The 144,179-nt window shown below is 39.0% G+C and overlaps 2 protein-coding genes and 1 pseudogene across 2 annotated transcripts; 1 reads left to right on the forward strand and 2 right to left on the reverse strand.

Annotated features, from left to right (window-relative positions):
- Positions 1–5,754: 5,754 nt before the first annotated feature.
- RAD50 (RAD50 double strand break repair protein) lies at positions 5,755–104,347 on the reverse strand. Its single transcript, XM_027097992.1, has 25 exons — positions 103,932–104,347; positions 101,834–101,917; positions 77,032–77,183; positions 74,489–74,674; positions 73,926–74,130; positions 63,790–63,918; positions 63,392–63,557; positions 61,796–61,989; positions 61,168–61,374; positions 59,935–60,117; positions 59,167–59,324; positions 56,000–56,175; positions 55,274–55,511; positions 52,016–52,205; positions 51,449–51,575; positions 50,627–50,820; positions 46,699–46,809; positions 46,163–46,255; positions 45,962–46,075; positions 40,128–40,255; positions 37,598–37,822; positions 10,692–10,777; positions 10,009–10,151; positions 7,561–7,694; positions 5,755–6,102 (listed from the first exon to the last, which is right to left on the reverse strand). The coding sequence occupies exons 1-25, from the start codon at positions 104,058–104,060 to the stop codon at positions 5,916–5,918; spliced, it is 3,939 nt and encodes a 1,312-aa protein (XP_026953793.1). The 5' UTR covers positions 104,061–104,347; the 3' UTR covers positions 5,755–5,915.
- Positions 47,942–50,558, reverse strand: LOC113613984 (regulatory solute carrier protein family 1 member 1-like; annotated as a pseudogene).
- An 8,187-nt stretch (positions 104,348–112,534) lies between the features above and the next one.
- IL5 (interleukin 5) lies at positions 112,535–115,232 on the forward strand. Its single transcript, XM_027098012.1, has 4 exons — positions 112,535–112,834; positions 113,112–113,144; positions 114,609–114,740; positions 114,844–115,232. The coding sequence occupies exons 1-4, from the start codon at positions 112,691–112,693 to the stop codon at positions 114,940–114,942; spliced, it is 408 nt and encodes a 135-aa protein (XP_026953813.1). The 5' UTR covers positions 112,535–112,690; the 3' UTR covers positions 114,943–115,232.
- The last annotated feature ends 28,947 nt before the right edge of the window (positions 115,233–144,179 follow it).

Genomic DNA, 144,179 nt, shown 5'->3' on the forward strand with positions numbered 1-144,179 from the left:
GTAAAGTGGTTTCAGAACTACTAACCACATTTGATTTACTTTTAAAAAGATGACTGACTGCTGGGTTGAGAACAAATTGTGAGGGGCGGGACCAAATTAGTGAGAGCAGTTAGGTGGTTACTCAGATTATTTACGTTAGAGATGATGATGGCTTGGACCAAAGCAGTGGTGGTTTAGATGGTGAGGCATGGTCAGATTCTGGATATAATATTAAAGTTAAATCCATAGTATTAAGCTGATGGCTTGAATGTGGGATATGAGATAAACAGAAAAATGAAGGAGATGTCAAGACTTTTTCCTGAGCAATTGGAAGAATGGAGTTATCATTCTTCCAAAGCTATGGGAGGTGCAGGTTCTGGGCAAAAGTTTCTGGGTCATTTTAAGTTTCAGATGTCTATTAGATATTCAAGTGCAACTAGATATCCAGTAAGGCAGCTGAATATGAGTTTAAATGAGTTTGGACTGGAGACACATTTGAGGAGTCAGCACCTACAAGACTGTTAAAGGAGCTGTCAGTGCCCTCCCTCTGTCCCAAGAACTTCCAGTGTGCTCCAGCCCACTTCTAGCTGCTGCTGTTATCTATACCTCTGTCAAAAGGCTTTTTCTTACCTTTTCTTTTCTTTTTTTAAAAACTATGGAAGGCAGCTCTGTGGAAGATGCACACAGAAAGCCAGTAGCTAACATGCCCTGGAATAGCCCTCAGTTAGTGACTCTTGGGACTTGGTATATATTGATAAATACCCCAGCTCTCTTGCTTCTCGGGTGGGATAATTTTGAGGCATACGTTTTGCCAAATTTCCCACGTTCCCTGTGGGATTAAACTCCAAATTGCCTACTACAGTAGCTGGTTTAAGAACACACTATTCATTGGCTGCCTTCTCTTCATTATAATTCCCCATATCCTACTGTTTACTTTTGCTTGAATCACTGTTTCAGGTTTTGCTTCTGGGAGAACTCAAACTAAGGTAATGATTTTTTTGTACTCTTATTTTTTTTAATAGATTTATTTATTTATATTTTTTGGCTGCGTTGGGTCTTCGTTGCTGCACGCAGGCTTTCTCTAGTTGTGGCGAGCAAGGGCTATTCTTCGTTGCAGTGCATGGGCTTCTCATTGCACTGGCTTCTCTTGTTGTGGAGCACAGGCTCTAGGTGCGTGGGCTTCAGTAGTTGTGGCTTGTGGGCTCTAGAGCACAGGCTCAGTAGTTGTGACACATGGGCTTAGTTGCTCCCTGGCATGTGGGATATTCCTGGACCAGGGCTCGAACCCGTGTCCCCTGCATTAGCAGGTGGATCCTTCACCACTGTGCCACCAGGGGAGTCCCAAGATAATTTAAAGTTGTGAGACTGGATGAGGTCACCAAGTAAGTGAGTGTGAGAAGAAAACAGTACAGACGCAGACTGGGCACTAAAGCAGGGCAACAACAAAAGGTCAGGGAAATATGGAACCAGCAAAGGAAACTGCATGTGCAGGGAGAAGGCAGAGTCCTATTTAGCCAGGGTTGGAGACTGTGAGAAAAGTTTGAGGACAGAAGAGGGACAAGACAGTTGAGGGTCTATGCAAGACAGTGATATAAGGATGGACCATGGAATTTAAGCTGTAAAAGGAGAGAAGTACAGGCATGAGGGAAGTGAAGAACTGAAAAAGTGGTAGAATCAATGGATTGACATCCTGGAGGGCTCAAAGACCCCGGGAGTGAACTGTAAAGATACGAGAGGTTGTTGGAGTGAGATACTTAAAACGGAGATATGGAGGGTTGCAGTTATTGTTGTTAAAGAACTGGACTCTAGAGTAAGACTACGGAGCGTCTCTTCACTGGAGGAAAGAGCAAGGATCTGAGAAGCCAGGGGGGTTGTATTAGATAATCATTTGGATTCTGAAATCACCGATGATTATGAAATTAGTATTAGAAGAATAATTCTCAACTGGGCGCTAAAATTGTCAATGAATAAGCAGGAGTGACCAGGCTGGGGGCTACAGATAACTGCAACAAGAAAGAGTAAACTGATGATATGAGGCTTTTCTTGAATACACACATAGCACATTTATGTGCCAGGCAGTTTTAAAAGTCACTTAATAAACTCAAAATGGATTAAAGGCCTAAATGTAAGGCCAGACACTATAAAACTCTTAGAGGAAAACATAGGCAGAACACTCTATGACATAAATCACAGCAAGATCCTTTTTGTGACCCACCTCCTAGAGAAATGGAAATAAAAACAAAAATAAACAAATGGGACCTAATGAAACTTCAGAGCTTTTGCACAGCAAAGGAAACCATAAACCAGATGAAAAGACAACCCTCAGAATGGGAGAAAAGGTTTGCAAATGAAGCAACTGACAAAGGATTAATCTCCAAAATTTACAAGCAGCTCATGCAGCTCAATATCAAAAAAACAAACAACCCAATCCAAAAATGGGCAGAAGATCTAAACAGACATTTCTCCAAAGAAGATGTACAGATTGCCAACAAACACATGAAAGGATGCTCAACATCACGAATCGTTAGAGAAATGCAAATCAAAACTACAATGAGGTATCACCTCACACCAGTCAGAATGGCCATCATCAAAAAATCTAGAAACAATAAATGCTGGAGAGGGTGTGGAGAAAGGGAACCCTCTTGCACTGTTGGTGGGAATGTAAATTGATACAGCCACTATGGAGAACAGTATGGAGGTTCCTTAAAAAACTACAAATAGAACTACCATATGACCCAGCAATCCCACTACTGGGCATATAACCTAGAAAACCATAATTCAAAAAGAGTCATGTACCAAAATGTTCACTGCAGCACTATTCACAATGGCCAGGACATGGAAGCAACCTAAGTGTTCACCAACAGATGAATGGATAAAGAAGATTTGGCACATATATACAATGGACTATTACTCAGCCATAAAAAGAAATGAAATTGAGTTATTTGTAGTGAGGTGGGTGGACCTAGAGACTGTCATACAGAATGAAGTAAGTCAGAAAGAGAAAAATACCATATGCTAACACATACATATGGAATCTAAAAAAAACCCAAAAATGGTTCTGAGGAACCTAGGGGCAGGACAAGAATAAAGACACAGACGTAGAGAATGGACCTGAGGACATGGGGAGGGGGAAGGGTAAGCTGAGACGAAGTGAGAGAGTGGCACTGACATATATACACTACCAAACGTAAAATAGCTAGCTAGTGGGAAGCAGCCACGTAGCACAGGGAGATCATCTCCGTGCTTTGTGACCACCTAGAGGGGTGTTATAGGGAGGGTGGGAGGGAGCCGTAAGAGGGAGGGGATATGGGGATATATGTATATGTATAGCTGATTCACTTTGTTATACAGCAGCAACTAACACAACAATGTAAAGCAATTATACTCCAATAAAGATGTAAAAAAAAAAGTCATTTAATCCTCATAACAATGCTACAAGATAGGCTCCGTTTTAGATGCTTTTACAGATAGGGAAACAGGAGCAAGAGGATAAATGACTTGCCCAAGGTCCCAAAGCTAGTAAATGGTGGTGCTAGAATTTAAGTAGAAATAGTGGTGCTAGAATTTAAGTCTGTGAGTCTGGCTCATATTCTTTACCTCCATACTGTGATGCCTATTCATCTCAAGTGTATGTGTGGGGTTAATGGAGGATGATGTAGAAGCAGCGATGAAAAGCTTAAAAATGGCACTAACACCACCTCCAAGCCCACTGATACAAGGGAAATGGGAGAGAAAGCCACTCTCAAAAGGGCTGTGAGGGAAGTCACATCGTCAGGGGAAACCAGACTTGAAATTGGGAAGTCTGTTTTAATTTGTAAATAACTTTGTTTCATTTGCCTATATTTATCTTGTATTGCCTTGTCATTTCTTGTTGCAATGGCTAGAGCTTTCAAAAGTATGTTGATAGAAGCTACCTGTTTTTTTTATTTAATGGAAAATATTTCATCTTTTGCTATTAAGATGACTGTTATTTTTTAATTCATGACAAATAACACTAAAAATATTTTTATTCTTTGCAAAAGTATGAGTTTACTAAAGCTAGGAGATGTTGAATTTTATCAAATAATGGTCAGTGTTAGGTGTCTATCAGAATTTTTCCCCTTTGGCTTTATTATGGTGATGATTTGTAAACAGTTATCTTCTGAAATATTCTTGCATTCTTGGGATAAAGACACCTTGGTTATTATGTATGTTTATTTTAATAGATGATTGGAATTGATTTGTTCTTAATTTATGAATTCTTGGATGTGTCCGCTGAGTGAGATTGGTCTGCTGTTTTTTTCTCATGGTACCTTCGTTGATATCATGCTAGTTTGGCTAATAATGGTGATTTTAGTTTTTCAAAGCTAATTAGGATGACTGAACATTGTCAGTCAGTGGACAAGAAGCAGGTGGCTGGAGTGGTGGCTCTGCTGCTTGGCCCTTTCATCCATGGACTGGGTAAGGGTCTGGATCAGACTTTCTCAACCAGCATCCTTTCTGTGAACCACAGAACATAAAAAATGATAAGTAACCTTTTTTCAATTGTCTCAAGGATAGTAGTAACTCGTATATTACATACACAGAAATTGATTATATATACAGTGGATAGTGTGTTAGTTTTCTATTGCTGCTGTAACAAATAAGCACAAACTCAGCAGCTTAAAACAAGTATTATTCTCTTATGTAATTCTGAAGGCTAAAAGTCTGAAAATCAGTATACTGGGCTAAAAGTCAAGGTGTCAGCAGGGCTGGTTCCTTTTGGAGGCTCTGAGGGACGAGTCTGTTTCTTTGCCTTTTTCAGCTTCTAGTGGTTGCCAAGTGGTTCTTGGCTCCTAGTGATTGTGCCACATGACTGACAGACGGACTCTAAAAGTCTAATTCGAAAGTGCATCACTTGGTAGCATTCTGTGTGGAATGCTTGTGAAAGGCTTCAAGTTGTCAGCTGGCAATTCCAGGGAAAGGGTATGATTAGGCTCTTATTAGAAACAACATCTGGAATGAAAATGAGGCCTGCTTTTCCAGGTCTGCTTGGACCCCACGGGGAGCCAGTTTTGACTTTGAGCGAGCTCTGCTTTCCTTCCACACCAGAGTTGCATACTTGGAGAGCAATCGGGATTCATGGTAAGGCCAAACTGATAAATAGCATAGACATATGGGGAAGTTACAGACTCCTTCATGAATGCAGGTCAGGCCCCAAGTGAAGAGAGGCCTTGCTCTTGGGCAGAGCTTTCCAAACGTGGATGTGCACAGTGGGGAACTTCCTCCCTCTAGAAAGAGCCCAGGTTTGGATGACTACCTAGTAGGGATATGTGGGGAGGGAAGACAGTGGGTATTGAGTTAGATAATTAAGGTTCTTTTCAAACCCTGAAGCCCCCATTCGACTACTTCAAATTTTAGTTGGGGAAACTGAGGCCCTGAGAGGGAGAGGTCACTTACCCAGATTTATAAAGTTAAGAGCAGAGCCAAATATTAATATTCAGTCATTTCTGTCATCTTCAGATATTAATACTGATAACACAGTTTTTTAAACCGTATCCAAAGAAATAAATTTACAGGTAACACTTAACACTGACTTTTTAAATGCCCAAGCCATAAAGTATCCAGGCAGAGAACTGCTTCTCACTAATGCTTTGAGAAGTGAAAGGCGAGTAAGAAGCTTCAGGTCCCATAGACTCCTTCATCAGTGCTAGGAAGGGAAGCAGGGAAGCTGAGTCCAACTGTGCTGCTGTTGAGCCCCACAGGCCTGTCAGAGGCTGCCTGGAGGGGGAATGAAGTTCAGGGAATCAGTCCAAATTCCATGTGAAACAATTTTAATGATTTTCGAACCTCTCAGACATTAAAAACCCTAGACACAAGGCTCATTTGAAAGAACGTATTTTCATATTGACTCAATACCAGAAATAAGCAGTTGGCTGAGGACCCATGTTTCTAAGGCATATAAATCTTGAATGTTTTTAATGAACATTAGATCCTAGGGAACTAATACTGCATTTCACGATCTCTGAGCACTGATCAATGTTCTTCTTAATCCTGTAGAATTTCTCCACATATTCAGAACGCCCTAAGAGCTCCACAAAATCTTCATCATGAGTGATCACCAGAAGCTGGAAGTTACGCTGCTGTGAGCGACTTTTTATTATCCTGAAACAATATATTTATAACATTTTATTACTAAAGAACATACATAACCCTTCCTTTTATTTGAAAAAAGCACTGAGAACCTTGTCAGACACATAAATGTATGCTGTGTGTGATGACCAGGTTTTTCCTGTGCTGTGTGAGTATCAGGGAGGGCCTCTGACAGCCCTGCAGGAAGTGGCGGGGGGAAGGGGGGTGTGGATCCAGGCCTTCAGCCCAGCCAGGTAGCAGTCCCATCTCCTCTCCAGACAGTGGGGATGCATGACTCTTCACTCAGGTCTGGCTTAGAGACTGGTAAGAATACATGATCTAGTTTATTCTTAAAGCAGGTGGAAATGTTTAATTGAGTTTTCCTTAGTATCTGTGCTGCTCAACTTTTGGGGTCTGATTATTCCTTTGCCTGGGGTTTTCTTGACCTGATACTAGTTTTCTCTGGAAGAAAATTACATTAAAAAAAAAAGACAAAGACTACAGGCAAGGGGAATAACACTGTGAGTCCCACTGCCTTCTTAGGAGCTGGATCTACTTAGAATTCTGCCACCAACAGTCACTGGATGCATCATTGGTATGACACAAAGGGGGCCTGAGTGGGTGTACTGAGAACATTTTTGCTCGTTATCTATGTGCTGAGGTAGTTACGCGTCTGAGACTTGAAAGACTTTTTCTTTTACCTAACCACTTATTTATCCCTTGCCTGGAGCTGGATGCACTTAGGTTTCAAAAGCACCAGCCCTTACTTGTTGGTCACACGGGACCACTGAGAGATGGCTGGAGAAAGGTGGCTCTGTGGCTGCTCAAGTCTCCTTCTGGTTCCATCCCTGCCATCACACAGGAAATGTTTTCCCTGCTAGAAGGAGTCTGTCTGGAGCCAGAAGTACCCAAAATAGCTTCTCTACCTCACAGAAAGTGCCTTTCCTCTGCCAGCACAGCCCATAAGCAAGGGCTGCCTATCCCTAGAGCGTGCACCCACCACAGGTGAACTATGGTAAAAAGTGTATGCAGTTCTACCCCCTGGATTCTACTTCACCACTAATACACTTTCTGAGTAAGCACTGTCATTCCTCATAGATGCTGACACACGTGAGAAGCTGGGGAAATAGTCTAAAACCCACTGTCACTACCGTTACCACCTAGAAAGGCTTTAGCAGGGAATGCTAACTCCTGTACAGGACATGTGGGCCCCTCTGGTGGGTTTACAGGAAAACCAAACCAAGCCAGGAGACCCTCACCATGGGTTTCCCTATGAACACTCTTGGGGAGATGCAGGATGTGTCTGGGGTGGCTGTTCACCATGTAGTTCTTTTTTTAAGCATCTGAAGAATTACGATCCAGGTAAAGCCTAAGGTCTGGCAAAACCAGTTTCCTCAAGGAAGACACATCTGCAGAGGATTTTCATCATAGAATTCTCTTAACCTTACTTTAAAAACTATCATAACTTGGCCCCAAATTTGAGATACTTACTCAACCAGAGCATGTGCAAGAGATTCAATGTTTTCTCGGTCAAGATTTGTCGTTGGCTCATCCAAAGCAAGGATGCCACAGTTTAAGCAGAATGTTTCAGCCAGGGCTAGGCGAATGATGAGTGAGGCTAATACCTGGAACAAAAGCACCAGAGCTTAGCTGCACTGCACATTTTTCTCATTCACCTTAGAAAAGCAGGCAGACCTGGCATAATGTCTTTAGAAGGGGAAGGTGGGGCAATGTCACAGGATCACTGACCTTAGGTAAATCACTGCTCTTTTGTTTGGGAGAGCCTGGCACTGTGACCAAACGCTCATGCCGTTCCAGAAGGTGAACTATCATTTGCATTATCTCATCCTATCATTTGCAATGAAATACAATGCTAAAAGCAGTGCTGACCCTGCACAAACACCTCACATCAGCTACAACAAAACTTCAAATTACAGACTTGAATCAGAAATGCATTAACATTTATCTGTAACTAGTAATTTTAATAATGCTATAAGATTAACAACCTTAAAAATTCATGACCTGGCTATTTTCCTGATAATGAGATTTGTTAGAAAACTTAGACAGACATAATACATTTTCCAGAGCCTCACAGACACCTTTTCTCTCAGAGACATCTTTAAATCTCTATGTTCTGTGAGATCTATGGCTCCCAAAGAGGCACCACTGCTCTAACCCACACTTAAATGTTTATGTGTATGATTCTGGGGGGGAGAGGGAAAGGAAGGGAGGGGAAAAAGTACCAGGAGTACAGAAGTATGGTTTTATTTAAGCTTGACTGTAGGAAATCCAAGCAACCCAAACTATGAGGCACTTTTGTGGTTAATAGAAGCCTAATACTAAACTAGGCCACTGCTGAAGCTATCTGAGGGTACAAGGGACAAAGAATTAAGAGTGAAGAACTAGTTTAGGAAGTATACACTACTTTCTGTGTGAGATGTAATGCCCCCTCCACCACCCACCCCGATTTGTGAATGAAGGAGCATCAGTGGGTGAGTTAGTGATTTTAGAGCAGTTTATAGCTTTGCTCTGACGCTGGCCCTTTGGGGATGGGCACTTCTGCTGCCACCTGCACCACCACCCACTCAGAGTGGGATATGACTGGAGCTCCTGGCCCACCTCTACCAAACCATTTGTCTATTCTGTCACCCAACACCAGGGAAGCAATTACTGCTAATTAATTTTTATAATTTGGAGTAGCTATAGGAAATCTGCTTTTGTTCAGAAAGTATTTTTAATCCAAACGGACATGTTTCAAACCATTTTCTCATTCATAATTACCACAAAAAATCATCAATGCAAGTAGGGGATACTGCCTGTAGATCACAAATTTGTCATTTTTGCAGACTATGATTAAGATAATAATCTGCAGATGCCTTATAAGTTGGTATCAGCTGTCCGGGTTGATGACAAAATGCATACATGCATAGAGTGTCTTTAAGCAAAAATTGCAAACCTTTTATGAAAGTAACTCTGATAATGTGAGCATCCGTTTCTGGAACTATAAAATTTTGTTAAGAAAATCAGGGGTCCAGAGATGTTATCAAGTATAATGTTCTGCTTCTAATCTGAAAGGAGGAAGCTCAAAAACCTTTAACATCTTTTACAAACCAGTGCACAGTGAAAGAACCCAGCCTTGTACCCTAAGGATGCAGGTCCCACTTTCCCAACTCTTTGAAACTTTATTCCTCTGTGCTCTACATATCCAACCCAGGCTATCCTCCCAGAGCTTCCTGTAGAGCTAGATGGTCTGGCCCAGCACTGAGTCCCTGTGTATGTGGTGGCGGGGGGACAGAGGCACCTGTGGGTATCAAAGCCTTTGACCCTGGCAGACCCTTCTTTTAGATGGTCCTCAGGCCCAAAGGCTAGGCTGGGAGTGGTGGTGAGGACTCAGTCCTATGATGAGGCTACCTTCTCAATTAGACTCTCACTTATTGTAATGCCTCATCTGGCTCAATCTAGGATCTGGTTTGCTAATACTGTATGTCACTGACTAAAAGATGCCCTTCCCCCACCCTCTGACTTCTCTGAAATGAGGATGCATCTTACAATTACAATTGAATTTTTTCTTTCTTGGTGTCACATAAAATAGTGGTGTGTCTATAACTGATAACCCAGTAACCTTATTCTCATAAGGAGTGCTGTGGAACAATGAATGTTCTTCAACTTCTTGGTTTACATTTAGGCTATCCTGTGAGACTGTTTCAGGCCCCTCTTCTAAAAACCTACTTTACATAATGTTGCAGGAAATGCTGGGTAGAATTGAGAGAGTGTAATGAGAGTGACCGAGCCTGATTCACTTTCCATGGCAGCAAGGAGTGCTATAAGGAGCTTCCTACCATTCAAGGGCAACTTTGGGTGCTTCCACTGCACTAACAGTGATTCCTCTTTTTCAATTCTCTGTGTACAGGTGGTTCCCTAGGCTCCTGAGATACCTGCCTTTTGTCCAGCACTGCATCGTCCTCGCATATCCAAGGGCGTGTCTCCCTTTAGCATCACCACTCGGTAGTTGTAATTCCGCCTTTTATCAGAAGCTGATACATTTTCATCGGCGTCAGATCGAATTTCTATGTATTCAATATCTGACACAGAAAGAAGAAGATTTTAGGGGAACCTACACTCTGCAGCCTTTTCTCACTTGCAAACCTTATCAAAGTAAGTTACAAGCAACATGTGAGGCTGACATTACCAGAGGAAAACACTGGCTGGTTTGGAAACTTTTTCTCTGGTGATGAAGATTCCTGGCCAGAAGCAACCAGATGCCCCAACCCTCAGTCTCAGAGGTGCTTTTTTCTTAGTTCCCCTATTAAGAGTTTCCTCCTGATGGTTTTCTTCTTATCACATTTTGGCTTATCCCTATCTGCACTTCGACAGAACCTATTACGTCATCAACTAAATATAATGTGCACCATGGCCAAATCTGTAAGTCCTGTCAGGCTTTGGAATAGAAAACTTTGCATTTTTTTCTTGCTAAGAATTCTAAGATAAGAATTCTTAGAAAATCGGAAAGAGATGTTCAGAGAGGGGCCCAGAGGTAATACTGGCATGATGAGCAGTCTTATGAGGCAAGAGCTGGATACAGGGCTTTAGAAAGAGCATTCATGATACACCATGTTAATTACCTTGTCCACGATAGGTACTTCGCCAAAGGTCACGAATAATTTTGTTGATTTCTTCCATTTTCATACTGTGAAATTTCATTATTGCTCTGGAAAAAGCCATTGATACTTTAAAGATAACATAACAATAAATTTAACAGTATATATTAAAAATATGCAATGTATAATAATGTATATAATAAGTAATATCATGAGATAAATTCCCCAATATTCTCAATGATAAAAGTAAAATATAGTAAGAGCTGGAAAAAATAAACAGAACCAAAACCTTGCTATTGGCTAGTATGGCAAACTCTCAGGCATATATAATTCCAGCACTCTGGAGTCCTTATCCTTCTCCATTTTCACTCTCTATGATATGACAAACACTCCCTTAAATGCTCAAATACTGTGAAAACTTCTGAAACAATTTTTTAGGAGACATTTCTTAGGCTTAATGGAAGGACTGTTTCCACTGATACCAACTGGTTATAGGAAGCCCTGCTGAACAGATGACAGTGAGTTAAAGAGGGGACAGGAGATGTACAGGGTCCCTTAGTCTATGGGAAAATAGGTGAATCTCTGGAATTGCTGCCCTTTTTCTCTTCTATTATTATTAAGGTTGACAAAAGTCAACCTCTTAAGCTGCTTTTATTTCTCAGATCTGTGAGCTTTTTACCAACCACAAGTGTTGGTTCGGAGAGGGTGATAAAGAGGCTTAAGCTGAGCTGAACCTCAAAACTTTTATTTTCCCTTCCTAGTTGAAGATTCAGAAACCCTAACTCCAAATATGTGCATTAACTTTCTTTGACCATGGCACCCCTCTACCCCCAAAACACTCTTAAAATACTAGTAGTTTCGAAACACTAAAAAGAAGAAAAATGTCTGTAAAAACAAAAGTAGCCTGTCAAAATCTAACACTGTTCTTACTAGAGTCACCTTTAGTCAAAAAGCCCTTAGGTTATTTGGAAGTGGGTTTATGAATTAATAAATGTTGCACCAGTCACAAAAAGGCAAACATCACTGCCATTACCATGCAAAGGATGTGAGGCGGACATACTTCCATTTACAAGTCTCTTATCTGATATATACAAAAAAAGAAACTGAACGTAATGCTACTGCCTCTGCAGAATCATTTCATGATCTTCCGGTTTACCAGCAAAAGAGAAAGAAATGACTCAACATAAATACATTTTAAATATCAGATGAAAGGACTGTGAAGTAATAAAAACCAGAAAAAACCATATTCCGCTTGTTGATGAGAATGCAACAAGTCTCCATTTTCTATTTTATACATCTATCTCAGTCTCAGATTTTATACTTCTGTCAAAAAGACAGAGACACAACTTCTAAGTATTTGTTTTAAAAAAAAAAACCTCAGAGAATGTTCTTGAGACCAATCACGTAATGCTTAGCTTTACACATTATGATCTTGATTTTTCAAATGACTTTTCAAAAATGTCATCTTTCCATTCAAGTTAAAAATCTTCCATAATCAACATAAATAAGCACTCCCAATGTGGAGAACAAGCTCCAGGTGGGGCACAGATGTCCCAGGTGCACACACATAGCCTACACCACAGCTCCCTGGTACAACAGAGGTGGTGCATCCTCGCCCATGGGTAGGTCTGCTGAGAGACAACAATGCAGGAAAAAGCTCTAGTCCTTAGAGGGATCCAGACTCACCAACGATCATGGCAGACAGAGTGGATGCCCACTACTGTTGGCTGGACCATTCACTTATCTTTGTATCTTATCTCTCTGCTAATATGGAGCTTACAACCCCACTGTGCAATGATTACAGTAACTACATTAATCTACTTGAAGGAATAACAATGTAAGTGGCTACTAGTGATGAGCATTTACCTTATGTAAGGTACAATTATGCTAAATAATCATATTTTATCTCATTTAATCCTTACTACAATACTGAGAGTTAGATTTGGTTATCTCCATTTTACCATTAAGAAAATTGAGATTCTCTAACAATGAATTTTCTAAAAAAGAAATAAATCAATCCCGTTTACAACAGCATCAAAAACAATAAAGTACTTAGGAATAAATTTAAGGAGGTGAAAGATCTCTACTATGAAAACTACAAGACCCTGATTAAAGAAAAATGAAGGCAGAAATAAATGGAAAGGCAGGAATTCCCTGGCACTCCAGTGGTTAGGACTCTGTGCTTTCACTGCTGAGGGCATGGGTTTGATCCCTGGCCAGGGAACTAAGATCCTACAAGACAGGCAGCAGGGCCAAAAAATAAAAAATTTAAAAAAGGAAAGGTATCTCATGTTCATGGATTGGAAGAATTAATATTGTTAAAATGTCAATACTACCCAAAGCCATCTATAGATACAATGCAATCCATATCAAGATTCCAATGGCATTTCTTACAGAAATAGAAAAAAACACTCCTAAAACTCATATGGAACCATGAAAGACCCCAAATAGCCAAACAAACACTGAGAAAGAACAACAAAGCAGGAGGTATCACACTTCCTGATTCCAAGCTATACTATAAAGCTATAGTAATTAAAATAGTATGGTACTCCCACACACCTATGGACAATTAATCTATGACAAAGGAGGCAAGAACATACAATGGAGAAAAGACAGTCTCTTCAATAAGTGGTGCTGGGAAGACTGGACAGCTACATGTAAAAGAATGAAATTAGAACATTCTCTAACACCATATACAAAAATAAGCTCAAAATGGATTAAAGGCCTAAATGTAAGACCAAATACTATAAAACTTCTAGAGGAAAAACACAAGCAGAACACTCTCTGAAATAAATCACAGGGCTTCCCTGGTGGCGCAGGGGTTAAGAATCTGCCTGCCAGTGCAGGTTATATGGGTTCAATCCCTGGTCCGGGAAGATCCCACATGCCGTGGAGCAACTAAGCCCATGCACCACAACTACTGAGCCTACGCTCTAGAGCCTGCGAGCCACAACTACTGAGCCCAAGTGCCACGACTACTGAAGCTCATGTGCCTAGAGCCCATGCTCTGCAACGAGAGAAGCCACCGCAATGAGAAGCCCGTGCACTGCAACGAAGAGTAGCCCCCACTCCCCGCAACTAGAGAAAGCGTGCGCACAGCAACAAAGACCCAACACAGCCAAAAATAAATAAAAACTAAAAACTAAAAAAAAAAAAAAATCACAGCAATACCTTTTTGGATCCATCTCCTAGAGTAATGAAAATAAAAATAAACAAATGGCACCTAATTAAACTTACGAGCTTTTGCACACAAAAGAAACGATAAAACGAAAAGACAACCCACAGAATGGGAGAAAATACTTACAAATGAAGCGACCAACAAGGGATTAATCTCCAAAATATACACACAGCTCATACAGTTCTGTATCAGAAAAACAAACAACCCAATCAAAAAGTGGGTGGAAGATCTAAATAGACATTTCTCCAAAGAAGACATATAGATAACCAAAACACAACAGCCAAGATGCTCAAGGTCATTAATTATTAGAGAACTGTAAATCAATACTATGATGTATCACACCTCACACTGGTCAGAATGGCCATCACCAAAGTCTACAAGTAATAAATGCAGGAGAGGATGTGGAGAAAAGGGAACCCTCCTACATTGTTGGTGGGAATGTAAATTGGTACAACCATTATGGAGAACAGTATGGAAGTTCCTTAAAAAACTAAAAATAGAACTACCATATGATCCAGCAATCCCGCTCCTGGGCACATATCTGGAGAAAAACATAATTTGAAAAGATACATGCACCCCAATGTTTGCTGCAGCACTATTTATTGACAAAGGAATGGATAAAGATGATGTGGTACATATATACAATGGAACATTATTCAGCCATAAAAAAGAATGAAATAATGCCATTTGCAGCAACACAGACCTAGAGATTTTCATACCAAGTGAAGTAAGCCAGACAAAGAATGACAAATATCATATGATATCACTTATATGTGGAATCTGAAAAAACAAAAAACAGATTAAAATGAACTTATTTATAAAACAGAGAAAGACCCACAGATGTAGAAAACAAACTTACGGTTACCAAAGGGGAAGGGAGGAGGGGAGGGATAAATTAGGATGATGGGATTAACATATACACACTGCTATATGTAATATAGCTAACCACAACGACCTACTGTATAGCACAGGGAGCTATACTCAGTATTTTGTAATAACCTATAAGGAAAAAGAATCTGTAGGGGCTTCCCTGGTGGCACAGTGGTTAAGAATCTGCCTGCCAATGCAGGGGTCACAGGTTTGAGCCCTGGTCTGGGAAGATCCTACATGCTGCAGAGCAACTAGGCCCATGTGCCACAACTGCTAAGCCTGCACTCTAGAGCCCGCGAGCCACAACTACTGAGCCCATGTGCCACAACTGCTAAAGCTTGCGTGCCTAGAGCCCATGCTCCACAACAAGAGAAGCCACCAAAATGAGGAGCCTGCGCACCGCAATGAGGAGTGGCCCCCGCTTGCTGCAACTAGAGAAAGCCTGCACACAGCAACAAAGACCCAGTGCAGCCAAAAATAAATAAATAAATAAATTCATATATATATATATAAAGAATCTGTAGAAGAATATGTATATGTATAACTGAATCACTGTGCTGTACACCTGAAACTAACACAACATTGTAAATCAACTATATTTCAATATAAAAAAAAAAGACTTACAAAAAACCCCAGTATGGTACTGGCATAAAAACAGACAAACAGACCAAGAGAACACAATCGTCAGCCCAGAAATTAACCCAAGCACCTATGGTAAACTAATATTTGACAAGGGAGCCAAAAATACTCAATGGAGAAAGGACAGTCTCTTCAATGATGGTGTTGGGAAAATTGGATATTCACATGTAAAAGAATGAAACTTGATCCCTATTTTACACCACTCACAAAAATAAACTCTAAATGGATCAAAGCCTTAAATGTAAAACCTGAAACTGTGAAACTCCTAGAAGAAAGCTCCTTGACATGGGTCTTGGTAATGATTCTTTGGGAATCACACCTTAACGCACAAGCAACAAAAAATAAACAAGTGGGACTACATCAAACTAAAAAGTTTTTGCACAGCAAAAGAAACCAACAACAAAGTGAAAAGACAACCTACAGAATGGGAAAAAATATTTGAAAACCATGTATTCGATAAGGCGTTAATATCCAAAACCCATAAAGAACCCGTAAAACTTGGAAACAAACAAAAAATCCAATTTAAAAATGGGCAAAAGACCTGAATACACATTTTTCCAAAGAAGTTATACGAATGGCCAACAGGTACATGAAAAAAGATGCTCACAGTCATTAGGGAAATGTAGATTAAAACCACAATGAGGGACTTCCCTGGTGGTCCAATGGAAAGAATCCGCCTTACAATGCAGGGGACGCAGGTTCGATCCCTGGTCAGGGAACTAAGATCCCACATGCTGCGGGGCAACTAAGCCCATGCGCCACAACTAGAGAGAGAAAACCCACACACCACAATGAAGAGCCATTGTGCTGCAACAGACGATCCTGCGTGGTGCAACTAAGACCTGATGCAACCAAAATAAAATAAAATAAATAAATAAAAAATCTTAAAAAAAAACAAAACACAATGAGGTATCACCTCACACCTCTTAGAACAGCCATCACCAGTAAGAGATAACAAATGACGGCATGGGTATGGAGAAAGGGAAACCCTTGTGCACTGTTGGTGGGATGGACTGTAAATTGGTACAGCCACTGTGGAAAACAGTATAGAGGTTCCTAAAAAAATTAAAACTAGAACTACCATATGCTCTAGCAATTCCACTTCTGGGAATATATCCAAAGGAAATGAAAACACTATCTTGAAAAGTTATCTGCACCCCTGTGCTCACAGCAGCATTGTTTACAATAGCTAAGACACGGAAAAAATCTAAGTGTCCATTGTTGGATGAATAGATAAAGAAGATGTGAAATATATACCTATATGTATCTATATCTATCTATATCTATATCTATAACATATCTCTATATACAGACATACACATACATACATACAATGGAATATCATTCAGCCATAAAAAACAAGGAAGTCCTACCATTGGGGACAACATGGATGGACCTTGAAGGCATTATGTTAAAAGTAGTAAGTCAGACAGAAAAAGACAAGATCTCACTTATATGTGGAATTTAAAAACAAAACAGGGACTTTCCTGGTGGCGCAGTTGTTAAGAATCCGCCTGCCAATGCAGGCGACATGGGTTCAATCCCTGATCCAGGAAGATCCTACATGCCACAGAGCAACTCCTGTGCACCACAACTATATATTGTAGCATTATCTGTAGTAGCAAGCATTTAAAGGCTTCCTAATATGTCTATCAGTGGTTAAATAAAGTAGGTAATATCCATTTTATAGAATATTATGCAGCCATTAAAAATAATGAGTGATTTACATATATGAACATGATTTTCATCACATGGTAAAGTGGAAAAAAAAACAACAAAAAACACCTACAGTGTGATACTATTCACACAAAACAAAAAAGATTTGTGTGTACATACATGCAAAAGCACTGTGAAGGAAATGAAAATATGTCACCAATGTAATACTACTTAAGTGCTGAATAAATGTTAGACATTGTCACGGAAATGAACCGAAGTCCCAGCTTGAACCATGTTCTGTGATTTGCAGAATAATGGAGTAGAGGAAGCATAAATATCTGTAATACAAGGCTGAATGGGTTAAGTGGCACAAAATATTATGGTGTACAAAGGAAGGAAAAAATTACATGTTTGGGAAGGGCTCTATCAAGGTAACATTCAAAGGACGAGAAACAGCATAGTAAAATGCAAGGTGTCTTAAAGGAACAAAATTATTCAGTTTGGTTAGAATATAGTGAGTAGTGAGAGATGAAATGGGGAAGGCCAGGTGTGGAAGTCTTTCCTAAAATTAGAAGAGAATAGCTACCACCACCTTTAAGAAAATTAACCTGGTAGAAGTTTAACAGGGGTGGGAGGGATAACGAGATGGGGGAAGTTACCACAGTAATACAGGTAAGAGTTAAGGAGGGCTTGACTTAGGCATGGGCTGTGGAAGAAAAGCAGCTCTGAAACAGAACTGTGCAGGAACCCTGTGGGAGCTGACTGCTGACTGAACTATACAGACGCAAAGATTAACCTAACACACTTTTTAGCACTTGGACTTACAGGTAACTAACATTTAAGAATGACCTTGAAGGTCCATGACCTCTAGTAAACTATCATTCTGCTGAGGCAAAGATATAAATTTCCTGGGCTGGAAACTATTGTAGGTAAGTGGTCATCTGGCTGGTTGCATCAGCACCACCATGTGCCTGGAGTGTGCATGTCATTCAGTTAAATGCATATAGTACTAACTCATATTAAGTGTATGTTTTGTGAAAACTGATTCCCAAAATAAAATGAAAAGGTCTAAGAGCTAAGAAAATAGTTATTTATAAATCAATCTTGTATTTAAATATTCTTAAGAATCTGAAAAATTTCCTTGAAAATTTCAGTAACAATCTGTTGCATTTTATGAGGACAAATGATGGTTTTAGTGGTATTTATAATTTTGGTGATCCATGAAAGTCTTAGGATGTGATCCTCACAAATGACAAAGGCCTAATATATTTACTGTTTTAAGGGAGGCACAATGAGGCCAAAAGGCAGAAAGACAAATACCAGTGAAACTATTCTATATGATACTATAAGGGTAGTCACATGTCATTAAACATTTGTCTAAACCCACAGAATGTACACCACGAGTGAACCCTAATGTGAACTACAGATTTTGGTGAGTATGATGTGTGAATGTAGGTTGTTCAAATATACCACTCTGGTAAGGGATGTTGATAGTGGGGTAGGCTATGGTTGGGGTGGGGGGAGGCAGAGATATATGGGAAATCTCTGTACTTTCTGCTCAATTTTGCTGTGAATCTAACACTGCTCCAAAAAATAGTCTATTTAAAAAGGAGAGAAAGGGGTATGCACTAGTGTAGTATGTAGAGCTGTTTTCATCCATGCCCCTCCTTCCTTCTTCACACAGACACCTCCTTTGAATGCCAAGCTAACTATATACTATCCTTCAGCACCTCTTTGCACTATGGCTTCTGCCCCAGCAATTTCTAGATGACTTTCCTTTGTGTTCTAAGCTAACTGCTTCCACACTTGGACCTGTGATGAAAAGCTTCTGCAAGCCTCGGAGTTATCTACTTTCTAAGTACACATGGGTTCTAGCTTGATGTCACAAATGAAGCATATTAGGCATCCCCAGGACAGTAGTTCAGGGTTTTTACTGCTGCCCTGCTCTGAGGTCATTTTTAAAATCATCTCAAGACTTAGTCATTACCAGAGAACTGAATGCCTGAAAAAGAGTCATTAGACCAAATGTCATTAGGTCATTAGTCATTAGGTAGACCAAAATCTCACCTGCCAGGAAAAGACCCTTCCAGCTCTTACATCTTTCGTATTTTAGCCATCTCCAGGACTCAAACTACTGAGGAAGGTTAGTTACCATTTTGCAAAATTTGAACTGGATTTCCTCATGTCTCAAGCTATTTCAGTAAATAAAATAATAATTAGAAGGGCCAAATGTATGTGTGCCTTCCTAATAAAAAAAATTCATAAGTAGGATAAAAACAAATAAGTTCATGAAGATTATCCAAGCTGGACAAAAGCAGTAGAGAAGATTATACTTACAAAAGACATTTGCCAACAGTATTATCCTTATCTTTGTATATAAAATTGTACCAAACTATGAGATATACAGGTTGCCAAAAAATTGGCTAAGATCAATTTTGATTGAATACTCTTCCCTACTGTAGTTACCACCGTGAGAATTTCCTATCTCCCTACATTTAGGTCAGCGGAAGCCCTCTAGTATAAAGGAAGTGATATGATGAGTATCACATTCTACTGAGTATCACGTTCCAAACTAATAGTGGTTTTTATTACTTAGCACAATTTAAAATCCCTAACTTGCCAAACTTAAGTTGCACATTTAAAAGAAAAATGTCCTCTTTTTCTGGATAAAACCTTTAAGACTATTAAACGAATTTCCTGAAACACTTAAAACTGTTGAATTGCTGTATTTCCTTTAGCCAAACTCCCAAATATCAGCTTTTAAAATTCAGGCAATGGGTCACCCACTATTAACACAGTGCTTGATAAATATTTGGTTAAGAAAACCTGCGAGTGTGAAATGCCACCAGCTATCATTTGGTTTTGTAATCTACTTATTTGATGCTACAGGGGCTGCTGATGTGAAACTGTACTGTATCCAAGACAAGATTAGAATGGTGGCCATGAGGTGAGTCCTGGTTAAAGGCCTCACCCCCAAGCTCTGCTTGAGTGTAAGAAGCCAGGCTCTGAAAAGACTCAAAGAGAGTTGGCTGCCTTCGACGCAAAACTTACATGTTTCCACTGAGTCTCAGAAGAAATATGACTTAATGTGCAACATTCCACATTTGGGGGAAAATGACAGTGGAACACTTTGGGGATAGGGCAGAACAGTATACTTTGATATATTCCAAAATCACTTAATTTTAATTGATGTCTTCTTTTAAGGGGGTGGATAAGGGATAATAAATTCTAAATAATGGATGTTTTCCCCCTTCTTATCTAGTGTGTCTCTGACCATTAGCAATGCTTACAATCAGTGATTGTTTTAGATGATTACTAATAACAGATGGTAATCAGCTTTTCTTGAAAATGCACTGCTAATTTCCTGTGTTACCTTGAATAGACAGATGAATGCAACAATTACAATGACTACATGCTTCTTCTAAGAGGTGAAACAATATGGGAAATTTTGGACCTTACTTTCTTCTAGGTGAGAAGGCAAATTTAAGGCTCACAGTATAAACCTTAAGAAGATTTGCAAGCATAAGCCCACAAACACTCAATTTTGGAGAAATCGGTACCACTTCTTTTCTTCTCATTTAGAAGAACGCATCTGATAACCAGATAACAGAACTCAGTAAACAGCCTGACTTTGTTCCTTAGGCAAGCCTAAATTGCTGGAAAGCACCACTGTACCTCCCCACCCCCACAAGCTCCTGGCTGGCCCCATCAAGCTCCCTCACATGCCCTCACTCCGCTCAGTGTGATGCCTCTATGATTGAGGCACTTTTCTCTACTGAAAGGCCCTTCCTTCATTATTCATGGCCCAGGTCAAGTACAGACTATGCAGCACCTACCATGGTCTCCCCTATTGAACAGTTACCACTTTGCAGGAGGGACAGGGTATGATATTTCTGTCTTCCCAGAGTCCGCCAAGAGAAGACAGAACAGGGGTTTTTGAATGAACAGGTGCCTTATTGAGGGAATTCCTCTTGTTCCTGCTGTCAATGGCTCTCAGGGTCTGTAGGGATAGCAGGAGGGCTCCTAGGTATAGTTTTCTATTTAGTTAACACATGAAACCCCAGGTCTGCAGGTCAGTGTACTAAGAGGAAGAGCTACCTTGTAGCAGAATATGTGCACATAAAATTTAAGACAAAACCAACCTACATAATACCTAACTTGGCCCCTCTTGTCCCCTCTAGTTAGCACTCCATTTTTCTGCTCCTCTTCACAGCAGAATTTTTTAAAGAATTATCTATACTCACTGTCTCCATTTCTTACCACCCATTCTCTCCTCATCCAACTCTAAGGCTTCAGTTCCAACCATGCCACTGAGATTGCTCCCCAAAGTGATGAACACCCTCCATTTTATCAATTTCAAGGGTCACTTCTTAGTCCTTCATCTCATTTGACCTCTCAATAGCATTAGACTCCTGAAATACTTTCTGTACTTGGTTTTCAAGCTACCACGCCTTTAAAATTTTTCTTCTACTTCATCAGCTACTTTTTCACTGCATTTGTAAACATCGTGAGTTTTGGGACCCTTCCCATCTCTATCCACAGTTATTCCCTATGTAATCTCATTCCATGGCTTTAAATACTACAGATATGATGATAATTCCTAAATTTATACATTTCCCCTGAGCTCTAGACTCCAGATTATACATCCAACTGCCTGCTTGACATCTCTACTTAGAAGTCTACAGGCACCTCAAACTTAAAGTGTCCAAAACAGAACTCTAGATTTTCCCATCCCGAACCTTGCCCATTTTAGGGAATGGGAATTTGCTTTCCCAACATCCTACTGGTCAAGAAAACACATGTAGGATCAATTCTTCTTTCTTTTGCTTTTCCTCCCCTACATTCAATTCAGAAGCAAGGCCTGTCAACTCTATCTGCAAAACAAAAATCGAGTCCATCTACTTTTCTCCATTTCCACTGCTACCATCCTACACCAGTCCACCACTCTCTCCTGGGTGCCCCTATAATGCATTCTCCACACGGCAACAAGTGTGATTTCTTCAAACTATGAATCAGATTACGTTACCTCTCTGCTTCAAACCATCCAGTGACTTCCTATCACACTTAGAATAAAATCAAATTGTTAACCAAGGCTGCAAGGCATGGCATACTCTGGGAACCATCTTCCTCTGACCTTATTCCCCTGCTCACTATACTCCAGCCACGCTTGCCTTCTTCCTATTCCTTGAACACCTCATGTTTGTACTGGTCTTAGGGCCTCTGAATCAGCTACTCTCTCCATCTGGAATGCTTGCATCTCAGCTTTGTGCATATCTTGCTTCCTCTCATCAATCAGGTCCTAGCTTAAATGTCACATTCTCAGAAAGATTCTGCCTTAGAAAAGGCCTAAAGTAGCCCCTCAGTTATTCCCATCACCATAGTTAATTTTCACTGTTTATGGATTTATTTCTTAATTTTCTGTTTCTTCATCCCTGTATACTTAGTATACAGTATCTAGAACAGTAGAAAACATGTAAGCACTCAAATCTTAATTGAACAAAATCCTAATACATATGACAATATATATTATGCACATACACACTTTGCTAAGGAGGTATAAAATATATAAAAATAAGTTGACTATTGTGGCTCTAAACCAGGAAGTATGAGTTAATTAACAGTTAGGAAAACTTTCTATATAAATATTGGTATTAGTTTTTTAAAGGTTAAAAAAGGGTGGGGGGGGACCATGGTAGCAGCACAGCAGAGTGGGAATATAAAGGCCTTAGTTCTGAGATCTAATTTATCTCAACCATTTAGCTGGGTAATCTTGGACAGTCTTCTTAATCTCTCTGATGAATACTTGCCCTTTACAGGTAGATGCCCGAATTCAATTAGATTATGGCTAACACATATTAAGTAATGAATTAATATTAGTATCTCCTCTGCAGAGCCCCCGCCATTGAGAAATTTAGTCTTAAAGCATGTTTAAATAGAAACAACAGAAACCTACGTTTTCTTGGTCAAGTTCCTTAGTGCTCTTAAGAAATAGAGAATTTAACAATATACATTAAAGAATGTAACACTGGGACTTCCCTGGTGGCACAGTGGTTAAAACTCTGCACTCCCAAAGCAGGGACCCTGGGTTCGATCCCTGGTCAGGGAACTAGATCCCACATGCATGCTGTAACTAAGGGTCTGCATGCCACAACTAAGGAGACTGCCTGCTGCAACTAAGACCCAGCGCAACCAAATGAATAAATAAAAAATAAAGAATGTAACATGACAAAGAAAGCTGGACTAAATGGCCTGTAAATTTCCCTTTTAATTCTGACTCTATACTGAATGCTATAATGGACTTAAAAAAAAAAAAGGGGGCTTCCCTGGTGGCGCAGTGGTTGAGAGTCCGCCTGCCGATGCAGGGGATGCGGGTTCGTTCCCCGGTCCAGGAAGATCCCACATGCCGCGGAGCGGCTGGGCCTGTGAGCCATGGCCGCTGAGCCTGCGCGTCCGGAGCCTGTGCTCCGCAACGGCAGAGGCCACAGCGGTGAGAGGCCCGCGTACCGCAAAAAAAAAAATTAATAATAATAAATAAATAAATAAATAAATAAATAAAAGGTTTCCATTTCATATATAAGGAAACTGAAGCTCAGGGTATTTAAATAATTTGCTAAAGGTCAACAGTCAGATTCAGATTCGGGTAGTCTCTAGAGACAATACTTTTAACCATGGATTATGGATTTTTCAGGATTCAAGATGATGAAATTTATCAACTTTTACACAAACATTTCTTGCTGTTTAAAACTCAGTTCAATTTTTTCATCAAAAACAACTTAAGTCATCCTATTCTGTACGGTAGATTTTTACTGATAAAAATCGGTTTTGATTTTTGTCTCTTCAAATAAACTTGCCAGTAAGGACTGGGTTTCCTATTCCTTAGTGCTCAACAAATGTTTGGTAAGTTTACCGCACACATAGCATCAGTTGGTAAAGAACTCAAGAAGTAAAAAGGCTTCTAAAGGCATATATACCTATAGCTGGAAAGACTAAAAGGAATTATGGAATTTTTTTTTTAAAAAAGACAAATGTTATGTATGAATAGTCTACCAGGCAAGGAATTTTTTTTGGCCGTGGCACAGCATATGGGATCTTCATACCCCAACCAGCGATCGAACCCAAGCCGCCTGCAGTGGAAGCGCCAAGTCTTAACCACTGGACCACCAGGGAAGTCCAGGAGGTGAGGATTCTTTAGTAATGTCTTGCTTATGCTCTTATTTCAAAACATTAAATTTCAACAATTTAAACCGTTGGATCTAAAAATCTAGGAGAGATTTCAATATTTGAAGAGGTTTAAAAAAAAAAAGTTTCCGGGCTTCCCTGGTGGCACAGTGGTTGAGAGTCCACCTGCCGATGCAGGGGACACGGGTTCGTGCCCCGGTCCAGGAAGATCCCACATGCCGCGGAGCAGCTGGGCCCGTGAGCCATGGCCGCTGAGCCTGCGCGTCCGGAGCCTGTGCTCTGCAACGGGAGAGGCCACAACAGTGAGAGGCCCGCGTACCGCAAAAAAAAAAAAAAAAAGTTTCCACTTGGTACAGACATACATACCTATGAGCGTTTCTGGACCCAAGGAACATTGTAATGTTAACTTATTCACTCACAGTGAAAGACGACAAAAGATGTGTCCCTCCGAAAGTCATTGTAGAAGTCGAACTTAATCCAACAAAAATCTTATTAGTATTTATTTTTGAAAATAACGTAACTGGCTCAGTTCCAATTTTCACTTATGTTAAAAGACTATGTACTTTCCAAAATTTGTATTGCCAGAGTTATAGCTAGGTGATTCTGGGGCCACCTTTGCTATCATCATTAACTAAAAGAATCCTCATACTGAAAAGTGGGTCTTCTTGTCCTCCTGAGCCTTGTGGTCTGAATGCCACTGCTGAGGCTGGTCTGTTCACTATGCTCTTTCCAGAGGAAGCCTTAAAAGAGAAGAGATGCTGTCTGTGTACTTCTCTTAGCACTGAAGAGGATATTTTCCTTTTTAGAAAACAGCAACGGATAAAATCTAAGGTGACTGATAATTCTCCTGCTACAAATACCTAGAAATGCTAGACAGGTTTATAACAAAATTTATTTTACATTATAGCTGAGTTTACAAGAAAGAAAGGCAAATCCCTACATGGTGGAAACAAAGATGGAACTAAAAACCAGAACGGTCAATGTGTGATATGATACCGCAGATGAATTTAGTTATTATTTTCATAACCCAGAGTTTCAGTATTATAACCCAGGACAGAAGATGAGGCATAGGACCCAACTGAGGCAGAAAGAAGTGACTCCCAACATAAAGGCTGAGACTCTTGAACAGCAACCTTCAATAAAAGAGTGGAAAATTAATAATTTGTGAGTTCAAAGTACTGGGCAAATGCCTTACATGGGTTTAAGGTCCTCTGTTATACCACCAGTGTAGTTCAGGAACTCCCAAATTGAAAAATTAACATAAAAACTAGACTTAGGCCAGTGTTATCCCAGAGTGCCCAGCAGATACAAAACAAATCTCTGTGTGGAAGGACATCCACACAAAAAGGTCACAAGGGCACTTCATAGGAAAAAAAGAAAGCACTACTAAAGATGAGCTTACAATTAAACACTACATGAAACCCAAGAAATACCTCACTAGGGCTAGAATCAGCACACAAAATAGTAGAAAGAGACTCCTAAAAATGCGAAATAATAAAATGACAATGTGGGGACTTCCCTGGTGGTTAAGAATCCACCTGCCAATACAAGCGAAATGGGTTCTACCCCTGGTCCGGGAAGATCCCACGTGCTGCAGAGTAGCTAAGCCTGTGCACCACAACTACTGAGCCTGCACTCTAGAGCCAGCATGCTGCAACTACTGAAGCCCACATGCCTAGAGCCTGTGCTCTGCAACAAGAGAAGCCACTGGCATGAGAAGCCCGCACACCACAACAAAGAGTAACCCCTGCTCACTGCAACTAGAGAAAGCCCTCATGCAGCAACAAAGACCCAACACCCCCCCAAAAAATAAAATAATTTTTAAAAAATGACAATGTGAAAGAATATGAAATATGTATACTTAAAATGAGTAAAGACATACAAGAAGGAATCAAAACACTAAGGAAAAAATACATTATGAAAAAAAGAAAAATTTCTGAATATGAATAAAATAGAACTTATAGGGCTTCCCTGGTGGCGCAGTGGTTGAGAGTCCGCCTGCCGATGCAGGGGACACGGGTTCGTGCCCTGGTCTGGGAAGATCCCACATGCCGCAGAGCGGCTGGGCCTGTGAGCCATGGCCGCTGAGCCTGCATGTCCGGAGCCTGTTGCTCCGTGGCGGGAGAGGCCACAACCATGAGAGGCCCGTGTACTGCAAAAAAAAAAAAAAAAAAAAAAAAGAACTAATAGAATTGAATAATACCTTGAAATGAAAAGTACATTTTAAAAGGACAACTCAATAGGCAGTATAAGCAGCAGCTAAAGAATCTGTGCACTGGAAGGTATTTATGAGGAAGTTGCCCAGTGTATTACCAGTATATTCAAGAGGGGTTAAGCAATATGGAAGGAAGAGAATGACAAGGTTTATTTATGTCTAAAGAGAAATGAAGGAGAGGATAATAGTAAGAAATGGAGCAAGGATAATACTTGAAGAGATAATATATGAGAATTTTCCAAAATTAATGAAAGGTATCAACCCTCAAATCAATAGGCATAATTTCTGAATAGAACTAAAACGAAACCTAAATCTAGACACACTCTAAAAAAAATGCAGAATACTGGAGACAAGGGAAAAATCTTAAAAGAACCAGAGAAAAAAGGCAGATTACCTCCAAAGGAATAATTAGAATGATTTCTCAACAGCAACCATGGAGGTCAGGAAAAAATGGAATATTTTCAAAGTACTCAAAGGAAAAAAAAACCTTTCGATCTACAACCTATGCTCAGCTAAACTATCAAGACTGAGAGCAAAGACTTTTCAAAGACTGGAAGAGAATTTACTACTAACAATCCTTCACTGAAAAAAATTATTAAAGGATGTACTTCAAAAAAATAAAATTAAAGAGAGAGAGTAACTGAAGCTAAAGAAGGAAGGAGTGGGATTCATAAGAAATTGGTAAACATATGCGGGCTTATCCAAATAAGCACTGACTATGAAACCATAACATTAATTATTACTAATTTGAGATGATATAAAAACAAGGTAAAATGAAAATACCAGACAATAGAAACACAGCAGATAGGAGAAATTAATTAACATTCAAGAAGAAGATAAAGCAAGTCATATTAGAGACATGGTTCTTAAACTTTGATGTGCATCATAATCACCTGGAAGGCCTGTTAAAACACAGCCTGTTGAGCCTTGTCCCTAACATTTCTGAACTAACAGGTCTGGAGTAGAAAGTGAGAATTTTCTTTTCTAACAAGTTCCAAAGTGATGCTGATAATGTTGCTCCAGGACCCCTTTGGGAATCAATACATTTGATTTCTTTTAGGTCGAATATGCATGTTAAAAAATTAAAGGTAAACACCCAAATAACTAAAGTATAATATATCATTTACAACCCAAAGAAGGGAAAAAGGAGGAATAAAGAAAAATCAATCAATCCCATAGAAGTCAGGAAAGTAGGAAAAAATAGAAATAAATATAACTAAGTAATCAATCACAATGAAATGAACGGACTAAATTCACTAGTTAAAAGACAAAAGATGGGGGCTTCCCTGGTGGCTCAGCGGTTGAGAGTCCACCTGCCGATGCAGGGGACGTGGGTTCATGCCCCGGTCCGGGAAGATCCCGCATGCCGCAGAGCGGCTGGGCCCGTGAGCCATGGCCGCTGAGCCTGCACGTCCGGAGCCTGTGCTCTGCAACGGGAGAGGCCACAACAGTGAGAGGCCCATGTACCGCCAAAAAAAAAAAAGACAAAAGATGGACAGACTGAATAAAAAACAAAATTTTGCTACATGCTGAATATACTGTAAAGTTGTAGCAATTACAACAGTCTTGGTAATGGCACAGAGATAGACAAAGTGACCAATGAAACAGAATATAAAACCCAGAACTGACCCATGCACACATGGAATTCTAACATGACAGAAGTGACACTGCAGATCATTAGAAAAGGATTAGATTTCTCAATAAACAGAGCCAGGACAACTGGTATCCATAAGGGAAAAAATGAAATTGGATTCCTACCTCATACTGTACATAAAATTCAATTTAGAATTAAATACTTAAATGTATTTGAATGTGAAAATCAAAACTTTAAAACTTTTAGAAGAAAATATAGGAATAGGGAAGGATTTCTTAAGACACAAAAGAGCTAACCATAAAAGACTGGTAAATATAACTATCTTACAATCAAATCTGTTTATTAAAAGACACTATAAGGAAGTGAAAAGATAAACAAAAACTTGAGAAGATACTTACAACACATATAACTGAAAAAGAATTAAAATTCAGAAGAGCTAAAAGAACACATGCAAATCTGTAAGACTACCAATAATACATTAAAAATGGGTACAGGGACTCCCCTGGTGGCACAGTGGTTAAGAATCTGCCTGCCAATGCAGGGAACACGGATTTGATCCCTGGTCCGGCTTCCACATGCTGTGGAGCAACTAACCCCGTGCTCCACAACTACTGAGCCTGCACTCTAGAGCCCGCAGGCCACAACTACTGAGCTTGTGCACCACCAACTACTGAAGCCCGCACACCCTAGAGCCTGCGTGCCGCAAGTACTGAAGCCCATGTGCCTAGGGTCCGTGCTCTGAAATAAGAAAAACCACCACAATGAGAAGCCCGCGCACCGCAACGAAGAGTAGCCCCCGCTCTCCACAACTAGAGAAAGCCCGCGGGCAGCAACATAGCCAAAAATTAAATTTAAAAAAAAATGGGTACACAATACAAACATTTCAAAGAAGAAACATGATCAAACATAAAGAGATGTTCAGCATCATTAGAAATTGGGACTGCAAATGAAGACCACAATGATTTACCATTTAAAACCCATTAGACTGGGGGAGCTTCAAGATGGTGGAAGAGTAAGACATGGAGATCACCTTCCTCCCCACAGATACATAAGAAATACGTCTACATGTGGAACAATTCCTACAGAACACCTACTGAACGCTGGGAGAAGACCTCAGACCTCCCAAAAGGCAAGAAACTCCCCACGTACCTGGGTAGGGCAAAAGAAAAAACAGAGACAAAAGAAGAGGGACGGGACCTGCACCAGTGGGAGGGAGCTGTGAAGGAGGAAAGGTTTCCACATACTAGGAAGCCCCTTCGCGGGTGGAGACTGCAGGAAGCAGAGGGGGGAGGCTTCGGAGCCATGGAGGAGAGCGCAGCAACAGGGGTGCGCAGGGCAAAGAGGAGAGATTTCCTCACAGAGGAACGGGGCCAACCAGCACTCACCAGCCGAAGAGGCTTGTCTGCTCACCCGCCGGGGCGGGCGGGGGCTGGGAGCTGAGGCTCAGGCTTTGGAGGTCGGATCCCAGGGAGAGGACTGGGGTTGGCGGTGTGAACACAGCCTGAAGGGGGCTAGTGTGCCACAGCTAGCCGGGAGGGAGTCCGGGGAAAAGTCTGGAGCTGCCGAAGAGGCAAGAGACATTTTCTTGCCTCTTTGTTTCCTGGTGCACGAGGAGAGGGGATTAAGAGCCCCATTTAAAGGAGCTCCAGAGACAGGCGTGAGCCACGGCTGTCAGCGCAGACCCCAGAGACGGGCATGAGACACTAAGGCTGCTGCTGCAGCCACCAAGAAGCCTGTGTGCGAGCACAGGTCACTATCCACACCTCCCCTCCCGGGAGCCTGTGCAGCCCGCCACTGCCAAGGTCCTGAGATCAGGGACAACTTCCCCGGGAGAACACACAGCGCCTCAGATTGTTGTAAATGCTGGCCTCTGCCGCCACAGGCTCGCCCCGCATTCCATACCCCTCCCTCCCCCCGGCCTGAGTGAGCCAGAGCCCCTGAATCAGCTGCTCCTTTAACCCCGTCCTGTCTGAGCAAAAAACAGACGCCCTCAGGCAACCTACACACAGAGGCGGGGCCAAATCTAAAGCTGAACCCCAGGAGCTGTGCGAACAAAGAAGAGGAACGGAAATTTCTCCCAGCAGCTTCAGGAGCAGCGGATTAAATCTCCACAATCAACTTGATGTACCCTGCATCTGTGGAATACCGGAATAGACAACAAATCATCCCAAATTGAGGAGGTGGACTTTGGGAGCACCGATATATATATTTTTTCCCTTTTTCTCTTTTTGTGAGTGTGTATGTATCTGCTTCTGTGTGTGGTTTTGTCTGTATAGCTTTGCTTTTACCATTTGTCCTAGGGTTCTGTCTGTCCGTTTTTTTGGGTTTTTTTAGTATATTTTTTAGCACTTGTTATCATTGGTGGATTTGTTTGGTTTGGTTGCTCTCTTCTTTCTTTCTTTTTTTTCTCCCTTTTATTCTGACCCGTGTGGATGACAGGCTCTTGGTGCTTCAGCCAGGCATCAGGGCTGTGCCTCTGAGGTGGGAGAGCCAAGTTCAGGACACTGATCCACAAGAGATCTCCCAGCTCCACGTAATATCAAACGGCGAAAATCTCCCAGAGATCTCCATCTCAACACCAGCACCCAGCTTCACTCAACAACCAGCAAGCTACAGTGCTGGACACCCTATGCAAAACAGCCAGCAAGACAGGAACACAACCCCATCCATTAGCAGAGAGGCTGCCTAAAATCATCATAAGGCCACAGACACCCCAAAACACACCACCAGACGTGGACCTGCCCACCAGAAAGACAAGATCCAGCCTCATCCACCAGAACACAGGCACTAGTCCCCTCCACCAGGAAACCTACAAAACCCACTGAAACAACCTTAGCCACTGGGGACAGACACCAAAAACAACGGGAACTACGAACCTGCAGCCTGCAAAAAGAAGACCCCAAACATTGTAACTTAAGCAAAATGAGAAGACAGAGAAACACACAGCAGATGAAGGAGCAAGGAAAAAACCCACCAGACCTAACAAATGAATAGGAAATGGGCAGTCTACCTGAAAAAGAATTCAGAGTAATGATAGTAAAGATGATCCAAAATCTTGGTATAACAGAATGGAGAAAATACAAGAAATGTTTAACAAGGACCTAGAAAAACTAAACAGCAAACAAACAATGATGAACAACACAATAAATGAAATTTAAAATTCTCTAGAAGGAATCAATAGCAGAATAACTGAGGCAGAAGAACAGATAAATGACCTGGAAGATAAAATAGTGGAAATAACTACTGCAGAGCAGAATAAAGAAAAAAGAATGAAAAGAATTGAGGACAGTTTCAGAGACCTCTAGGAAAACATTATGTGCACCAACATTCGAATTATAGGGGTCCCAGAAGAAGAAGAGAAAAAGAAAGGGACTGAGAAAATATTTGAAAGGATTATAGTTGAAAACTTTCCTAATACGGGAAAGCAAATAGTCAAGTCCAGGAAGCGCAGAGTCCCATACAGGATAAATCCAAGGAGAAACACACCAAGACATATATTAATCAAACTATCAAAAATTAAATACAAAGAAAATATATTAAAAGCAGCAGGGGAAAAACAACAAGTAACACACAAGGGAATCCCCATAAGGTTAACAGCTGATCTTTCAGCAGAAACTCTGCAAGCCAGAAGGGAGTGGCGGGACATATTTAAAGTGATGAAGGAGAAAAACCTACAACCAAGATTACTCTACCCAGCAAGGATCTCATTCAGATTTGACGGAGAAACTAAAACGTTTACTGACAAGTAAAAGCTAAGAGAAGTCAGCACAACAAAACCAGCTTTACAACAAATGCTAAAGGAACTTCTCTAGGCAGGAAACACAAGAGAAGGAAAAGACCTACAATAACAAACCCAAAACAATTGAGAAAATGGTAATAGGAACATACATATTGATAATTACCTTAAATGTAAATGGATTAAAGGCTCCAACCAAAAGACACAGACTGGCTGAATGGATACAAAAACAAGACCGTATATATGCTGTCTACAAGAGACCCACCTCGGACCTAGGGACATATACAGACTGAAAGTGAGTGGATGGAAAAAGATATTCTATGCAAATGGAAATCAAAAGAAAGCTGGAGTAGCAATTCTCATATCAGACAAAATAGACTTTAAAACAAAGACTATTACAAGAGGCAAAGAAGGACACTACATAATGATCAAGGGATCGATCCAAGAAGAAGATATAACAACTGTAAATATTTATGCACCCAACATAGAAGCACCTCAATACATAAGGCAGATGCTAACAGCCATAAAAGGGGAAATCGACAGTAACACATTCATAGTAGGGGACTTTAACACCCCATTTTCACCAATGGACAGATCATCCAAAATGAAAATAAATAAGGAAACACAAGCTTTAAATGATACATTAAACAAGATGGATTTAATTGATATTAATAGGACATTCCATCCAAAAACAACAGAATACACATTCTTCTCAAGTGCTCATGGAACATTCTCCAGGATAGATCATATCTTGGGTCACAAATCAAGCCTTGGTAAATTTAAGAAAATTGAAATTGTATCAAGTATCTTCCGACCACAATGCTATGAGACTAGATATCAATTACAGGAAAAAAATCTGTAAAAAATACAAACTCATGGAGGCTAAACAATACACTACTTAATAACCAAGAGATCACTCAGGAAATGAAAGAGAAAATCAAAAAATACCTAGAAACAAATGACAATGAACACACGACGACCCAAAACCTATGGGATGCAGCAAAAGCAGTTCTAAGAGGGAAGTTTATAGCCGTACAATCCTACCTTAAGAAACAAGAAACATCTCAAATAAACAACCTAAACTTACACCTAAAGCAATCAGAGAAAGAAGAACAAAAAACCCCCAAAGTTAGCAGAAGGAAAGAAATCATAAAGATCAGCAGAAATAAATGAAAAAGAAATGAAGGAAACAATAGCAAAGATCAATAAAACTAAAAGCTGGTTCTTTGAGAAGATAAACAAAATTTATAAACCATTAGCCAGACTCATCAAGAAAAAAAGGGAGAAGACTCAAATCAATAGAATTAGAAATGAAAAAGGAGAAGTAACAACTGACACTGCAGAAATACAAAGGATGATGAGAAATTACTACAAGCAACTCTATGCCAATAAAATGGACAACCTGGAGGAAATGGACAAATTCTTAGAAATGCACAACCTTCCGAGACTGAATCAGGAAGAAATAGAAAGTATGAACAGACCAATCACAAGCACTGAATTGAAACTGTGATTAAACATCTTCCAACAAACAAAAGCCCAGGACCAGATGGCTTCACAGACAAATTCTATCAAACAGTTAGAGAAGAGCTAACACCTATCCTTCTCAAACTCTTCCAAAATATAGCGGAGGGAGGAACATTCCCAAACTCATTCTACAAGTCCACCATCACCCTGATAGCAAAACCAGACAAAGATGTCACAAAGAAAGAAAACTACAGGCCAATATCACTGATGAACATAGATGCAAAAATCCTCAATAAAATACTAGCAAACAGAATCCAGCAGCACATTAAAAGGCTCATACACCATGATCAAGTGGGGTTTATCCCAGCAATGCAAGGATTCTTCAATATAAACAAATGAATCAGTGTGATACACCATTTAAGAAACTGAAGGAGAAAAACCATATGATCATCTCAATAGATGCAGAGAAAGCTTTTGACAAAATTCAACACCCATTTATGACAAAAACCCTCCAGAAAATAGGCATAGAGGGAACTTTCCTCAGCATAATACAGGCCATATATGACAAACCCACAGCCAACATCATGCTCAATGGTGAAAAACTGAAACCATTTCTACTAAGATCAGGAACAAGACAAGGTTGCCCACTCTTACCACTATTATTCAACATAGTTTGGGAAGTTTTAGCCACAGCAATCAGAGAAGAAAAAGAAATAAAAGGAATCCAAATTGGAAAAGAAGAAGTAAAGCTGTCACTGTTTGCAGATGACATGGTACTATACATAGAGAATCCTAAAGATGCTACCAGAAAACTACTAGAGCTAATCAATGAATCTGGTGAAGCAGCATGATACAAAATTAATGCACAGAAATCTCTTGCATTCCTATACACTAATGATGAAAAATCTGAAAGTGAAATTAAGAAAACACTCCCATTTACCAATGAAACAAAAAGAATAAAATATCTAGGAATAAACCTACCTAAGGAGACAAAAGAGCTATATGCAGAAAATTATAAGACACTTATGAAAGAAATTAAAGATGATAAAAATAGATGGAGAGGGCTTTCGTGGTGGCGCAGTGGTTAAGAATCCGCCTGCCGATGCAGGGGACACGGGTTCGTGTCCCGGTCCGGGAAGATCCCACATGTCGCGGAGCGGTTGGGCCCGTGAGCCATGGCCACTGAGCCTGCACGTCCGGAGCCTGTGCTCCGCAACGGGAGAGGCCACAACAGTGAGAGGCCTGCGTACCGCAAAAAAAAAAAAAAAAAAAAAGATGGAGAGATATACTATGTTCTTGGATTGGAAGAATCAACACTGTGAAAATGACTACACTACCCAAAGTAATCTACAGATTCAATGCAATTCCCAGCAAACTACCACTGGCATTTTTCACAGAACTAGAACAAAAAATTTCACAATTTGTGTGGAAACACTAAAGACCCTGAATAGCCAAAGTAATCTTGAGAAAGAAAAACGGAGCTGGAGGAATCAGGCTCCCTGACTTCAGACTATACTACAAAGCTACACTAATCAAGACAGTATGCTACTGGCACAGAAACAAATACAGATCAATGGAACAGGATAGAAAGCTCAGAGATAAACGCACGCACATATGGTCACCTTATCTTTGATAAAGGAGGCAAGAATATACAGCGGAGTAAAGTCAGCCTCTTCAATAAGTGGTGCTGGGAAAACTGGACAGCTTCGTGTAAAAGAATGAAATTAGAACACTCCCTAACACCATACACAAAAATAAACTCAAAATGGATTAGAGACCTAAATGTAAGTCTAGATACTATCAAACTCTTAAAGGAAAACACAGGCAGAACACTCTATGACATAAATCACAGCAAGATCCTTTTTGACCCACCTCGTAGAGAAATAAAAATAAAAACAAAAATAAACAAATGGGACGTAATGAAAGTTAAAAGGTTTTGCACAGCAGAAGAAACCATAAACAAGAAGAAAAGACAACCCTGAGAATAGGAGAAAATATTTGCAAATGAAGCAACTTACAAATGATTAATCTCCAAAATTTACAAGCAGCTCATGCAGCTCAATATCAAAAAAGCAAACAACCCAATCCAAAAGTGGGCAGATGACCTAAATAGACATTTCTCCAAAGAAGATATACAGATTGCCAACAAACACATAAAAAAATGGTCAACATCATAAATCATTAGAGAAAAGCGAATCAAAACTACCATGAGATATCATCTCACACCGGTCAGAATGGCCATCCTCAAAAAATCTAGAAACAATAAATGCTGGAGAGAGTGTGGAGAAAAAGGAACCCTCTTGCACTGCTGGTGGGAATGTAAATTGATACAGCCACTATGGAGAACAGTATGGAGGTTCCGTAAAAAACTAAAAATGGAACTACCATACGACCCAGCAATCCCACTACTGGGCATATACCCTGAGAAAACCATAATTCAAAAAGAGTCATGTACCACAATGTTCACTGCAGCTCTATTTACAATAGCCAGGACATGGAAGCAACCTAAGTGTTCATCAACAGATGAATGGATAAAGAAGATGTGACACATATATACAATGGACCTTACTCAGCCATAAAAAGAAATGAAATTGAGTTATTTGTAGTGAGATGGATGGACCCAGTGTCTGTCATACAGAGTGAAGTAAGTCAGAAAGAGAAAAACAAATACCGTATGCTAACACATATATATGGAATCTAAAAAAAAAGAAAAGAAAAAAATGGTCATGAAGAACCTAGGGGCAAGACGGGAGTAAAGACACAGACCTACTAGAGAATGGACTTGAGGATACGGGAGGGGGAAGGGTAAGCTGGGACAAAGTGAGAGAGTGGCATGGACATATATACACTACCAAACGTAAAACTGATAGCTAGTGGGAAGCAGCCGCATAGCACAGGGAGATCAGCTCGGTGCTTTGTGACCACCTAGAGGGGTGGGATAGGGGGGTCCAAGGGAGGGAGACGCAAGAGGGAAGAGATATGGGGACATATGTATAACTGGTTCACTTTGTTATAAAGCAGAAACTAACACACCATTGTAAAGCAATTATACTCCAATAGAGATGTTTGTTTGTTTTTGCGGTATGCGGGCCTCTCACTGTTGTGGCCTCTCACTGTTGCGGCCTCTCCCGTTGCAGAGCACAGGCTCCAGACGCGCAGGCTCAGTGGCCATGGCTCACGGGCCCAGCCGCTCCACAGCACGTGGGATCTTCCTGGACCTGGGCACGAACCCGTGTCCCCTGCATCGGCAGGCGGACTCTCAACCACTGCGCCACCAGGGAAGACCTCCAATAAAGATGTTTAAAAAAATAAAGTAAAAATAAAACCCATTAGATTTGCAAAAATTAAGAATCGACAAAATCAGTGTCAAAGAATGCATCAACGAGAACCCTTATATTCTGCTAGTGGTATAAATTAGTAAAATCACTTCGGAAAACAATATAACATTATTTTGTAAAATTGAGCATACCCTGCAACCCAGCAATTTTACTCCCACATGTACTCTAGAGAATCTCTTACACCTTTGCTCTGTAAGACATGACAAGATTGTTCCTAGAAGCAAGGGTTATATCAGTAAAGAGCTGGAAACAACCCAAATGTCCATCTACCCAAAAATGGATATATTATGGTATATTTCCACAAAAGAATTCTGTACATCAGTGAAAATGCATATACCACAGCTATAAGCAACTTAAGTAAATAAAAGCAAAATAAAGTAAAACAAGCTAAAAAGCAAATTCTAGAAGCATTCTCAGAGTATGATATCATTGTTTTTTAAAAGCTCAAAACATGATACATATGATAAAATTATTTTTAAAAAGCAGAGAGCAGGGCTTCCCTAGTGGTGCAGTGGTTGAGAGTCTGCCTGCCGATGCAGGGGACACGGGTTCATGCCCCGGTCCAGGAAGATCCCACATGCTGTGGAGCAGCTGGGACTGGGAGCCATGGCCGCTGAGCCTGCGCGTCCGGAGCCTGTGCTCCGCAACGGGAGAGGCCACAACAGTGAGAGGCCCGCGTACCGCAAAAAAAAAAAAAACAAACAACAAAAAAACACAGAGAGCAAAAATCTGTGTCAGTGGTTACGAAGAGTGAGGATGACAAATGGTTGAGATAAGGAGGAGCATCTATGTGGATGGCAGTTAGTGATAATGGTAGAGTTCTTGGATTGTGTATAGGGGTGGTGGGATCATGACTGCACCTTAATATTAATATCCTTTATAACTTTACTTCATAATTCAAGTAAGCATGTGTGTATGTGTACACACATATACACATATATTTTTCCATTCTGTGGTAGGTATGAAATACATTAAATAAGTTTAAAAGGGTGAAAGTAAGACTAAATTATGCTAGTTGATACTGATTGCAACGGGAACCAAATCCCCAGTCCAATACTTACTGGTCAAGGGTCTTATAATAAATGTCCAGATCCTTGTTCACAAGCTCTGTTGTTCTCATAACAATCATCATTTCCCTATACTTTTCCTCGGCATCCCGAAATTGAGGGTCTCGAAGTTCTTTCTTAAAACGAATAATTTCTTCCTCATAACCTTCCTGTCGCCCTATTGCCGAACCGAGATTTCTTTTTATATTTTCTATTTTTTCTTCCAACTTCTGATGTTCACTAGGAGGGAAAACGACAAATGAGGACCATTTTTAGATTTTAGCAGCCTAAAGTGGAAAAGACAGATTTCTCCAGATAGATAAATATCATTTATCATTCTCCTTAGCAATCAGCATATGAAAAGTCTCTCCTTGCTTTTTCTTTAAGGTTTCAGTACTAAGGAAAACTTTCTTCTTTCCAAATCTCTGAAGCATCCAGGTTTTTAAACAGCTGATTTCTGTGTGCTCAATAAAGTACTCTCATAACATGTGAACACTGGAAAAGTTCCTGACGTTTACACACTAACCTAAGAAAAGTACTCTTGGTGATTAATATTACAAATTCACAAACTTCTCATTGTCAAATAAGAATGCTCAGTTACCAACTCTGAGAAGTTACTGAGCAACAGGTATCATCAGTTCGTTCACAGTATGTCAGACAAAAGAAAATTTTATCTCAAAAATTTATGCAGTAGTATTACTAAAAGTTTGTATTTCTCTATTAAAACAAAATTTCTCTTGCATAAGTATAAAAAACCATCAATAAAGAGAGGGGATATATGTATACGTATAGCTGATTCACTTTGCTGTACAGTAGAAACTAACACAACATTGTAAAGCAACTATACTCCAATAAAAATTTTAAAAAAAGAAAAGAAAAACATGAAGAGGAGTTCCAAAAAACAAAGCATCAATACTGACAAAAAAGTAAAATACTTGGGCTTCCCTGGTGGCACAGTGGTTGAGAGTCCGCCTGCTGATGCAGGGGACATGGGTTCGTGCCCCGGTCTGGGAGGATCCCACGTGCCACGGAGTGGCTAGGCCCGTGAGCCATGGCCACTGAGTCTGCGCATCCAGAGCCTGTGCTCTGCAACGCAAGAGGCCACAACAGTGAGAGGCCCGCGTACCACAAAAAAAAAAAAAAAAAAGTAAAATACTTAAACTTTTCTGATAACTTGGTAGATAATACAGATTTTAACGTATGCTTTAAAAATCTTCATTTATTTAACAATTACTTATTAGGCATCCTCTTATTTGCCAGGCACTTCTCTCAAGATTATGAACATCCTTATAGAACTGGCCTGATTATCTGTTTTGTTGACATTTCTGTTGTGTCCTGGTTGAAGAAAGGTTTGAAAAAGAGAAGTTATGCTTAGTAGTCTGAATGAATGTAAAAAGCACTGTTATGTACTAATTACAGAAGGAATTATAAAAATATCTGTTTTTGATCTTTAGTAGCAAAGAATAAACTGTTTCATTTAAAACTTGTTCTATAAGCTTCACTTTTTTTTTTTCATCTTGGCACCAAGAACACCAACATTACAGTGTTAAAGAGCTGAGGCTTGGAAGCTAGGATATCTGGTCACATTCCTGGCTTTCATTCTAATTTCCTATGATCTTTTTTTCTGGGTCTCAGTGTCCTAATGCATAAAAAACAAACAGGCTGAAAGACGAAGAGCTCTTCTAGTTGTTAAGTCTGATCTCCTTGATATATGAAAGTTATTTAAAATAGCTAAACCAAGAGAACTTACAATAACATAGGAGTAACTATTTGTTAGGTTTTAATAACTAAATTAAATTTCAATTTATTATATCCTTTAGAAAAACTTAAGCATTCTTTGATTCAGATTTCTTTGTGAAATCACAAGAAAAATGAAAAATCTACAAGGAATGGCTGAATGAATGAATATATCCAACCAGCTGAGGCGGTTCCAAAAAATCTATTTGGCTAGTACAACCTTTTACACCAGTCTAGTGCCTTAGCATCAACCAGGTTCTTACAGAATTCCTAAGGCAACTGTGAGGCAGAGATAGCAAGAATCAAATCTTTTCTGCTGTAGCAGGAAGACAGCAACTACAGTAAGTACCAATAAAACCAGATAAAAGAAGAATTCTATTAATCGCAAAAATGATGCTCTGGTTTGCTCATAATTACACCTGGGACCATGTAGAATGGATCATCAATATCAAATTGCTTTGGCAATAACTCCATTAAGAGTTAAGCATTAAGCTCTGACCCAGGCAGGGTCCAGAGGACATATTTATGCCATAATCTTGTGAAGCAGGCTCGCAAAAGTCTGGGAACTTGGTATTTTTAATACTGGCCATCACTGCATAGTCATAGTGTGACTATAAATTCTATATTACTACTTCAGCTTGTAAAGCCATGAAATACATTTGTAAAAAAAGTGCCCATCTTCCTTTAAGTCTGAAAGGACACTTTGGCTACAGGCTTACATTCTTTGTCAAAAACATGTATTGAATATTTTTCACATTTCAATAATAAAGACCTTTATTTAAACTAAAGATTATTTTTTAAAACACACTTTTTCATTTGTAAAACCTGCATTTGACCCATTTCCTTCAAATGTTGTTTTCTTTCTTCTTCAACTTCTTTTAGTTCTTCATTCCTTTTTCTTAAAGTAAGGTTATCCTGTAGCCACCTTTCTTGTATCTAAATGTAAATATTAAATTCGTTAATAAAAATAATCAAGTTACCAACATGTGATTCATAGCAGGCAACTGGTGACAGGTAGTGCTAATTCTGCCTTAGAATCATGTGTATCTCAGCAGAGGGAGAAGAAGCCAGTGTAAAGGAATCTCCAGGCCTGGAGGAATCTGGATGGCCCATATACACACAAAACAGACATTAAAATGATGAGATAAAATGATATAACTGGATTTTTAATATTTTATACCTATGCCCCATTGGATCATCTTGCATAAGAACCTCACAATGGAGCCTAGTGATCTAAAAGATAAAAAGAGAGCAAGACTACTACCAAAGTCTCCCCAACTTTTTTTTCCCTAGTTGTATTTGTCTACTAACGTGTGCCAAGACCATTATATACTGTTAAGTATGTCAGATAAGATTTTTACCTTCAAGCTGACAATCATACAAGGCAGTAAGAAGTTTCACAAAAACAGTAAGTCTATATACTTGATGACACTTTCCCGGCCACTGAATTGCACTGAAAAATTTAAATTTAGCTGTTCTTGTTGAGTAGTTTTGTCCTTAAAAAGCAACCACTAAATCATTTGGCAGCGGCAGCAGCACCAACACAATTATTTCAGTACTTTTCCTGGTGATTAAAACGGACTATGTTGTCAAGAGACAAACAGGAAACAATTTATAAGTTGACTCTTTGGAACTTAGAAAAAAAATTTTCCTGCAGAAAATGGTGGTTTGGCCCATAGAAGCCTGAACAGAAAAAATTCATCCTAAGTTTGGAGTCAGGCCTTCTCAAAGACCCTTCTACAGCAACCCTTGTAGTTGAGATAAACTCAGTGATGTGGGAAGTAGAAGGCAGGGGCAGATCTTTGGTAACACTTCGTTGCCAACAATACTGACACAGGAGTCACCAGGGAAAAAGGATTTGGGAGGTGGGAGAGAAGAAGGGAAGCCAAGGACTTCTCTCATATGCTTAATGTTCGCATCCAACCCTGCCCATCTATGAATCACTATTTTGAGGTTTTTTTTGTTTTTTTAACTGTCATTAAGGTTCCTTTCAGTTTTCCTGGAACTAATAATATAAATATATACGTATCTATTAAAGGAATCGTTATAAGCAGTTAGAGATGACTAAAATGATATGGTTGTAAACGTCCTTTTGTTGCCAAGGCAACCTAATGTGCCACCGCAGCTGCTATGACGCTCCAAGATTCTCCCATGGGGAACTATGCTTATACATTTTCCTTATTAGGAACAAAAGAATGTGGCACTGCTCGCTTTCATCTAATATTATATAACAATGGAATTTGCTTTTATGAATACCTGAAAGGACTATTTAAAGGGCTATCACATTTTTAGGTGAGACTGATTTTTTCATGAAATAATGTTCCTGGTCTGTTATCCTGCATGGTCACCAGAAAGCTAGGGACTTCCTTCTTTTAGGTCAGCTTCTAATTGCTCTTTCATTCTGAAAGACAGTATATAGCACAGTAGTTAAAGAGCATAGGCTTTGAAGTCAGATATACCTAAGCTCAAATCTCAGCATTACAACTTTCAAATAGGATGACTTTGGACAAGTTAGTTTAAATTCTCTGAGCCTTCTAAAGATTAAAATAGTTAGTGTATGTAAAAAGTACTAAGTACAGTGCCTGGCTCAATAACTGCTAGTGAAATACCTTTTGGGTCAAATCTGTCCTTACACTTTAAGCAGTAAAAATTCCAGTTAGTCTTCAAAATAGAAAATAGGAGAGAAAGAAGAGATAAAGTATCAGAGAAAACCAGATGTAGGTATACTACACCAAAACTGTTTTCCTATTATACTAGCAATTTGACAATGTAGGGTCAAGTTCTACCTCTGTTACTCACTACTTTTGTGACCTTGGGCAATTTAGGTCAACTCCAGTTCCCTTCATCTGAAAAATGAGGGAGGAAGATTATTAAACTTCCAAATTTTAAAATTCTGTGGAGTAAATTTAATAGGGCTTAAGTGCGTAAATAAGCTGTTAGGCTCCTCAACTCTTAAGATAGTAACCTGAATCACTCAGCTCAGAGAGCAGTTAATGCATGCAGCTGGCCACTTACAGAAACCATAAAAGTTAGCTGCTTTCTAGTTACCTGTGATAGAGTAATATGCTGAATAAACCCCATTCCAAAATCCACCAAAAGTCTGGTTGGAGAAAATGCCATTTATAGAGAATTTCCTGAAAGCCATGCGGTGCTCTGACTCAGTGATTGATAGTTAAGGGGATACATCAGAACCTCTGAGGAACTTTAACAAAATATACATGCATATGTGTATGCCCATGCCCCAGAGGTTCCCATTTATTGGTCTGGAATGGAGAAAGAGATGTGTATTTTCAATAACCCAGGTGATTTTTTTTTTTTAAGTTTGAGATGTAATTCATATACCATAAAATTCACCAATTTAAAGTGTACAATTCAGTGGTTTCAGTATATTCACAAGGTTCTCATTCCAGTACATTTTATCACCCCAAATAGAAACTCCATACCCATTAGCAGTCACTCTCTATTCCCTTTTCTTTCCTTCCCCCCAACGCCCACCAACACTCCTCTGCTTTCTGTCTCTATGGATTTGCCTATTCTGTACATTTCATATAAATGGAATCATACAATATGGTCTTTTGTGATTGACTTCATTTAGCATAATGTTTTCAAGGTTTGTCCATGTTGCAGCATCTATCAATATTTCATTCCTTTTAATGGCTGAGTAATATTCCATGATGGTTAATTTTATGTGTCAACTTGACACCACAGGGTGCCAAGGCATTTGGTCAAACATTATTCTGAGTGTCTTTGACAGTGTTTCTGGATGAGATTAACATTTACATTGGTAGACTGAATAAGTAAAGCAGACTGCCCTTCCTAATGTGGGTGGGCCTTATCCAGTCAACTAAAGACGTGAACAGAACAAAAAAGCCTGAATAAGGGGTAACTCATCCTGCCTGACTGTATGAGGTGGGACAGTGGTTTTTTCCTGCCTTCATATTTAAACTGAAACCTCAGCTCTTCTTGGATCTAGAGCCTATTAGCTCTCCCAGTTCTCAGGCTTCAGACTCAAACTGGAACTACACCACCAAGCTCTCCTGAGCCTCCAGCTTGCCAACCACATATCTTGGGACATCTCAGCCTCCACAATCACTTGAGTTAATTCCTTATAATAAATTTCTTTATCTATATCTATATCTTTATCTATATTTATTGATCTCTTACTGGCTTTACTTCTCTGGAGATCCCTGACAAATACATATGAATACACCAAATTTTATTCATCTGTTCATCAGCTGATAACCATTTGGGCTGTTTTCCATATTTTGACTGTCATTAATAATGCTGCTATAAACATTCTTGTACAAGTTTTAATGTAAACATATATTTTACGTTTTCTTGGTTATTATACACTTAGGAGTGGGAAAAACCCAGGTGATCTTGATGGGTGCCTATAGCTAACTTTTGCTCTCCAAACACTCTAACATTTATTTTAGGCTCCAATCACACCACCTTCTACAGTCATCAAGGGATGATAAAGGTGCTGAAACACACTGCAAAAACAAACAAACAAAAACAACCATGAAGTTTGTTGAAGACCTGCTTTTTATTAATCTATATAGTGTCTTCCTTTCCATGAATGCCTATGGAGACATTTTTCTCTGGTCTCAGTCCAGAGAACTGGTTTGTTTTTAGCTTTGAGACAATGTGAAACTTAATTAATTATGACTTTCTCTCTTCATGTGACTACTAAAATCTTTAGCAAGCATATCAGATTTCATGGCCTACGTTTTATATACTTACTACTCTCCTGGTTTCATTGCCTTCTTCTTGTCCTTATTTCCACACTGTCTCATTTTCTCATCAATTTAAAATGTTATTTAGCATTGCTCTATGTATATAGCTTAGTAAACGATTTCTAGAACACGGTAGGTTATAAAAGTAAACTAATATAGTCAGATCCACTAAATTTAGACCTTCAACTTGAAAAGGGTCACAGACTGGTGTACCTTAATTATCTCTCTATATTTGTATGGACATTACTGATTTATAGATTGTGATTTTAAGTAGAAAACCCACAAGCTAGTGATAACTAAGTATTTTGTTATATATGCTTCATAAATTTATACAGCATTTACTAGATGGCAGAGATTTGATTTACCTTTGACTGATATTCATATATTTGACAATCCTGGCACTATGGCCAGAGATTCTGCAGAAAACGGGTATGGCTAATCTTCAAAGAGATTTTAACCATTGTTTATAACCAAGTGATTAAAGCTTTCAAATAGCAAATTTTATTCAAAACAGCAGGAACAGAGAAGCGGTGTAGTTTTTAAAGGCATTAACTATCATGCTTATATAAGGCATGCTGAAAATTATTTTCTTAATGTGATTTTAATTATACTGTGGAAATTAATTTCCTTAATCAAGAAAGTAAATGATAAAGGAATCAACTGAAAAACAACTTAGTATATACATATTTTACTTACAGACAACTTTTAAGAATGATACCTAGAAATGAGATTGAGAATTGGCAGAAGGGGAAGGAGACTTTAATTTTATGCTTTTATGTTTAAACTTTTACCAAGTAAGTCTTTTACTGAAAATAAAAATTAAAAAAGGAAAGAAGAAAAGACAATGTTATTAGAATTGCTTTTCTCAGGGAACCCTCCTACAATGTTGGTGGGAATGTAAGTTGGTATAGCCACTGTGGAAAACAGTATGGAGGCTCCTCAGAAAACTAAAAACAGAACTACCATATGATCCAGCAACCTCACTCCTGGGCATATATCTAGACAAAATTATAATTCAAAAAGATACGTGCACCCCTACATTCATATCAGCACTATTCACAATAGCCAAGACATGGAAACAACCTAAATGTCCATCAACAGATGAATAAAGATGTGTTACATATATACAAGGGAACTCAGCCATAAAAAAAACAAAATAATGCCATTTGCAGCAACATGGATGCAACTAGAGATTATCATACTATGTAAGTCAGAAAGATAAATAACCATAGGATATCAGTAATATGTGGAATCTAAAATGTGACACAAATGAACCTATCTATGAAACAGAATCAGGGACATAGAGAAGAGACTATGGTGGCCAAGGGGGAGGAGGGTGGGAGAGGGTTGGACTGGGAGTTTGGGATTAGCATACACAAAAACTGGTATATATAGAATGGATAAACAACAAGGTCCTACTGTATAGCACACGGAAATATAATCAATATCCTGTGATAAACCATAATGGAAAAGAATATGAAAAAGAATATATATATGTAACTGAGTCACTTTGCTGTACAGCAGTAACTGACAACACTGTAATTCAACTATACTTTAATAAAAAATAAATTAAAAAAAAGAATACAATCAGGTAAAAATGTTATAACGAGAAGAATCACAACAGCTTGAGTTATACCAAATGCACTTTTTATTATTTCATTTTACAAATGAAAATATGTCTCTTTTTATACTGCCAAAGGAAAATTTTGTGTCTCAGTAACATAAAAAAGAAACATACTTTTTATATAAACATATACACATAAAAAAAAAAAAGAATTGCTTTTCTCTACTGTTTGCATTTCTACTCAATGCAAGTATTGAAAATAAACGTAAAAAGTAAAAAAGAAAGATAAGAATGTTACTGGTATAAATGCCACCATAAATCATTAGCAAAAAAAGGACCTACCTTCTGTGTATCAATATCTTGTCTCATGATTCCCATTTCCTTATTAATCTTTTCTTTGTGTTTCTCACATTCACTTAGTTGAGCTATTACTTTATTAAGTTCAGTTTCTTTTTGCTACAAAAATGAAAATTTCTTAAGCACAAGAAATAAAAATATAAACAATCATTTTAAATTATATTCAATTAAGTAGTTTTAAATTACCTTCTTATAGTCATCTTTTCCATCTTGAATATAATTCTCAATGTCTTTCACATAACCATGAATATTTTTAACCTTCTCTTTGATATCATTTATCTGTGGAAAAATATTTATTAAAAATATACTAGTTCAGACTAGGGCATTTAAGAAGATTTATTTCCAAGGAATATCTTTTATTAAGATAACAAAAACTTAATAGGAGAGTACAGTGAAATACTGGCTTGGAAGTTAGAAGCCCTGAGTTCCAGTTTCCATCACCAGCAGATTTTATCTGAAATCAAATTTTATGATCTCCCTTTATTACTATAGGATTAGATTAAAAGGTCTCAATTCTCAACTTCTATTTTAGATCAAGAAGCAAAATAATTTACATTTAATCATTCTAAAAACATTTTGAATGTTAAGATTATGTCACAAATATGAAAATACTATTTCATCATGTTTTTAATTTCATGTGAAATACTAGTGTCCAACATGGCGCTCTGAATAATAATTTTAACATATATTTTTGATAACTAAATATATACATGAAATCTTACTTTATCCTGTGCTATTTTGTTGCTTGTATTTTTTTTGTTGATTAATTCTTCTTTCTCCTGCTGGAACTTTTCCAATGTTGTTTCCAAAGGGTTTACCTGCTCTTTAGCATCCTAAGGATATAAAAAATATAAGGTCTTATATAAAATTCCATTATCTTATTTCAGGTGTCACACTTCATAATAAAATCACTTTCTATGTACCAGGCTTTACAAGTCAATTCATTTGCTCCTTCCAACAACCCTATGAGGAAGGTACCATTATTTTCCTGCTATATTTCAGATGAGCACAGAGATGATTTATCCAGGGTCCCAAAAGCCAGTAAATGAAGGAGCCAGGATTCAAATCTCATCCAGCTCCAGAGTCTTTCTCTCATCCAGCTCCAGAGTCTTTCTTTTAACCACTACGCTATATTGCGTCAGCCACTGACTTGATTCTTAATCTACACCATGTACTCCCAATTATATGAGCATGTGGCTTCAGGTATAAATTTTCCTGAGTTTGTAGGGGCCCATGTCAGCTCTGTGTGACTGAAAAATAGGAAAGCTCTTTCAGTCCAGATCTTTCTTTTACAGATAGAAATATGATCATAAAAGAACTTTTTTTTCAATTATTCTTCCATTTTCTGTTACAACTGATGAATCATAATACACAGAGCACTAAGTACGATTCCAAACACAAAACCATGTGATCAAGTTTGTAAACCAAAAATTGAGTTAACAAGCCATACCTTGCCTTCAGCACAGACACAGCCAAATTATAAAGTTTATCTGCTTTTAGCTGCATGGGTAGTGGGATTTCTCATGACTTCTGCTTTTTAAAGTATTCACTCTCATTCTAAAATGGTATGCTATACACAAAACCATCAGTTTTATTCCAGAATATATCATCTTAGTAAAAAAAAGTTTTTGTATGCATGTACTGCCAATACATTTAAAAAGGCCCAAATTTTAACAAAAGATTAGACAAGTTCATCAGACAAGAGATCATAAATTATTTTGGCCGAAAAACAATCTTAAAAAAAAAATATGGGGCTTCCCTGGTGGCTCAGTGGTAGAGAGTCCGCCTGCTGATGCAGGGGACACGGGTTCGTGCCCCGGTCCGGGAAGATCCCACGTGCCGCGGAGCGGCTGGGCCCGTGAGCCATGGCCGCTGAGTCTGCGCGTCCGGAGCCTGTGCTCCGCAACGTGAGAGGCCACAACAGTGAGAGGCCCGCGTACCGCAAAAAAAAAAAAAAAAGGCTCAACATTCTGCTTGCAGGTTTCTACAGCGAGTGAGTGAGTGAGTGAGTGAGTGAGTGAGTGAGTGAGTGAGTGTGTGTGTGTGTGTGTGTGTGTGTGTGTGTGTGTGTGTGTGTGTAGATATATAGCTTTTTTTAAGGGAATGGAGTATGGTCTAGTCCACTTTTCCATGGTTGTGTAGGAACTACAATGTCCTTTCCTAGCAAAACAAGAAGTGCAAGGTCTGCATTTCCACCAACTCAATGCAAAGCCCCAAGAGCTTCCTGCAAAGTAAAGCCGGCACGGAGGATCCAATCAATGTCTGCAGCAGGAAAAATTAATGGTGCAAGAAAGGAGGGACTTGATGATGGATGGCTGGTAGGTGGTTCAAATTCTAGAAGTGGCCCTGCAGCTTCAGAACAGACATTTTCTCTGGTCTCAGGCCTGTGTGCCCTGACCCAGATCTTTAACCAATATGAAACTGGATGACAAGGACTCAGTTTGCTCAGAAGTCTGATTGAGTGCATCCTCCTTACCTGCTAAAAGTCTGAGTAAAATTTCGACACCAAAGGTGCAATGTAGTTGATTAGAAGTTTCAGCTGAGGCTAGAGTGACAGAACTGCTCTCATTTATTGACTCCTTAGACTTGGGGACACCTTCCTTATCAGTACTAACAGGCCATCACCTAGACCCCTGAAGTTAATATTTTCTACATCTTCTACTCTAGTGTCTGCTGAAGTGTCTGTTAATTCTTCCATCTTCACTGATACAGATATGGCCTGATGAAAGGAGACTTGTTCACTCTGGGTAGCTGTAAGATGCTCATTTTGGGTCCATCCTTCAGAAAGGTCCTTAATAACTGTTTGGCCCTCAGTTACTGTCTTTGATTGACAGAAAACTTCTTCAGATGTGTTTTCTGAAGCTGCTTTACTACTAATGACAAAAAGTTCATGAAGTTCCTTCAAGGCTGCTGTTACAGATGAGCAAGATTCCTCTGCTGACTCTACAGAGGGCTGACAACTGCCACAGAGACTTAAGAGAAGGGGCAATTCCCATATTTCTTACTTGTTCCAGACATTTCAACATTACTTTCTAGAAGGTGTAAATCCTGAGTGGAAATGAAATTTTAAAGGAAGGGTTACATTTTGATGTTTCTACTTCCATCAAGGGATTATCCAAGGTGAGATAAGATGCACCGATGTTCCTGACATTGGTATTCTGACTGCCTGCTGAATTAATAAGCACAGCAACTAGGGACTGTTCAACTATATCTACTTCCGTAAGTGTTTCTGAATTTGAGCAGCCAAAGCATCCTGAAGGTAGAATATTTTTCTCTGTACCCAAAAGGTCCACAGTCTGCTGCAGCCTGTCTCAATCATAAAGGAACTTTTGATCTTAAGCTTAGTTTGCTGAGGCCAAGTAGACATTTTATGGTAATTAAGCATACTAGTACATTGACGTTGGTGTGCCCACACTTATTTTGGAAGGAAAGGGGTTTTCAAATAACAAACTATTTTACTAATCAGAAGTCCACATCATTTGGCCTTATAACATCTCTATAGAATAAGTATACGATAACCACTGTTCAAAACCATGATCCTCAAGCACTTTAAGATCCTGAAATACCTAATGAATCCATAAAGGTAGAAAAAATTATTTAGTATTATTATTTTTTTTTTTTTCTTACCATTGTGGCCCCTCCCGTTGCGGAGCACAAGCTCCGGACGCGCAGGCTCAGCAGCCATGCACGGGCCCAGCCGCTCCGCGGCATGTGCGATCCTCCCAGACCGGGGCACGAACCCGTGTCTCCTGCATCGGCAGGTGGACTCTCAACCACTGCACCACCAGGGAAGCCCCTAGTATTATTTCAATTTAGGAATATTTTGTATTAGGAAGTGGTTTGGTGTGGTGGGAAGTCAAATGTCTTACACATCAGAAGACCTACCAGAAAATTAACCCTGCCTCCTACTAACTGTATGAATTTGGGCAAGTCATGGGATATCTGTAAGTCTCAATTTCTTTTCCTATAAAAAGGAGATTTAGTCACATTTATCAAAATGATACACTGAATACAAAATGAGACACTGAACGGTTCAATGTCAAAGTGCTTTATAAGCAATGAAAAATACAAATGTAAGGTAGTACATTTTATACCATACTCTAAGCCTCTGTTATTTTGTAATCCAAAACTACTTAAGAAACATTTACAGTAATTAGTAACAGATTCTAATCAGATTCTAACCAGATTTAATTGGTTGGGTCTTAGATTTGATAAATCTAGATGAGGGAAGCCAAATGGGTTCCATTCCATGTGTCAACTCAGTGCCTCCTCAGTGTAGTGGGAAGTATTCCGAGACTACATCTGGAATTAAAAAGAAAAAGTGCTATGCCTGAGAGGCAGTGTCTGTCAGGGATATAGGATCTGTAGGTAAGACAAACCTCCTATACAAGTAGGAATCCTTATATGGAGTTAGCCAGCCACCACCAGACCACCTCCAGTAACAGGAAGTTCACTACTTAACCAGGCAGCCAGTTCTTCCTTATTATGGTCAATAAATCTTCTTCCAGAAATTTTTACCTACTAGTAGAAGTTCTATATACCATTTTCACTTGATCCTCACAATAACCATAGTTCTGGCCATTGCCCCAATAAAGAGAATTTCACATATTTGAACTGATTTTTAAAACTAATATGTATGAATGTTTTTACCTTTATTTCTCTGTATAAGGACTGAACTTCAGTGGATAATTCCACAGTCTGCTCCTCCAGTTGCTGACGACGTTGTAAATTAGTGGATATCTGAAGTTTCTCTGATTTAAGTTCATTTGTTGTACTTTTTAGGTGCTGAATTTGTTCCTGCTGGTCCTGTATAAGCTTACGATTCAATTCAATCTTACTGGAAACTGCATGAAAACATATTGATACAGTGATTAATGTAAGGGTATAGAAAATACTATAAGCAGCCTCATTACAGTTTTATAGGTCTCTGTGGCATTCCCAAAGGCTGAGTTTCTGTGGGTCCCACCTACTGCAATAAAAATGCCACAAGAACCTGTCCAGCTCCCAAACCTGCTTGCTGTCCCCTCCTGAATGGGGCAGATATGACTGAGAAAAAGTACAGCTCATTTGTTACTCATCATTCAAAATCTGTTCTGGGGCTTCCCTGGTGGCGCAGTGGTTGAGAGTCCGCCTGCCAATGCAGGGGACACGGGTTCGTGCCCCAGTCCGGGAAGATCCCACATGCCGCAGAGCAACTAGGCCCGTGAGCCATGGCCACTGAGCCTGTGCGTCCTGCAATGGGAGAGGCCACAACAGTGAGAGGCCCGCGTACCACCAAAAAAAAAAAAAAAAAAAAAATCTGTTCTGCAAAGAAAGAAAACAGAGGAGAAGTGATGCCTTTGAGAAAAGAAACTGCATATACCATGGACTGGAAGAAAGGCTGTTCTTTGTCCACATAATAGTTATAAAATTTATGATAAAAAGCATATGTTGGGAATGTTGAAGTCTTTATAAGGAAACAGTCTCTATTACCTGTATCTAATTTGTGTTGCTTTTCTTGTTTTTCCTGGTTTACTTGTTGAACAGTTCTATCCAAATCTAGTCCTTGGAGTTTAGCTGCTTGTTGTGCAATTTTTCTTTCAACATCCTTAAGTTCCATCTTAAGAATAAATCAAAGTTATTTCCTTTAAGAAACTTATGCCATTATCATTATTCAAAATCTTTAAGAATTAACTGCTTTTACTTTTTAAAATCTAATTTGTAACTGCTCTCATATAATTTTAACAAATTTTCAAGGATAAAAATAAAATTAATTTTTATGATGAAATTAATTTAAATGATGTAAACAAAAGGAAGCAGACTAAAAATGAAAAATAAACAAGACTACTTCTTAATTCTCAGAACTTATGGATAATAAAATCTAAACTCAGGAATATAAATAAGCTAAGCAGTTACTCCCTGAGACTACCTGAAATTCAGGATAGGGAACTCTAAACACAATCTGTACCAGAATACTAGTTACTATCTTTAACACTCACATTTCATATTCAAACCACCATGAAACTAGTTTTATTCTGCCTTAAACTGCAGTAAACTTACCTGGAACCTCTCCATAATTGTAACATCTGTCAGACACACTTTAGCACTTTCTTCCTCAGGTATAATTGTACCCAAAAGTGTTTCCTGTTCTTCTATGTCATTCTTTAGGCGCTGTATGTCTCTGTTCACATTCTGCAGTTTGTTTCTTAATTCTGGTATTTCCTTCTCCTTCAAATCAATTATGCTTTGCCTTCACAGAACATACACAATTAAAAATAAGCAATCTAATGTTTTCTCATGATGAGATTGAGGTTATGTATTTTTGGCAAGAATACCACAGAAGTGATGTTGTATCCTTCTTAGGGCAACACAACACATCAGTGGGTACATGATGTCAGTATGTTACTCTTAGTTAAGAAGGTGTCAGCCAGATTTACCCATTGTAAAGTTACTATTTTTCTCTATGTAATCAATAAGTATCATAGGAGAAATACATTGAAGAAAATGTAAATATCCTGTTTCTCCTCAAACCTCTGTCCACTGATTTTATAACTAGTACCTATTGACAGATCTTGATACCAGCAATTTTTACCATATTGTTTGCCAAACTGAAAGATATCTTACAAATTACCTGACCATACTCATCATAAGTGTCAAGACCATGAAAGACCAAGAAAGACTGTCAAAGACAAAGAAGAACTATGGTAGACTATAAGAGCCTAAGGAGAAATAACAAGTATATGCAATGTGGGAATCCTGAGTTGGATCCTGAAATACACAAAGGATATTAAATAGAAAGACTGCTAAAATTCAAATATGGTTTGTAGTTTAATTAATAGAATTATACCAAAGTTAATTTCTTGACTTTGATAACCATATTATGGTTACATAAACTGTGAACATCAGGAGAAGCTGGGTGAAGGGTATATGTGAATTCTCTGTACTATTTTTGTAAATTTTCTGTAAGTCTAAAATTATTTCAAAATAAAAAAGTTTAAAAACTGATGGAAGGACAGAAGGAAGGAAGGAAAGAAAATAGGAAAGAAGGAAACCACTCAGTCAAATGCTACATGGGTTTATGGTACAAAAGCTGTTAAACCCACTTTACTGCTGCTACTCTAGCTAATGAATTACCATCCCTATGGCAGGTACTGGCCCCACACCTATTTTTGTTGATACCTCTGAAACAATAAAACTTGTATGTAATCTTTAAAAAAAAAAGCTATTAAGCTTTTTTCAGAAAAATCCCAAATTCTTAAAATCAAATTAGTATAATAAATTCAATTGGTTTCTAATGGGAGCCTTATAATAAACCAGAAACTCAAGGATTAGCTCTCAGATATTGTTATTACTTAATGATTTTTTTAAAGTCCAAACTATGACCAAGAAATGCCAACCTGAATTGATCTGAGTGACAGAGACCTGTAATTTTTTATACCAGAGGAATGAAAAAATTCCCTGAAGAAATATGAACATATTCAGATTATGAATAATTCATGCCCACATTACTTCCCAGTGTTATAGACCAGAAGTTGGTCTTAAGTTATGTACCCAGTACCTAGAAAGTGACAAAGCTATGATAGCCTAATGACAGTCAAGCATTCACTTGACTGGGACATTTTTGCAGAGAACTATAGGCATCCATTCAATTTTAACCCCATTTTTACATTTTCACACACACACAAAAACCCCTTATTGATGTGGTCCAGGTTTTGGTGCCTTCTTTTCTGATGATTACCTAAGACGCTAAAATAAGTACTCTAAGAAACAGTAAAGATATTTCCTGAGAGAATGGTTACTGAGCTCTAGTAGAGTTTTCTCTTTTGTTTTTTAAATTTTTCAGAAACTCAATTTTGTGACAGCATTTTTTTTCCAAGGGAATTTTATGTAAAAGGAACCAACTAACACAGATACAATACTGAAAAAAACCTGTGGGAAAAATATGGAGTTTTTATTTAAATGAGGTGTTATAAAAAATGAACCCAAGTCAGTACTAAGAAACATGATAAATAGGTACATTTTCAGCTGAAATTTCATTCATGATGGTATGGGACATGCTGGAAGGGACATGCTATCACTTCCGTTGTACTTTATTGGTTACACAGACCAATCCTGGAACATGAGAGAAGACTAATACAAGAGTGTGAATACTAGGAGGCAGGGATCATTGGGGACCATCTTAGAGGCTGGCTACCACAAAGCACATCTTCTTGCATCTTCCCTTCCTTCTCTTCCTTAAACTCCTTTTCAGTTTTCCAGGACAACATACCCTCCGGGTTTTTTTGTTTCCAGAGTTTGTCTCACTTTCATCCAATGTATTAACATTAGATTAATTTTTCTAAAACACATCTTTCATTAAATCTCTTAGGATGGCTCCCCATCACCTAATAGAGCTATAACTAGGTCTGAACATAATTGTAGCTCTATCTTCCCTACTTATGTGAATCAATCACTACAAATAAGTTCTCAAACTCCAGATAATGTTTCTACTGCAGCACAGGTCTTACTCTCCTACTCTTTACACACACCCTCTCCCCTTTCCTCCTCTTAAATAAGTCAAACCACATTCTCTATGCTTTACATCCCTCCTCCTACCCTGTTCTCAAAATCCTATTCTGATTCTGTAGTCCACTGGCTTCTCTCTTCCTAATTAATACATTTGTTTGAACCAATTAAGTACTTTATTAAGCCCAGCTTTCTATGTCTAATCCTGAGAGCTTTTCTCCTTACATAGACCATCAGCTCCATGAAGGTCATGTCTTACTGGTCTCTGTGACCATCTTTGTGCTCTGGGAGACACCAAGGCAATCATCACATACTTTCTGACTTGATTTTAGTTATAAATAGAAAATCATCTGAACTTCTTATACAAGCAAGGGAAAAATAAATAATAGAAATCATCTATGATTCATTCTTTCTGGAAGTGAGAAAAACATAAAAGTATAGTTTAAAATTTGTCTCTTGAGGGGAGCTTTCCGGTACTTTAATTCTTTGCTGGGTTTAGAAAGTGACACATAGTTATAAAATCTATCAAAATCTCTGCCCTCAAGCCAAGTCTCAGGAATGAAACAAACATACACAAATTAAAGATTATATCCACCCTGTGACTAGTTTAAGAAACAAGCTTATCTTGAAACAAAATAATTCTTTCTTATCACATAAATAACATGAGATGAGCATACTGGCTTAGAATCCTGACTTTAACCTTTATTCATTCAACTCTTGCTTACTGAATACCTACCATATGTTAGACAGTGGAATAGGTACCTCTTACAGCGCTGCTGTACAGGTACAGTAATAGTAAATCCCTATTCTCACCTCATGGGCACTAGTCCCAGCATTTCATCACGCCGCTTTTCTTTTTTCTTTAGTTCTGATTCTGTTGACTTGAGCTTATCTGGAGCAAGCCTCAGCTTAGACTGCAAATCATTGATGACTTCTTGTAATTCAGCTTCTGTCTGAAAAACTCTCTGACAGACAGGGCAACACGACTGGTGTTCATCCGTTAGCTGAGTAATGAATTGGGAGTAAACTGCCGTAGCTCCAGCCAGCATGGCTATTTAAAAAAATATATATATACTCCCAGTGAAAAGAATACAAAATACAGTTTTGTCAACATGGTTACATCCTTTTCTGTAAATACATGATTATTCTTCTTGCTTTATAAACACACAGTGAAAGAAATCAAAATTCTGATATTTAAATCTTCCCAAGGGCACAATACATTCAGATTTGTAGAAATTATTTTCTGGTAACACACAAGTATAAAACTTTTAAAGCTTGTTATGTGCCAGAAACTATAATCTCATTTACTCCTCCCTAACACCCTACACGTGGTAGGCAATTATTAATGAATCTGAAGTACAGAAAGGTTTCGATAACTTGCCCAAAGTCACACAGCAAGTAGGTTGTAGAACCAGAACTGAAATTTAAGCCAACGAGCTCCAGAACCAAGTTTAAAAATCTCCCATCCTTAATAGTTACCTGTGAACGAAAATTCAAAAACATCAAAATGCCTTTTCTAATATAAAGTAGGTAACCTACCTCGTTGTTTTGAGGATTTTTCAATTTCTTCTTTGAGCCTGTCTAAGTCACTTTCAAAATCCTGGCTACCACAAACATCAAACAGTTTGTCTTCATAGCTGGACAACTTCTCTTCCTTCCTTTTTAGCTCATTATTTATATGATTTTTACTTTGCTCAGCTGAAGCCAGTTCCTTGCTAAAATAAGAATATGGATTACAATTTTAAAACATGAGAAATGAAAAGTGTGAGAAGGTAGATCCAAGACAAACTCTGCCAGAAAATATTACAAAGGTCTGCTGTGACCAAGCACTTTTTTTTTAGAAGTCATGGCAACAGTCCACTACTGCCTGAATCTACCCCTACCACATGGACTCACCCTGGTCATATGCCTGCTCCCAGAAAAATGTGTACAGATAAAACCCTGCTTGGTTTTGCAGGGGTTCATGGTCTTAGATCTTGGGTTAAGAGCCTCAGCAAGGAGAATATGCTTGCCAGATCTGGAGGGAAGAAAAAAAAGGAGAACATTCTCCTAACTCTGTGTGGACCCTTTCACAACTGTACTTCCGTTCCCTCCTGTAAAAACTTTTCCTTTGTTCCCTCCTTGTTGCTGTCACCTACTTACAACCTGATCATTCACTGCCTCTCATTCATCAAAGACTTTGCTCACTGGTACAATTTATTTCCACTCCAACTCTTAAATATAATCCTAGCCAGCCTCCATGCCCACACAGATCAGGGGTTTTCAATTTACAGGTTCTGATGCATTAGGCAAGTCATATAATCAATTCAATGCATTGTATTCAGCATATTTTGAAAAATTAAGCATAATATGTAGAATATATTGGAGTAGATTGTGTGTGGTTAGGATAGGTACTATTTTAAGAAATTTGTTTCAGATAAATCTATGTGAGTGTACATGTGCCTCATCTTGATACTTCCCACTGTGAGTCACAGTAAAAATTTGGAAAAAAAATAACATGTAGATGATGTTCTCACCATCCTAGTCATTGAGCATTGCTCATTAAGATCACTATCTCAGCAGCACCAAACACGGTTGAACCCCTCCTTGAAAGACTATTTTCTCAAGGCAACCCAGACATCACTCCTGTCTTGTTCTCACCCTGGCTCCTGGGGCACTGACTTCGCTTGCTCCTCTTCCTTTGCTTGCCAACAGTTTAAATGTTGGTGTTTTCCAGGAGTCTAACTACAATTTTTTCTCTTCTCTTTGAATAACTCCTTCAAGTTGACATGACCTACTGATGCCAGTTATCGCTTACAAAGCAACAACTTCCAGTCTTCTGAACTTCAAACTCCAGTATTCTATTCCCTAACAGACATTTCCACAAGAAACACAAATTTAACATGGTCAAATCCACTATCTGCCTCAAAAATATGTGTGGAATTTTTGACCCTCTTATCCAAGTAACACTCAAGGTGATATTTGAAAAAATGGATCACTTTTTTAAACTGTGGGAAAAACATAAACTTTAACATCTTAACCATTTTTAACTGTACAGCACAGTAGTGTTAACTATATGCACACTGTTGTGCCACAGATCTCTAAAACTTTTTCATCTTGCAAAACTAAAATTCTATACCCACTGAAAAACTACCCCCCCTCCGCCCCCGCCCCCTGGCTACTCTGAACCTCCATTCTACATACTTTCTAAGAGTTCGACATCTTTGGATACTTCACATAAGTGGAACCAAGCAGTACTCGTCTTTTTGTGCCTAGCTTACTTCGCTTTAATATCCTCAAGCATAATATCCTCAAGGTTCATCAAGTCATAGCATATGAGAGGATTTCCTTCTTTTTCAAAGATAAATAATATTCCATTATACATACACCAGTTTTTCTTTATCCATTCATCCATCATTTAGGTTGCTTCCACCTCTTGGCTATTGTGAATAATGCTGCAGTGAACATGGATTAGCAAATATCTCTTTGGTATCATGTTTTCAATTCGTTTGAATATATACTCAGAAGTGGAATTCCTGGATCATCTAGTTATTCTTTTCCTAAGTTTTTGAAGAACCTCCACAGGTTTTCTACAGTAACTGCACCATTTTACACTCCCACTAATAGTGCAGAGGGTTCCAATTTCTCAACATCCTCACCAACACTTGTTATTTTGTTTTTTTTTCAACTTCTTATTTTATCTTTTAATTGAAGTATAGTTGATTTACAATGTTGTGTCAGTTTCAGGTATAAAGCAAAGTGATTCAGTTATATTATTCTTTTTCAGATTTTTTTCCATTATAGCTTATTATAACACACTACTATATTTTCTGGTTTTTTTGATAATGGTCATCCTAAGTGGTGTGAAGTGATATCACTGTGGTTTTGATTTGCATTTCCTTGATGACTAGCATCATCTTGAGCATCTTTTCATATGCTGTTGACCATCTGTATATATTCTTTGGAGAAATGTCTATTCAAGTCCTCTGCCTGTTTATTTTTAAAAATATTTATTTATTTATTTATTTGGTTGTGCCAGGTCTTAGTTGCAGTAGGTGGACTCCCTAGCTGTGGCATGTGAACTCTTAGTTGTGGGATCTAGTTCCCTGAGCAGGGATCGAACCCGGGCCCCCTGCGTTGGGAGTTCGGAGTCCCAACCACTGCACCACCAGGGAAGTCCCTCTGCCCACTTTTTTAATCCGGGTATTTTTTTTTTTATTATTGAGTTGTACGAGTTCTTTACATATTCTGGATACTAACCCCTTATCAGATATATAATTTGCAAATGTTTTCTCCCATTCTGTTAATTGCCTTTTCCCTGTTGATCGTTCCCTTTGCTGTGCAGCAGTTTTTAAGTATGATATAGTCCCATTTGTCTATTTTTGCTTCTGCTGCCTGTGCTTTTGGTGTCATATCCAAGAAATCATTGCAAATTTCAATACAATGAAACCTTTCCTCTATGTTATCTTCTAGGCGTTTTATAGTTTCAGGTCTCACTTTTTATAAAGGAATATTTTAATCCTCTCACTTAGTTCTGCAAACTTTCAAGGAACAAGAAGCTGAACTCACTATCTGTTACCATTTTACTTAATTTGTAAAATATGGGAAAATCAAAGTCAATTAATAAGACATACCACTTCTTGACAATAAATGATTTCAAAACAATTAAAAGTGAAAGCATGAAAAAAGAGACTTCTACTACATCTTCAAATGTTGTAACTACTTACTTCAATTTGGCAAGTCTGTCCCTGGTCTGATTAATTTCTTTTGATTTACTATGAAGCCAGTCTTCAAGCTGTTTTTTGTTGGGAAAATATCCTAACAATGAAGTTAATTCATCACTGTGCCTAGATTTTATTTTTCTGATTTGTTCATCTTTGTCAGCCTATAGGAAAAAAAAATCGTTTAAAAATAAAGCTCAATATCTCCACATTATATAAAGAACAAAAATAAATTTTAGATTGATTACAGTTCTAGGCTTAAAAAATAAAACTACAAAAATGCAAGAAGAAAATATAAAATTTCTTCTTTTTTTTTTTAAATTTTGGCCATGCTTCACTGCTTGAGGAGTATCTCAGCGCCCCGACCAGAGACTGAACCCAGGCCATGGCAGTGAAAGCACCAAATCCTAACCACTAGGCCACCAAGGAACTCCTGAAAATTTCTTAAACTCTTAACGGGAGGATGGACTTTCTAAGCCATTAGAGAAAAGAATAACAAGTCTGATGATATAAAAATTAAAACTTCTGTATGGTATATGATAAAAATTAACAGCAATGTACACGTGTGTGTTTGTGTGTATACACTTCTGTATTATTATTTCTTTGTAATTAGAAAACAGTTTTTAAACTTGAAAACTTTATATTAAGTTCATTTAACCCCTAAAGTAAAAAGCCAATATCAACTAAATACTTCACAGTGTAACGATTATGAATGTTAAGATAAGCTATTTTAAATACCAGAAAGTATAATTAGAACAAAAAGAAAGGTCATACTTTGTCTTTGGTCAGCATCTCCATCTGGGTACGTGTTGCTGTATGATGATTTAACTGCTCCATCTCCTGGTCCAATTTACGCAGGGTCCTGTCTAGATCTGCTTTCTCATTTTGAAGGCTTATTACTTCTGTTTTTAGAGTTTCTACATTGCTGTTTTTCTCAGCTTTGCTTAGCTCACGTTCCTTAATAATTCAAATAAATGAACAGGTTTATATGTGTTGTGTTAAAATAATGACAAAGTGTATTAGAAATCAGCTACTCCTCAGGATGGTCAAAATATTACTGTTTGATTTTATCCAACAACAGAAAAAGCAGAAGTAATAAAATTTTTAAGAAAGATCTTATAAAGTTACCTTACTATTTTATAACAGTAGAGACTTAGTAAATAAATCTGGAAGAGTCAAACAGGAGGGAAAAGTGAAAATTAGTGCAAAATTAAGAAAAATATGCTTAAGTATACAGTTTAGTGACTCTTCAATCAATAACTAAGCATTTATCAAGTACCCATGTAACTCACTACATTGCCTGGCATATAGAAACTAAAAATCGTGTGATATGGTCCCTGAACAGTATCTCCCCATCACAACAGGACAATATCGTGCTAAACTGACAAAAATGTATGCTAGATGTTAAGTTTGGGAGTAAATAGAAATGTTTAAATTATCAAGATGGGACCTGAAAGTGGCATTTGCCAAGCTTTAGGATGCTTATTTTGGTAATGGAGGTGTGAAGGAAGGGAAGAGATTAGAAACAAAGAAGAAATTTTGGAAATTCATGAAAGGAAGAGGTGGGCTAAGAAAATTTCTACCCCAGAAGAAGTGATAACACAGCAATAATCATATAAAATCTGTAGTGTGTGGAACCTAGAGGGAAAATACTTTTTTTTTAAACTTAGGTAAGTGGTTCTCAATCAAGGTACTCATAAGAATCACCCAGTTCTGTTTTGAACACATTTCTATGGCCCACTCTTAGAGATTTTTATTTGGAAGGTTTAAGGTCTAAGCATAAGTTTTTTATTTTAAGTTTCTTTAGATGATTCTAATTTTCAATCCACCAGGTTCCAGGAGCAGAGTTGGGTCATTAAGATATTCAGATAAATTCATTTTACATGAGATTGATAGACAAGGTTGACATTTTTATTAAAATGCCATAATCTCAGGATTAGCAAAAGGTAAAATACTTCTAAATATCTTATACCTTAAAATTATTAGATTGCTCAAATAGTATCTTACAGCTTTTGTGAGCTCCTGGTCCAGTTCAAGAATTCTGTCTGAAGATCCTTCCAACTGCTGTAATTCATACTTCACATTTTTCAGCTCACTCTGCTTCTTAGTTAGGATTTCTGATTTTAGTTCTATTATTCTTCCCAGTCCAGTTTTCTTATCCCTTATCTCATCTATCTGTTTTTGTTTCAGAGTCTCTTTTTCTGCAAAGTCATTCTAAATACATAATGAGAAGCATGAGCATTAACAATTTTTTCACTAAAAACTTCATTAAGAAAAAGTTTCTTTGATGCAAAAGTAACACATGCACTCTGAGGAAAATATAGAAAAGCATAAAAAAATATAATGATCATAACCCAGAGATAATCATTATTAACTTCGAGCAAACTTTTTCTTTACAATTAGCTTTAAAAAGAAATTTTACTTAAAATCAAATAAAAAACATAGGTCTATATATTCTTTGTACTTTTATACTTATAAACTTTAAAAAATTTGCTTCCATAAAGGTTTTATTCTACCTCATAGCAAATTTTATCCTAACACTAATCCAAAAATATGACAAAATAAGGTCAATCCCAAAATTAAAACAATTCAACTAGACAATCTGATACAAACAAAAGAAAATAACAGTATTTACCATCAGTTGCCTGGCGGTTTCTGCTTCCTTTTCTTGCCTCTCTCTCACAAGTTTGTGAAAATTGTTTATCTGTCTCTCATTGAATGGTCCATGCTCAAAGCCATCCAATTCTAGTTGTGTTGCCAAAGACTGAATTAATGAATCTCTAGCTCGCATATGTTCTTGATGACGATCTGCTTGTAGCTGTAGACGACCTTTAAAAAACACAATCATAGTAATTCTTTTATCAGATATTTTAAAAAATAAAAGAGCAAGATCTCTTACATCCTTTGCTCAGTTTCCCCAAATGGTAACTATTGTATTGAGATGTAGTAAGAAATACATATTTGGTTTTTGTCCTTGGCTCCTGGTACAGAGCTCCAAAAAACGCTTAGAATTTCTCAGTGATAGGGGTGAGAGGAGTATCTTTTGTTATTCATTATAAGTCCCTTTCAACTGTACCTGAGTTTATTCTAATGAGGTGACTCCTGGAGAATGGGACCTGGTCGTCAGAGGAATCAGCTCTGTGATTAGAGAGTAGGAAGTTTCAGTACCCACCCCTCCCATTTCTGGGGAGGGTCCGAAGTCTGAGTTCAATCACCAATGGCCAATGACTTAATTAATCATGTCTACATGATTACTTCCATAAAAACCCTAAGCAATGGCATTCAAAGAGCTTCCAGGTTGGTGAATACGACATGGAGGTGCTGAGTAAGTCGCGCATGTGGAGAAGGCATGAAAGCTCAGTGTCCCTCCCCCATACCTTACCCTATGCATCTCTTCCATCTGGGTGTTCCTGAGCTATATCCTTAATAAACTGGTAATAGTAAGTGCTTCCCTGAGTTCTAGGAGCTGTTATAGAAAATTACTGAACCTGAGAAAAGGGTTGTGGGAACCCCTGATTTACAGCCAGTGGTCAGAAGTACAGGTGCCAGACAACCTGGGACTTGGGATTGGCAGCTGGAGTGGAGTGGGAGACAGTCTCATGAGACTGAGCCCTTAATCTGTGGGGTCTATGCTAACTCCGGACAGGGAGTGTCAGAACTGAATTAAATTACAGGACACTTAGTTGGTGTTCACTGAGAATTGGAGAATTGCTTGGTGTGGAAAAACCCACACACCTGGCGTCAGAACTGTTGTTGAGTAGAAAAACTGTGTTTTCTTTTAGTAATTTGCAAAATTATAGTATATCACAACCAGGATACTGACACTGATACAATCCATCAATCTTATTCTTATTTCCCCAGTTTTACTCATATCTGTGTGTGTATTAAGTTCTACATAATTTTATCAACTGTGTTGGTTCTTATATCCACCATGACAGCCAAGATACTGAACAGTTCCAATACCATAAGAACCCCTCTTGGTTTTTTTAAAACCATAACCACATTAGCCTTCCTACTGCTTTTCCTCCTACTGGGTAACCCTGGCCACCACTAATCTGTTCTACATTTCTAAAATTTTGGCATTTCAAAATGTCATATGAAGTGGAAACATACTATATATAATCTTTTGAGACTTTTTTCACTCAGCATAATTCCCTGGAGACTTGTCATTCATGCAGAAAATGTGTAATATTATAATAGGGGAAAAGACCAAGTAAACACTGTCTCTTACCCTGTTCAACAAGTAGTTCTGATTTTTCTTCATTGAGAAGCCTAGATTCTTTATTTAATTTTTCCAGTTCACGCTGACATTCTACCAGTCTCCTTTCTTTCTCCCTAACTGTTCTCTGGTGATTGTGATATAAATCATTTAGCTGCTCATCAGACCCTTGAAAAACCTGTGTAGAACCAAAATAAAGAGCTTTAATGTATAACAAGGTATCAGTCTGAGGTACAAAATATGAACCAAAGCTTATTCAATATCCTTCTTTTTAACATAAACATGGAAGTAACACAAACATCAAGATTTGTATGTTTGTTTCAAAATATGACTGTCAAAATGGAATCAAATGAGGTTCATTACAATAATCTGAAAATTCTGAAGTAAAACAAAATTCTACCACCACAAACCTTTTCCATTTTCTGTTCCAGTTCACTATTATCTTTTTCCATTTGCTTCTTTCGGCTATCCAAAGCTTTAATTTCATTGTCGAGTCTCATTATTTTAGAGAGATTTTGTTCAATTTCTTTTAGACGATTCTGAAAATAAACAAACACCCTACATAAACAGAATTCACTATAGTTTATACTGCAAATAACTGAAGATAAATAACATGTCCCAGGACCAGGCACTTAGTAAAAGTCATCTCATTTAATGGTAACACTGCTATAAAGGGAGCACTGAGAAACTGAGGATCAGAGACATTAAGTAACTTGTCCAACTCCTTACAGATAGTAAAGAAAAGCAGGAATTTAACTCCCTTCTAACTCCAAAGCCCATCCCCTGCCCTCAACAGCTCCCACAAAGTCATTCATTCATTGGGTACTTGGAGCCACATTATGTAAAGTACCACATTTTAAGAACTTAATCCTTGGAACTTCCCTGGTGGCACAGTGGTTAAGAATCCGCCTGCCAATGCAGGGGACATGGGTTCAAGTCCTGGTCTGGAAAGATCCCACATGTCATGGAGCAACTAAGCCCATGTGCCACAACTACTGAGCCTGTGCTCTAGAGCCCGTGAGTCACAACTGCTGAGCCCACGTGCCTGGAGCCTGTGCTCCCCAACAGGAGAGGCCACCACAATGAGAAGTACGTGCACTGCAACACAGAGTAGCCCCCGCTTGCCGTAACTAGAGAAAGCCTATGAGCAGCAATGAAGACCCAACACAGCCAAAAATTTAAAAAAAACAGAACTTAATCCTTAAAAGGCTAACTATTTATTTAAAAAGAATTAGAACTACTGAGTGGACTGGAAACTCATGGTGCATCACAATTGAAATGTGACAAATGGTCTCGGTGGCCTGCTTCCAGGAACAGCTGGTTGCCTCATCTCCTAGGAATATGAGTGACCTGGCTCAGAGTCTTCCCTCCTTGGATACTCTTCTGGTGTTTGCCTCTAGGCTGACCAACTCCTCTTCTAAGACAATTTTAGAACCTAATTTTTAAACTAACACATTATTACAGATATCCATTGTAAGCTTTCATAGCTGCACCAAAACGCATCCTCAACTTCAATGTCATTTGATAAACTATACTAATACCATATCTTATGATTTGTATATTAATAGGTAACACGTTATCACCACAGAAACTTTACTTTGTTCACCAATGCTTCCTCAGCACATGTAACAAGTGTTCAGTATGTTAGCTGAGAGATTTGAAAAAAAATTTTTTACCAATAATAACAGTCATAGCTATCATTGATCAAATGCCTGCTATACTGCAGACATTGTACTAGGTGCTGCCATACATTCCCTCTAATCATTATGACACTACAGGCAAACCTCAGAGATATACTGGGTTCAGTTCCAGACCACTGCAATAAAGTGATTATTGCAATAAAGCAAGTCACACAGTTTTTTGGCTTCACAGTGCATATAAAAGTTGTTTACACTATACTGTAGAAGTGTGCAATAGTATTATGTCTTAAAAAAAGTGTTCATATTTTGATTTCTTCCCATGAATCACGAATGTTCTTAATGGCATCTAGAATGGTGAATCCTTTCCAGAAAGTTTTCAGTTTACCCAGATCCATCACTGGAATTACTATCTATGGCAGCTATAGCCTTACGAAATGTATTTCTTAAAAAGATTTAAAAGTCAAAGTGACTTCTTGATCCATAGGCTGCAGAATGGATGCTGTGTTAGCAGACATGAAAACATGAATCTCATTGTACATCTCCATGAGCACTCTTGGGTGACCAGATGCATGGCCGATGAGCAGTAATATTTGGGGGAAAAAGAAAATCCTTTTTTTTTTTCTGAGCAGCAGATCTCAACAGTGGGTCTAAAATATTCAATAAACCATGTTGTAAACAGAGATGCTGCCATCCAGGTTGCTCCATTTATAGAGCACAGGCACAGTAGATTTAGCATAATTCTTAAGGGCCCTGAAGATTTTCGGAATGGTCAATGAGCACTGTATGGGAGTATGGGAGATGAGACTGGGAGGCAGGATGGTATAACAATTAAGACTACAGGCTCTGGGAGCTGGAATGATTGGACATCTCTATGTAAAGAAGTAAATCTCCATAGAGCTGATTCACTTTGCTGCACAGCAGAAACTAACACAACATTGTAAAGCAACTATACTCCAATAAAAACTAACTAAAAAAAAAAAGGAAGTAAATCTCAACCTTACCTCATACCATATTCAAAGTTAACCTGAAATAGAACATATACTTAAATATAACAACTCAGACTAGAAAACTTCAAGAAGAAAATCTTTGTGACCTTGGGTCAGGCAAAGATTTCCTAGATAGGAAACAAAAAGCAAAAACTATAAGAGACAATTTTGATATACTGGACTTCATCAAAAGTAAAAACTCCTGTCCTTTGAAAGCAGTTAAGAAGAAAAAAAAATTTGCAAAACACATACCCAATTAGGGCTTATATCCAGAATAATTAAAGAACTCTCACAGCTTCAACAGTAAGACCAAAAACAAAAAATACACACACACAAAACCTATTGAAAACAGGCAAAAGATATGCATAGACACTTTACCAAAAACGATACTCAAATGGCAAATAAGCACATAAAAAGATGCTCAACGTTGATTAACATTAGGAAAATGCAAATTAAAACCATAATGAAAAAGAAAAGCTGCTCAGAGATTCTATCACACATCTATTTTAATGGCTAAAATAAAAAGCTGATAATACTAAGTGCTGACAAGGACGAAGTGCAACTGCACTCTTGTACGTTGCTGTGGGACTACCAAATGTGCCACTTTGAAAAATAGTTTGGCAGCTCTTAAGGTAAAACATACACTTAACACACAACCTAGCAATCCCACTCCTAGGGAGTTACCCAAGAGAGATGAAAACATATCTCCAAACAAAGACCTGTACACAGAAGTTTATAGCAGTTTTATTTGTAATAGCTAAAAGCTGATAACAACCTGAAGTCCAACAACAAAGGAATGGATGAACAAACTGTAATATATCCTTACAATGGAATACCCTCAGCAATAAAAAGGAATGAACTACTCGTACATGCAACCACATAAATTTAAAAGCATTATGCTAAGAAGTCAGACACAAAAGGCTATATAATGTATGATTCCACTGATGTCGCATTCGTTGGAAAAGGCAAAACTATACTGACAGAAAACAAATCAGGGATTACCAAGGGCTGGAAATGGAGGTAGGGGACCGACTACAAATAGACTTGAGAGAACTATTTGGGGTGGAAATGTTCTATATCTTGACTGTACTGATAGTAATGCTACTGTATGCATTTGTCCAAACTCATCAAATCATATACTTTCAAAAGGGTGGATTTTACTAAATGCAAATTATATTTCAATAAATCTGACTAAAGAAAAAAAAAGTATCAGTTTAGGAATCAAAGAAGCCTGGAATCAAATCCTGGCTTTACCCCTTACTTCCAACGTGAATACCTGTGCCTCACTTTTCTCATCTATGAAACTTCACGGGGTTACTGTGGGGCTCACATAATACATTTTAAAGCACTTTGATCAGCAACTGGGCATACAGTAGACCCTCAATGAACAGGACCATTCACATCACTTGTGAAAAAAATTCTGTGTTCACAAAATATCTTTGAACAATCTAACAAAGAGAACTGGATTCATTCTTAAGAGCAATAAATATTAACACCTCTGTTATGGTACCCTACTTCTCAGAAACTACTTGGTTTCTACCAATGTTTTCACTGTATTGTAGAAGCATTAACATTATCTTGGAGGTTCCCTGATGGTGCAGTGGTTAAGAATCCACCTGCCAATGCAGGGGACACGGGTTCAATCCCTGGTCCGGGAAGATCCCACTTGCCACGGAGCAACTAAGCCCATGCACCACAACTACTGAGCCTGCACTCTAGAGCCCACAAGCCACAACTACTGAAGCCCGCGCACCTAGAGCCCATGCTCCGCAGTAAGAGAAGCCACCGCAATGAGAAGCCCACATGCCACAACAAAGAGTAGCCCCTGCTCACTGCAACTAGAGAAAGCCTGTGTGCAGCAACGAAGACCCAAAGCAGCCAAAAATAAATAAATAAAATAAACTTTTTAAAAAACCCAAAAAACATTATCTTGGCTTAGATCTTTTGTGACATCTCTAGCTGCTTCATTCCTTAAATCCAGCCAGTAACTAGATGCTGGGGATTCCTTCTTTGACATCTGTGTTTTGGCTCGAACCCCAGAGCACAAAACACAGGCTCTATCCCCAGAGCACACAACCTAGTAAAAGAAGCTAAAACAAATAGAAAGACAACAAAAAATATAGCAGCAGAGTGTTCAAAGCTTAGGTGTGTGAAATAAGACAAAAGAATCAGGCACTTGGGCTATAAGGTGCACAAGGATCATGAAATTATGTGTGGAAGAATAAATAAGAGGGCCAGAGGGTGCTTTTGAACTTGAAAACAAATTTCTCAAGCCATTTCCATTGAGGGCAAGAAAGGAAAACAGGGCTAAGTGGGCCAAGGTCAGGATAGGATGTGGCGGTATGGGAATAAAGTAGTTTATGAGAGAGTTCGTGAAAGTGTAGGAAATCTGTAAAAATGGGAAAGCATGAATTATAGTGCAGTACCGAAATGGAGCTGTCTTCTGGATGGCTGCTGGGAAGATGATCTGATTCAAGCTTTATGCTGAGTTCTATGAAGGGAAGAATCCTTTTAACTCAGAGCTAAAAAAAAAAAGGACTTTGGAAATCATCCCCTTAATAAATATTTACTGAACCACCTGCTAAGTGTCAGGCACCAGGCTAGGCTCTAAAGATACAGAGAGTAAGGTTAAACCCTTGGACTAGCCAAAATTAAATACAAATAAAGAAATAAACAAACACCTCAACATTTGCTACAGCCTTGTTTAGAATCCTGGCACTGCTCAATAAATACCAGGTATTATCACTTAGCTCTACCCTGACATTATTTCCTATACAAATGCTCCATTTCAACTATGAGGATTTCCTTGATACTGTTCAAAGACAGCCTGCATTTTGCTGTCACCATATCTGTAATTACCAATCTACTTAAGGTCAACAAAATGGTACCCCAAATTCAGTCCTATGAAATCCTCTCTGGCCACCTCAGACTTTCTCTTCTTTCCTCCTCAAAGCTCTCACAGCTCTTGCCTTTTTCTGCCTTATATGTGCTTGTCATCTTTCCAACCAGGCTGCTCCTGAAGAAAATAAAATGTGTTCCAATATCTTGGTAACTACCACAGTACCTACACACAGTTATTAGAACAACTACTTCTAAAATATAACATACTTTTTCTCACTCCTATGTCTATTACACTAAATTCTAAACCCATTAGGCTCTTCATAATCTGACTGCAAATCCTAGCTCCCACTCCTTTTACCTTGATTTACTTAACCCAGGCTCTTCCTCACAGTCCTGTTTTAATAAGCTTGTATTTGTGAATATGTACATATATACATGTGCATGTTTGTATACACACATATAGTGTATTTGTGCAAGAAAACCCACTTGATCATAAGATATATGTGAGAGGTCAGACATGAGGAGTAGGAAGAGCATCTCTTACTTTTCAACTAATATTCTTCCATATTTTTTTCATTGTGAGCACGTATTAGTTTTAAAAGAAAAAAATACAAAATAAAAACAAACGTACAGGGACTTCCCTAGTGGCAGAGTGGATAAGACTCTGAGCTCCCAATGCAGGGGGACCGGGTTCAATCCCTGGTCGGGGAACTAGATTCCACATGCACGCCGCAACTAAGAGTTCACATGCCACAACTAAGGAGCCCTGGAGCTGCAACTAAGGAGCCCACATGCTGCAACTAAGGAGCTGGCAAGCCACAATTAAGAAGCCTGCCCACTGCAGCTAAGACCTGGCGCAACCAAATAAATAAATTTTAAAAAAAGATTACAAAAAACAAAACACAAAACAAACATATATAAAATAGCTTCTAGTCTGTCAGTTTGATTTTTCCCCATCTTTATGGCCCAGATCAGCTTCTCCCTTGAAGGTCTTGTGATAGTTTTCCATTCCAGGCTACCACTTTTTTTTTTTTTTTTTTTTAACAATCCAGGTCTTTTATTTTCTTTACACCTATCATGCCATGAATTCATAGGGAATGGGTTCCAACAGTTCAGGCTCTTTTCCATTGGTTCTCATAAAGTGTGCTTCTCTGGGTGGAGAAGGCTGGCACTTCAGCTAAACCTAAGTACCTTTCTGCTTGGCTTCCTTCTTTTTCTGATCATTTTCCTTCAGACTGTTTCAGGAAGCTATCTTGGCTCTTAGAGTGCTTAATATGCTTGACAAGCACACTGATTCTCTTGGCAAGAATCTTGCCCTTAACTTGCTTATTTACAACAATGCCAAAAGCACGCTGGGTAGCACTGTAGACTCTTCCAGTTTTGCCATGGTAACATTTGTGGGGCATTCCTTTTTTTTTTTTTTTTTTTTTTTGCGGTACGCAGGCCTCTCACTTTTGTGGCCTCTCCCGTTGCAGAGCACAGGCTCCGGACACACAGGCTCAGCGGCCATGGCTCATGGGCCCAGCTGCTCCGCGGCATGTGGGACCTTCCCGGACCAGGGCATGAACCCATGTCCCCTGCATCGGCAGGCAGACTCTCAACCACTGTGCCACCAGGGAAGCCCGGGGCATTCCTTTTTGAACAGTGCCCATTCCCTCAATATCTACAATATCACTTTTGTAGATTTGCATGTATGTGGCCAAAGGAACACCTCCATGTTTCCTAAAAGGCCTAAAGAACATATAGCAGGTGCCCCTCCTCTTTCCCTTTGTGTTGGTCATGTTGGTGAATTACTGGAAGACGGCAGTTTCATCCCAAAGGCCAGGCCATCACTTTAAAAATCACTTTATTGAGATGGAACTCACCTACTATACAATTCAGCCATTTAAAGTGTACAATTCAACATATTTTAGTATATTCAGAGTTGTGCAACCATCCCCCATGACATTTTCACTTCCAGAAAAGAAACTCTGTGCCCTTAAGCAGTCACTATTTATTCGTCTCTACCCACTACCCTAGGCAACTGCTAGCCTATTTTCTGTCTCTATAGATTTGCCTATTCTGGACATTTCAAATAAATGGAACAGCATCATACAATTATGTAGTCTTTTATGATTGGCTTCTTTCAATTAACATGTTTTCAAGGTTCTTGCCTACTGTAGCTTGTATCAGAACTTCATACTTTTTTAAAGCTGAATAATATTCCATGTATGGATATGTCACATTTTATTGATCAGTTAATGGATATTTGAATTGTTTCCATTTTTTGGCTATTATGAATAATGCTGTTATGAACTTTCCTATATAAGTTTTTGTATAGATGTACATTTTAACTGCTCTTGGGTATAAGATACCTAGGAGTAAAATGGCCAGGTCATATGGTAACTCTAGGTTTAACATTTTCTTTTAATTTATTTATTATTTTAATTTATTTTTGGCTGTGTTGGGTATTCGCTGCTGCATGTGGGCTTTCTCTAGCTGCGGGGAGCAGGGGTTACCCTTCGTTGCAGCATGCAGGCTTCTCATTGCAGTGGCTTCTCTTGCTATGGAGCACAGGCTCCACGTGCGCGGGCTTCAGTAGCTGTAGCATGCGGCCTCAGTAGTTGTGGCGCATGGGCTTAGCTGCTCCACCATGTGGGATCTTCCCAGACCAGGGCTCAAACCCATGTCCTCTGCATTGGCAGCTGGATTCTTAACCACTGCACCACCAGAGAAGTCCCTATGTTTAACATTTTGAGGAACTGCTGAACTGTTTTCCAAAGTGGCTGCCCCATTTAACATTCCCACCATCATGTATGAAGGTTCCAATTTCTCCACATCCTTTTCAATAATTATTACCTATCTTTTTGACTTTTAGCCATTCTAGTGGGTGTGAAGTCATAGCTCATTGTGATTCTGATTTGCATTTCCCTGATGAATAATGACGTCAAGCATCTTTTCATGTGCTTATTGGATACACACATATATTCCCTGGAGAAATATCTATTCAGAGCCTTTGTGCATTTTCAAATTGTGTTACTTTTTTTTACTGGGTTCTTCATATAACCCAGATAGACGTTCCTTATCACATGTGACTTGCAAATATTTTCTCCCATTCTATGGGTTGTGTTTTTGCTTTCTTGATGGTATAGTTTGTAGAACAAAAGGTTTTTCTTTTGATGAAGTCCAATTTACCCATTTTTTCTTTTCTTTTCTCACTTGTGCCACAGTCACCATCTTTTAGCTCTTAAAGATCCTATGTTCTAAACCAGCAGCCCCCAACCTTTTTGGCACCAGGGACGGGTTTCGTGGAAAACAATTTTTCCACAGGCTGGGGCAGGGTTGGCGGAGTGATGGTTCAGGCAGTAATGAGAGCAATGGGGAGCAGCAAATGAAGCTTGCTCGCTTATCCACCACTCACCTCCTGCTGTGCAGCCTGGTTCCTAAAAGGCCACGGACCGGTACTGGTCTATGGCCCAGGGGTTGGAAACCTCTGTTCTAAACTATATCATTCACATAGCTCTTCACTTTACTTCTTTGTAATCCTAACTATCTTTTAAAATATATTCCTTATTTCTCCAGCTAGACTATAAGATCATTAAAAGCAACGTCTAAGTCTTTGGCTTCCTTATTCCCAAGAGCACCTAGCACAGTGCTATGCACAAAACAATAAATATTCATTAAAAGATGCATTCATGGGCTTCCCTGGTGGTGCAGTGGTTGAGAGTCCGCCTGCCGATGCAGGGGACACGGGTTCGTGCCCCGGTCCGGGAAGATCCCACATGCTGCAAAACGGCTAGGCCTGTGAGCCATGGCCGCTGAGCCTGCGCATCCGGAGCCTGTGCTCCGCAACGGGAGAGACCACAACAGTGAGAGGCCCATGTACCGCAAAAAAAAAAAAAAGATGCATTCATGTCAATGGGCACTGGGACAGAAAATCAAAGTTTTTCCATAATACAATTCCAAGATCTATACCAGCATTTATAGGTGAGTTTTAAAAAACTAAATCAATAATTTAAATTTTTTTTCTTAAATCTCCCATTATCTGTAAATTTAAAAAGCCATTTTTAAGAATACTCTTAATTAGACTAGGAATACCTTAAGGGGCAAGGACACTATTGTAGTTCTCCTTGTACCTATAGCCCCAAGCATAGTATACCCTGGCACGCAGGAAACACTTAATAAATGCTTGTGAAATGAATAAATGGGATTTCTTTAAGATCTTACTTACAAACCACAGAATTTAGAAAGCTAACTCATTTGCAAATATATCAACACGTTATGCACCAATTTCAAACTTTGTGTAATGTCAAGAACATCCTGCAAATTATAAAAATTCCCTAAAAAGACCTGTCAATTAAAAAAATAAAGTCTCCTTAAGAATACAGAACTGTAAGGTTGAGCCATTACACTGATATTTAAAAATTAGTGATCTAGGGCTCCCCTGGTGGCGCAGTGGTTGAGAGTCCGCCTGCCGATGCAGGGGACACGGGTTCGTGCCCTGGTCCGGGAAGATCCCACATGCCGTGGAACGGCTGGGCCTGTGAGCCATGGCCACTGAGCCTACGCGTCCAGAGCCTGTGCTCCGCAACGGGAGAGGCCACAACAGTGAAAGGCCCGCATACAGCAAAAAAAAAAAAAAAAAAAAAAAATTAGTGATCTAGGGCTTCCCTGGTGGCACAGTAGTTGAGAGTCCGACTGCTGATGCAGGGGACATTTTTTTGTGCCTGGTCTGGGAAGATCCCACATGCCGCGGAGCAGCTGGGCCCGTGAGCCATGGCCGTTGAGCCTGCGTGTCCAGAGCCTGTGCTCCACAATGGGAGAGGCCACAACAGTGAGAGGCCCGCGTACCACAAAAAAAAAAAAAAAAAAAACTTAGGGATCTACATTACTAATTTAATATGATGCTATAAATTTGTTTACCCTCAAATCCAAGCTCTTTGGCAGACGTAAGACATGAACCATAACATTATATAGTCTCTGATAATTTTTTCAAGAAATATACACACCATTCAAATGCACAGAAAAATAATGCTTTTCGGGTGAGAGATACCACGGTAAATGGTAACCTTCTCCTCAGCATACAAGAAACCAAATTACCTTCAATGGATCAAGTTCATTCTCATAGGATTTGACAATTTCCTTTGACGATGTTAACTGCGCTTCCTTCCGAGTAATCTGATCGCGAATATCACAAGCTTTTTCCTTATTTTGCTTCAGATATTTTAGTTCTGTTTGACATTCTTTTACTTTCTGACCTTGTGTCTGACGTACCTGCCGAAGTGTTTCCAACGCTTTAATGTACCTTTGAAGATATTAAATAAAAATCAAATTTCTGGCTAAGCAAATTATAGTATATTCAAACAATGGACTATAATGCAGTCATTAAGATTACATTTACAAAGAGTTTTTAATAACTTAGAAAATGCTTATGACATAATAGTAAGTACAAATGTTACATATATACTGTCAAGCAGGTAAATAAAGATGCAAAGAAAGAAAACTGAAAGGAAATATGCTGACTGGTTGCCACTGGATAAGAGGTAATAACTGATGACTTTCTTGCTTTACAATATCTTTCTGTTTAAAAAAAAGAAGCATCTAAATTGCAACTCTGGCTCAATAACTTAATGGACTACAAAATCTAATTAAATGTTACAAACCTTGTTGCGGAAAAAATCTCATCAAATTTTTGCTTCAAAGCCTTTCCTTCACTTAAAGGCCAATTAGACTCTTCTTGGTGACAGAAAATGACATTATTTAGCACAGATTTGGAAACCCCAAGAGAACTTATCATCTCTCGGTCAATTTCTGCACACTTGGAGCTGAGACTGACCTTTTCGCCATGCCTATAGAAAACAAAAATCAAGAACTTACGTAAAATATTCTGTTACTTAGTCAATCTTTCATGCTGTACTTGCAAAAAAAAACAAAAACAAATGGCCTCTCATCCACTCCCTGTGTATAGCTTTCTCATATTAAAAGGTATAACTCTTGGGCATCCCTGGTGGCGCAGTGGTTGAGAGTCCGCCTGCCGACGCAGGGGACATGGGTTCGTGCCCCAGTCCAGGAAGATCCCACATGCCGTGGAGTGGCTGGGCCCGTGAGCCATGGCTGCTGAGCCTGAGCGTCCGGAGCCTGTGCTGTGTAACGGGAGAGGCCCCAACAGTGAGAGGCCCGCGTACCGCAAAAAAAACCCAAAAAACAAAAAAAAACCATGATGATACATAACAGACAGGCAAAGGTACTTGAAAACATCTAAAGACTGTACAGTTTATTTTTTATTTATTTTTAAAGTCACCAATTTATTCTGTAAGGTCAGTAAAACCTCATTGCTGAAAAATAGGTATATATTTAAACAGGAGGAAAAGAAAGATCAATTAAACTTACCACAATGATTCAGAATAAAATCTTAAGAAAGCAGCAATATATTTGGAATTTTCTCATGAAATAAATTTTTGATAGTATAAAAAATGAGTTGTATATACATGAAATGTACATTACTAAAACTTTAAAAATATTTGCCTTATATGTAATATTTTATTATTTTTATTTTATGGTAAATAAGTTCTCAAAGTATAAATTATATTAATTTAGAAGAAAGATAATTTTTGCCAATTACTTTTGTATTGTTTTCTTTTTGACTCTAGAGCTTAGATAAGGGATTGTTCAGTAAAAGACACATAGTAAAAGGAGTATAAAGGCAAACCTTAGTGATGCCCATCCAAGCAAATCCAAGGAAGATTCTTAATCAACAGACCTAAGTTGTACGGTCACATTGACAAAGCAATCAAATAGAGAGAACTGCCTCAGGGTCTTTTAAATAAGTTCCCTACTTCATTATACCCAGGGCAAGAAGCATCCCTGCCCTTGGATTCCAAGAGATCTCTCAGCATCTTTCATCAGAAGGATAAACTGACCATTTTCTTTCATATCTTCTGTCCAGTATCTGTTAACAACTAGATTAGGTGAGTGGATGCAGTGTCTGTCTTTACTGTCATTTTATATGTATTCTGAAAATATTACACTGAATGTACTAAGAATGTTTTGTAGGGGGACAGAATGGACAAAGATAGACCAGGAGATTGAGACATTAGACCAGGGAAAGACGATGGTAGCTTGAACAAGAATGGTTCTCATAGAGATGGAGAGAAACAGACTGAAGAGCCAGTTAGGCGAAATCCATAGGACTTGGTAATGAACTGAATATAGATGGCAAGGAAGCTGTCAAGACAGACTTAGGTTCGTGTCACTGGATGGATGGGGGTGTCATTCACTGAGATAAGGAGGTCTATTTTGTATAGCAATAGCATTATCCTAATTAATACAGAGGTTATTTGTGACCTTAGTTGGAGCTGTTTCAGTACAAGAATGGGGCTAGAGCAGGAGTCAGGAGGAAGTCAAGAAATGGAGACAGTGAGTATCAACAACTCTTTTGAAAAAATTGCCTGTAAAGGGGAAGATGCAGACAGACCGTAACTGGAGTGAAATGAAATCTGAGGTTGTGGGAGAGACCTGAGTATGTTTAAAAGCCAGTGAAAAGAATCCACTTGAGAAGCCAGTAGCTAGTACAGTGTATCTAGCACATAACAGGTGTGACACATTATTGATTAAATAAAGAAATTATTTAATTAGTTTAACAAATGACTAAATGAAAGGAAGGGATAAGATGATAAGTAATTTGCTCAACAAGGATAAAGCCATGAATTCAGGGCAGCCTACCTAATTCCAATATCCATACCCATTACAATATGATACCTGCCCTTAACAGAATGACAACAGTTGAAAGGCACCTGTCTGCTTATCTCATCCTTCCCTATAGACATGATTACTAGCACTTTTCATTCATTCAATCTATATTTGAGTGATTATGCACCTTCAATTCAGCAACTGTCCAGAAATTACTCAAAGGAGTGGAGCATTATCACTAAATCTTTAATGGGATCATTCTGTTTAACTGATAAATAGTATCAAATAAAAAATTAGATGTTGATAGTGGACAAGGCTGCGCAGGTGTAGAGTCAAGGTGGATCTCTATTTTCTGCTCAGTTGCGCTGAGAAACTAAAACAGCTCTAAAGATAAAGTCCGTTAAAAAGTTAATAAGCTTCCGTAAAATAAACTTAAAGTAGTAGGAAAAAACCATAGTTTTATAGACCTAAAGACAAAAAAATGAACAGATAATTCAAATATATAATAAACACCTACTTTGTTCTAGTAATGACTCCTTCCAGGGTTTTAAATTCTGTCTTTTTGCTTTTCTGAGTACAAACCATAGATCTCTGCACAGCTACAAGTTCTCCATTGACATCACGAAACTGCAGACGAATCTGTGCTCTAACATCTGTTTCTTGAGCAACCTTTGAAGGTAAAGAGAGAAAAATTATGCTACCTTAAGTATCAGAACATTAGTTCTGAAGAAAATATATAGGCAATCTTACTCATCAAAAATGAAAAAAAAAAGAAAAACAACCGAAATAAATGAGATTACATATCATTCAAAATACAGAAGGACACTGAAGAGCCAAAGCAATCTTGAGAAAGAAAAACAGAGCTGGAGGAATCAGGCTCCCTGACTTCAGACTATGCTATAAAGCTACAGAAATCAAAGCAGTATGGTACTGGCACAAAGACAGACTTACAGATCAACAGAAGAGGATAGAAAGACCAAAAATAAACCCACACACCTATGGTCAATTAATCTACAAAAAGGAAGGCAAGAATATACAGTGGAAAAAAGTCTCTTTAATAAGTGGTGCTGTGAAAACTGGTGAGCCACATCTAAAAGAATGAGATTAGAACATTCTCTAATACCATACACAAAAATAAACTCAAAATGGATCAAAGACCTAAATGTAAGACTGGATACTATAGAACTCTTAGAGAAAAACATAAGCAGAACACTCTTTGACATAAATCACAGCAATATCTTTTTGCATCTGCCTCCTAGAGTAATGAAAATAAAAACAAAAATAAACAAATGGGACCTAATAAAACTTCAAGCTTTTGCACAGCAAAGGAAACCATAAACAAAGGAAAAGACAACCCACAGAACTGGAGAAAATATCTGCAAATGATGTGACTGACATGGGATTAATCTCCAAAATATACAAACAGCTCAACAGTTCAATATCAACAAACAACCCAATCAAAAAATGGGCAGAAAATCTAACTAGACACTTCTCCAAAGAAGACACACAGAGGAGTGATCAAGATGGTGGAGTAGTAGGACATGAAGCTCCCCTTCTCCCATAAATACATCAAAAATACATCTACACGTGGAATGATTCTCACAGAATATCTACTGTAAGCTGGCAGAAGACCTCAGACTGTTGAAACGGCAAGAAAATCTCCAGTAAGCAGGTAGGAAAAAAGAAAAAAAAAGCGAGAAAGGAATTGGGATGGGACCTGCACCCCTAGGAGGGAGCTGTGAAAGAGAAAAGGTTCCTGCACCCTGGGAACTCCCTCACCAGTGGGGAGATTGGCTAGGAAAGAAGGGGAGTTTCTGAGCCTCATAAGTGAATGCAGCACTGGGTTTGTGGCAGCCAGAGCAAAGGGAGAACTACACAGATGGTCAGTGCTGCCACCCTGCACTCCCTAGCCTGAGACACTCTTCCACCAGTGCGGGCAGGGGCTGGGTGCTGGAACTCTGGCTTTGGAGATCAGAACCAAAGAGAGGACTAGGGTTGGCTGTGTGGAAACAGCCTGCAGGGGGACTGGAATCCAGTGTGAGCACAACTGAGGGTGTACTAAGAGGAAGCCTGGGCCGCCTTAGAGGCCAGTCGCCATTGTTTTGGGGGTGCATGAGAGGAGAGGTAGGACTCTGATTGTAGCCTTTTTCCCTGTGCGTGTGGTCTCAGAGGGCAGGACACTGTCTGCACAGGCTCCAGGAGTGGTCTCCTGGCCCCCGCTGCCTCCCTCCCAGAACTCAGGAGTGGTCGCGATCCACTGCCACTACCCGTCCAGATGCCAGGAGTGGTCGCAAGCCCCCACTGCCTCCACCCCAGACCCCAGGAGGGGTCGCGAGCCTCGCTGCCTCCCTCCCGGACCCCAGGAGTGGTCCTGAGGCCCTGCCGCTGCCTGCCTGGACTCCAGGAGTGGTCACAAGCCACCTCGATTCCCATGATATGCTCTTAGGGTGCTCCTGAGCCGCCACCACAAACCTGAGAACCAGGCACGAGCTGCCACATCTGCACGCCCGCTATCAAGGAAATAACAACAAGCACATGCTGAGGAAAGAGGTGACAGGCATCCATACTAAAAAGAGCCCTTGCACCAAATATATTAAACTCACACAAGCTACAGAGGAACACCCCCGCGTATTAATAGCCCTCCACAACCACAGTATATAATTGTTTCTCCTAAACTCACAAAGTAAGAGAAATATAAATAAAATGAAGAAGCACAGCAACCACTCCTAAAGACCAAGAGAATTCCCCTGAAAGAACAAACAATGAAACACACCTCTTCTAATAGACACCAGTTTCAAAAAGGAGATAATGAAAATACTAAAAGAATTAAGAAAGACTATTGATGGAAATGTAGACTACTGTAAAAAAGAACATGAAGCTATAAAGAAGAACGAAGAAAAATTAGAAAACTCATTTGCAGAGACAAAAGCTGAGCTAAAAGCAATGAATAGTAGAATGAACAATGCAGAAGAACAAATAACTGACCTGGAAGATAGAATAACAGAAACCACCCAATCAGGACAGCAGACAGAAAGCCAGATCAAAAAAAGAGAAAGCAACATAAGAGAACTATGGGATAATATAAAGCATTCCAATCTACACATAACAGGGATCCCAGGAGAAAGAAAAGTGGATCAAAAATGTATTTGAAGAAATTATGGCTGAAAACTTCCCAAACCTAAAGAAGGAAACAGATATGCAGGTTCAGGAAGCACAGAGGGTTCCAAACAAGATAAACCCAAACAGACCTACATCAAGACATATCATAATAAAAATGGCAAAATTTAAAGACAAAGAGAGGATTCTAAAGGCAGCAAAAGAAAAACAAAGAGTTAATTACAAGTGGACTCCATAAGGCTATCAGCAGATTTCTCTACAGAAACACTGCAGGCCAAAAGGGAGTGGCAAGACATATTCAAAGTCCTGAAAGGGAAAAACGTGCAACCTAGGATACTCTACCCAGCAAGATTATCATTTAGAACAGAAGGAGGGCTTCCCTGGTGGCACAGTGGTTAAGAATCGCCTGCCAATGCAGGGGACACGGGTTTGAGCTCCGGTCTGGGAAGATCCCACAGGCGGCAGATCAACCAAGCCCATGCACCACAACTACTGAGCCTGCACTCTAGACCTCGAAAGCCACAACTACTGAAGCCCGCGTGCCTAGAGCCCATGCTCCACAACAAGCCACCACAACGAGAAGCCTGTACACTGCAACGAAGAACAGCCCTCCATCACCGCAACTAGAGAAAGCCTGTGCACAGCAACGAACACCCAACACAGCCAAAAATAAAAATAAATAAAATAAATAAATTAAAAAAGAATAGCAAGGTGAAGAATTTCTCAGAAAAGCAAAAACTAAAGAATACAGCAATACTAAACCTATCCTAAAGGAAATATTGAAAGGTCTTCTCTAAATAAAAAAGAAGAATCTACAGGAAAGAGAAAATCACAATTAGAAAGTAAATCACTTAAATAAGCCAGTACACAGATTAAAAAAAAAATCAAAATATTTCTGTGAAAGTGATGATAACCACAATGAAGAGCAAAAGAATGATCATGAAGATGTAAAAGAGGACACCAAAATCATAATATGAGGATAAGAGTAAGAAAATGTAGATTTTTTTTTTCCTACTATGTGTTTGAGCTTATATGACTACCAGTCTAAGGGAAATATTGGGTTGACCAAAAGGTTCATTCGTTTTTTTCTGTAAGATGGCTCTAGTAGCACTTAGCTCTCTCTTTAACTTCGTTCGAAACAATTTTGTTAGATTGTATGTGACAGCTGTCATATCAGCGTGCATTTAAAAAAAGACTTCTCAAAATTGGTGAATTTTTGTGTAGCCACTTAATATTGAAGATAGAAGAAAAAAAGCAACACTTTTGGTATACTGCGCTTTATTATTTCAAGAAAGGTAAAAACTCAACCAAAATGCAAAAAGAGATATGTGCAGCGTATGGAGAAGGTGCTGTGACTGATTGAATGTGTCAAAAGTGGTTTGCGAAGTTTTGTGCTGGAGATTTCTCACTGGACGATGCTCCACGGTTGGGCAGACCAAGTTGATAGCGATCAAATCAAAAAATTAATTGAGAACAATCAACGTTATACCATGCAGAAGACAGCTGACATACTCAAAATATCCAAATCAAGCACTGAAAATCATCTGCACCGGCTTGGTTATGTGAATTGCTTTGATGTTTGGGTTCCACATAAGTTAAGTGAAAAAAAAACCTTCTTGACTGTACTTCTGCATGCGATTCTCTACTTAAACTTAATGAAAACATTCTATTTTTAAAACAAATTGTGACGGGCAATGAAAAGTGGATACTGTACAATAGTGTGGAACAGAAGAGATCATGGGGCAAGCGAAATGAACCACCACCAACCACACCAAAGGCCAGTCTTCATCCAAAGAAGGTGATGTTGTGAATATGGTAGGACTGGAAGGGAGTCCTCTATTATGAGCTCCTTCCAGAAAACCAAACAATTCCAACAAGTACTGCTCCCAATTAGACCAACTGAAAGCACTCAATGAAAAGCGTCCAGAATTAGTCAACAGAAAACATATAATCTTCCATCAGGATAACACAAGATTGCATGTTTCTCTGATGACCAGGCAAAAACTGTTACAGCTTGGCTGGGAAGTTCTGATTCATCCGCTGTATTCACCAGGCATTGCACCTTCAGATTTCCATTTATTTCGGTCTTTCCAAAATTCTCTTAATGGAAAATATTTCAATTCCCTGGAAGACTGTAAAAGGCACCCGGAACAGTTCTTTGCTCAAAAAGATAAAAAGTTGGGCTTCCCTGGTGGTGCAGTGGTTGAGAGTCCACATGCCTATGCAGGGGACATGGGTTCGTGCCCTGGTCCGGGAAGATCCCACATGCCACGGAGCGGCTAGGCCCGTAAGCCACAGACGCTGAGCCTGAGCGTCCAGAGCCTGTGCTCCGCAGTGGGAGAGGCCACAGCAGTGAGAGGCCTGTGTATCACCAAAAAAAAAAAAAAAGATAAAAAGTTTTGGGAAGATGGAATTATGAAGTTGCCTGAAAAATGGCACTAGGTAGTGGAACAAAAGGGTGAATACGTTGTTCAATAACATTCTTGTGAAAATGAAAAATGTGTCTTTTATTTTCACTTAAAAACCAAAGGCACTTTTTGGCCAACCCAACAGATACAGGAAGGGGTTAACATACTTGAAAAAGAAGGTAAGTACAAATCAAAAACATATAATAGATTCCCAAAAATGAAAAAGAAGAGAACATAAGTATAATACAAAAGAAAACCATTGAACTACAAAAGAAAAAACAGAAATGGACAAAGAAGAAATACAAAATCAACAGGAAAACAAGGTTTAAAATGGCAATAAATACATACATAAATGTCAAAGGACTAAATGCTCCAACCAAACAACACAGAGTAGCAGACTGGATAGAAAAACAAGAGCCTACAATACACTGCCTATAACAGACCCACCCTATGGCAAAAGACACACACGGATTAAAAGTGAGGGGATAGAAAAAGATATTTCATGCTAACAGAAATGACAAGAAACCAGGGGTCACAATACTTATATCAGACAAAACAACTTTAAAACAAAAGCCATAAAGAAAGATAAAGAAGGACACTATATAATGATAAAAGGAAGAATACATGAAGAGTATTTTACACTCGTCAACATACACACACCTAATATAGGAGCATGCAAATACAGAAAATAACTACTATGAGACGCAAAGGGAGAAACTGACAGGACTACAATAATAGTAAGACTTTAACACCCCACTCAAATCAATAGATAGATCTTGCAGGCAGAGAATCAATAAGGCAATAGAAATCCTAAATAATACAGTAAAACAGACATAACTGATATTTGGACATTACATCCAAAAAAAACCCAGAATATACATTCTTTTCAAGCATACATGGAACATTCTCTAGGACTGACCACATACTCTGGCACAAAACAAGCCTCAACAAATTTAAGAGTATAGAAATTATCTCAAGCATCTTTTCTGACCACAACAGCATGGAACTAGAAATTAACCACAGAAAAAGAAAAAGAAGAAAACAATTATATGGAGACTAAGCAACATGCTACTAAAAAACCAATGGGTTAACAATGAAATCAAAGAGGAAACTAAAAAATACCTTGAGACAAAAGACAATGAAAACACAACCATACAAAAACTATGGGATGCAGCAAAAGCAATTCTTAGAGGGAAGTTCATAGCAATACATTCCTTCCTCAAAAAAAACAAGAAAAATCTCAAATAAACAACATGAACCTACCACTTAAAAAAATAAGAAAAAGAAGAACAAACAAAACCTTAAGTTGGCAGAAGGAAGGAAATAATAAAGATCAGAGAGAAAATAAATAAAATAGAGATCTAAAACACAATAGAAAAAAAATCAAGAAAACCAAGAGCTGGTTCTTTGAAAGGATAAATAAGATTGACAAACCTCTGGCCAGGCTCACCAAGAAGAAAAGAGAGAGAACCCAAATAAACAAAGTAAGAAATGAAAAAGGAAACATAACAGCTGATACCACAGAAATTCAAAAAACCATAGGGAGTACTATGAACAATTATATGCCAACAAATTCAACAACCTAGAAGAAATGGACAAGTTTCTAGAAACATACAGTCCACCAAAATTGAATCCAGAAGAAATAGATCATTTGAACAAACCGATCACTAGAAGTGAAATAGAATGTGTAATTAAAAAACTCCCTACAAACAAAAGTCCAGGAGCAGATGGCTTCACAAGAGAATTCCACCAAACATACAAAGAACTTATACTGATCCTTCTTTAACTCTTCCAAAAAATGGGAGAAGGGAACACTCCCAAAGACATTCTATGAAGTGACCATCACCCTGATACCAAAACCAAAGACAACACCAAAAAAGAAAATTACAGGCCAATATCTTTGGTGAATAGAGATACAAAAATTCTCAACAAAATATTAGCAAACCAAATCCAACAACACATAAAAAGATCATACACCACAATCAAGTGGGATATATCCCAAGTTCCCAAGGTTGGTTCAACATACACAAATCAATCAATGTGATACACCACATAAACAAAAGAAAAGACAAAAAACATGTCATCTCAATAGATGCAGAAAAAGCATTTGACAAAATCCAACATCCATTCATGACAAAAAGTCTTACCAAAGTGGGTACACAGGGAACATAATAAAAACTATTTATGACAAATCCACAGCCAATATAATACTCAATGGTGAAAAGCTGAAAGCCTTCATGCTAAAATCTGGAACAAGACAAGGATGCCCAGATGACTTACCTGGTGGTCCAGTGGCTAAGACTCTGCACTCCCTATGTAGGGGGCCCAGGTTCAATCCCTGGTCAGGGAACAAGATCCCACATGCCACAACTAAGAGTTTGCATGCTGCAACTAAAGATCCTGCATGCCGCAACAAAGATCCCAAGTGCCACAACTAAGACCCGGTGCAGCCAAATAAAAAATAAATAAATGACAAGGACGCCCATTCTCATCTCTTTTATTCAATGTAGTATTGGAAGTCCTAGCCACAGCAATCAGACAAGAAAAAGAAATAAAAGGTATCCAAACTGGAAGGGAAGAGGTAAAACTGTCATCATATGCAGATGATAATATATATAGAAAACCTTAAAGACTCCACACAAAACCTGCTAGAACTGATAAATTCAGCCAGGTAGCAGGATACAAGATTAACATACAGAAATCGGTTGCATTTCTTTACATCAACAATGAAATATCAAAAGCGGAATGTAAAAAAACAATACCTTTTAAAATTGTAACCCTGGGACTTCCCTGGTGGCGCAGCGGTTAAGAATCCACCTGCCAACGCAGGGGACACGGGTTCGATCCCTGGTCCGGGAAGATCCCACATGCCGCAGACCAACTAAGCCCATGCGCCACAACTACTGAGCCTGTGCTCTAGAACCCACGAGCCACAACTACTGAGCCTACATGCTGCAACTACTGAAATCCGTGCGCCTACGGCTCCTGCTCTGCAACAAGAGAAGCCACCACAGTGAGAAGCCCGCACACTGCAACAAAGAGTAGGCCCCTCTCGCCGCAACTAGAGAATGCTGGAACGCAGCAACGAAGACCCAATGCAGCCAAAAATGAATGAATAAATAAATAAATTTAAAAAATAATAAAATAAAAATCGGAACCCCAAAAATAAAATACTTAGGAATAAACCTCACCAAGGAGGTGAAAGACTTATACATTGAGAACTATAAAACATTAATTATAGGAAACTGAAGATTATTCAAAGAAATGAAAGATATCCCAGGCTCTTGAATTGGAAGAATTATTACTGTTAAAATGGCCATACTACCCAAAGCAATCTACAGATTTAATGCAATCCCTATCAAATTACCCATGATATTTTTCACAGAACTAGAACAAATAATCCTAAAATTCATATGGAACCATAAAAGACCCAGAATTGCCAAAGCAATACTGAAGAAAAAGAACAAAATAGGAGGCATAACCCTTCCAGATATCAGACAATACTACAAAGCTACAGTAAGCAAAACAGCATGGTATTTGCACCAAAACAGATATATGGATCAATGGAACAGAATAGAGAGCTCAAAAATAAACCCACACACCTACGGTCAATTAATCTTCGACAAAGGAGACAAGAATATACAATGGGAAAAAGACAGTCTCTTCAGCAAGTGGTGGGAAAGCTGGACAGCCATATGTAAATCAATGAAGTTAGAACACACCTTCTCACCATACACAAAAATAAACTCAAAACGGCTTAAAGACTTAACATAAGATACGACATCATAAAACTCCTAGAATAGAATACAGGCAAAACATTCTCTGACATAAATTGTAACAATGTTTTCTTAGGTCAATCTCCCAAGGTAATAGAAATAAAAACAAAAATAAACAAACGGGACCTAGTCAAACTTACAAGCTTTTGCACAGCAAAGGAAACCATAAACAAAATGAAAAGACAACCTACAGAATGGGAGAAAATATTTGCAAACAATGCGACTGACAAGGGCTTAATTTCCAAAATATACAAATGGCTCATACATCTCAACAACAGAAAAAAACAACCCAATCCAAAAATGAGCAGACCTAAATAGACATTTCTTCAAAGAAGAAATACAGATGGTCAATAGGCACATGAAAAGATGCTCAACAATGCTAATTATTAGAGAAATGCAAATCAAAACTACAATGAGGTACCACCTCACACCAGTCAAAATGGCCATCATTAAAAAGTCTACAAATAACAAATGCTGGAGAGGGTGTGGAGAAAAGGGAATCCTCCTACACTATTGGTGGAAATGTAAGTTGGTGCAGCCACTGTGGAAAACAGTATGGAGGTTCCTCAGAAAACTAAAAATAGAATTACCATATGATCCAGCAATCCCACTCCTGGGCATATATACAGACAAAATTATAATTCAAAAAGATATACATATGCCAATGTTCACAGCAGCAATATCCACAATAGCCAAGACATGAAAACAACTTAAATGTCCATCGACAGATGAATGGATAAAGAAGATGTAGTACATATATATACAATGGAATACTACTCTGCCATTAAAAAGAATGAAATAATGCCATTTGCAGCAATATGGATGCAACTAGAGATTATCATACTAAGTGAAGTAAGTCAGAAAGAGAAAGACAAATACCATATGATATCACTTATATTTGGAATCTAAAATATGATACAGGGACTTCCCTGTTAGCGCAGTGGTTAAGAATCTGCCTGCCAATGCAGGGGACACCGGTTCAATCCCTGGTCCAGGAAGATCCCGCATGCCACAGAGCACCTAAGCCTGTGTGCCACAACTACTGAGCCTGCGTTCTAGAGCCCGTGAGCCACACTACTGAGCCTGCATGACACACCTTCTGAAAGCCATGCACCTAGAGCCCATGCTCCACAACAAGAGAAGACACTGCAATGAGAAGCCCATGCACCATAACAAAGAGTAACCCCCGCTCCTGCAACTAGAGAAAGCCTGTGCACAGCAACTAAGACCCAACGCAGCCAAAAATAAAATTAAATTAATTTTAAAAAGTAATAATAAAAAATAAAATATAAATCTAATGAACCTATCTATGAAATAGAAACAGAATTATGGACATGAGAACAGACTGGTGGTTGCCAAGGGGGAGGGGGTTGGAGGAGGGATGGAGTGGGAGGTTGGGGTTTGCAGATGTAAGCTTTAATATATAGAATGGATAAACAACAAGGCCCTACTGTATAGCACAGAGAACTACATACAATATCCTATGATAAACCATAATGGAAAAGAATATTAAAAAAAGAATGTGTGTGTGCATATATATATATACATATATATATATATATGTATAACTGAATCACCTTGCTGTACAGCAGTTAACACAACATTGTAAATCAACTATACTTCAATGAAAAAACAAAGACATACAGATGGCCATCAGGCACATGAAAAGATGCCCATCATCACTAATTATTAGAGAAATGAAAATCAAAACTACAATGAGGTATCATCTCACACTGGTCAGAATAGCTATCATCAAAAAGTCTAGAAACAATAAATGCTGGAGAGTGTGTGGAGAAAAGGAAACCCTCCTACACTGTTGGTGGGAATGTAAATTGGTACAGCCACTATGAAGAACAGTATGGAGCTTCCTTAAAAAACTAAAAATAGAGCTACCATATGATCCAGCAATCCCACTCTTGGGCATATATCTGGAGAAAACCATGATTCGAAAGGATACATGCACTCCAAAATTCACTGCAGCACTATTTACAATATCCAAGACATGGAAGCAATGTAAATGTCCATCCACAAATGAATGGATAAAGAAAATGTGGTAATATATATATACAGTGGAATATCAGCCATAAAAAAGAACAAAATAATGCCATTTGCAGCAACACGAATGGACCTAGAGATTATCATACTAAGTGAAGTCAGACAGAGAAAGAAAAATATATGATATCACTTATATATGAATGTAAAAATCTTATGAATGTAAAAAATCTTATTTACAAAACAGAAACAGACTCACAGACTTCAAAAACAAACTTACAGTTATCAATGGGGAAAGGTGGGGGGGAGGGATAAATTATGAGGTTGGGATTAACAGATACACAGTACTATATATAAAATAGATAATCAGCAAGGACCTACTGTACATCACAGGGAACTCTACTCAGTAATCTGTAATAACCTACATGGGAAAAAAATCTGAAAAAAATAGACATATGTGTATGTATAAATGAATCACCTTGCTGTACACCTGAAACTAACACAACACTGTAAATCAACTATATTCCAATATAAAGTAAAAAAAACTTTTTAAGTAAATTTAAAAAATACACAAGGAGGAAAAGAATACTGTTTGATTTACTAGAACTGTATTATCTACCTCCATTATTCAGCATCATTAGGAGATCAGCTATGTGGATTTTTCAAATAAATGAATTTTATCCTTTTACATACCGAAAGTATTTTTTAAAACATTTTAAAAAACAATCACAAGCTTACAGAAAAGTAGACACACAGTATATACACCATGACTTTTCACCCAAACCACTTGAGAATAAGTTGCTGATCTGATATCCCAACACTGATATTTCCTATAAAACATGGGCATTTTCAACCATAAAAATCAGGAAATTGAGTGATATATTACTACCATATGGCCCTCAGATCCCATTCAATTTTGCCAATTCTTCCAATATGTCCTTTACAACAATAGGATCCAGTTCAGAATTACACACAGTATTACACATTGTTCAAATTACACATTGTTGTCATTGTCTCTTTAGTTTCTTTCAGTCTGGAACAGTTCCTCAGATTTTCTCTTTCATGACTGGTAATTTTAAAAATTACCAAATGTTATTTTATAGAAGGTCTCCCAAAATTTGGATTTGCCTAATATTTCTTCAGGACTAGAATCAGATTATGCATCTTTGCAGCAATATTACAGAAGTGATGCTATATTCCTTACATTGCATCTTATCGGATGGGCACGTTTTCAATTTAGTTCATTACTGAGGATGTTACCTTCAATCTCCTGGTAAAGGTGGTATCTACCAGGAGATATTCCTGGCAGAATATTATTTTTTCTACTTTGCTGTTAATAAATATTTGGGAAAGAGATACACTGAGACTGTGTAAATGTCTCATAACCTCATCAAGCTTTTCCTCCATTAGTTTTAACATCTCTATTAATGTTTCTTAAATGAATGAATAATTACTGTGATAGCTATCAAAGAGTAATTTTCTAATTCCATTATTCCTCCTACATTTATTAGTTAAGATTCTACTATAAGAAAGGGCTTTGTCCTCCACACCCGCCCCAATACCGCCTTGTTTTTCATTTTTTAAATATCACTATGGACTCATGCATTCCTCTCTTGGGCTCCAATTCCCAACCAGGTTTTTGTGGATGCCCTCCTCTCTCAGCCTCATCTACTGGTTTTTGTGGGGTTTTAAAAATAAATTTATTTTTGGCTGCGTTGGGTCTTTGTTGCTGTGCGCAAGCTTTCTCTAGTTGTGGCGAGTGGGGGCTACTCTTTGTTGTGGTGCATGGGCTTCTCATTGCGGTATCTTCTTTTGTTGAGGAGCACGGGCTCTAGGCACGTGGGCTTCAGTAGTTGTGGTACGCGGGCTCAGCACTTGTGGCTCGCGGGCTTAGTTGCTCCACAGCATATGGGATCTTCCTGGACCATGGCTCGAACCTGTGTCCTCTGCATTGGCAGGTGGATTCTTAACCGCTGCGCCACCAGGGAAGTCCCTCATCTACTGGCTTTTGGACCTCCATCATGGTGTATTATCTTTATATATTGCTGACTTTGATTTGCTAATATTTTGTGATTTTTGCATGCATGACAGTTACCCATCTGTAGTTTTCTTGTAATGTCTTTGGTTTTTGGTAACACAGTAATACTACCTTCATAAAATGAGTTGGGACATAGTTCCTTTGCCTCTCTTTTCTGAAAAAGTTTATGTAGACTTACTTCACTCTGTATGACAGACTCTAGGTCAGAAAGAGAAAGACAAATACCGTATGCTAACACATATATATGGAATTTAAGAAAAAAAAAGTCATGAAGAACCTAGGGGTAAGACGGGAATAAAGACACAGACCTACTAGAGAATGGACTTGAGGATATGGGGAGGGGGAAGGGTAAGCTGTGACAAAGTGAGAGAGTGGCATGGACATATATACACTACCAAACGTAAAACAGATAGCTAGTGGGAAGCAGCTGCATAGCACAGGGAGATTAGCTCGGGACTTTGTGACCACCTAGAGGGGTGGGATAGGGATGGTGGGAAGGAGGTAGATGCAAGAGGGAAGAGATATGGGAACATATCTATAACTGATTCACCTTGTTATAAAGCAGAAACTAACACACCATTGTAAAGCACTTATACTCCAATAAAGATGTAAAAAAAACAAGTTTATGTAGAACTGACTCGATTTCCTCCTAAAATGTTTTGTACAACTCACCAGTAAAATCATCACAACCTGAAGTCCTTGTTAAGTTTTTAACTACAAATCAATTTCTTTTGTAGGCATATTTCTTCTTGAGTAAGCTTTGGTAACTTATGTTCTTAAAAGAATTTGTCCATTTCATCTAAGTTACTGAATTTATTGGCATAAACCTGCTAGCAGTATTCCTTTATTACCTACATAATGTCTGTAGGATCCGCAGTGATGCTGCCTCTTTCATTCCTAATATTGGTAATTTTTGGCTTTTTTATCACTTTGCTTAGAGGCTTATTCATTTTATTGATCCTTTTTTTTTTTTAAAAGAACCATCTTCTGGTTTCACTGGTTTTCTCTGTCTCTGTATTCTATATCACTGATTTTTGCTCTTATCTTTAATTTCCCTCCTTTACTTATTTTGAATTTAATTAGCTCTTCTTTTTCAGGTTTCTTAAGATAGAAGCTCAGGTAATTAATTCTAGACATTTTTTCTTTTCTAATATAAACATTTTATTATATAAATTTCTAAGCATTAGTTAGCTGCATTCCACAAATTTTTTGTATGATATGCTTTTATTTAATGTATTTTTGAATTTCCTTCGTGATCCCTCTTTTGATCCATGGGTTATTTAGAAATGACCGCCTGGTCTTCCGGAACTGGTGGCGCAGTGGTTGAGAGTCCGCCTGCCGATGCAGGGGACACGGGTTCGTGCCCTGGTCCGGGAAGATCCCACATTCCGCAGAGCGGCTGGGCCCGTGAGCCACGGCTGCTGAGCCTGCGCGTCCGGAGCCCGTGCTCCGCAACGGGAGAGGCCACAACAGTGAGAGGCCCGCGTACCGCAAAAAAAAAAAAAAAGAAAAAAAAAAGAAATGTACCGCCTAATTTTCAAATATCTGGGGATTTTCTGTTATTCATTTCTAGTTTAACTTTGTTGTGGTCAGAAAACACATTCTGTATGACTTCAATGCTTTAAAATTTGTTTTCACTTGTTTTATGGTTCAGAATATTTGTGAATGTTTTACAGTGGCTGAAAATAATGTGTATTCTGCCGTTCACTAGTAGAATGTCCTATAAACATCAATTAGGCTAATTTGATTAATAGTATTAAAGTTTTCCACGTCCTTCTGATATTTTGTCTACTCTTTCTGTTTCTTTACCAAGAGAGGTATTGAGATCTCCAACTATAATTGCAGATTTGTCTGTTTCTCCTTTAGTTCCATAGATTTTTTTGCCTCTTCCACATCAAAGCTCTACATTTAGAGTTGCTAAATCCTTTTGGTGAACTGACTGCTTTATCATCATAAAATGTCACTTTTTACATCAATGTTACTAGTTCTGAAGTATACTGTCTGATATTAATATAGCCAATTCAGTTTTCTTTTTATTAGCTGGCATATTCTAGTATGCTATCTAAAGGATTTTCCATCCTTTTACTTTTAACCTATCTGTATTATTATATTAAAAACACTGTTATTCCCTCTAAAAAATAATACAAATGAATGTATATGCAAAACAGACTCACAGATACAGAAAAAAATTTGTGGTTACCAAAGTGGAGGGGAGAGGGACAAAATAGAGGTATAGGATTAACAGATACAAGCTACTACATATAAAATAGATAAACAACAAGAATACACTGTATAGCACAAGGAACTTTACCCATTTTCTTGTAAAAACCTATAATGGAGTATAATCTACAAAAATACTGAATCACTATGCTGTACATCTGAAACTAACACAATACTGTAAATCAACTATACTTCAATCAAAAAAAAACCCATTGGGGGCTTCCCTGGTGGCGCAGTGGTTGAGAGTCCGCCTGCCGATGCAGGGGACACGGGTTCGTGCCCCAGTCCAGGAAGATCCCACATGCCGCAGGGAGGATAGGCCCGTGAGCCATGGCCGCTAGGCCTGCGCATCCGGAGCCTGTGCTCCTCAATGGGAGAGGCCACATCAGTGAGAGGCCCACGTCCCGCCAAAAAAAAAAAAAAAAAAAAACCATTGGTATTCCTTTTGCTTTATTTAGGTCTTTTTGTTATATCTTCTATTCCATTCATTAAACTGAAAGTTTTCCTTTCCATCTGTCTGCATATTTATAAGTTTTGTAATTTAAGATCGTCTGCTAATTCTGTCATCTCTTTCATTTTCTATTTATTTCTATATTTCATTTTCTCCTGGTTCTGGGTTCCTTGCATGCCTGGTAACTTCTGATTGTGAATTTTACAATGTTGAATGAATAATTTTGTTTTACTCCTTTAATGAGTGTTTAATTTGGTTCAGGCATGCAGCTAAGTTTCTTGAGGCTTGATCCTTTTTTTGGATGCACCATGCAGCATGCGGAACTTCCCCTCCCAGGGATCGAACCAGGGCCCCCTGCAATGGAAGCATAGAGTCCTCTAACCACTGGACCTCTGAGGAAGTCCAATATTTAATGGTGGATATTGTTTCTTTATTTGGCCGAGCTGTGCAGCTTGCAGTATCTTAGTTTCCTGACCAGGGATTGGTCCTGAACCTGTGCCCTCGGCAGTGAAAGCAAGGAGTCCTAACCAATGGATTACCAAGGAATTCCTTAGAGGCTTAGTCCTTTTGAACGTTTGTTTTTAAGGTTTGTAAGGGGGCATCTGCAGCAACCTTCACTCTAGGACTAATTTCGTAACACTTCCCCTCAGCCTCAAGAACCTCCTTTAACATTTCTTATGGTACAGATCTGCTGGTAACTAATACCTCTACCTTTTTTTTTCCCCAATCAGAAAATGTTCTCCATTTCATCTTCAATTTTTGAAAGATATTTTTGTTGTATATAGAATTTTAGATTGATTTTTATTCCCCAGCACTTTAAAGATGTTGTCTCACTATCTCATGGCTTGGAAGTTTTTGATGAGAAATCAGAAATCATTATTTTTCCCCTCTGCATAATGTGTTACTTTTCCCTCAGTCTGCTTTTAAGAATTCATCTCTGGTTTTCAGCAAGTTTAGTGTAAAATGCAATATAAGTGTGTTTATGCTACTTGTTATGTGTTGAGCTTCTTGGGTCTTTTTTATAATTTTATTTCTCTGTTGTGATCTTCTCCTACATTATGGCCAATTTCCTTTAAATTCTTGAACTTATGTGTCATAGGTTTTAAAATCCTTGTCTGCTAATTCCAAAATTTGTCATCTCTGGATATGTTTCTATTCACTTTTTCCTCTCAGTTATGGATTACATTTGTTTCTTCATATATACACTAATTTTTTATTATATCCTGGACATTGTAGATGCTACAGTGTGAGTTTGGATTGTGCTGACTTCCTTTAAAAAGTGTTGAGTTTTGTTCTAGAAGGCAGTTAATTTATTGGCTACTCAGCTTGATTCTGTCAAAGCTTGTTTTAGGATTTGTTAGGATGGCCTTTCTGAGGCCTCAACAGAATACTAAGGAGTTCCACAAGCTCCTCCTACTCTGGCATATCATGACTCAAATGTCTCCCAGCATTGTGTAAACTCTAGAATCTCCATTCAGTTCACAATCCCACTCCTCTACTCCAGTAGTTGTTCGCTGCTAGTCCTCACTGAATCTCATTCTGGAACACATGCAGCTTAGTATTTGGCCAAAAGCTCATGGGTTCCTTCTACAGATTTCTGGTGCCCCATCTCTGCACAAAAACCCCACCCCTGTACCCTGCCTCACAATTCACAACCACCTCAGCAAACCCAAACTTCTTTCTTTGTTTCATCTGCCTAGTGACTACGGTTCTCTGTTGGGTTCTAACTCTATGCACTGAAGTTCGCAAAATATCCCTACGTAGAAAACTAGAATAAATGTGTAGTCACCGCATATATTTCTCTTTTCTCAAAAATCACAGCCCTGCACCATCTGTTGCCCAATGCCTGAAAAGAGTGGATTCAAATATTTTTTCCAGTTTTATAGTTGTTCATCTTGGGAGCACAAGTATGATACTCACTACTCTATTGCAACCAAAATCACAAGCCCTGGATTCAGCCTTTTTTTAAAATCATAAATAACTTTTGTTGGACTTTTCATGACTTTTGGGCATAAATTTAACTTTTAGATTAATTCATCAAATTGTTTAACAAATATTTATTAGGCACTTTGTAGCTTTCATTTGTTGTTTTGGTTCAAAAATGACAGTTTTGGGCTTCCCTGGTGGCGCAGTGGTTGGGAGTCTGCCTGCTGATGCAGGGGACGTGGGTTCGTGCCCCGGTCCGGGAAGATCCCACATGCCGCGGAGCGGCTAGGCCCGTGAGCCATGGCCGCTGAGCCTGCGCGTCCGGACTGATGTAGCCGCAAGTTTGAAAGAAGTAAAGGAGAAAAGTGGGAAGCTAGGCAAATGGAGCAACATGGAAATCAAAGTTCCTAAGAAGACAGAAACAACTGAACATAGGTAAGAAAAATTATTGAGGAGAGCCAGAAAAATTCAGGCGTTTGTTTAAGGCAAGGTAAACAATATTAGGTTCAGGGTCAAACTAAAACAGGGAAAAGGAAAGACAAGAGAAGCTGAAGATATAAGAGGGTGAGAGGAATTGAAATAATGAGAAGAACATAGCATATAGGGAAAACTGAGGGGATGTGGACAATTCAGATAAGGGGAATGGCTTCATCCACAGTAGGAGGTGTGAGTGACTCAGGAGAGAAGAGTTGATGAGCAAGTGTGGGTGGGAGCTCAGAACTGGGAAATGAGAGCAGCCGAAAAGTGCGTAGTAAGTGAAGAGAGCTAAACCACCATGGCCAGAAGAACCACAGAGAGGACATAAGCAGACAGCTGAGAAAAATAGCTCTAGAAATATGAAAGCATTTGGGAAGAGGTGAGTGATACTAGAGCATCAATCAACATGGAAACATCCAGAAAATACATACATACATATGTAAAAAAACAAGAACAACAGCCAACACTCTCCTTGATCCTGCAAACCTTTTCAGCTATTGCCCTATCTCTCTTTCCACTTATAGCAAAATTCACAAGACAATTCTATGTGTTTCACTTCCTTACCTCCTGTTTTCTCAGATTACTAAAACTGGTTTTGTCAAGATCACTAATGGCCTTCCCATAGTCAAACCTGCTTCTCACTTGAGCTATCGACATTTCTTTTTTTAATTTTTATTGGAGTATAGTTGATTTACAATGTTTGTTAGTTTCTGCTATACAGCAAAGTGAATCAGCTATATGTATACATATATCCCCTCTTTTTTGGCTTTCCTTCCCACTTAGGTCATGAAAGAGTACTGAGTAGATTTCCCTGTGCTATACAGTAGGTTCTCATTAATTATCTATTTTGAGCTATCGACATATTTGACACAGTTGATGACTCCTCCTTCTTATAACACTTTATTCTTTTCTAAGACACTATTCTCTGTTTTCCTTACTTTACTAGTTGTTCTTTTAGCATCTTTTGCTGGGTCCTCCTCCTCTTTCTTATTTCTAAATGCTAATGTGCTCTAGGCTTAGGTCTTGGATCTCTTCTCTATATTCACTTCCTATGTGATCCCATCAGGCTTTAAGACTAACTACATACATATATAACTGTATGCATCAATGATTCCTAATTTTCTTTCTTTAACTCAAACCTCTCCCTTGGTCATACTTCTACTTACCTACTGGACACCTCCTTTGGATATCTAACAAACATCCCCAATTTACATGGGTTTTCTTTTCTTTTTCTTTTTGACTGTGCCGTGCAGCTTGTGGGATCTTAGTTCCCCAACCAGGGACTGAACCTGGGCGGCCGACAGTGAAAGCGCCGAGTCCTAACCAATGGACCGCCAGGGAATTCCCATCCCAATTTACATGTTTAAACTAGAGCCACCCAAATCTCCTTTTCCAGTGTTTCCTCATTAAACTATTTTTCTACTTGCTCAAGTCAAAAAACTTGGGAGTTCTGCTTTATGCTTCTATTTTTCTCATACATCACTACCCAAATCATTAGCTAATCTGGTGGTTCTACCTTTAAAATACAGCCCAAATCCAAGCATTTCTCATACTTTGTACCATTACCACTTAATCTAACCACCAATATTTCTCACCTGGATTACCACAAAATCCCCTTTGTTAGTCTTCACCCTTCTACCCTTGCCACCTACAGACAGTCTTCTCTCAGCAGCTAGACTGATCACTTTAAAATACAGATCACGCCCTCTTCTTGCTTAAAATCTTCCAATAGATTCCTATTTAAATTAGAACCCAAGGTCCTACCAGATCTAGACCCTTCAACTACTCTAACTTAATTTTCTACCAGTCTTCCCCTACCATTTTGCTCCTTCTTGTGATTCCTTGAACACACCAAACATGCTCCTACCTCAAGGACTTTGCACTTAGTATTAACACTGACTGAAATATTCTCCCCTCAGATTTTGAGTGACTCACTCCCTGTTGAATGAATGAATAAATATTTAAAGATAATTTGTTGCTATGTAAAAAAGAGAACTTCAAGAATGAGACAGGAGGTTCTCTCTAAATAAATCCACTTCTTACTATCAAAGAAAAAAAAAAAGAATGAAGCAGGAGGGACTTTCCCAGGGGTCCAGGGGTTAAGACTCTGTGCTTCCACTGAAGGGGGGATGGGTTTGATCCCTGGTTGGGCAGCTAAGATCCCACATGCCACGTGGCATGGCCAAAAAAAAAAAGAATGAGGCAGGAAAAACAAGTTTTGAGACTACCAGAATAATTCAAAGGGAAAAGTGTGGTGGCTTGGACCAGGAAAGCAGCAGAGATGGAATGAAGGGACATATTCTGGATATATTTTAGAAGAGTAGCTAAGAATTGCTTATGAATTAGAAACAGGATGAGATAAAGGAATCACTCAAAGGATGGCACACAGGTTTTTGCATGAGCAAACACGTGGATGATGATATCATTTATTAAACTGGAGAGTACTAAGGTAGTAACAGGCTTGAGAATGTGCAAGGGATGTGGGAACAGGGAACCAAGAGTTCTATTTTGAATATGTTAAATTTGAGATGCCCATTAAAAATTCAAACAGCTGGACATATATATCTACAGTGTAGGAAAGAAGTTAGGGCTATATATATAAATTTGGGATTCATCAGCATAGAACTGTTAGCAGAACCATTGACCAAAACTGTCCACCCTGGCCAGGCCCTATAGTAACCACGTGCATGAGTTATCTTACAACAGGAGGTCCTGGTAAGGAAGGCGGAACTAACAAGCTACCACCAACCGGAAGAATTAGGGAAAGGTCAAAAGGAGAGAGGAGACGCCAGTCCATATGTCCTACCAACCTCCCACAACCCTTCTCGCTGGAATCCATCTTGGCTGAGCGATGTGTGCACCACCAGGAAGGACCCTGAGTTAGAATGACTGGCCAGAGACAACGCGGAAACTAACCCGATTACCATAAAACCCAAGACTGCGAGCCATGCGGCTGAGCAGTTCTCCTGGGTTCCCTTACCCTACTGCTCTCCGTCCGGGTGCCCCTTGCCAATAAAGTTTCTTGCTCTGTCAGCACATGTGTCTCCTCAGACAATTCATTTCCAAGTGTTAGACAAGAGCAATATAACCAATACTTAAAGCTGTGAGTGAATGAGATCACCCAAGAAGAGCCAGGCAAAAGTAGACTCATCAAAGGAGACTGAAGTATGGCCAGTGAAAAAGGAGGTATGAGATCATGGTGTCATGAAAGCCAAGAGAGCAATGTTTTTTAAAAAGGGGGAAACCAACTATATCAAATCTGCAAAGAAGTTATTGAGAATTAGAAAATAACCGTTTTATCTGGCAGTATGGAGATTACTGGTGACCTTACAAGAGCAGTTTTAGTGAGGGAAAAAAAGGAGAAAAATCTAAACAGAGTGGGCTGAGGAGGAAAGGGGAAGCAATAAAGTGAAAACAATCAGTACACACAACTCTTGTGAATTTTGCTATAAACTAGAACAGAGTAGTAGCCAGAGGTTGATCTGCAGTAAAGGGAGAGTTTGTCTGTAGACTGGAGCTACCAGACCATGTTTATATGCTGATCTAAATGATCCCCTAAAGAGGGAGAAACTGCTAATGCAGGAGCAAGGACAACTGAAAAGCAAAATGCTTGACTTGGCAAAAGGGACTGATTTGATCCAGCCTCCGAGAGGACTTAACTGACTTTAAGATAAAACAATAAACAATTTAAAGGTCTCCTCTTACAATTATTATTTTTAGGCAATGAAATAGCTTTATATCATATGTTAACCAAAAAAAGAGACATGTATGATGACCAATAGCTCCTGTTATTTATGTGTTAATACCACATCAAAGGTTACAACCTACTTAGATAAAACTAAACAACTAGCTACCTGGCTACAAGTCTCCCCAAAGCGCCAGGTCCAGAATGGGTTTCAGGCTTATTCTCCTGAAAAGAAATGAGATCTATTAATGTCAGGTTGTCCAACTAACTGAGTGCGTTACACCCACATCAAATCACACTGGGCTAATGGAAGCAGACATCAAAAATATATATGACCACGCCAAATGGCTCCATTCCTTTGGACAGGGTAACCCAAGCACTGATTCTATCTGGACCAGGATCAAAATTGTTACCAAACGTAACCTGGTTCTCCTTAGGCCACTGGTTACTATAGTTCTTTTATTGGTTTTTGGCCCCTGCCTTTTTAATCTGCTTGTTAAGTTTGTCTCTTCCAGATTACAATAGTTTCACATCAGGATAATGGTGATGCAGAGATTCTGGCCATTCCTCGGAACAGATCCTGCTGGAATAACAACAGAAGTCACCCTGGGCCCCTTAATGAGACAGGGTGAGAGCTCCGTGAACCCAACTAGGTAGGGTCTATGAACCACATGCTAGCCTGAAGAAGCTACGGAAGACAGACCTTTGTCCTACATCCTCCCAAAAAAGATTTCTTGGGGCTCATGTCTCGCAGGGGGGGATTTGAGGCAGGAGATAGATGGGCCCCAGGCTGAGCAGCTGGAGTTTGTCCCCTGTGGACAGATACTCCAAGATGAATAGCAAGGAGCAAGGAGGAGCTGAGCTCTGCCCAGATAAAAGATAAAGAGACCACATGTTCCTCATTCTCGAGGTCAAGGAGACCTTCCCAACTACAGGTGCGCAAAAAGACTCCTCGGGGGCCAAAAAGGGAAGGAGCACCACCCCATAGTAGGTGATGTCAACCTACCCATAGGCCTCTTCGCTAGAATCCACCTTGGCTAAGAGACGCGTGTGCACACAGGGGAGGACCCTGAGTTAAACCAAATACAGGCTCAGGGCCAGAAAAAGCAAGATGACTGGCCAGAGGAAACCCAGAAGAAATATCCCATATAAGTGATTGAAACTACCACGAGGGCGCAACTCTCTCTCTGAGCCCGCCCGTGTGAGTCTATTCACATGTACTCTTTTTCCTCCTAATAAACACTTTACTTATGTCACTACTTTCCATGTCTTTGTGGAAATTCATTTCTACAAAGCCAATGGACCAGGGCCTTGTCACTGCCCACTGGCCCTGGTGGTCCAGTGGCTAGTATTTGGCACTTTCACTGCCACGACCTGACTTCAATCCCTGGCCAGGGAACCGAAATCCTCTTCATGCCACTGCAAGCCAAGGCCACCTGAGATCACTTTCATAATCACAGAGTTATCTTTAGTCACATAAACGTGGAAACAACTTAAAAGACTATCAACAGTGGGTCAGCTAAATAAATTAGAGAATATAAACTCAATGAAATACTATTTAGTAATTAAAAATAATGAAACAAAGGTGTATATATATTTTAACACATCCACAGTATATCACTAAATAAATATTTGATGTATATTGATACAATGGAAAAATAAAATTCTATTGATGTATTAAAATATTTACATGAGCGTATTTATATACACACACAGATATGTTTTTATAAACACAGAAAAAAGCCTGGAGGAAACACACAACAAACTCTTGGCAGGCAAGATAATGAGAGAGGCACATGACCCCACTATATACATGAACAAGAAAAACCTATTCAGGGAGAGGGATAAATTAGGAGTTTGGGATTAACAGATACATACTACTATATATAAAATAGATCAGCAACAGGGATTTACTATATAACAGGGGGAACAATATTCAATATCTTATAATAACCTATGATGGAATAATCTGGAAAAAAAAAATGTATATAACTGAATCACTTTGCTGTATACCTGAAACTAACACATATTGTAAATCAACTATACTTCAATTAAAAAAAAAAAAGAAAGAAAAACCTACAGGCCAAAATGCATATAGAAAAGCCTATGTCCTATACACACACTAAGAGTTTAAACACCATAATTCACAGGACTTCCCTGGTGGTGCAGTGGTTAAGAAACCGCCTGCTTATGCAGGGGACACGGGTTTGAGCCTTGGTCTGGGAAGATCCCACATGCCACAGAGCAACTAAACTCAGGCACCACAACTACTGAGCCTGTGCTCTAGAGCCCGAGAGCCACAACTACTGAAGCCTGAGTGCCTAGAGCCTGTGCTCCACAACAAGAGAAGCCACCGCAGTGAGAAGCCGGCACATCGCGATGAAGAGTAGCCCCCGCTCGCTGCAACTAGAGAAAGCCTGTGTGCAGCAACGAAGACCCAACACAGCCATAAATAAATAAATAAATTTATTTAAAAAAAATAAATACCAAACACTCATACACCAAGACTTTCATCATGGTACATTTTAATGAAAAACTAAAAGCAATCTAAATGTAAGAAAATGATGCAATTATTAAAAATGTTCATAAAAGATTTTATGTTTTAAGTAGGAAATACTTCACACATATAAAAAAGTAAAAAGATTAAAACACCCATGTATCAAACACCCAGATTAATATAGTTTTTTTTAATAACATTGGACTTTATTATAATGTTAGGTGGAAAAACACCTCAGAATACAAAATTAGAGTATGACTTCAGCTATATAAGACTGTATGTAAAGGAGAAGAAATACATGAAAATGTCAACAATGGCTATCACTGGGCGCTAAGACTGTATGTGTGTGACTTTCATACCTCTTCATACTTTTCCACTGCCAAATTTTCTACAATGAGCTATCATCACTTCCATAATTATAAAAATTTTATTTTAGGGACTTCCCTGGTGGTCCAGTGGTAGAGAATCTGCCTTTCAATGCAGAACACCCAGGTTCGATCCCTGGTCGGGGAACTAAAATCCCACATGCTTGGGGCAGCAAAGCCCAGGCACCTCAACTAGAGAGCCTGCAGGCCACAAACTACAGAGCCCACGTGCCACAACTAGAGAGAAAACCCACATGCCACAACTACACAGAAGCCCATGCACCACAACTAAGACCTGATGCAGCCAAAAATTAAAAAAAAATTTTTTTTTTACTTTAAAAGTACAAAGTTTTACTAGCACCATTACCTTGGGATCATGAACGAATGTATTTCCTTTGGTTCCAGGAGGAAAATCTCCAGTACAAATATATTTTAGACATTCAATGATGGTCTAAAGAAATAGAAAATTATATTATTTAGTTATTAGAGAACTGCAGAATTTAATCATAAAATGTTAACTCATTATAAAATATTATTACCATAGAGACTATAAAAGATATGATCAGATAAGATTTGACATTATAAAACCTGTCATATAAATATGATTAAGTGTTAAAGAATAATTGCTGTAACTTCATAGAAAAGCTACATACTTAACGAGGTATACTGAAATAAAATAAAGAATTATTATTTGAGGGAAAATTTCTCTATTTCTAATTAAAACCCTTTAAGTCAAGTTTTTAATAACAATGGCTAAAGTAAAACATGGTCACCATAGTTGACAACACTATATTGTATAAATGAAATTTAATGAGTGTGTAACTTAAATGTTCTCACCAAAAAAAGATAAATACATGTTAATTAACTAGATAGGGGGAATCCTTTTACAATATACATCTGTGTCAAATCACCATGATGTATACTTTAAATACCCTACAAATTATGTCATTATACCCAATAAAGCTAAAATTTTTTAAAAGTCGAAACTAAACAAATGGCTAATATCTACAAAGACCTTACTATGTGCCAGGTATTGTACTAACCACTTTCACATACATTAAGCTTTTAATTCTCACATCAATCCTAGGCTGTAGAAACTATTTTTTAAATAAATTTATTTTTTTATTTATTCATTTATTTATTTTTGGCTGTGTTGGGTCTTTGCTGTGCACGGGCGGGGTGAGCGGGGGCTACCCTTCGGGGCCGTGCACAGGCTTCTCATTGCAGTGGCTTCTCTTGTTGTGGAGCACCGGCTCTAGGCGCGCGGGCTCCAGAGCGCAGGCTCAGTAGTTGTGGCGCATGGGCTTAGTTGCTCCACAGCATGTGGGATCCTCACGGACCAGGGCTCAAACCTGTGTCCCCTGCACTGGCAGGCAGATTCTTAACCACTGCGCCACCAGGGAAGTCCCACGTAGAAACTTTTTTAACCTTCATTTTACAGAGAAGAAAACTAAGGCATGGAGCATTTAGGTCACTTTTGCCCAGTCACACAGCTAATAAATGGTGAAGGAAAAAATTTCTATTAAAGCAGCTAGGGCTCATAAACACTAAACATACTAGTCTCTCTACCAGTAGAGCACTTAATACAATGCTAGGTACATAAAAAGCATTCAATAAATAATATTTCTACATAAATAAAAGCAGACAAGAGTCTGGCATTCAACTCTCAACACTAAACCTTATGTCATTTTCTATGCTTTTCACTTCATTCGCTCCTCTCCCTGTTACAACGATACCACCTTGCTTTTTCTCAAAGCACCCTTTCAGACCAGAGAGCCTCTTGTCTGTACTTTTTTCATAATTGCATACCATTCCAGGTCCAACTCAAATTTCTAAATATTTCCAGTACTGGAGCACAGTATATACGCTGCGCTTCGATCTTTTATTCTGACTAGGTAAAAGTATCCTAACAACAAAATACTGTCCCAATTTAACCAAACCCCAACACATGTTTCATTTTAAAATTATGTCATTTACTTATCATTTATTATCTAAGTCGGGATAGACAGTCTTCTTAAAGTCATATATTTATCATATTTTATAACTTTTAAAGAAATCCTGTACGGGGACGACTACCAGGAAGTGAATGCTATGCCACGTAAGGAACGATAAAACATCAATGTAGACAAAAATGCTTCCTGTGGGACTGTGAGCTCGCTGAGCCCGGACGGAGGTAGCTCCCGGTCTCTTGGGATTCTGATGGAAACCTTGTCCACCGGACATGACTGAACACAGGAGTCTGGTCGGTTCCTGAGGTCGCAGTGGCCTGAACGCCACAGGTCACACCAAGCCACGCCCCTGGGCCGGGAAGTCAGCCGGAGACCCAGGTACACCCTGGGGCCCCAGGAGCTGAGTCATATGGACTCCTCTCATCCTAATCAAGAGTTCCGAACTCTGCAGATATTTTACTCCAGATTTCTAACACGTGGCGACCCGTAAACTGAAGGCGGCTACTTAGGACTTACCGTTTTCCCCGCCCCATTGGGTCCAACCAAAATTGTGAGGGGACTGAAGAATGTGATAATTTGTTTATCTTTATCCTCTATTCCAAAACTCCGCACGCCCAGAATGCTCATCTTTTCGATCCGGGACATGTTTGCAAATGTTTCTTTTCTCAACAGCAGGGGTCTAGAGCCCAGGGCTCACTTTAGCAGTGAGGCCCGAGCAGAGCAAGAGCGGGTCTTAAGGACTCGCGCGTCCCGGGGTCGGGAGGCTCCAGGTGAAAGCGAAAGCTCGGGCTGGAACCTTTCCTCCCACACCGGCTTTCTTCCCCGCTGGAACGCGAGAGTGGGGGTGGGGGCCAGCCCGGGGCTGCCCGCGGGAGACGCAGAACACAAGCCCGAGGACCCCGCGACCGTGTTCACTCACAGACTCCCGCCTCCGCGGCGCCGCGGGTCACGTGGGGCGCTACGGCCTGCGCGCTTTTACGCCGCAGGCCCGGAGCACGCCGGGAAGTCAGAGGCCCGCTGTGCGCGCGCAGCTCTGGGTTCCGGGAACCTTACCGCGCAAGAAGGTTGAGTGCAAGGTCATCTAGCAAGCGGATTCCGGCTCCTTGCTGGCGGCGGGGGCGGGGCGGGACAGCACTGACAGGCACTAACTCTAAGAGAAGACAAAGACTTGTGATGGACAGCGATTCTCAAAGTGTGATCTCGGGACTCCTGGAACGGAGGGGAGTGCGGTGTTCGCTCCTGTCAAAACTTTTTCTAACGATACTAAGACGTTTTCGCCTTTGCGCTCTCAGTCGCTCCCTAATGTACTGAGTTTTCTAGTAATTTCGTGACGTGCGGGACACCATCGCAATGATGGCTAATGGAATGTGCGCTTGTATATTCTTGTGCTTTTAAAAATATTTCAAATTTAGTTTCTACTTGAGTAAATATTAGTAGTTATAACTCACGTAAAAGCCCTTTGGGATCCTCAGAGAGGGGTTTAATACCAAAAGTTTGTGAACTGCCGTTGTAGACCAAAAGCCAAAAAGCTATTATAAGACTGTAAAATGTTATGAAAATATGTGAAGTAAATCCACTGCTATAAGTACCACCCCAAGATAGGAATAGACACCTTTAAGAGATTCTGTTATGCAAGATGAATAATAAGAGATCTGTACACCATCGTGCCTATATTTAACAATAATGTATACTTAAAAATTTGCCAATACGGTAGACCTTGTGTTAACTGTTCTTATTACAATAAATAAATAAATAAATAAAATAGAAAATAAAAATAAGGAAGGTGAGAAGAAACTTTTGGAGGTGATGGATATACCAATGGCATTGAATGTATGTCTCCTGCTTAATATGAAGTAGCCAAAATTACCTCTTATGCAGCTGGATTAAAAAAAAAAAAGTTTAACTTGAGTCTTTAGCACCTTTAGATTAAGCTTTCAGTTTACAGGAAGTATTAAGCTAATAATATCACAAGGATGGAAAAGACAAATCTGGAAGGTGGAATGTGCTACAAAACACTGGCCCAGACTTTCAGATTACTGTTACTAGAACAAGAACTTTTGTAGATTCTAAAAGGATGGTTGAGAATTAAAAGAGATTTGAGTTTCATGTTACCAAGATGCAGCGCATGATCCTGGATTGGATCCTGCTTTGGACATAGAGATGTGAAGGGAATTTCGGGTATATGTGGGGAAATTTGAATGTAGACTGGAGATTAAATGCTAAAAAAAACCCCGTTGTTTTCATTATATTAGATGTGATGATATTTTGCTATATAAAAAAGATCCTTTTTTGAGATGCATATAGAACTGTTAACGATAGTGTCATGCTTTCTATAATTTACTTTTAAAATACTTGAGAAAAACTGAGTTGAAGGAAAAAATGGACATTACAAGGTGCCAGATTCCATTACAAAAATTTTCAACTTTGTAACAGTAGGAAACTATAAAACTAAGATAACAACTCTAGGAGGGGCGGGTGGAAAGATTTCCAATAAAAATGATTAATCTTTAAAATAAAAAGAACTAAAAAGGCGAATCAGTCAAGTTCCCAGTTCTCAGTAAACTACTACTGAAAAATGTTTAGTTTCACTTATATCATAATTAATGAAATGGAAAATAAAATACCATGAGATACTATCTTATACCTATTAGTGAATCTCTTTATCCTTATAATACTTTCTGACATAAATTGTCTTTTTCTGGTATTTATATTGGTACATCAGCTTTCTTTTGATTAGTATTTGTCTAGTATGTCTTTCTATCCCTTGATTTTTAAACCTCTTAATGTCATTTTGCATGAAGTGAACTGTTATTCCTGATAAATTTGGATGTATTTCTCATATCTTTTTTTGTGCCTTTTCCCTCTTTTTCTCCTTTCCAGGTTTCTGGATTGATTGATTTTCATTATTCTCTTGTTTTATTCTACCGGTTTTGAAGTTGCACATTCTATTTTGATTCTTTTAGTCATTATTCTTGAATTTTTCATGTGCCTATTTTGAAATCTGAGGTTAATACCTTTAGTATCCTTTTAAACAGTACAAGAACCATAAAATGCACCGAATCTGATCACTCCTTGCATCTTAATCTTCCACATTATCATTGTTTAGTATTTTTGTTCCATGTTGTCTTGAAATCCTCTGAGTTACTTTTTAAAACCAGCATTATTTATTTATGTTTACCAACGTATTTATCAAGCTTTTTTACTACTACTGCTTCTTGTATCAGACCTTCCTTTGTCGTTCATTTGACTCACTACATTAGCAGAACTATTAAACCCTAGTGCTAAAGAATCTTGAGGGAAAGAAATCTATCCCACATGCTGATATCAGGATTAAACAAAGTTATTTTTGTGAAAGTGCTTTATAAATGGTAAAACACTGTAAAAATATGAGATTTATTTTTTGTGCATTGAATATTTTTAGAGGGTTAATCTGGTAAAATGTAACAAAGCTATTAAAATGATCACACAAGTTCCTCAGCATAAAGACTTTTTTTTTTTTTTTCGGTACGCAGACCTCTCACTGTTGTGGTCTCTCCCGTTGCGGAGCACAGGCTCTGGACGTACAGGCTCAGCGGCCATGGCTCACGGGCCCAGCCGCTCTGCGGCATGTGGGATCCTCCCGGACCGGGGCACGAACCCGTGTCCCCTGCATCGGCAGGTGGACTCTCAACCACTGCACCATGAGGGAAGCCCGAAAATATTTTTTAAATTATACAGAGAGCTTTTTAGTAGCATTGTTTGTAATTGTGGAATACTAGCAACAACCCAAATGGTGAAGTAAACTGTGGTACATCAATTTCATCTAATAGCAGGTAACCATTAAAATAATAAGTAGTTACATGAAAGAGAAATGTTAATAACAAAAAAGATAAACAAAATTGCACATATTCATTGATTACAACTCTGTAAAGCTGTCTTAGTAAAGATTGGAAGAGGTCAACAAAAACCTAATATAGTAGTTGCTATGCCGAGGGGAAGAAGTTCTGTGTTTATTTTCCAATGATGTTATTTATCAATTAAAAACTTATTTAAAAGATATACTTAGGGTTTCCCTGGTGGTGCGGTGGTTGAGAGTCCGCCTGCCGATGCAGGGGACACGGGTTCGTGCCCCGGTCCGGGAGGATCCCACATGCCACGGAACGGCTAGGCCCGTGAGTCATGGCCGCTGAGCCTGCGCGTCCAGAGCCTGCGCGTCCGGAGCCTGTGCTCCGCAACGGGAGAGGCCACAACAGTGAGAGACCTGCGTACCGCAAAAAAAAAAAAAAAAAGATATACTTGGAGATTGAAAGGATGGAGGTTAGAATAAGGTCAAGAAAAAGAAAGAGACGCTATCATTTTACATTTAGTCACTGCAAAAAAAAATTGTGGCATCGTGCCCTGTTATTTGATTAGAATCAGTTCATAGAAAAGTCATTTGACCTTAATGACTACACAGTTAGTAAGAAAACACAGGTATCAGTTTTTAAAAACATGTTGCCAATTTGGAAGCCACTAATAGAGACAAAGGTTTTAGGGCAAAAGGATGAACGTTGCCTACTAATACAACTTTTCAACACCAAAGTCCTTTTTCTAAACTATACAATTACTAGTAATTCTTAAAAATTCTCAATACTGTTTGCTAATTTCTTTCTATTCTCCTAAAATAATGTGGGTTTTTTAAAATACCATGGTAGTTCACATTGGTTTGTTCTCTATAGATGAGCTGACAGCTTTGCTCTATCTTTTTTCCAGGAGTCCTGCCAAAGTTGTTTCTATTATCAGGCTCCTGGCTCCAGGGAATAGACTCCTTCAGTTTCCACAGTATTCACATTAATGTGTTCAACTAATACAACCAAGTTCCTGCTTATTCATTCAGTTATTTATTCAATAAACATTAATTGAGTGTGTACAATAGGCTGGTCATTGAGGGTAAAGAGATCAATTAAATAAAACCCTTATTCTCAAGGAGCTCACAGTCTAGTGAAGTAAAAAGTTCCCAAGTGCATGACACTTATGGGATACAAAGTCTTTTTACATAATAATAATATAAATAATTATAAACTGTTTTTCAATTTGCAAGGTTATTTTTAATAAACTTTTATTTCATTTAGCTTTAGATTTGCAGAAACGTTGAAAGAATATTATAGAGATTTCCTGTGTACCCTGCACCCAGTTTCCTCTGTTGTTCGTATAACTATGGTACATTTGTCACAACTGGGTAACCAACATTGGCACATTACTAGACTCCACAGTTTTTAGGGGGTTTTCTTAGTTTTTACCTACTTAGTTTTAGGGGGTTTCCTGTCTGGGATGTCATCCAGCATACTACATTGCATTTAGTCATCATATCATCTTAGATTCCTCTGGGCTGTGACAGTTCTCAGACTTTACTTGTTTTTGATGACCTTGACAGTTTTACAGAGTACTTTTCAGGTATTTTGTCCTTCAATTTGGGTATGTGTAATATTTTTCTCATGGTTAGACAGAGGTTATAAGTTTTGGGGAGGAAGACCGCAGAGATAAAATGCCATTCTCATTACATCATGTTAAGGGAACATGCTACTAACATGAGTTATCACTGTTGATGTTGACCTTGATCATCTGGCTGAGGTTTGTCGGGTTTCTCCATTGCAAAGTTACTCCTCTCATAATCCCCCTTCCAGACTGCACACTTTAAAATGAATTGTATTCCACAGTTACTTTAAGTGTATCCCACACTTAAAGAGAATTATGCTTCATTTCCTTGAGGCTACAATATCTACAAAAATTACTTGGAATTCTGCAAGTAATTCTGCAAGTAATCTCCTGCAAGTAGGAGATTAAAATTATTAACTTTTGTTTGCAGGTTAACATTAATAAACCTCTTTCAAATACATTATTTTATGGTCCCTGTTCAGAGAGTTTGCAATCAGGTTAGGGAGATCAGACTAATAGAGGAATAGTTATTGACTTATGAAAACATTGTAAGAAATGTAATTTTGTACACTCATGTTCATAATGGCATTATCCACAATAGCCAAAAGATGGAAGCAACCCAAATGTCCATTGATAAATAAACGGATAAACAAAATGTGGTATATGCATACAATGGAAGATTATTCCACCTTAAAAGGGAAGGGGAGTTCCCCTGTGGCCCAGTGGTTAGGATTCCAGGCTTTCACTGGCGTGGCCCAGGTTCAATCCCTGGTCAGGGAATTGAGATCCCCCGTAAGCCTTGCGGTGAGGCCAAAAAAAAAAAAAAAAAAAAAAGGGAAGGAAACTCTGCCACATGCTACAAGATGGATGAACATTGAGGACACTATCCTACGTGAAATAAGCCAGTCAGTAAATGACAAATACTATATGATTCTACTTATCTGAGTTACCTAGAATAATCAAATTCATAGAGACAGAAAGTAGAAGCGTGGTTGCCAGGGGCTGGGAGGGAGGGGGAAAATGGAGAGTTGTTGTTTAATGGGTACAGAGTTTCAGCTTTGCAAGATAAAAAGCGTTCTGGAGATGGATTGTACAACATTATGAACATACTCAACACTACTGAACTGTATACTTAAAAATGGTTAAGATGTTATGTTTTATGTTACATGTATTTTACCACAATTAAAACATTTTTGAAGATACATAATTTTGAATAGGAGGATTTTTAAATAACTTGCCCTCCAATAGGGACCCACAGTTATACTATAGATCAGAGACTGCAAAATAGCACCCTGTATGGTTCTTAAAACTATGAATTGCCAACATTTAAAAATCAGGAGATTACACATAATAATCAGGATTTCCGGCTCCTTTGAAAAATTGGATGATTTGGTAACATAAGTCCAAGGGTGTCACATGGCAACAGTCAGCTGGAGCTGACCAGTACTTGCCACCTGGAGACAGGTCACTCTGCTGCAGTTTTCTGCAGCCCCACCATCTGTGCTGTTGTCACACCTTGCCCATCTCACTCATTTTCATAGCCAGCATGACTCCCTAAAAATAGTGAGTGGTTGGTGAATTTTATCCTGCTTAGTGAACACTAGTACAGTGGTGTCTCAATCCTCCACCACCTAGATTCCCTGTTTAACCCTATAACAGAGAGAAGTTTAAAACTCAGAACTTCGTGTATTTAAGGTACTAAAATAACAAGTCACTTGGCAGTTCCTCTGAAACCTTCATCTAAGCCCACACTTCCTCTGTGTAGCCCAAAGGAGTTGAGGAGAACCAGAATGAACTCTCTCTATCTGGCGAGAGAAGGCTCTGCCAGAAGTCAGCTTTGGTTTTGAAAGCACCATTTTAAGAGCACCTTGATCCAGTCTATTGTGATTCCTACCTCACTCCTGCAGCAAGCCACGGTCACTCCTGCAGTCTCAAGGAAAAGGTCTTTCAAGTGTTCAAACCAGGCATGTCTAACCAAGAGTCCAAAACTTTAGCACAAACAAAACCAGACATGGTACAGGAAGGCTGCCACTAAAGTCCCATACTACTTTTATCCCACCTGTGCAGAGCTGTGACTACCCCCATGTAAAAGGCTTGACAGGACTTCCCTGGTGGTCCAGTGGTAAAGAATCTGCCTTACAATGCAGGGGACGTGAGTTCAATCCCTGGTCAGGGAACTAAGATCCCACATGCCACGGGGCAACTAAGCCCGCACGACACAACTACTGAGCCCGCGTGCCTCAACTAGAGCCCGGGCACCATAACTACAGAGCCCACACGCCATGGAGCCTGTGTGCCACAATTAGAGAAGAGAAAACCTACACACCACAGAAGTCAGCGCTGCAAGGAAAGATCCCGCATGCCTCAACAAAGATCCTGCATGCCGCAACTAAGACCCAACGCAGCCTAAAATAAATAAATAATAAATAAATCTTTAAAAAATAAAATAAAAGGCTTGTCTACCTCCTAGATGCCTCTACTTCACATACAGAACTACATCCAGCTTTGGAAAAGGATTCTAGGTAACAATTCATATTTGGTACAATCTGTGCTAGATACTCAAGGTAGTCCTAAAGCCAGGCTTCCAGGCCACCAACACAGAACCACTTTGGGATGCTCACTGAAACTCTCCATTATAAGCAATGGCTTACACTTCCATTATGTGTGCTAAGGCCAGGGAAGAAGGAAGTGTGTGGTCTAGAAGGGGGCCTCATTTGCTCCCTTCTGAGATTATAGGTCAGAGCCTAAGGTACACAAAGGCTGATCCCCCTGATCACACCTATTCATACATGGCCCACCCAGGGTGTGAAAGGACACTCCCACCCTTGTGGGATGTGAAGGAGAGGCCATGCCCATATGTTATGTGGCTGTGACGGATGTTTTTTGGTTGCCTTCCTAGCATCTAGGTCCCTCTTACTACTACCTAGGACCCCAAATTTCTCAGGTATGAAGTTTGGGTGGGATGAAGCCCATCGCCAGCTCCAGGGAGAACCAATTAGTATACCTCGTACCCCCGGCCACAGTTCAAGGGTGAACATGGGATCAAGGGTGAACAAGGCTAAAATCTTGGACTTTTAATTGAGCAATCAGAAAAACACAATTTGCTTTCTCCTGAGGCTCATGAACAGGGTACATATAGATTCAGGAGGCTGGACATCATCTTGGGTCCACAGTGACCCAAGAATGGGTCACTGCCTGAGAATGAAGACAATGGTCACTGAGGTAAGCAACATAAAGGAGCCTCTACCCTGGATCATTTGGTTGTATGAGCTAACAAATCCCCCATTTGGCTTCAGCCAGTTTGGGTTAGGTTTTTGATCACTGGCAACAGAAAGGACCCCAGTGAACACAACTTGACCCAGCTAAGTTTTGATGGTCTCTGCTCTAATCACCATCTTCAATCACCAGTATTTTCAATTCCTTTTAAGACAGATCAACCTGGCTACAACTGCATTAGAGTTTACTTGACGTGAAAAGAAATTCTCAATATTTACGTATTTTAGCATAAAATTCTATTTAGTGGCTTACATTATACTTCTTTTTACACAAATCTTTTAAAAGGAAATTCAATCTTCTGATTTTAAGAAATGCAAATGTGGGGCAATGATGTATCCACCTAAGGATTTTCTTTTGTAATAGAAAATGTTTTTAAAGGGATTTAAATAAAATAGGGATTTTTATTATTATTAAAAGATAAAAGTAAAATTATTTTTTAAGGTACAGGCATTGGAAACAGTTTCACTATATGCCATTATTAAGCATTCTCTATCTGATTGTTAGAAATTATTCATTTCCTCAAAGAGAGAGAATAAATTGGTTGGGGATGAAATCTTGTACTATGCACTTTCTTTGCCAAGGCAAACGCTCAACATTTCAGAGCCATGAGAATGCTTCTGCATTTGAGTTTGCTGGCTCTTGGAGCTGTCTACGTTTGTGTCATTGCTGTAGAAAGTCCCATGAATAGACTGGTGGCAGAGACCTTGACACTGCTCTCCACTCATCAAACTCTGCTGATAGGTGACGGGGTAATTTTCTTTTTGATTCCTACAGTCTTTAAAATATATAGGTAATCATTTGTGGTGGCTTATTTTTAAAGATCTGTCATTAATCATGAAATTATGAGAGTGTTAGTACTATATAACTGATAACCACATTACTAACAAGAATTTTACTAAAAGTTATGAATGCTAGAGTGCTTTAAACATGAATGTATTTTCTTTCCTTTTCAGAACTTGATGATTTTACTAAAAGTTATGAATGCTAGAGTGCTTTAAACATGAATGTATTTTCTTTCCTTTTCAGAACTTGATGATTCCTACTCCCGAACATACAAATGTAAGTTAAATCAAGATTTGATAAATGATTGAGTGAATAAGTAAATTTCATATTTTAAGCTATAAAGCATTAGTTATCACTGGAATGATTTAATTTTCTCCATTTTGTTTTTGTGTGTGTGGATGCAAATGTATGTACTTATAAATATTAGGAATAACTTTACAAGTAGAATTCATTAAACAAGTGGATCAGGCCCTTTGGTGATGTTGTCAGTTCTCCATCTCAAAGAGCCTCATGTAAGGCATTCTTTTTTTTTTTTTTTTAGGTATTTAATGTCTTTTTCTTTGCTATATGCTTTTTAAAATTTATTTATTTTTTAAATTGAAGTATAGGTGATTTACAATGTTGTGTTAGTTTCAGGTATACAGCAAAGTGATTCAGTTTTATATATATATTATTTTTCAGATTCTTTTCCCATATAGATTATTATAAAATATTGAGTAGAGTTCCCTGTGCTATACAATAGGTCCTTGTTGTTTATCTAGTTTATATATAGTAGTGTGTATATGCTACTCTCAAATTCCTAATTTATCCCCCCCCCCACCTTTCCCCTTTGGTAACCATAAGTTTGTTTTCTATGTCTGTGAGTCTGTTTCTGCTTTGGGAATTAGTTCCTTTGTATCATTTTTTAAGATTCCACATATAAGTGGTATCATATGGTATTTGTCTTTCTCTTTCTGACTTCCCTTAGTATGATAATTCTAGGTCCATCCATGTTGCTGCAAATGGCATTACTTCATTCTTTTTTATGGCTGAGTAGTATTCCATTGTATATATGTACCACATCTTCTTTATCCATTCATTTGTCAATGGACATTTTGGTTACTTCCATGTCTTGGCTATTGTAAATAGTGCTTCTTTCCAGAAGAATTCCATACTGGGTGAGAGGGGCCTCCTAGTCTCCATTCAACTCTATCTATGGCTTTCCTCTCACTCTCATGTCTTTCTGAAAGTTTAGCAAGTTAGATTTATATTTTTAAAATTATGGTCAGTAGACATTAAAATATACAATGAATGCCCTATATTAATATATGTGTCATTTACACATATTTAAATTATTATGGCCATATAATGGAATTGTATACATTTGGCATATGTCATGGTTGTATTAAAATGTAAAATATATGATTTCATTAGTCTAAATAGAATAAAATTACCAGCTAGAACTACAAAAGGAAACTCATGGGAGCTCAATCAGTATTGTAGTTGCATTATACTTCCTAAACATTTTAATTTTGGTTAAGGAGTTAATTTATATAATTTGTAAAACTCCTCAGTAGTTATATAAACTTTATCTACTTTTGGAAATTATAGCTCAGTGTGAAGTGGTTTGCCACTTGGAAAAGGAACAAGTAAAATATTCTTTGGAGAAGAGAACTCATGTAAACAACACGACTAACTTCTGGAACTAAATTTTTATACCTTGTTTTGATTATTTATAGTTTTTAAATCTTCCTCATTTAGCACGAACTATGCATTAAAGAAGTCTTTCAGGGAATAGACACACTGAAGAATCAAACTGCACAAGGGGATGCCGTGGAAAAACTATTCCAAAACTTGTTTTTAATAAAAGAATACATAATAGACCTCCAAAGAGTAAGTTAAAAACATTTAGTGGAAACTTAAGTATATTTGTCTGGCTCTGAATTGACAAGAATTGACAGTTTCCTACAATACTTACTGTCTACTCTTTTCACAGAAGAAGTGTGGAGGAGAAAGATGGAGAGTAAAACAATTCCTAGACTACCTGCAAACTTTTCTTAAGGTGATAAACACCGAGTGGACAACGGAAAGTTGAGACCAACCTGTCTCACTGTAGCGAAAGATTCTGGAGGAGAAGAAGGATGTTTTACTGCAACAAGGATGAGGGCCAACCAAGGGTGGGGCCTTAATATTCAGTGTAATGAAACTTCAGAGGCAAAGTAAATATTTCAGGCATACTGCTACCTCACACAGGCAGAAAGTATAAAAACAAAATATTTGAGCTGTATTTCAGATATCAGAATCATTGAAGTATTTTCCATCAGTTTGCTCTAAGCAAAATAGATATATACTTTTATCTATCTTATTTAACATAACATTCTGTAAAATGTCTGTTAACTTAATATTATTTATGAAATAATTGAGAACTTGGAAAATTAATATTTATTTCATCTTAGGCTATGTTCCAATAAAACAAAAATAGACAACTCTGGTTCAATTTGTTGCTGGCCTTTGTCTGACTTCTGAAGTGAGCACAGTCTGTGTGAGAACACGCCAGGTTTGGAGAGCATTCCCATCTTCCAGGTGGCAGAAGTCGCAGGTTGCTAGGCATACCATGGGTGGATGAGATCTAGCAGGACTTAGTGGGGAAGGGGGTAGCAGGGACATGGGCAGGGGCTGGAGCCTGGTTTCCTCTCCATGGTATACCCAGAGCCTAGGTTGGTGCAGGTAAAATGGGAGGTGATGAATGAATGATTATAAGGGCCTTCCAGAACTGGCCAGAGAATTAAAATGAGTTTCACGGCTTCCCCTGGGGAGGAGGGCAGTGTAGGAATCTGTATCTAGGTCTCTTCCCAGCCTATGAGAAGAATGTGGCAGGCCAATCCCACTGCCAGTTTGGGGAAGAAACGCTCCTTGTGGAGCCCAGAGCACTGTGACCTGGGGGTTCTTCATCTCACCTGACTTTGTGGCATAACAATGATCAGAGAAGCACTGGTAGACAGTTATATTGGGGAGGCTGGGTTCTAGAGGTGCCCACCATCTGTATTCCCAGGGGCAGAGCAGCATTAGGCAGAACAACACTCCAATCTGCCTCTTTATGACTATCAGTACCATAATTGGAAGTTCCTCCGCTTGAGGAAATTTCTTAAGGATTCAGAAAATACGTTCTTTAAGATATATTTTAAAACTGAGACCTGGAGGAGAGGCCCAGTAACAATATTCAGCTATGCCATTAATTCCTTCCTTTGCTTACTGATCACAGGCCCTACTGCATGCTGGGAGACAGTTGTGGCCATGTGCTACAGGGCCTTACAGATGGTGCCATTACCCTGGGCATTATCTGCATAGATTGCACGTGTTGCGCTTGACTGCTTGTGTGAAGCAACTGCTCCTACTGTTTCTGGGTGTGGGAGAGGGGCCAGGGCAGTCAGACACAGATTCCCAGGTGGGAGAATGCAAGTCCTTTTGTGCAAGAAGACATATTTCCCTTCCAGCACAAACACAGGCATGGTAGTCAGCACTCTGCTGTGACTTAGGCTCCCAACTTGTGCACCCACCAAGTCCCAAGACCTGGGGCTGAGATGATGAAGAGGTGTCAGCACAGTACTATGCTGACTGTTCTCGAAACTGACAGCAAACAGGAAACTCAATTTGAGAAGAGACTCAATGTCAATTTAATTCAATTCAGCAAATATTTATTGAGCTCCCATATGTTCCAGGACTGTTCTAGGGACTAAGATTCATCAGTGAATAAAAAAGACAAAATTCCCTGCCCTTGTAAACATATATTCTCTCTCAAAAAAGGTCATTTTCTAGCCAAGATACGGAAGCAACTTAAGTGTCCATCAACAGATGAATGGATAAAGAAGATGTGGTGTATATATTGATATATATGTACAATGGAATACTACTCAGCCATAAAAAAAGAATGAAATTTTGCCATTTGTAACATGGATGGACCTGGAGGGTATTAGGCTTAGTGAAATAAGTCAGACAGAGAAAGACAAATACTGTGTTATCACTTATATGTGGAATCTAAAAAGTTAAACAAGTGAATGTAACAAAAAAGAAACAGACTCACAGATATAGAGAACAAACAGTGGGGAGGGGAAGGGGGGCAATATGGGGGTAGGGGATTAAGAGGCACAAACTACTATGTATAAAATAAATAAGCTACAAGGATATATTGTACAGCACAGGGAAAACAGTCAATATTTTATAATTACTATAAATGGAGTATAATCTATTATACTCCATAATAGAATTTTGAAAAATTTGGAATCACTATGTTGTACACCTGAAATTAATACTGTAAATCCACTATAACTTCATTAAAATAAAAGTAAAATTAATTTGGCAGGAAAAAAAAAGTCATTTTCCCACTTTTTTATCAAGGTCCAATATAGTTATTGTGGATTTAAGGCTGGAATATCCTAAAGTCCCACTAATGAACTCTTACCAATCTACCATCTCAGAGAAGCCGAACGCAAACAGGGCTGTATGAAGCTAACCAAAATGGGAATTCTTAGACCCACCAACGATTTTTAAGGCAGAAACAATGATTCTCCAGCTGATTCTACTTTCCCTGTAAAAACAATGCCAACCAGATTGTCCCTGGATAGAAAGAGTGGGATTCTTACAAGTTATATCAACTGCTCCCTCACCTAGCCTGACTACTGTGGGGCTCCAGAACCTAGGGCATCAAAGGAGAGGGATTTGGCAGGCTCCAGATTACAGGAAAGCTTTCATGAGTCGTGCTTTTCCTCTCAAAGCTTATCCCAATAAAAGAGCATCTATTTGCGCTCTGTCTTAGTGATGTCGCTGTTATTGCCCAGTGGGAGGAGCCAGAGTGAAACATTAGGCTGGTTTTGGAGGGCCACAGAGGAACCTTTCCAGAGAACACCTCAACACAATGCATCTAAAACCAAAGTCCCTCTTTGTAATCCATCCTCATCCCCTCAAACCTGCTGCTGCTGGTCCTCCTTGTCCTTCTTTCTCCTCTTCCTTTGAGGTTCCCTCTTTGGCTAACATAACCATGACTACCTTCCCATCACCTTTCTGGAAGACTCCCTGACTTTTACCCTCTGTGCCCTTCCATCCACCATTCAGCCTCTGAAATGTCTCTCCAATTCCCCCTCTCCATCCCCGCTGCCTCAGTTGAGGCCCTTGCCTCTCACCTAGACTCAAGCCATCACCAGCTCCCTACTTTAGGCTCTCCTCATGACTGTCAAGTCAGGGCTTTTGATAAAATACACTCACGGCCATATGTCACTTCTGGGCATAAAAACCTCTGGTTCTCAGGTCCATCTCCTTCACAGGTCATACCTTTGTCCCCTCCAAGCCCTGCCATTCAGAAATACAGGCATCTCTCACTAAACATTGCTGGCAAGAAAATGCTAACCAGGAGCCTCATTCTCATTATTTAAATGCGAAAATTTTTCATGCATTACATCTCAATCCAAAATCCTCAACCAATTTTCCAAGCATAAAACACAAAACACAGGAAAATTCCTGTGTATATGCAACAAGCTAACATGTTAGGTTGTAAAATATTTTAAAATTTATATTTCTGTATTTATTTATTTAATAAATTGTGGTAAAATAAGGATGTAAAATATTTAAAACTGTACTTCCTGATCACTAAACCATTAATATGGCCTCTTTATCCATATAACATGATACATGTCCCTTTAGTTCACATTCAGAGCCTTTCCAATTGTCTTCTGTGAACTTTGATATGCTACCAATATATTTGGAATAAACCTAAAGGCTTTCTCTGTTGAGCTCCCTCCCTCATCACACTTTATTTAAAAGTGCATTGAGTTTGGGGGACATATATCTAATATTTTCCCTATGTAAGTATTGGTAGAAAAGGATTGTATTGAAAGGCATATATGTTCTTTTTTTTCTATTAGTTCTTTATTACAGATCTTTTTAAAAATATTTATTTATTTATTTGTTTGTTTATTTATTTTTGGCTGTGTCGGGTCTTAGTTGTGGCACGTGGGATCTTTCCCTGTGTTGTGCGGGCTTCTCTCTAGTTTTGGCATGCGAGCTCCAGAGCATGTGGACTCTGTAGCTGCGGCCCGCAGGCTCTCTAGTTGTGGTGTGTGGGCTCAGTAGTTGCCCTGTGGCATGTGGGATCTTAGTTCTCCGACCTGGGATCAAACCTGAGTCCCCGGCATTGGAAGGCAGATTCTTAACCACTGGACCACCAAGGAAGTCCTGAAAGGCCTATATGTTCTATGAAGAAATATTCTACGTGGAAAACTGGAGAGAAGTTCTGTAGGGTATGCTAGCTCTTATTCTTCCCAGAATACCCAGGAGTTTTTACACCTCTGTGCCTTTGCCCATACTGTCTCAGTACATCTGTCTTTTCCCACGTGGGGAACATGCAATTGCCCTTTGGATGTTTTCATCCATCCTTCTATCTTGGCTGTCACAGTCTGGCTCCAATACTACCTCCTCTTTGATTCTCTCCCTAGCTATTACTCCCAGCAGTATTAGGTGTCCTGCATTACTTTGGACATTCCTCTGTCAGAGTTCTTGTTTTTATATTGTAGTATTTTCAGATCCACCTTATACAACTCTGAATATGTATCAGTCAGAATCATCTAGATGATGCTATAGTAATAAATCACCTCTGAATCCCAGCAGAAGGACACAACAAAAGTCTCTTTCTTAATCACACTATGGGTGTGGTCTGGGCAGCCCTGCAGAGCTGCTGTCCTCCACGTGTTGGCTCAGTGTTCCAGGATGCTTCCATCCTATGGTACTGCCATATCAACAACTGCTGTTGCCATTCCCTTGGAGAATCACACCTCAGTTCTTATAAACTTCCATTTAAATCACATTGGTTAGATCAAGTCACAGTGCCAAGAGTAACTTCGAGGGGTGGGGGGAAATACAATTCTCTCATGTGCTCAGAAAGACAGGAGAATCAGACATGTTAAAGAGTAACACTAATATCTAACACAATAGACCCTCAACACATGTTCGCAATGTTCCAATGTTTTGTCAAGGGAGGGAACCAAACTACCGTCTACTGACTGTTTACTGTGGTTAGGACTTCCTTAGACATTTTATATCACTATCTCAATTAATTCTCATCACAAGCCAATGTGAGATAAAATTATTCTTTTTTTATGATATGGAATCAAAGGCTCAGAGAGTTTAAATTATTGGCCAAGGTTACACAGCTAATAAGTGATACAGCTGGGATTCAAACCCTGGTATGTCTCATTCCAACCCTCCCATAATTTCTTTTTTTTTTTTCTCCCTTAATTTCTGAGGAAGTCATATTCTCTTGGCCTTAAGAAATCAGTGAAGTAGAAAAGAAGGCTGATCAACTTATTTACTCCTTTAAAAGCCCTGTCTCTAAGTTCAGTCACATTCTGAGGTACCAGGCATTAGGGCTTCAACATACAAATTTTGGAGAATACAATTCAGTCCATAATACACATTAAAAAGAAACATTTTCCTCTAGCATCTGGGATGATACAGAGGCTTACCTCCACAAGGAGCAGACAGATCCCATGTTCCCTCCATTTTAGGAACCCACAGAAGTTAGAAACAGCAGGTTGTACATCTGAAAAACAAAGTGCTGACACACGTGTGGAAAAACCAACTCGGGAGGCCCCAGGGTTTTTCTGATGTACTGCATCATGGACATTCCCACAAAGTAGCTTCTGTGAGGGCCTCTCAGGCAGGTCAGGCGAACCTCATGGCACCCTGGTATGTGCCCAGCCCCAGAGCCAGAAGCTGCACTCCCCTGTGGGCCCAAGTCCTGGTGAGTATTTCTCACTGAGAAAGTTCCCTATTATAGGTGACCCTAAACAAAGTCCAAGGCAAATGCCAGACGGCTTCCCTTCCTTCTACTCTGCAATCCATTCTCAGTGCTACTTATGAAACAGAGCTGAGCAGCCATTCCTCAGGATCCCCAACACCCATAGGAAGAAGCCGTAGGAGATACTGAGGATAAAATGAGAACATCTCACGTGCATCTAATCAGAGTTCCAGAAAGAGCAAAGAGAATGGGGAAGAGGAAATATATGAGGAGACAATGGCTGAGAATTTTCCACTGTTGATGAAAACACCAATCCATGGCTTCAGGACATCTAGTCAATCAAACATGATAAATTAAAAGAAACCAATACCTAGATACATATAGTAAAAGCCTAAAACATCAAAGGGGAAAAAAAAACCTTAAGAGCAGCCAGAGAGAAAAGATAGATTGCCTACAAAGTATATATAATTAGAGTGAGAGCTATTTTCTCAACAGCAAAAAATTAAAGCCCAGAAACAGCACAATGTTATATTCAAAATGCTAGAAAAAACTGTTAATCTAGAATTCTACGATCAGTGAAAATTTCCTTCAAAAATAAGGATGAACTAAAAACATTTTTTTTTAATTGAGTTTACTTTTTAGGGCAGTTTTAGGTTCATAGCAAAATTGAACAGAAAGTACAGATTTCCCATATACTCTCTGACCCTACACATGCACAACCTCCACCACTATCCACATTTCCCACCAGAGTGGTACAGTTTTTATGATCTATGAACCTATACAGCTCATCATTATCACCCGAAGTTTACATTAGGGTTCACTCTTGGTGTTGTATGTTTTACAAGTTTTGGCAAATGTATAATAACAAGCATCTGCCATTATGGTGTCATACAGAATTCTTTCACTGTCCTAAAAATCTCCTGGCTCCACCTTTTCATCCCTCCCTCCCTCCTAAGCCCTGGAAATCACTAATATTGTTACTGTTTCCATAGTTTTACATTTTCTAAATGTCATATGGTTGGAATCATACAGTATGTACCCTCTCCAGATTGGCTCCTTTCACTTAGTAATATGCATTTAAGGTTCCTCCATGTCTTTTCATAGTTTGATAGTTCATTTCTTTTTAGTGCTGAGTAATATTCCATTATCTGGATGTACCACAATTATTTATCCATTCATCTAGTGAAAAACATCTTGGTTGTTTCTAAGTTTTGGCAATTATAAATAAAGCTGCTGTAAATATTTGTGTGCAGGATTTTGTGTGGATATACATTTTCAACTCATTTATGTAAATACCAAGGAGCATGATTATTGGACTGTATTAGTTTTTATTAGAAAATGCCAAACTGTCTTCCAAAGTGGCTGTACTGGGGGCAGGGGGAATTGGATGAAGGTAATCAAAAGGTACAAACTTCGAGTTTTTAGATAAATAAGTACTAGGGGTGTAATGTATAACATGATAAATATAATTAACACTGCTGTACATTATGTATGAAAGTTGTTAAGAGAGTAGACCCTAAGAGTTCTCATGCCAAGGGAAAAATTTTTTTCCTATTTCTTTAATTTTGTATCTATGTGAGATGATGGATTTCACTAAACTTATTGTGATAATCATTTCATGGTGTATGTAAGTCAAACCATTATGCCGTACACCTTAAACTTATACAGTGCTGTATGTCAATTACACTCAGTAAAACTGGAAGAAAAACAAAATCAAAAACAAAGTCACTGTATCATTTTGCATTCCCACCAGCAATGAATGAGAGTTCCTGTTGCTCTACATCCTTCTAGCACTTGGTGTTTTGGAGTTTGGCCATTCTAAGAGACGTGTAGTGGTGTCTTGTTATTTTAATTTGCAATTCCATAATGACATAAGATTTTGAGCATTTTTCATATGCTTATTTGCCATCTGTACCTCTTCTTTGGTGAGGTGTTATTCATGTCTTTTGCCCATTTTAAAATAGGCTAAAAACATTTTAAGAGGAATAAAAACTGGGATAAACCAATAAACTCTCACTAAAAGAACTTTGATAGATTGCACCTCTGCAAGGAGAAAAATCATCTCAGAAGGAAGGTCTGAAATGCAAGAAGGAATTACCCAGTTACTATTTTATACAGGATGATATTATTTTCCTCCAGAAATGATTTATTTCACTTTAGCATAAGGACAGGCCATCTTAATTTAGTCTGAGATGGGTGATAGAAAGCTGGGCTTTGGTTTTAGCAGACGGGTTTATTTTGTTAGTTCTTATTCTGAGAGTATAAGTCTTCAGGGGTCCCAACTGAAAACCTGGCAGTATTTACAGGAAACCCACCTACCTGGTGGGCACTGAACTTCCATTTTTGTTCCATTTTACCCATGAGACCGCCTAAAACTCTGCTTTATCCACAGTCCAGTCCCTCAGCCACAGCTTTTCTGTCAGCTTCTCTGTGGCTCAGCTCCTCAACCTCTAGAACAATGCTTACTGGTCAGTAAATGCCTCAAGGCAAAAGCTGTGCCATGTCAGGCTCACTTCTAAGTTTCCTTCTTAGTCTTCACTGCCTTGTTAGCTCTCTCATTTTTAAAATCTATTTAAAAACAGCTTTCTTAATTGTTCTTAGCCAGAGGGCTAGTTTGTGCAAGCTGGTCTAAGTCTGAGGGACGGCTGTACATTGAATAGCATGTTGATTGATTATCCCCCTTTCTTGCCTCTAGGAGCAACTTAAGGTAATAGCCATCACTATAAATCCCTAAGCGTCAAAGATCAAGGCACCCTGGTTGCCACTATAGCCTTGCTGCCAATTGTAGTAATTATGCCCACCTTTTCTCCGATGATTAAGTGCTCCCAACCTGGCCACTGCCATTCTAGGGATCCCATCATGCCCATGGATATTAGGGAGTCAATGGAAGCGTTCCCCACCTTCAACCCAGCTTACAGAGAACATCCACTACCAAGCTATGCAATGATACCTGTTTCTCCTCACTAGTGCATCCCTTGCTGTGTTAGTGAAGGAGTGTTCTCTGTGCCCTCTAGGGAACGTAGTCAGAGCTTCAACACCACAGAAAGGAAGTTCTGGCACCTCCATTTCATATTCTGTAGGCCTTCATCAGGGTCAGGTTTCAAAGAGCCATTCCAGCAAACTGTCAAGATTAGCTCTAGGTGTTCTTGCCAAAACATTAAATCCTGAGTCAGTAAGTAGCCCCCATGTCAATGAATTCAAACCTACTCAACTCTTAGGTCCTTCTAGACTAGTAGCCTCAGGTCCACTATGCTCTGGATTCTGATAGTACATATTAGTGAGCTCCTGCAGGCCTTTCACTTCCTTGCCAAGACTGTATGTCAGTTTTAAAGCTATTGCCTCTCAGCTTCAAACCTACTTTCTATACTCTGCTGGAACTGGGGTTCTGCAAACCAATTTCTCCTTTGCCAGCTCTTTCTCTGTTAGAATCTGTCAATAGCAGAACCTAGACTAGGAGGCTGAAGGAAGAAGGGACTTGTTCCTTTCTGTTTGCTTCCTATTCCTTATTTTTGTTTCCTACTCCCGCCTTTAATATTCATATTCCTAACCCTAAGGTTAACCCTGGCAGCAACAGTTTGTTCCAGTAGCAGCAACTGATTACAGTTGGCAGTTTTTCCCATATTCATAGAACCAACCTCAGCACAACCTCATTTCCCTCTGGGACCGCAGTATCAGCCAGTCAGCACCCCCTCAGAGGTCTGGATCCCATTCCCATAACCCCATTTCCTGAACTCAGAAATACTACCAACAGTGGGGCAGTGCCCCCTTCTCAGAGGTCTGAGTTTCAGGCCCTCCAAGGTACTAGGTTTTAATATTGTTAACCCTTTCCCTTTGATCCCCAGCCATACAGGTGGTAATTGCTTCCCACAGTTGCTACCTTCATAAAATACCTTATTGTTCCCTTTTTATTTTATTTATTTATTTATTTATTTTTGGCTGTGCTGGGTCTTCGCTGCTGTGCGCGGGCTTTCTCTAGTTGCGGCGAGCAGGGGCTACTCTTCATTGTGGTGCACGGGCTTCTCATTGCGGTGGCTTCTCTTGTTGCGGAGCACGGGCTCTAGGCGCACAGGCTTCAGTAGTTGCAGCACTCAGGCTCAGTAGTTGTGGCGCATGGGCTTAGTTGCTCCGCAGCATGTGGGATCTTCCTGGAACAGGGCTCAAACCCGTGTCCCCTGCATTGGCAGGTGGATTCTTAACCACTGAGCCACCGGGGAAGCCCCCCCATTCCCTTTTTTAAAAAATGTTTTTTTGTTGTGGTAAAAGTCACATAATATAAAACATACTATTTTAACCATATTTAACTGTACACTAACTGTACAGTTCAGTGGCACTAAGTACATTCACATTGTTGTGCAACTCTCACCATCAATCCATCTCCCAAATTTTTCACCTTCCTAAACTGAAACTCTGTCCCCTTTAAACACTAACTCCCCATTCCCCCTCCCCGCTTCCCTCCCCTGGCATCTACCAATGTACTTTCTGACTCTATGAATTTGACTATTCTAGGTACTTCATATAAGTGGAATCAAACAGTATTTGTCTGCACTTATTAATGTGTACTGGAATGCATTTTTAAGGTTAACTTAATATATGTCCTACAAACAGATTGTACCTTCTCTTTTTTTGTCCCTGTGCTATACAGTAGTCACTCACCAGCCAACTACTTCATACACAGTAGTGTACATATGTCAATCCCAATCTCCCAATCCATTCTACCCCCCACCCCCTTGGTGTCCATACATTTGTTCTGGACTTCTGTGTCTCTATTTCTGCTTTGCAAATAGGTTCATCTGTACCATTTTTCTAAATTCCACATATATGCGTTAATATATGATATTTGTTTTTCTCTTTCTGACTTATCTCACTCTGTATGACAGTCTCTAGGTCCATCCACATCTCTGCGAATGCACAATTTTGTTCCTTTTTATGGCTGAGTAATATTCCATTGTATACATGTACCACATCTTCTTTATCCATTCCTCTGTTGCTGGACATTTAGGTTGCTTCCATGTCCTGGCTATTGTAAATAGTGCTGCAATAGTTTTTTAAGGAACCTCCATACTGTTCTCCATAGTGGCTGTATCAATTTACATTCCCACCAATGGTGTGAGAGGGTTCCCTTTTCTCCACACCCTCTCCAGCATTTATTGTTTGTAGATTTTTTGATGATGGCCATTCTGACCAGTGTGAGGTGGTACCTCATTGTAGTTTTTTTAAAAAATAAATTTATTTATTTTTTGGCTGCTTTGGGTCTTTGTTGCTGCACGCCAGCTTTCTCTAGTTGTGGTGAGCGGGGGCTACTCTTTGTTGCAGTGCATGGGCTTCTCATTGTGGTGGCTTCTCTTGCTGCAGAGCACAGGCTCTAGGCGCATGGGCTTCAGTAGTTGCAGCACGCGGGCTCAGTAGTTGTGGCTCGCGGGCTCTAGAGCGCAGGCTCAGTAGTTGTGGCACAAGGGCTTAGTTGCTCTGCAGCATGTGGGATCTTCCTGGACCAGGGCTCAAACCCATGTCCCCTGCATTGGCAGGTGGATTCTTAACCACTGAGCCACCAGGGAAGCCCACCTCATTGTAGTTTTGATTTCCATTTCTCTAATAATTAGTGATGTTGAGCATCTTTTCACGTGCCTCTTGGCCATCTGCATATCTTCTTTGGAGAAAAGTCTATTTAGGTCTTCCGCCCATTTTTTGATTGGGTTGTTTGGGTTTTTTTTGATATTGAGCTTCATGAGCTGTTTGTATATTCTGGAGATTAATCCATTGTCAGTTGCTTCGTTTGCAAATATTTTCTCCCATTCTGAGGGTTGTCTTTTTGTCTTTTTTATGGTTTCCTTTGTTGTGCAAAAGCTTTTAAGTTTCATTAGGTCCCATTTGTTTATTTTTGTTTTTATTTTCATTAATCTAGGAGGTGGGTCACAAAAGATCTTACTGTGATTTATGTCAAAGAGTGTTCTTCCTATGTTTTCCTCTAAGAGTTTTATCGTATCCAGCCTTACACTTAGGTTTTTAATCCATTTTGAGTTTATTTTTGGTATAGTGTGGGAGTGTTCTAATTTCATTCTTTTACATGTAGCTGTCCAGTTTTCCCAGCACCACTTATTGAAGAGAAAACCATAATTCCAAAAGATACATGTACCCAATGTTCACTGCAGCACTGTTTACAATAGCCAGGACATGGAAGCAACCTAAATGCCCATCAACAGATGAATGGATAAAGAAGACGTGGTACATATATTGTTCCCTTTTTGCTTTTCTCGTTTTCAAATGCATGCTTAACAGTTATTTATATTCAATTCCCTCTATTAAAGTAACTGGTATAGTTTCTGTCTCCTGACTGGGCCCTAACTGAAACAGGCTATCTGAGATCTGACTCTGATTATTAGCTCGGAGGCAGTGAGGGATGTTGAGGGAGGGTCACAAGGAGAACAAATGTCATCATGTGAAGCATATGTTTCAGGAGAAATAATTATTCTGTCTCCAAGCAAGGAGAAGCTACTCTACTCTGGTAATGGGGAAAGGGCTGCTTATGCCAGTTAAGGAAGCCTCAGAAAAACTGGGGCTTTCAAGAGTCTCAGGTTTTCCCACCCAAAATTTCCTATTGCAGGTCTCATGGTCTTACTCTTTCCCTATAAGAGCCCCAACTTTGATAAAGAAGAATGTCAAAGGTACACAACTATTCTCCCTTGAAGTGCTACAAAGACCTGCATATAATCAGACCCTGAGCCTAATTTTCAGCTCAGTCTGCCTTATGGCTGTAGGAGATAAGGGTCTGCTATAAAGTTGCCATAGACATACCCTAGTATTTGGAGCATATCTTAAAGCGGAATTAGAGTTCCCTGAGCCTATCATTCTCATTTGGTAAGGTCTCCAGTGCTGTCAGAAGAGTCAGTGTATTCTGCAATCCATATATAATAATTAACATGGTTCCCATAAATCCCAGCCACCGTAACTGCCATTGCCTTGCTCTCCATCTGCCCTTTACCCAAATTAACCAAAGTTTAAAGCTTAAGACATCTGAAAGCCACTGCATGGCAGAAGTTATTGCCAGGACTTCCCTGGTGGTCCAGCGGTTAGGACTCTGTGCTTCCACTGCATGGGGCACGGGTTTGATCCCTGATTGGGAACTAAGATCCTGCAAGCCGTGCAGAGCCACCATAAATAAATAAATAAATAAATAAATAAATAAATAAATAAATGCCAACCTACGTATTCTCAGCAGTAGGTTCCTCTTATTTTAGAGAGGTGAGCGATCCAACTCCAAAATTTCATTCCAAGGGTTCATTACACCTGATACTGATTGTCATAGCCCAGGTCTCCTCATAAAGCAGAGCGTGAGGCAAGGATTGAAACACTGACACTTTATTTGGGAGTTACAGTAAGTCCCCTACATATGAACCTTCAAGTTGTGAACTTTCAAAGAGGCAACTGTGCCCCTGTATGCTGTTGTACTGTACTGCTGTACTTTTCAAGGTACTGTACTGTAAGATTAAAAATGTTTTATTTTTTGTGTTTGTTTGTTTGTTATGTATTATTTGTGTGAAAAGTATTATAAACCTGTTACAGTACAGTACTATATAGTCGATTGTGTTATTGGGTACCTAAGCTAAATTTATTGGACTTACGATCAAATTGGACTTGCAAACGTGCTCTAGGAATGGAACTCATTCGTATGTAAGGGACTTACTGTATAAGCCCAGGTTGGTGAGGCTGAGGAAAAGGGGGAAGTGAGGGGAGAAGAAGTGAAGCAATGTGATGTGATACACTGGCCACAACATCGCACCGAGGCAGGAAGAAGCATAGCAAGTCTCAGCAGGTATGTTTGCTTGTCTCATGGAATTGCTGCAGAAGTGCTGAAAGGAGAAAGTATACCTTAGAACAGTGCAGAGAAAAGGCAAAGGAGAGAGGAATTAATATGTCAGACTCCCTTTTCTCTCCCATACCCCATTTTTCAAGGTTTACTCCACAGGAGCTTACTTCCCTGAACTTCCAAACCACATCACCCAGTCATCAGCAGCCACATAAGAAGCCAGACCTCATTCCACACAGTGTGGCATTTCATCTACGTCTGCAAGTGAAGGGGAGAAGCTCTGAGAAGGCACACAAACATGTGTCCAGTACAAACAGGAATTCCCAAAACTGACGTATGAAGGCAAAGAAAATCGAAAGGGTTCTATAACCGTTAAAGAAATTCAATCAATCATTTAAAATCTTCCCACAAAGGCCAGATAGTTCTATAGGTAAGTCGCCACAAACTTTCAAGTCATATGTAATTCCAAACATATATAAACATTTCCAGAGAATAAAATGGAATATTTTACAATTCATGTTATGAAGCTAATATATATTATAATAAAATCAGAAGGGGATTGTATAAGAGTAGAAAATTATGATCCCATACTCACTCATGAACATGGATGCAAAACCTGTAAACAAATGTTATTAATTCAAATCCAGCATGTATAAAAAGATATTACATAATAAACTAACTTGAGTTTATTCCAGGAATTCAAGATTCAATATTAGAAAATCTATTAATATAATTTACTACATTAACCAATTAAAGAGATAAATCACATTATATCAATGCAAAAAAAATTACTGAAATTTAAAATCCATTTATTATAACTACTTTTAGCAAAGCTGAAATAGAAAGGAACTTCTTTAAGCTGATAAGCTTACAGCAAATACTGTGCTCGATGGTGATATGTAAAAGCCTTCCTCTGAAAGCAAGGACAATGCAAGAATTTCTGCAGGACCACTGTATGTGCCCTGCACAATGCCAGAGAGCACCATTTACATCATAACCATTGCAGATTTGAATATGTATCATGAGGATTTCCTACCAGACAGGAGTAAAGTATCTTGAGGAAGAGGCTTTTTCTTCCAGTTTGCACAAAGGCAAGTGGTGGCCCTGGATAACGTTAACTCCATTTCTGTTAAACACTGTAACTGATGGTCCTGGACTTTGCAATAAGATTTTATAAGTAGTACTAATAAATACGAGGATTGTAACAGAAGACACAAAACTCATACATACATACACATATGTACATATATACATATATATGTATGTATATATGCAAAAGATACAATATGACAAAAATAAAACCCAAAAGAAGATAAAGTCAGTCCAATGATTATAAGGAACAAGACTTCAACAAATTGCTGGATCAATATACAAAGTCAATTATATTATTACACATCACCAACCAATAGAAATGCAAGTTTAAAGAAGATATCACCTATAATACTTACAAAAATATAAGGTGCCAAAGAATAAATCTAACAAAATGTGAGAGAAAATTTAAAACTTTACTGAAAGACATTTTAAAAGGACCTTAACAAATGAAGAGACCTACTATGTTTATGAAAACTCAATACCATAATTTGGAACCTGATCTAAAAATTCAATGCAACTTCTATCAAAATCCCAACAGTTTTTTCCTTGGTACTTACTTAGTTGATTCTAAAATGTCCATGAATGGACATTGAATGAGAGTCTAAGAACAGCCACTGCAATCCTAAAGAGGGATATCACAGAGAGACAACTTGTCCCACTAGATACCAGGCTTTAATAGCTAGGTCAGTCTGATACTGACATGGGGTAGAGCAGTGGTTCTCAACAAAGGGCGATTTTTTCCCCCAGGGAACATTGGGCAACTTTTGGTTGTTACAGCTGGAGAGGACGGAGGGGATGCTACCATCATCTAGTGGGTAAAGGCCAGGATGCTACTAAACATCCTACACTACACAGGTCAGCTCCCACCACAAAGAATTATCACATTCAAACACCAATAGTGCCAAGGTTGTGAAATCCTGGGGAGAGAGGTAGACCAACAAATAACTAACAAAAAATACGACCTTGGGGTGGGCATATCCAGCAGGAAACAGCTGGAACACGCATGTTAGGCAACTTGAGGAGAGTTTACTTAATAAAGGGACCATTATAAAAGTGAGAACATGGTGTAGGAAAACCATGAGGGAAAATGCAGTCTCCTGGGGCTAATCACAGGAGCTGTAACAGAAGAGGGAATAGTTACTGAAACTCTGAGCTCCAGAGGGCTGTGTGGAGAGGGCCACTGGTAGGAGCTGGGACACTCAGTCAAGGGACACAGCCAGCATGCAGCAACCTTGCAAGGAGAGAGCTGGGAGGACACGTATCCTGACTTGACTGAGCTCCCAGCCAAACCCAATGGGGAGCCCGTGAGCAAAGAAGTCATTAACGTAGTCCACACAGGTCTCTGCCTCCCAAGACTTGGGAAAGGTTAAAGAAGGGGTGGAAGAGGGTCTGAAGGAGCAAACAGAAGCTCTCCAGCGCCAACAGGATTTCGTAAATAACCCCCCAAAGTACAGATTATTAAGGAGAAGATGGGTAGTCAACATTCCTCAAATTTACCATAAGCAGAGTGAAAAGACAAGCCACAATCTAGGACAAATATTTGTATCGTGTATAAAAGACAAAGGATTAGTTTCCAGAACATGTAACAAAGTCCTCATAATCAATAAGAAAAAGATAAATAACCCACTAGGAAAAAATAGGTAAATGACATGAATAAGCATTTCTCAGAACAGGAAACACAGATGGCCAATAAACATATAAAGAGATGTTCAACCTTGTTAGTAGTCAGGGAAATGCAAAATTAAACCACAATGAGATAACATTTCACACCCACCAGACTGACAAAAATGAAAAAGTCAGATATTACAAGTCTTGCCCAGGATGTGAAGTAAAAGGAATTCTTACATGTTGTAAAGTATAAGTGTAAGCAGGACAGTAAACTGGTACTTCTGAAATGTAATACCTAGTAAAATGGAAGATGCATGTACTCTTTAACCCAGAATTTCAATCTACCGTGTATTCTAAAGAAATTCTTGCATGTGTACATCAGGAACTATAAGCAAGTATGTTCATAACAGCACTGGGTATTTTTAAATAAATCTTTTTATTTTAGAATAATTTTAGATTTATAGAAAAATTGTGAGGAGAGTACAGAGTACTCCACACCCTATTTCCCCTCTTATTAACATCTTATATAAGAAATGTACATTTGTCACATTGATGAACTAATACTGATATGTTATTATTAATTAAAGTCTATACCTTATTCAGATTTCCTTATTATTTGTCTAATGTCCTTTTCAAATTGTTTTTAATTGCTAAAATTGGGGGAAAAACATAAATGTCCATCAGTAGATAAATAAATTGTGGTTTATTCATTCACCAGGTTACAGTAAATACAGTAAATGAACGTATAGCTACATGGGTCAACATGGATGAATCTGAAAACATTTTGTTGAGCAATAAAAGTCAGTTTTAAATATATCCAACGTGATCCCATTTATGAAAAGGTCAAAAGTCAGCAAAATACAATCATATATAATTTGAGGATATTTACATATGTGATAAAACTATAAAGAACAGCAAAGAAATAATTAACCAAAAAATCAAGACAGTGGTTACCTCTGGTGGGGATGGAGTTGGAAGCTATGGAAGAGACATCTTCATGGGGATAGGGTGGTGGGCACATGGGTTTTTATTTTGTTAAGCTTTAAACTGTCCATGTACATTTTATTTTATTTTGTATGTATGATACATTTCATAATAATAATTCTAAAGCTCTTACCCCCTTGCTCTTTTTTTTCCCCCTAAAGCATATCTTCCACACAGTCCTCATCCTCCAGAATTCTGGCTTAAGGGAAAAGGTGATGCGTTAGTGTCAGAGGAAACAGAAACCCCAGCCCTCTATGCCCAAACCAAAGAAATGTGATTATGTCTCTTATCATCCTTTCAAATCCCACCACACATCATGGTGCTTCCTGTTTCTCAGAAGCTGAAAAAGGTGCTGACATAATGTAATGAGTGGAAGCAAGGCTGTTTATACAGATCCACCCAGAACCCTGGGTATCACCCCAGTGGACAGGCTGGACTCTCAGCTGTGGTCAGATGCAAAGGCCAAACTCAGGCCCCTAGTTGGGGAATGACCCCAAGTTTGAAGATTCATGGAGCAGGTGACTCTCGCTGTACGGGTGAGCAAGGCCACGTCATCTGCCCTCAAAGAAGCCTTGCACCACAGTGAAGGCACTGCTGGGCTCTGGGCTTGGACTCCAGCTGGGGCCTGGGGATGTCTGCCACCACCTGTGCCCTCAATTCCTCCACATCCATCCCTCCCTTGTCTGGACACGTGGTTGTTTATCCATCACCCAGAAAACACTCACCGAGCACCTGTGATGTGCCACTGTTCTCAGTACTGGTGACATGGCAAGGTGCAGGACACAGGCCTGCTCTAGCAGCATTACAGCATTACACCAGCAGACAGATCAGACAATAGGCAAATGAAACAACTATAAACTGTGGTAAGTGCTATCCAGGAAAAACAGACAAAGGTGGAGGAAAATAACCCCATGCCAAGGTATAAGTATGAAAGTCAGGGTACCCAAGTTCAAATTCTACTGCCTATTCTCTGGGTAAGTTAACTAACCTTTCTAGGCCTCAGTTTCCCTTTCTATAAATTGGAAGTGATAAACAAAGTTACTGTATAGAGTTGACTGAACATTTATTCTTTCAAAAAATATTTGCTGAGCACCTCTATGTGCCAGGCACAAAGGATTAGTAGTGAAGATGACAGCAAGGCCTTGCCCACAAGGTGCTTACAATGTAGTGGAGGAAGTCACTGGATAAGCAAAGGCCACTTCAGGTGGTGATAAGGGCTAGGTACCGATATGACAGAGGGAGATCAGGGAGGTGCTGGGGAGCAAGGGCCACCTTACATGTCAGGGAAGGCCTCTGTGCTAATGGTGAAAAGGAGCCAGCTCTGGGGAAGTCTGGGGGAAGAGACTGCCAAACAGAAGGACTACCAAGTGTGAAAGTCCTAAAGTGGTGTGAACTTGGTGCGGTTGAGGAGCAGCAGGAAGACAGAGGCGGCTGGAGCACATTAGTTCAGGGTCAGGAGACAAGGCTAGGGAGGGAAGGGAGGGCCCATGCAGGCCATGAGAAGACTTGGCATTTCTTCTACTATGGGAACTCACTGAATGTTTAAAGCAGAGGAGGGACATTACCTGACATGTTCTTAAAGATCTTTTGCATCTGTGTGGAAACAGATGAGTGTACTAATGTTTAATAAAGAAAACAAGTTAGGAGGCTATTGCTCTAGTGTTGGTGGCTTGAACTTGGGTCTGCGTGGGATACAGGATGAACAGTGTGGGATGGGCTGGAGGAGGCAGAATCCCATCATGCAGGGCTTGTAGTGGGACTACTCCCTGCAGCTTCTTCCCTGTCCTTGGGATCCATATCTGAACTCCGCTTTCTGTTGGAAAAGCTCTCTCCCTCTTTGAATTCCACCCTCTCTGTAGGTAGTAGGCCTCCCTGGACCTAGGGTCCCTGCCTCCTTTCTCCCCACCTGCTGCCTCATAGCCCTGGATCCCTCTTGTGTAACTCAGATGAATGCTAGGCTCACCCAGCCCCTGAAACCTGGATGAGCAGGCTCCAACTCCCATCTGCCCACATGCAGCATTTGCCAAGTTGGTCGCACGTCCCAGGGGCTTGTGTTCGCATGACCATCACTGGGTTCCTCCTCCTGCTGTTTATCCAGATACTTTACGAGTGCTGCTCCTAGAACGCAGCCCTTTCCACTGTATCCTGTTCACACAGCAAAGCTGACCAGCCACCCAGATCTCTATGACAGAAGCAATCTCAAACTGAACACTAGTGCTCCTGGTCTTTGAAATTGTGTGGTGGATTTTCCTCTTCTTCATCCCCTTTTGCATGCCCCTCATCTCCAACTTTGTGCCATCTTGCCAGCTCCCCATCCCTTCTCATCCAATTCCAGTTCATTTCTAATACAGAGCAATTTCCTAGCCCTTTTGGGACCTCAGCTCCTATTTTCCAGGGACCCACGATCTCAGCTTCCCAGCTCCCTCAACTGTCTGACCCAGGTATTTCCCCAAGAATTCCTGCTAACACTGGATACTGTGACTGGCTGCAAGGCTGCCACTGAAGCCCCGGCACATATAGTGGTCCTAAGAGTTTAAGGTGCTTAAGACATATCAGAAAACAAATGAAACCTGTCTGACACAGAAGCCTAGGCTGAAGGAAGCCAAGCTCTGTTTACACAGTTTTCAGGGGCGTTCACATGCCCCAACACCGCCCTCTGGTGGCTGACAGATGTTAATTCTAAAACCCACTGTTCCCACCTCTGAGACCAAGCACCAGCCTTCCCCACCTTGATGCCCAATGGCTTATTCCCCAGGTGTAGACAGAGCCACGTCCTTGGACCGAGTTCTGTCTTCTGCAAAGGAGCCATTAGATTTCTGGGGGCCTACCCAGTTGAGTCTCAGCAGTGGTCTGAATCCAGTCTAGGAAAGAGGTCAGGTGGGACCCTGAGCTTGAATGGCCTAAGGGATCTAGAGATCACCACCCATCCTTGGTCTCAAGTCCTTCTCTTGACCACTTCACATCTCACAGCTTTTTGATCTCAACCCTAAACACTGCCCCAATGGGCAGCAAGAACAAATCCAGGGGACAAGGGTGACTCTGGCCAATGGTTAGAACCATATGCACTGACAATTAAAATTGTGTCCAAGCATCACTTTTTCTCTCCTCATCCCTCAGGCTCATATCAGTGTTAGCTCCATCAGAGGAAGGGGCCTGCCTTACTCAACCCTCAGATGCTAGCACAGTGCTGGCAATCCACAAATTTCAGACGGCAGAGTGAACGGATGCACGGATGAATGCATGTAATGAATGTGGCTCATTTGCCCCCTCCTGCCTTCTCATCCTGCCTCTAGAATGCAGTGCGCTGTGGCTCTTAATAGCTTTTCACTTAACTACCTCCCCTACTCTCCCACCTCCAGCTCTCAAGTGACAATTTTTCTGGTTCCCCTCTGGCCTTGGTCTCCAAGATCCGCGCTTGTTGTCAGAACACTGGGCTAGGTGTGTCAGGAATCCCAGCTCTGCCATCAATGAGCTTCTGGAGGTTCTCATAGCCCCATTCATAACCAAAATGGGGCACTCCCAGCCCTAGGAAGTAAGTGGAATGAGAAGGTACCCAACCTTACTTAGGACTGTGATGTCCTAACCCAGAGCTGCCGTTCTCTCTTTCAGCAACAAAAGTGTTGCAGGCATGATGTAAAAATATACATACATTCACAAATGTACAAGACAAAAGCCTCCCAGAAGTACCCTCCATTAGTTGGGGATATGTTGTTACTTTATAGCCTCGGTGTCTTTCACTTTGCCAGGAGGGCACTTTAATTATCCATCTTTCATACATGGGGAAAGTGAGGATTAGAGAGGCCAAGTAACTTGCTCAAAGTCACACAGCTTGTGAATGGTAGGTTGGGATACAGAATGAGGACAAAAGATAAGTGCTGGGAGAGCATTCTGAAAAGAGAAAGTTTTCTCAAGTGCTCAGCTTTACCATCAGCTGGCCGTGTGTTTTCTGTCACTCAGGCTGTGGATGCAAAGGTTAAACAGTGTTAGCAGTAGTCAGCTACAGGAGGATTTCTAAGTTGGGTGGGGATTGGGGTGGGTGGGGGTGTGCTCCAGCTTTGGGCTCCCACACTTTCTGTTCCTGTAACTCTGGGTTACAAAACTCAATTTCCTTGTCACCAGATCCATAGGAGAAACTGAACTTAGTTAAAGTGTACAATTTAATGTTTGGAATCTGTATGCACCTGTGAAACCATCACCACAATCAAGATAGCAAACGGATCAATCAACCCCAAAAGTTTCATTGTACCACTTACCAATGCCTTCCTCTACTCTTTTTGTGCCTCCCCTCCCCTAGGCAATCATGGATCTGTTTTCTGTCACTATAGTTTGCATCTTCTAGAATTTTATAAAAATAGGATCATCCTCAGCCTGACTTCTTTGACTCAGCAGAATTATTTTGGGATTTATCCATATTGTAGTATATATCAATACAGCTGACCCTTGAACAACATGGGTATGAACTGCAATGTCCAGTTAAATGCCCAGTTAAATGAAGATTTTTAAAAATAAATACATATATGTGCTGTAAATGTATTTTATTTTCCTTATTGTTTTCTTAATAACATTTTCTTTTCTCTAGCTTACTTATTTCTAAGAATACAGTATATAATACATATAGAAAATATGTGTTGGGGACTTCTCTGGCAGTCCTATGTTAAGACACTGTGCTTCCACTTCAGGGGACACGGGTTCAATCCCCGGTCGGGGAACTAGGATTCTGCAAGCCACGTGGCGCGGCCAAACCAAAAAAAAAGTGTGTGTGTGTGTGTGTGTGTGTGTGTGTGTGTGTGTGTGTGTGTGTTAATCGACTGTTTATGTAACCTGTTAAGGCTTCCAGTCAACAGTAGGATATTAGTAGTCAAGTTTTGGGGCAGTCCAAAGTTATATTCGGATTTTGACTGTATAGGGGAATCGGCATCCCTAACCCTTGCGTTGTTCAAGGGTCAACTGTAGTTTATTCCTTGTTTGATTTATTTTTAAATTAACATACAGTTTTTAAAAAAAACTTTTTTGTATGAACAGTTCTATGAATTTTTTTTTTTTTATGAATTTTAACATGGGTATATTTGAGTAACCAACACCACAGAATCAGAATACAGAACAAAAAAATCCTTGACGCTATCTCCAACTCTTCTGCCCCTAACCTCTGGGAACTAATGATCTGATCTCCATCAACACAGTTTTGTCTTTTCGAGAATGTCATATTAATGGAATCAGGCAGCACATAGCTTTTTGAGATCAGCTTCTTTTACTCAGCATGATGACTAAGAAATTCACCCAAATCGTGTGTTCATTTCTCTCTCTTCTTTCTCCCTTCTTCCCTCCCTCTTCCTTCCCTTCCTTCCTTCCTTCCTCCCTCCCTTCCTTTTTTTTTGAAGAGTAGTATTTCATTGAATGGATGCATGAGTTTATCCATTCACTTGCTGCATATTTGAGTTGCTTCCAGTATTTCACAATTATAAATAGAGCTGCTATAAACATTTATGTACAGGTATTTGTGTGCATACATCTTCATTTATCTAGGATAAACACCTAAAAGTAGGATCGCTGCATGATATAATAAATGAATGATTAACTTCATAAGAAACTGCCAAATTGTTTTCTAAAGTGGCTACATCATTTTGTATTTCCATCTGCAACGTATGAGAATGCCAGTTGCTCCACCTTCTCACCAACACTTGGTCTTGCCAATATTTTTTATTTTAACCATTCTAATAGATGTGTAGTGATAGCTCATCATAGTTTTAATTTGCATTTACCTATTAACGACGCTGAAACAGTTTCATTTGATGTTATTGATATATTATTGCTTAAGTCTGCCACTTCATTTTTTTATTCATTTTCTGTTTGTTCTCTCATGTCTCATTTCTTTATTTTCTTGTCTCTGCCTTTTGAGTTCTTTATATATTTTAGATATGTCTTATCCAATATAGGATTTCAAATATTTTCAAATCTATGGTTTAACTTTTCATTTTCTTGATGATGTCTTTTGAAAATCAAAAGTTTTACATTTTGAAGTCTAACTTGTCAATTTTTCATTTATGGGTTGTGCTTTTGGTATTGTAGCTCAGAAATCTTTGCTTAATCCAAGGTCACAAAGATATTCTCCTACATTTACTTCTAAACATTTTATAACTTTAGTTCTTACAATTATGTCTGTGATCCATTTTGAGTTAATTTTTGAGTGTTATATGAGGTTATTATGTAACTTCTTCTTCATGCACATAGATATTCAATTGTCCTAGCACCATTTGTTGAAAATACAATTGAATTGTCCTGGCACCTTTATTAAAAATGAATTGACTATAAGTGTAAGGGTTTGTTTTAGTACTCTCAATTCTGTTCCAAATATATATATGTATAAATTTGGATATACATATATACTTATCTTTTGTCAATACCACACTATTTTGATTACAGTAGCATTACAGTAAGTTTTTAAATTTTTCATTGAGTTATATTTGAAACACAAGATTGTGTCAGTTTAAGGTGTGCAATATATTGGTTTGATATATTTATATTGCAATATAATTGTCATAGGAGCAGTTATTGTTTTGATGCTATTGTGAATAAGATAGTTTTCTTTCTTTCTCAGATGGTCTCATTGTTAGTGTGTAAAAAGCAACTGATTTTTTTTTAATTAAAAAAAATTTATTTATTTTGGCTGTGCCAGGTCTTAGTTGTGGCACCCACAATCTTCGTTGTGGCATGCGGGATCTTTAGTTGCAGCATGCGGACTTCTTAGTTGCAGCACGCGGACTACTTAGTTGGGGCATGCAAACTCTTAGTTGCATGCATGTGGATCTAGTTCCCCGACCAGGGATCAAACCCAGGCCGCCTGCATTGGGAGCACAGAGTCTTACCCACTGGACCACTAGGGAAGTCCCAGAAAAGCAACTTCTGTATTGATTTTATTTCCCGCAACTTTACTAAATTCATTGATTAGATCCAATAATTTTTTAAGTTGAGTCTTGGGGATTTTCAATATATAAGATCATATAATCAGCAAACACAATAATCTTACTTCTTCCTTTCCAGTTTGGATGCCTTTTATTTCTTTGTTTTGCCTGACTGCTCTAGTTAGTACTTAGAGTACTATGTTGAATAAGAGTGGTGAGAGTGGGCCCGCTTATCTTGTTCCTTATCTTAAAGGAAAAGCTTTCCATTTTTCTCCATTAATTATAATGTTAGCTGTGGGTTTGTTGTATATGGCCTTTATTACATTGAGGTATGTCCCTTCTATTCCCAGTCTATTGAGGGTTTTTATCCTGAAGGGATGTTGCAGTTTGTCAAATGCCTTTTCTGCATCTATTGAGATGATCATATGATTCTTTCTTTCATTCTATTAATGTGGTATATCACATTTATTGATTTACATTTGTTGAACCATCCTTGTATCCCAGGGATAAATCCTACTTGGCCATGGTATATAATCTTTCTAATAAGTTCTTCAACTCAGTTTGCTAATGTTTTGTTGAGAATTTTTGCATCTATGGTCACCAGGGATATTCGTTTATAATTTTCTTTTCTTGTAGTATGCTTACCTGGCTTTGGTATCAGGGTAATTCTGGCCTCATAGAATGAGTTTGGGAGTGTTCCCTCCCCTTCCATTTTTGAGAAGAGTTGGGGAAGGATTGGCATTAATTCTTCTTTAGATGTCTGGTAGAATTCTCCTGTGAAGCCATCTTGCCCTCAAGTTTTCTGTATTGGGAGGTTTTTGATTACTGGTTCAACTTCCTTATTTATTATTGGCCTGTTCAGACTTGCTATTTCTTCCTGGTCAGTCTTGCTAGGTCATATGATTCTAAGAAATTATTCCTTTCTTCTAGGTTATCTAATTTATTGGTGTATAACTGTTCATAGTAGTCTCTTATGATCTTATGTGTTTCTGTAGTGTCAGTTATTATCTCTCCTCTTTCATTTTTTGAGTCTTTACTCTTTTTTTCTACTAGTCTCAATAAAGATTTGTCAATTGTTTATCTTTTTTAAAAAGCAGCTCTTAGTTTCATTGATCTTTACTATTGTTTTTCTGGTCTATATTTCAATTTTTTCTACTCTGATCTTCATTATTTCCTTCCTTCTGCTAACTTTGGGCTTAATTTGTTTTTCTTTTTCTAGTTCCTTGAGGTAAAAAGCTAGGTTTTTATTTGCAATCTTTCTAATTTCTTAATGTAAGCATTTATCACTATAAACTTCCCTCTCAGAACTGCTTTTGCAGTGTTCCATAGGTTTTGGTAAGTTGTGTTTCTATTTTCATTTGTTCTGAGATATTCTTTGATTTCTCTTTTGATTTCTTCTCTGACCCATTGGTTGTTCAGGAATGAGCTGTTTAGTTTCCACAATTTGTAGAGTCTCCAGCTTTCCTCATGTTGCTGATTTCTAGTTTCATACCACTGTGATCAAAAAGATACTTGGTATGATGTCAGTCTTCTTAAATTTGCTAAGACTTGTTTTATGTCCTACCATATGATCTTTCCTTGAGAATGTTCCATGTGTACTTGAAAAGATAGGTCAAAACAAACAACCACAATTCCTTGAGAACAGGGCCCATTCTGCTCCCTCTGGTACTGAGAACCTAAACTGGGAATTCAGGCTGTTATCTTCAAGGCTCTCACCAAGCTGGGGAGAGGGGAATGGGTAAGTTAAAACACCACAAAATTCTCCTACCAAGATTCGGCATTTTGTTTTGTTTTTCTTGATTAAGCATTCCTCTGGTTGCTGTAATATTTTGATAAGTATCCAGAGTTCCAATAACGTTGATTCTGACAGTTTTTGCCAGTTTCTCTGCTGCTTTTGTGTAGAGATAGGCTTTTGGAATTCCCTACTCCTCCATTTTTGCTGACATTACTCCTAGACCATTTACACTTAATGTAATTACTGATATGGTTGGATTTATGTCTAGGGATTTTATTATTTGTTTTCTGTTTTCTCTTCCCTTTATCCTGAGTATATTTGGATTGTTTGAACATTTTTTTTAGCATTCCATTTAAATGCATGTGTTGTGTTTGTAATTACCTCTTTTTTTTAGTGATTGCTTTAGGGATTACAATACAATATACATATTTCCTTTTCAGGTCTGCTTAGAATAGACATTTTACCATTTTAAACAGAATGTAAAAACTTACCATCATGTAGGTTCCTTTACTCTCCCCTCCTTCTGTTGTAGTTTTAATATATTACATATACATACATTGAAAACACCATCAGAAAATGTTATAATTTTTGTTTTAAACATAAAACATTTTTTAAAGAACTCAAGAGCAAAAGAGTAGAATGTTAAATTAACCCAGATTTTACCATTCTGTTGTTCTTCCTTCATTCCTGATACTCCAAGTTAACTTCTGGTATCATTTCCCTTCTGTCTGAAGAAATTTTTTTGGAAATTATTTTAGAACAGGTCTTCTGTCAAGGAATTCTCTTAGATTTCCTTCATCTGAAAATGTTTTTATTTCACCTTTACTCCTGAAGGGTATTTTTACTGGATACAGAATTGTATCCAATTCTGGGTTGATAGTTCTTTTCCTCTTGTACTTTAAAGATGTGATTCACTTCCTTCTGGTTTCCACAATGAAATTTTTTTTCTGGCAGATATAAATAAAGTGAAATATGCACTTATATATATCAAAATATATACATCTTTTAATATATTCACATAACATAAATACATGTAATATATAATGAAATATATAGTGAAATACACACACACAGGTGTGTATGTGTGTGTGTGTATGTATCTTCAGTTTTCAACAGTTTCATTATGATACATATGGGCATGAATTTCTTTGGTTTATCCTGTTTGGGGCTTGCTGAGATTTTGAATCTGTAGGTTTATGTCCTTTGCCAAATTTGGGAAGTTTTCAGTCATTATGTCTTCAAATTTTTTGTCTTCACTGCACTCTTTCTCCTCTCTTTATGGAACTCCAATGACATGAATGTTAAACTTTCTGGTATTGTCTTTGAGGTTCTATTCATTTTTTTAAAAAATCTTTTTCTTACTGTTACTCAGATTGGATAATTTGTACTAGCCTATCTTCAAGTTTACTTACTTACTGACTCCTCTGTCATCTCTGTTCTGCTCTTGAGCTTATCTAGTGAGTATTTGATTTTGGTTCTTATATTTTTAAGTTCTAAAATTTTAGTTTCTCTATCTTTTATTTATTTGTTAAGACTTTCTATCTTTCCATTTATTTCAAGAGTGTTAGCCTTTACCTTTTAGAGCATTTTCATTATAGCACTTTAAAATCATTGTCATTTAATTTCAGTATCTCACTGTTGGCCTTTTTTGATCATATTTTACCATGCAAGTTGAGATTTTCCTGGATCTTTGTACGCCAAATAATTTTGTTTTGAATACTGGACATTTGAATTTTATGAGACTCTGGATCCTGTTTGAATACTATGGAGAATGTTGACATTTATATTTTAGCAGACAATTGACTCTACTGCACTCAGGCCACAAATTCTGACCAGCCTACTGTGGATTGTGGTTTCAATGTTAGTTCCATTTTCAAAGCCTTTTCAGTGCTGTTTAGATCTGTCCTGTATGTGCACCCTCCAGTGGTCAGTGTGAGAACAGACGGTGGTTTATTCTTTAGTTTAGTTCTGAAGTCTTTGGTGTGCTGCTTAGGATCAAATCCATGCATGCTCATCTTGGGGGTGAGCCCAGGAGTTCATAAACAACTTTATGGAGTCAGTTTCTTGAGTGCTGCCTTCTCCACAATCTCTTTGGTACTTTTAGGTTCTCTGGGGCTCCTCTTTTTGGTTGTCTAGCCAAAAACCTGGAGTTTCAGTTACTTTGCTTTGTTGTGTACTTCCTGCATCCAGGGCTAAGTGGTAAAAGGATGGAGAAACAGAAAGAGAGCAAATGAAAGAGGAGAGCAGTTAGATTTGTCCCAATCTCTTGATACACCTCCAATCAGAACAAAGGTTTCTCTCCCTCAGAGTTTTAGGCGCCTGAAAGCCTCAGACTGCAGCAGGAATGTTAGGGGGCTGGGGCATGAGAGAATGGAGAAAAAAATTTAAAGGGGTATTTCCTCACTCTCTCTGAGCATTAGGAGTTCCTTTCCCATTCTTCAAACCAGAACTAGAAGGGTTCTCCTAGAGTTTTCACTGTCTGTGGTCCAGTTACCCACTTTCAGGTTTCAGGGTGCTTTGAGTCTGGCCCAGGGAATACTGGAGGGAAAATGGAAAACTCACCCCTAGTCCAATGGTACTCCAAATTCTGCTTTTCTTCCCCAATTCACCTGCTATTATTTACTCTTGAAAGTCTTCCATGCATTTTGTCTAGGTTTTAATGTTGCATTCACTGGGAGAGACAGGGAGGAGGATATTTACTCTATGTTACCTAGTTCATTCCTTTCTACTGCCAAGTGGTATTCCACTGTATAAATATGCTACAATCTATTTATCCATTCTCTTATTAATGGTAATTTTTGTTGTTTCCAGTTTCTGTCTTTAACAAATTAAGCAGCAATAAACATTCATGTACAAGTCTTTGAATGAACACATACTTTCATTTATTTTGCATACATACCTAGGAATGGAAAGCCTAGGTTATATGGTAGGTGTATCTTTAACTTTCTAGGAAAATGCCAAAATGTTTTCCAAAGTAGTTGAATCATTTTACATTCTGTCAGCAGCTTAGGAGCATTCCAGCTGCTCCATATCATTGCCAATACTTGGTGTAGTCTTTTTCATTTAGCCTTCTTAGTGAATGTGTAGTGGTATTTCATTGTGGTTTCAGTTTGCATGTCCTTAATGACTACTGATGTTGAGCATCTTTTCATGTGCTTATCTGCCATATGCATATCTTCTTTGGTGAAATACCCATTCAAATTTTCTGGCCAGGGCTTCCCTGGTGGCGCAGTGGTTGAGAGTCCGCCTGTCGATGCAGGGGACACGGGTTCGTGCCCTGGTCCGGGATGATCCCACATGCCGCGGAGCGGCTGGGCCCGTGAGCCATGGCCGCTGAGCCTGCGCATCCGGAGCGCAACGGGAGAGGCCACAACAGTGAGAGGCCTGCGTACCACACACACACAAAAAAACAAAAAAACAAACT

The sequence above is a fragment of the Aethalodelphis obliquidens genome, unplaced genomic scaffold (genome assembly GCF_003676395.1).
Source record: "Aethalodelphis obliquidens isolate GAN/ISIS:26980383/991018 unplaced genomic scaffold, ASM367639v1 scaffold4, whole genome shotgun sequence".
Taxonomy (NCBI): Eukaryota; Metazoa; Chordata; class Mammalia; order Artiodactyla; family Delphinidae; genus Aethalodelphis; species Aethalodelphis obliquidens.

Coding starts and splice junctions, on each gene's coding strand:
- RAD50 (XM_027097992.1), bottom strand. CDS start 104,060: ATGTCCCGGATCGAAAAGATGAGCATTCTGGGCGTGCGGAGTTTTGGA. Junction 61,375..61,795: donor AAACCGCCAGGCAACTGATG/GTAAATACTGTT, acceptor TTATGTATTTAG/AATGACTTTGCAGAAAAAGA. Junction 51,576..52,015: donor CAATTATGGAGAGGTTCCAG/GTAAGTTTACTG, acceptor TTTATTCTTAAG/ATGGAACTTAAGGATGTTGA.
- IL5 (XM_027098012.1), top strand. CDS start 112,691: ATGAGAATGCTTCTGCATTTGAGTTTGCTGGCTCTTGGAGCTGTCTAC. Junction 112,835..113,111: donor CTCTGCTGATAGGTGACGGG/GTAATTTTCTTT, acceptor TTTCCTTTTCAG/AACTTGATGATTCCTACTCC. Junction 114,741..114,843: donor ACATAATAGACCTCCAAAGA/GTAAGTTAAAAA, acceptor CTCTTTTCACAG/AAGAAGTGTGGAGGAGAAAG.